Raw genomic sequence first — 138,825 nt, forward strand, 5'->3', positions numbered from 1 at the left:
CCAGGTTTTTTTATGGAGCCTGTTTTTGCCTGTTTGGCAGAACCAGCATTGTTGTGACCTTGGCGGGACAGTGGGTTGTGGTAATGTGTCCCACACTGCCAAGTGTGAGAGTCTAGGCCTGCCTAAACTGCATGGGGCGGCTTACGCAAACGACCCCCCCACACACACACACACCAGGCTGGGGTTGGGTGGGGGGAGGTGACATGAGGGCTCTGTTGTTCTGGGCCAACTGCTTCAGATAGGAATAGATGGAGACAGAGAGACAAAAGGAGAGTGGGAAAGACACCACAGCCCTCAAGTTTCCTCTAATACCATCGAGACTGACCTGAACCTAGGTCACACACATGACAAAGCGGGCACCCTATCCAGTGAACTCTCTCGCTGACCCTCTGTGTGTGTGTGTGTGTGTGTGTGTGTGTGTGTGTGATCTGTGGGGCTCCATGACTGGACTATAGATCCACTGTTCCTGGCAGTTATTTTTTTCTTTTTTCTTTTTACCTGATAGGACAAGGGAAACTAGGGTGGGGGGGTAGAGAGGGAGCGAAAAAAGAGACACCTGCAGTCCTGCTTCACTGCTTATTTAGCTTCCCCCCTGCAGGTGGGGTCTGGGGGCTTGAACCGATGTATGGTAAACCAACCCGTGGTAATGTGTGCACTCAAGCAGATGCTCCACCGCTTAGCCCTCCAGGTGTTCTTAAAGGACCCACCTTCATCAGTCCTGTTCCAGAGAGGAGAAGATCAAGTCTGAGGCCGGGGAGCTGGCCAAAGACTAGGCAAAGGATGCCAGGATTGGGCGGGGACAGGAAACAGGGCTGGAGCAGCTGCCTCTGGAAGTAGCCAAGATGTCTCTCTCTGCAGTAGGGGTGGGAGGAGGATTGGGTGACAGTCCCCTAACCCAAGCCGGAACTAACACTCCTGCCCCTCATGCAACCTGGCCTGCCCCTCTTCAAGCCGCCAGTGCTCAGCATAACCCTGAGCAGCAAACGAGGGAATGGCAGGGGCTCTGCTGGTCGTCCTGCTCCTCTTGCAACTCCTGGGTATGGATGGAGGTTAGGGAAGGTGGTCTGACACATGCACAGAGATACTCATGTAAAGGGGCAGGACAGAGACAGAGATGGAGAAATTTGAGACCCAGGTGCAATGTGTTTGGCTCAGGAGAGGGAGAGAGGAGAGAGAGAGAGAGAGAGAGAGAGAGAGAGAGAGAGAGAGAGGAAGACAGCAGAGTTAGATCCAGAAGAGGCAGAGGGGTGAGACTCCCCTCCTGTTCGCTTCCAGTGACCTTGCTGCCTGACCCCAACTCTCAGGCAGAGGTGAGGGGAACAAAGAGGAATTACGTCTTTACCACCATCTCTTCGACAACTATGACCCGGGATGCCGGCCAGTGAGCGAGCCTGAGGACACTGTTGTCATCAACCTCAAGGTTACCCTGACCAACCTCATCTCACTGGTAAGTAAACCCTGCCCTAGCCTTTGCCCCAAACCCCATCGCTGAGTTTAACAACCCCCTACTTTTATTGAAACTGCCATCCTAAAATTCACTTTTGGTGCTGAAGTCATCCATATATATATCTCCATATCCTAAATCTATCATCCTCAGAACGAGAAGGAGGAGACTCTGACCACCAGTGTCTGGATTGGAATTGTAAGTCAAGTCTTGGGCACAGTGTGAGTTCTTGCCCAAGGGACACCTTTCTCTCCCTCTTTTATTATTATTTTTAAAAATTTATTTCCTTTTGTTATCCTTGCTGTTTTATTGTTGTAGTTATTATTGTTGTTGTTATTGATGTTGTTGTTGGATAGGACAGAGAGAAATGGAGAGAGGAGGGGAAGACAGAGAGGGGGAGAGAAAGATAGACACCTGCAGACCTGCTTCACCACTTGTGAAGTGACTCTCCTGCAGGTGGGGAGCTGGGGGCTCAAACTGGGATCCTTATGCCAGTCCTTGTGCTTTGCACCACTTGTGCTTAACCTGCTGCGTTACCGCCTGACTCCCTCTTTTAATTATTTTTATTACTGGATAGAGACAGAAATTGAGAGGGGAGGGGATGATAGGGACAGACACCTACAGCTTTGTTTCACTACTCATGAAACTTTCCCCCTGCAGGTGGAGACCAGGGGTTTGAACCTGGGTCCTTGTGCACTGTAATGTGTGCACTTAGGCTGGTGTGCCACCACTTGGCCCCTAGGACCCCTTATGTCCCAACTATTTCTTTCTTTTTAAAATTTTTTATTATTTATTTTCCCTTTTGTTGCCTTCACTTTTTTATTATTAAAATTTTATTTATTTATTTTCCCTTTTGTTGCCCTTGTTTAACATTGTTGTGGTTATTGATGTTGTTGTTGGATAGGAAAGAGAGAAATGGAGAGAGGAGGGGAAGACAGAGAGGGGGAGAGAAAGATAGACACCTGAAGACCTGCCCACTTGTGAAGCGACTCCCTTGTAGGGGGGGAGCCAGGGGCTTGAACCAGTATCCTTACTCGGGTCCTTGAGCTTTGTGCCACGTGCAATTAACCTGCTGCGCCACCGCCCGACTCCCTTGCCCTTGTTTTTTTAATTGTTGTTGTAGTTATTGTTGTCGTTGTTGGATAGGACACAGAGAAATAGAGAGAAGAAGGGAAGACAGAGAGGGAGAAAGAGAGACACCTGCACCCTGCTTCACTACCTGTGAAGCGACTCCCCTGCAGGTGGGGAGCCGGGGCTCGAACCGGGATCCTTATGCCAGTCCTTGTGCTTTGCCTCAGGTTCGCTTAACCCACTGCACTACTGCCTGACCCCCTTTCTTTTTTTTTTTTTTTTAAATTTTTTATTTAAGAAAGGATTAGTGAACAAAAGCATAAGGTAGGAGGGGTACAACTCCACACAATTCCCACCACCCAATCCCCATAACCCACCCTCTCCCATGATAGCCTTCCCATTCTCTAGCCCTCTGGGAGCATGGACCCAGGGTCGTTGAGGGTTGCAGAAGGTAGAGGGTCTGGCTTCTGTAATTGCTTCCCCGCTGAACATGGGCGTTGACAGGTCGGTCCATACTCCCAGTCTGCCTCTCTCTTTCCCTAGTAAGGTGTGTCTCTGGGGAAGCTGAGCTCCAGGACACATTGGTGGGGTCTTCAATCCAGGGAAGCCTAGCCAGCATCCTGGTGGCATCTGGAACCTGGTGATTGAAAAGAGAGTTAACATACAAAGCCAAACAATTTGTTGAGCAATCATGGATCCCAAGTTTGGAATAGTGGAGAGGAAGTGTTAGGGAGGTACTCACTGCAAACTCTAGTGTAATCCTGCTTTCAGGTATATTATTTTGCAGTAGTTTATGGATACGTGTGCATATACGCTCTCTCTCACAGAAACTGGTGTATGTCTAGGTTATGGGACTTTGTTAGAAAGTGAACTACCTGAGATGAAATTAGAGTGTACTATAAAAGGAAAGGTCTCACCCGAGTAATGAAGCTGAAGGGTTGTCATTCCACACGTGAAGTCTCTGGATACACTCTGAGGTGAAGCATGTTGAGATGGCAATCGTTGCTTTGGTTAGGTTGTGATCGGCGGATGCAATATTATTTGGTATGGATTGGGAGATGCATACGGGAAAGTGAGCCCTATCCAAGGGTGCCAGGACTGGGGGAAGTAGGGGCTCTATAGTGAAGATGTGAGGTTCCTGCTGTCTTAGGGTTCAAAAAGACAATCAATAGTTAATATTATCATCACATTATTTGTTAATTGGGTTAACTTTGAAAAGTCCCTTTGTTATGGTTTGCTGTACAGTACCCAGTATCTTGTGTATAGCTGTGCTATTGGAAGCTTCTAATCTACTTGGTCTAAGCTTTTGAGAGAGTCCGCATATCAAATACGTAGCCTATCTATTAAAAAGATTCAGTTTGTCTTTTGAGAACCTTTGAGACATACAATTGATTTCCCCCTCTCATATTAATTAACTACTGATTTATATGTCTACATTTTGCTAGGAGTGTACATAAACACCATTCCCATCACCAAAGGACCGTGACCCATCCCTCCCGCCCACTCCCACCCCCCACTGGCCCAGGAAGCTACATGTCTACCCCTCACCACTGGGTTTTTACTTTGGTGCCCTACTTACAATTTGATCAGGTCCTGCTTTTAGTTTCCCTTTCAGATCTTCTAAGTCAGCTTCTGTTGATGAGTGGGATCATCCCATACTCATCTTTAACTTTCTGACTTAGTTCACTTAACATAATTCCTTCTAGCTCTGTCCAAGATGGGTCAGAGAAGGTGGGTTCATTGTTCTTGATAGCTGCATAGTACTGACCCCCTTTCTTTCTTTTTTTTTTTTTGCCCCCAGGGTTATTGCCGGGGCTCGGTGCCTGTGCCACAAATCCACCGCTCCTGGAGACCATTTCTTTCCCTTTTACTGCCCTTGTTGTTCCATCATTGTTGTGGTTATTATTATTATTGTTGCTGTTGCTGTCATTGGATAGGACAGAGAGAAATGGAGAGAGGAGGGGAAGACAGAGAGGGGGAGAGAAAGATAGACACCCGCAGACCTGCTTCACTGCTTGTGAAGGGACTCCCCTGCAGGTGGGGAGCCGGGGGCTCAGACCCCTATTTATTTCTTTTTATTTTGACCAGACTACTGCTCAGCTGTGATTTCCTTGGACCTATGGTGCCTCAGGCAGGAGAGTCTGCTGTGTAAACCACTGTGCTATTTCCTTGGCCACCTAAGTTACTTTTAAAATATTTATTCATTTACCAGTGAGAAAGAGCTGGTACATCATTTTAGCACGTGATGCCAGCAGTTGAGCTCTGGACCTCATGCTTATAGATCCAGAGCTGTAGTCACTGCACCACTTTCAAGGCTGTACAGAATATTTTCTTACAGATTTATGCTTCTCTACTTATTTTTGACGTATATTTGACTCAGTTTCAAGCCCTATTCTTTGTGTACTGGGGGACACTTTGGTCTGTGCTGTCTTTCCCTGTCTGTCTCTGTTTTAAAAAAAAAGTCAGCCTGGAGCAGTGAGGCAATGACAAAAATAAACATTTACAAAAGCTTTTTTTTTTTTTTTTTTTTTTTGTTCTAACTGAGCACTCTCAGCTCTGGTTTATAGTGGAATTGTGGATCACTCGATCCTGGGACCTCCATGCTCAGACATGAGAAGTCTTCTTTGCACAAGCACTATGCAGTCTCCCTGGCCTGCTTTCTTCCCCTTCCTTTCTGCCATTAGAGAGGGGCTTGGTGCCTGTACAATTCCACTGCTCTTGGCAATCAGTCAGTTTTTCTCTACTTTTGACAGAGGATGAGGGGAGAGGCAGAGAGAAGAGTACACCTGTAGTACTCTCTCACTGGTAAAGCTTCCTTCCTGCAGGTAGACTGGGTGTTTGAACTTGGGTCACTGGGTTTGGGAATGTGTGGGCCCAATGTGCCACCAGCGGGCCCCAATTTATTTATTTTTTTTATGAGTGAGCGAGCCAGAGTGCCACTCAGTTCTGGTTTATGTTGGTGCTGAGACAGAAGACAGGACCTGAAGGAACTTCAGGTGTACGCATCGTGTGCTCTGCCGTGTTGAGCTATGTCCCGGCTGGCCCTTTTCTCAAGCTTTTCTTGGGGCACCAGGAGGGAGGTGTAGGACACTCATAGTTTATCCCCCGCCTTTCAGGACTGGCAGGACTACAGACTCAACTACAGCAAAGACAACTTTGGGGGCATAGGGACTCTGCGGGTCCCTGCAGAACTCGTATGGCTACCGGAGATTGTGCTGGAAAACAAGTGAGGACAGGGCCGATGGCAAGCCAAAGGGAAACTGAGGCCTGGGAAGCCGGGTTGGTCCTGGCTGGGCAGGGCGCTGCTTGCAGGGCGAGGGCCGCAGGGGCCTGTCCCTGAACTCGCTTTCCCCGAGCCCACAGTATAGACGGCCAGTTCGGGGTGGCCTACGACGCCAATGTGCTGATCTATGAAGGCGGCTACGTGAGCTGGCTGCCTCCCGCCATCTACCGGAGCACCTGCGCCGTGGAGGTCACCTACTTCCCCTTCGACTGGCAGAACTGCTCACTCGTTTTCCGGTGGGAAAAGCTGTTCAGACTTCCGGGTGGCTGCTGGATGGTGGGGGCAGGGGTGGGGCCAGAAGGGGGGAAGGGACTTGAATCCAGAGCTAGAGGTGGGGCCGGTTGTGGGCTGGGACGGGAGTGATGGGAACCGTTTAGACAGTGGAGGTGCAAACAGGTGTGGAGGTGCCGCTTGGGAAACGGGGTGGAGCGTAAAGCCCCCAGATCCAGGCTTTCGGGACCCAGACTGGGGCAGGCCTGGGTCCAAGCTTCTCGGGTGGGGGGCCTGGGCCCTGGCCCCGCAGCTCTCAGACATACTCGGCCGAAGAGGTGGAGTTCATCTTTGCAGTGGACAATAATGGCGACACCATCAGCAAACTGGATATCGACACCGAGGCCTACACTGGTGAGGCCCTCTCGTCCTCCAAAAACCCACTTTACAATTTTTAAAAAAATGTTATTTGTTGGATGGAGACACAGAGAAATTGAGAGAGGAGATAGGCAGAGAGAGAAAGACACCCGCAGCTTGCTTCACCGCTCATGCAGGTGGGGGACCAGGAGCTTGAACCTGGGTCCACCACACGCATTGCAATGTGTGTACTTAACCAGGTGCCCCAATGCCCGGCTTCAGAAAACCCACTTTTAGACGAGGTGCGTGGAGCAAGCTCACACTAACGATATGAAGGAGTTGCTTTGGGCACAGTCACGAGGCTGCCTGAATAGCCCTCACCTGACAGCTCACGGCCTGACTCCGACCCACACGGCTGCATCTCTCCTGATCCGCCTGTCCCCCTGCAGAGAACGGAGAGTGGGCCATCGACTACTGCCCGGGGGTGATCCACCGCCATGATGGCCCCGGGGGCATTGACGTCATCTACACGCTCATCATCCGCCGGAAGCCGCTCTTCTACATCATCAACATCATCGTGCCCTGCGTGCTCATCTCCGGCCTGGTGCTGCTCGCCTATTTCCTGCCGGCGCAGGGTGAGCAGCCTCTTCCCACCGTCTAGGCTCGCTCCTGGGGTGTGTCTGGGGAGGGGGCGCTGCTCTCACCGGGCGCTTTCTGCAGCCGGCGGCCAGAAATGCACCGTGTCCATCAACGTGCTGCTCGCCCAGACCGTCTTCTTGTTCCTCATCGCCCAGAAAATCCCAGAGACGTCGCTGAGCGTGCCGCTGCTAGGCAGGTGAGGGCGGGGCCGGGGGCGGGGCTAGACGGCCAGGGCGGGGCCAAGGCCAGACTGGGCCGGGGGCGGGGCCCGGCCGCACAGGGGCGGGGCTAGACGGCCGGGGCGGGGCGGGGCTAAGGCCAGACTCTGGGGCCCTTTTTGCTTGGACGAGACGTCCCCTCCTGGGCTTTGAAGGCGAAGTGAGACGAGCAGGATACTATGTTTCCTGATCTCCTTTCTCACTGCTGCTGGACGCCACCTTGAGGTCTTCTGAGTATCTCTGTCGGGGATGGGTCTGCTCAGTGTCTCCCTGGCCCCGCCGCCTATGACCCCCATCTCGTCCCCCATCCTGAGCTCCCGGCTCCCCGTGAAGTCCAGCTGATGTGCTGGGTGTCTAAGGTGTCCACACAGGCACAGCCCTGGGCCCTGGAGGAGGAGCCCCCACCGCAGCGGCAGTCCAGGCTTCCCGAGCAGCGCTTTAGCCGGGTTCCCGGTGGCCGGGGCTGGGTCCGGGCTTTCCTCGCTGGCGTCTAGCTGCTGCAGCCACAGGGCGGAGATCTGCAGCGGGGGGTACGGGGATCAGCGCCCCCAATGCTCGCCCCCCTTCCCTGCCCCTCCCAGCCTCCCAGCGCCCCACCTCTAGCAAGGGGGGGCCGAGGTTCAGGAGGCAGCGGCCTCCCTCAACACCTGCCCCAGCGGCAGACCCACAGCAGGGCGTCCAGGGAGCTGGGGGTCCCCTTCATAGCTGCCGTCAAGGCAGGAGGGGCAAGGCCGTGGCCGCTGGCGGGGGGTGGCTCTGAGGTCGAGCAGGGCTCTGGGGGCGCGGGGTCCGTGACGTCACGCGGCGGGGGCTTCCCAGGTTCCTCATCTTCGTCATGGTGGTGGCCACGCTGATCGTCATGAACTGCGTCATCGTGCTCAACGTGTCCCTGCGGACGCCCACGACGCACGTCGTGTCGCCGCGGCTACGTCATGTAAGCGCTGGGCGGGGCCCCGGGCGGGGGGCGGGGCCTCGAGCTAACCAGGTCCCGCCCCCAGGTCTTACTGGAGCTGCTGCCCCGCCTTCTGGGCTCGAGGGCGCCCCCCGATCACCCCCAGGCCGCCTCGCCCCCCAGACGGGCGTCTTCCGTGGGGATCCTGCTCCGTGCGGAGGAGCTGATACTGAAAAAGCCGCGGAGCGAGCTCGTGTTTGAGGGACAAAGGCACCGGCACGGGGCGTGGACGGGTGAGCGGGGCGGGCGGGGGCGGGGCGGCAGCGGCGGCGGGCGGAGCCTGAGGTCTGAGGCCCCGCCCCCCGCCAGCTGCCCTCTGCCAGAGCCTGGGCGCCGCGGCCCCCGAGATCCGCTGCTGTGTGGACGCTGTGAACTTCGTGGCCGACAGCACGCGAGACCAGGAGGCCACGGGCGAGGTGGGGCAGGCAGGCGGCGGGGCGGGCGGTGCACACAGGAGCCCCCCACCCCCCAGTCTTGACAGCAGGCACTGTGCCCGCCGCTCCCCAGGAAGTGTCCGACTGGGTGCGCATGGGGAAGGCCCTTGACAACGTCTGCTTCTGGGCAGCCCTGGTGCTCTTCAGTGTGGGCTCCACCCTCATTTTCCTCGGGGGCTACTTCAATCAAGTGCCCGAGCTGCCCTACCCGCCGTGTATGTAGACCAGAGCCCCCGGCAGTGCTGACTACGCAACTTTCCTACCCAACTCCAGGAGGAAATCGATTTTGAAAGGCTGCTGCCACTGCTGTGATGGATGATCCTTTCCCACTGTCAATAACACCTGCATTAAAAAAAAAATCCCCGGGGGTAGCGCAGCGGGTTAAGCGCAGGTGGCGCGAAACGCAGTGACCGGAGTAAGGATCCCGGTTTGAGCCCCCGGCTCCCCACCTGCAGGGGAGTCGCGTCACAGGCGGTGAAGCAGGTCTGCAGGTGTCTTTCTCTCCCGTCTTTCCCGTCCTCTCTCGATGATTCTCTTTGTCCTATCCAACAATAGCAAAAATAATAAGGCTAATAAAAAAAAAAAAAGGGAAAATATGGCCTCCTGGAGCAGTGGATTCGTGGTGCAGGGACCGAGTCCCAGCGATAACCCTGGAGGCAAAAAAAAAAAAAAAAATCCCCCAGGGGGCCAGGCACATACATCTGGTTAACCACACATGCTACTACTAAACCTTAGCGCAAGGACCCGGGTTCAAGCCCCTACTCCCCACCTGCGAGGTGTGTGTGTGTGTGTGTGTGTGTGTGTGTGTGTGTGTGTGCCGGTTCAGAAACAGTGAAGCAGTTCTACAGGTGTCTTGTCTTTCTACTCGTCCTCTCTCAATTTCACTCTTTCCTATAAAATAAAATGGGGAAAATGGCCACCAGGAGCAGTGGATTCTGCTGGCACTGAGCCCCAGTGATAACCCTTGAGGAGCTGTGTGTGCACGTCTGAGAGTCTAGTGCTTTAGCCACTGAGCCACCTCCCGGACCACTGTGTGTGCACGTTTGTGAAGGTCTGGCTCCCTCCATCCCGGGATCAGTGGGAGGGGACAGATGGCTTAGGAAGGTTTGGGGGACCAATCTTTCAGAAAGTTGGAACCATGTTGATTCAGCCTTGCTGACCTCACAGTTTTTCTCAGCTTCAGCCCCTGTGAGCTGCTCAAAGATCAGAAGCTTTAACCACTTGCTGGCCAAAGAGGAGAGCCGCACCCTGTTTGCTGGATGTACAATTGGGAGGCTGGAGTCAGAAGCTAGGTCTCTCTGGCCCAAGCCCTGCTGGAGGGGGCAAGGACTATATGTGTTCTCCGCAGGCCCACAGCTATATATTTTTTAAATTTACTTATTGGATAGAGACAACCAGAGGAAAGGGGAAGGAAGACAGGGAGGGAGAGAGAGAGAGAGAGACACCTGCATCACTGCTTCACCACTTGCAAAGGTTCCCCTTGCAGGTAGGAACTAGGGGGCTGAAACCCAGGTCCTTGCACATGGTAACATGAACACTCAACCAGGTGCACCACCACCTGGCTCCGCTTTTCTTTTTCTTTTTAACTTTTTAAAAAATATTTATTGGGGGTCGGGCAGTGGCACAGTGGGTTAAGCGCATGTGGCGCAAAGCGCAAGGACCAGCGTAAGGATCCCGGTTCAAGCCCCAGGCTCTCCACCTACAGGGGAGTCGCTTCACAGGTGGTGAAGCAGGTCTGCAGGTGTCTATCTTTCTCTCCCCGTCTTCCCCTCCTCTCTCCATTTCTCTCTGTCCTATCCAACAATGAACAACATCAACAACGGCAATAATAACTACAACGAGGCTACAACATCAAGGGCAACAAAAAAAAGGGGGGGAAATGGCCTCCAGGAGCAGTAGATTCATGGTGCAGGCACCGAGCCCAGCAATAACCCTGGAGGAAAAAAAATTATTTATTCCCTTTTGTTGCCCTTGTTTTATTATTATAGTTATTGTTGTTGTTGTTAATTGATGTTGGGTAGGACATAGAGAAATGGAGAGAGGAGGGGAAGACAGAGAGGGGGAGAGAAATATAAGACACCTGCAGACCTGCTTCACCGCCTGTGAAGTGACTCCCCTGTAGGTGGGGAGCTGGGGACTCGAACCGGGATCCTTGCGCCGGTCCTTGCACTTTGCACCATGTGCACTTAACCCGCTGCGCTTCCGCCCGACCACACATAATTATTTTTATTTTTTATATTTATTTATTTTCCCTTTTGCTGCCCTTGTTATTGTTGTTGTAGTTATTATTGTTGTCATCGTTAGATAGGACAGAGAGAAATGGAAAGAGGAGGGGAAGACAGAGAGGGGGAGAGAAAGACAGACACCTGCAGACCTGCTTCACCACCTGTGAAGCGACTCCCCTGCAGGTGGGGAGCCGGGGGCTTGAACCAGGATCCTTACACTTGTCCATTAACGCTTTGCGCCACATGTGCTTAACCCGCTACGCTACCGCCCGACTCCCAGCCCCGTTTTTCTAAAGTTCTATTATACTGATTACATATGAGAGAGTTTCATATGAGGCACACAAAGAAGCCAAAGCACCACTCCAGCACATGCGTACTGGGGATCAAACCTGGCATCTGGGCATGTGCGTTCAGCACTCTACCAGCTGAGCCATCTTCCCAGCCACAAGCCCATGGTGTCTTGTTGGTTGTTTCTCTTCATCAGAGCACTGTCAGCTCTAATTTATGGTGGTGCCAGGGATTGAACCAGAGACATCAGAGCCTCAGGCATGAATGTCTGTTGCACAGACCACTGCTGTCTCCCTGACTCTGTGGTCCACAGTTACAAGGCTGTGGATGTCCTGGTCCGCAGTCATTTCCTCTGGGATCTCTTGAACCAGCACTGCCTACCGCCAAGACACACTGTCGATTCTACCCCACACAGCCCATTAGCTGAGTGCCATGTACTCATCAGCCTAGAATGTGGCATCTTGAAGAGACAGAATAAAATTGGGCCTGAAATGGTGTGAGCTGGTTGAACTGTCTTTATTAACAAACTGGGATATCCAAGGCCACTACATTGAGGAGGGTGGGGCAGGGAGGGGATGGGGCTGGCTACTTGCTGCCCACACTATATACAGATGCAAGCAGGGGGCGTGGAGGGCGAGAGCTCCCTACTCCCTCCTTCCACCAGGGAAGAACAGAGGCTAGAAGAAATAGGAGTTGAAAAAGGGAAAATGTTTTGGCTGGCGGGGTCCCCCCCTCCATTCCCTGGGGTTTTGGGGAGGGGAATCATTAAAGTGCTTTCAGAAAATAAGGAAATGGTCCCTGCCCCTAGAGTGTGGCTGGTGACCCCCCTAAAACCTAGGGCCCAGTGACCCCCCCCAGGGTCTGGTACATTCAAGGGGGGAGCCGGCTCCCCTGACGTGCAAATAAAGGGGCCCAGGGCCCTGCCAGTCAGCAGCAGTAGGGGATGGGGTCCGAGCCCAAACACTCCCCTCTTTTAAGTGGAGAAAAGGGAGGTGGGGCTAGGCCCATCCAATTCCTGGCATGGGGAAGCAGTGCCTCTCCCCAGAAGTTGGGACAGACACAGTTTTGGGGGAGAGAACATGTTGAGGGTGGGGTGGGATGGGGGAGAAGAGGATGGTCACGTGATCACAAAAGCATCAGGGGGTCAGAGGTCACGTTCCCAGCAGGCTCCAGTGAATCAAACCAGTAAAAGCAAAAGCCCAGGGAGGGGGAATAAGGGCAGCCTGGGAAATCTGGCTTCAGGGGCGAGCTGGGCCCAGGTGGGAGAGCCTCAGCCCAGGGCCCTGTCACCAGTTCATGATGCAGTTACGGTTCAGAGTCATGAAGTAAACTTGGCTGCTGCCCCCAGAGCGGACCGAGGCAAAAAACACCTGGAGGACAGAAGACGACATCATCAAGGCGTGAGGGGCTGGGGGCAGAGGGAGGAGGAAGAGGCGTGGGGGAGCTGGGTAGCAGTACACACGGGAGAGCACATGTTAACCATGTCCAAGTACTTGGGTTCAAGACTCAGGTCCCCACCTGCAGGGGCAAGCTTCATGAGCAGTGAAGCAGTGCTGTAGGTCGGTCTCTCTCTCTCTTTTTGCTCTCAGTTTCTATATCCAAAAATTAAAAATGAATACAAAAAAAAAAAAAAACGAGGTATAGGGAAAAACTGAAGAAACTATCTCTTAGAGTGACCCCTATCTACTCCAAAAGGCAAGGGTGTCTGGGGGGAGAAGGGGACTGGCTGGCCTCTGAAGGGTCTGAAGAACTCTCAGAAACTGAAGGTGACTGAATGTTTGGCTCCTGGGAGGCCCCACCCCAACTGCCCTGCAGAAAGATTCTACAGCTGTTTCCTCCCCCAGCCCTGTCCAGGGGCCCCGGCCCTTGCCAGAGGGAAAGGGCCCCCTACCTTGTCATTCCGCTCACACAGGAACTTGAGCCTCTGGGCTCGTTTGTGCATGAAGACCCCGTCCAGGTGGCCCGTCTCCACGGAGCGGATCTCAATGGCTTTCTCGCCCCAGCCCATGATTTGGTTGGAGCAGATGTAGGCTGGGAAGAAGGCAGTTGATGGGCAGTAAGTCTTCTCGCATCACCAGTAAGGCTGTTGGCTCCCCCACCCTCCTGAGCCTTGCGGAGGCAGGCGGCTTGGGCTGGGCACCTCACTCACCCACAGAGGTGGGCATCTCTCCCCACTGCAGCACCACATCCTTAATGATCCGCCCATACGTGTTGACGTAGACGCCCTCATCCTCATAGCATAGCAGCATCTCCATACCATCGGTGTTGGGGAGGAAGATGATGGCATGGGGTGTTATCTGGCTCTGGATCTGCGGAGAAGGCAGCTTGGACTCCCAGTGTCTGGGGCCCAGGCGGCCATCCCACTCTGCCCGCGTCCCGGCCTGTGCTCACGTGCACAGGGATGTAGATGTCATAGCTGTTCCCCGAGTCGACATCCACAGCATGGAAGCCTGCGCTGGAGCCGTAGATGACCTTGAGCCGCTGTCCCTCCTCCACTGTCAGGTCGACCAGCAGAGGGCGGTGAGGGAGGTCGGCGAAGGACTGGAGGAGAGGAGGGCTCAGTGGACCCAGGCGGGAGAGCCAGACAGATGTGGGGACGGCACTGGGGGCTGAGACTGAGTTTACCTTGAAGGCCATGAACTTGTGGTAGGGTTTGGGGGCCCAGGCATACACCTCCACGGAGTTCTTCAGGGCGATAACCAGGAACTTGATGCGTTCATACTTCACTGAGCACAGAAAAGCGGGGGGGGGGGGGATTTCTTTTCTCGGTTGCTAGCCACCTTCTAGCTACCCATCACTGCACCCCCAACCTAGCCCCGAGTCTCTGGTTTTGACCTTTCTTTTTTTCTGTTCATTTACTATACATTTTGGATAGAGGCAGAAATTGGGGGGGGGGAAGGCAGAAAGGAGATAGACACTGCAGCACTGCTTCACTGATCATGAAGTTTGCCCCCTGTAGGCGGGGACCAGGGGCTTGAACTGAGGTCCTTGCGCATTGTAACATGTGCCCGCTATCCGGAGCACCACCGCTGGCCCCTGAGGCTTTCTTTCATTCAGCCCAATGGCTACCCTGCCAACCCCACTCCACTCTTCTCATAACAAACGTGCCCTGGTCACTCCACTGTGGCCTCCTCACCAACACGGTAGTGTCCGCAGCCCTCCATGTCCCCCACAGTCGTCCAGCCCTGCTTCTTCTCCACTTCTGGGTCATTGTGCAGAATCTTGTTCCGGAGCCAGGACAGGTAATACACCCGCAGTTTATTCCTTTTCCCTGAAAAGCAGACACGAGGACACACCCCCTTCCTCACTGAAGGTCTAGCCCCCCCCCATCCTTTAGCTTTGTTTTTATGTTTTTATTATCTTTGTTTATTGGATAGAGACAGTCAGAAATCAAGAGGGAAGGGAGGGATAGAGAGGGTGAGAGACAGAGAGACACCTGCAGCCCTGCTTCACCATTTGTGAAGCTTTCCCCCTACAAGTGGGGACCGGGGGTTCAAACCTGGGTCCTTGTGCACTGTAACATGTGCACTCAATCAGGTGCGCCACCACCCGGCCCCCATCCTTTATCTGTGTGCCATGGGAGGTGAGAGGGTGTAACGCCCACTCTGGCTCCTCAACCAAGTCGCCCTCTTCCCTGGCTAGTGATGGTGACTGGAGCACGGATTGAAGCCCCTCTGCTGTCTGGCCCCTGTGCGGGGGCCCTGTGCACCGCACCTGAGATAGTGATGAGCAAGTTGAGTCCCTCCAGTACATCCATTTGCTGGAAGCGTCGGCGCCCAATGAGTCCATACACCTTGCCCTGGCCACTTCGGTCCAGCAGCATCAGCCCATTCTCCGTGCCCACCAGCAGGTTGACCCCTGCGAGAGGAGCCCTTGGGCAGATGAGAGGCAGAGCCAGGTGCACCCGACAGGAGCACCGCGGACTCTCCCCCCTTTCCTGGCTGGCCGCTTACCCCAAAGGGCCGCGCAGAGAATCTCGGAATTGAATCGCTTCTTGTACTTGCGAATCTCGGGGGTCTCGCTGTGGGCCCGGGTGTTGGTGGGGTTCACGTTGACCACAGAGCCTTTCTTCACATCGTACTGCAGCTGGTCAAGCCGACTACCGTCTCCACTCACAAGAGCTGCCAGGAGGAGCGGAAAAGGGGGTGTGAGCTGGGCCCTACTGCCTGCCTCTACACCACGCCCCGAGCTGCGGCTGTGGCTCCTTAGAACAGTCAGAGGGAAAGGGAAGGGCGGTGATGCACCTGGTTGAATGCATGCCACAACGACCCGGGTTCAACCCCCAGACGTCTTTCTCCCTATGTCCCCCTTCCTTCTCAATGTCTTTCTTTCTTTTCCAATGTTGTTTGATTCTGTATATTTTCTTTCTTTTCTTCTTATTCTTTTTTTTTTTTGTAAGATTTTACTTATTTATGGGAAAGATAGGGGGAGAGAGAAAGAACCAGACATCACTCTGGTACATGTGCTGGCAGGGATCAAACTCAAGACTTCATGCTTGACAGTCTAATGCTTTATCCACTGCGCCACCTCCTGGACCACACCTTCTCAATTTCCGTTTCTATCCAAAATAAAATTAGAAACTTAAAGGAAAGAAGAAGAAAAAAAGACAAGAAAGAAAGAAAGAAAGAAAGAAAGAAAGAAAGAAAGAAAGAAAGAAAGAGAAAAACTCCTGAATGGAAAGCTTTCACTCTCCAGAACGAAGAGATGAAACACAGCCAAGGGGCCTGGCTTGAATCCTAGTTCTGTCACCAGGTTACTCACCCTTAGTACCTTGGGACACAGGACCCTCAGAAGTCCTTGCTTACTAGGGCAGGGGCTCAGCCCACAGGAGGGAGCTTTGACAGGACGCACTGGCTGAGCCCCACAGTAACCTCTCCAGATGTACCAGCAGGTCTGCCCTCCCGTCCTCACCTGTGATGGGAATGGTGTCCCCACTGCCTCCTGGCTGGTAGATCCCAAGGTCCACGAACATCGTGAACGAGCTCTTGCCAGGGGCTTTGACTAGCCCACGAGACTGGTACTACGGGGATGGGAGAAGTCAACAGGTTCAAGGCCTGCTTGTAGCCTCCCCCATACAATCCTCAGCCCCCTCCCCCGCCCCCCCACCTGGCCAACTACCTCTCAGGAGCTCTGCCTGTCCCTCACAGACCCCCCCTCCTGTGCTCCTTGGACCCCTGCCCACTGCCTCCTACCTGCCTCCATCCACTTACGTCACTGCCCCCGTCCTTTGCAGGTGGGCTTTGGCCTTTGCTGCTCTCAGTGGGCGAGTGGCTGGGCTGCACCACGTCCGGCAGGTTTGTGTAACCGTTGCTGTCGGTGTGGAGCAGGTTGCGCTCCTCTTCTGGAGTCTAAAGGGAGGGGGAGGTGCCAGTGCTGGGCCAGGTGGGTACACAGCAGGCAGTGGGGAAGGGTGTGGGCACTCACGCGCTGGACCACCATGGTGCCGCCCCCGTACGGAGTCTGGGAGCCAGCTATCTCTTCCACATCATGGACCACCATGGTGCTGACGCTGTCTGTGTCCCCGTCACTGCTGTGGGAGACAAGGAGATCGTTACCCCCACCCCCCAGGTCTTGCTGGCTACTTGAAGGAGCTTTGAGAATGGGAGGACCAAGGCTGTCAGCCTCTGCTCAGGACATATGCAGCAGCCCTCACTAAGCAGTTTTTTTTTTTTCTTTTTCAGAGACAGAGAGTAAAAAAGAGACCACAGCACCAAAGCTTTCTTCAATGCACTGGGGGCCAGGCTTGAACTTGGGTCTCTCATATGGCAAGTAGTATACTATCCAAGTGAGCTATTTTGTTGTCCTTCTGGGCAGTTTTTTTGTCTGTGGAATTGGGGCCTCCTTATACGTGTGTGGTCCCCTTTCTCTGGCCCACTTCATTTTTTAATGCCACCAGCAGGGTTATCACTGGGCTTGGTGTGGGCACTGTGAATCCACTGCTCCCAATAGCCATTCCCCCACCCTTTTTTTCTTTTTCTATTTTTTTTTTTTTGTTAGGACAAAGAGAAATTGAGATGGGAGAGGGAGATAAAGGCGGAGAGACAAAGAGACACCTGCAGATCTGCTCCACCACTCATGAAATATCCCCCCTGCAGATGAGGAGTGGGGGACTCAAACCTGAGACCTTGAGCTTGGTAAAGTGTGTGCTCAACTGGGTGTGCCACTGCCCAGTCCCCTTACCCACTCCCCCTACCCGCTATGTTTTTAATTCAGATACAGAGGGGCTCAAGCTTGCTCCACTGCCGCCGCATGCCACGTGGGCATGCAGGCACCCTACCCAGGAGCTAGTTCTTTGACCCATCAAGCAGCTTTTGCTCAATATGGGGTGGTTTTTAAAAAAAATTATTTATTCCCTGTTGTTGCCCTTGTTGTTTTATTGTTGTAGTTGTTGTTATTGATGCCGTTGTTGTTGGATAGGCCAGAGAGAAATAGAGGAGGGGAAGACAGAAGGGGAGAGAAAGACAGACACCTGCAGACCTGCTTCAACGCTTGTGAAGCGACTCCCCTGCAGGTGGGGAGCGGGGGTGGGGCTCGAACTGGGATCCTTATGCCAGTCCTTGTGCTTTGCGCCACCTGTGCTTAACCTGCTGAGCTACCGCCCGACTCCCAGTGTGGGGTGTTTTATGCTGGTCATAGAGAGGAACTAAAAAAGACCCAGTCCCCCCCCCCACTAACAGGACAGTAGGTGAGAAGTGTTCTTTAGAGAAAGGGGGAACAAGCAGGGTGAGGATCCAGCTTTAGGAAACTGGAGGACTTGCCCCAAGGCTCCGCTCCACTCCTCCTTCCTCCCAAAGTGCCCCCATACCGGGCCCCAGGGGTGTCTCTGCTGCCCTCTGATGGCTCGCCATTGCTTTCCTCCTCCTCATCCTCGCTGCTCTCCACCTCCTCACTGGATGAAGAGTAGTCCATGGCCTTCTTGGGAGGCCGGGGGGCCTCGTCCAGAGTGCGCTCCTTCAGCAACACGAAATCCTACCGGGGAGGAACCGAATGAGGGAGGGATGGGGGTGGCACAGGGATGGCAGCGGAGAAAGGCAGGGGAACTGAGGGACTCCCACAAAGAGACCCGTAGGCACTAACCTCACCGATTGCTCGCTTATAGCTCTGGGAGGAGCCACAGGGGAAGGAAAGCGGCCAGAGGGAGGCGGGAGAGAGGTGATGGGAGGTTAGTGACTGAGAAGTGCCAGCTGGTGTCCCGAAGCCCTTCCTCTCACACAGATTAATGAAAGCCCCAGCCCTGATATCCAGCTTCCTGCCCGAGGCTGCACACATCCTGCCCGGCAGCCCCCAGTGCCCAGAGAAGGCAGGGCCACGGCTGCCCTCTGACTTACTGCGGGCCGGCCTGGCCGTGAGCGGTGATCGTCAGGCTTGGCTTTGTTTCCAGGGGAGAGCACTGGGGAGCTGTCCAGTTTGGAGGTGGCTGGTGTGGTTGGGGGGGGGGGGGGCGTCAGTCACTAACACCGCACGGGGAACGACCTCAAGCCCAGACCCTGAGCCAGAGGGGTCAGCACTATTTATACCCAGAGACCCCATCCGGTGAAAGCTGCCAATGACAGTGGGTCCGTCCTGACCCAGACCATCCAGACCCTAAAGCAGCCGCCCCGCACCAGCTCACTCACCTCCTACTCGGTTTCTCTCTAGCGAGCCAGCCTGAGGGAGGTGGCCGTGAGAGGCTGGGAGGACGCTATCGGAGCGCTCCCAGCCAGGGTCACTCCTCCTGAGGTCGGGGTTACTGTGGGAGGGGCAGAGGCAGGGGGCAGGGTCAGAGAGTCGGGGTACTCCCCTCCCTGGGGTGTTGAGCTGTACCATGGAGGGAGGGAGCCATCACCAGGAGGAAGCAGGTGACGGAAGTGAGGGTGGAAGTGAGTGGAGGGGCAACTCCATTACCTACAGGCGTTGGGCGGGCCAGGGGGCTGAGCGGGGGGCCCTGGAGGCTTGGGGGTGCCCCGCTCTGCCCGCCTTTGCAGGTAGATTTGCCAGGCGGAGTTGCTGCGAGGTCTGTGGAGGGAGCACAGGATGCCCGGGGCGGGGGCGGGGAGGGGCTGAGGTGACTGGGTTGGGGCTTGCCCACCCCTAAGCGGGTAACCTGGCAAACTCCCCTGTCTCCCCTGCTCTTCCCTAGGCTGCTGCCCAGCTCCACCTAGGGGTTACCTGGCGCGGACAGCTTGTGCTGGCCGGGCTCCTCCAGCCCCGCTGGTGTTAAGGGCAGTGGCAATAGATGAGGTCCTCTGAGGCACCTGAGGAGAGAAGGGGAGTTGACATGCCCGCTGGCACTACACTGCGGGCCCCACCATGAACCCTCACAGCATGCTGCCGGGTGTTCCTCTGTCACCGAGAAGCAAACTCCAAAAAGTCAAGGAGCCTAACAATGAATTTGTCCCAGACCATGAAGCTGGGATTCTAACTTTTTTTTTAAATATATATTTTATTTATTTATTTTCCCTTTTGTTGCCCTTGTTTTTTATTGTTGTTATTGATTATGTCGTCATTGTTGCATAGGACAGAGAGAAATGGAGAGAGGAGGGGAAGACAGAGAGGGGGAGAGAAAGACAGACACCTGCTGACCTGCTTCACCGCCTGTGAAGCGACTCCCCTGCAGGTGGAGAGCCGGGGGCTTGAACCGGGATCCTTAAGCCGGTCCTTGTGCTTTGTGCCATGTGTGCTCAATCTGTTGTGCTACCGCCCGACTCCCGGATTCTAACTTTTGAAGTCCTTCTCTGTGTTCCCCAAAGACCTAGGCGTTTTTCTGTCTTTACATTCACCACTGGGGCCGCTGGTTAACACTGTGAGGTAGAACCGGGGCGGGGTCTCCCTCTTCCCTTCCATCCTATCACCCGCCCAGCATCCCCATCCTGCCTGCTGCCTCTTGTTGCCACCTCTACCACTTGTCTGCTCATTTCTGGTCTTGAGGGACATCCTTACCTTGGGGGGGGCCTCATTATCTGGCCGGACCCAGGCTGGGGGATTCGGGCTGGGGCCAGGCCCTTCAGAGGTGGGGTCTGAGTTCTGGCGGATGACGGCTCCTCTGGTGCTGGGTGTGGTGGTGGGCGTGGGGACGGCAGGGTCAGGGTCGTGAGAGGCTGGGAAGGCAGCCAGGTTTCGGGTGGGCTGGTCCTGCAGGGACTGGGATCGGGGTACAGGCGCTGCATATGGCTTCAGTGGGACCCGGTGTGCCACCAGGCTCTGCAGGGAGAGACCAGGGAGGGTGGGCTGCCCGCTCGGTGGCTCATCCCCACCTATGGGCTGGGAGGCGGAAGGGGCCAGTACAACCTCTGGCTTCCAATTTATCCAGTGAGGCAAAGAGGCTCTTGGAGCCCAACAACAGGTAAGAAAGACACAGGAATGGACACACAGTAGCAAGTAGTGACCGTCTCTGCCCCCTGGCTGAGCGAGTGAGCGAGGGTCTATAAGCACACAGGATACACCTACGTCGAGTGGGACTCCTTGTGTCTGTGTGTTTAGACAGGAAGGGAGGGAGGGAGGGAGGGGAAGAGACTCACCTTGTGTGGTCCCTCCTGGGGTTCAACCGGCCTCTGCATAGGAGGAGTTTGTGAAAGGGGTCCTGGGGGCCCAGGGGAGGCCTGGGGGGTGGGGGGGTCAGGCCCTGCGCTGTTTGGCTTGGTCTTGGCCAAAGGAGAGTTCTGTTGCTTGTTCATCCTTGTTCTCTCTTCAACCTGTGGTGGAAAAGGGAGCCAAACGGCCAGTCCTCACTTCCCTGTTCTCATCTCGTCGCAAACGGCCCAGTGGCTCTTCAGCCTGTCCGCATGCGCCCTTGCCTCCTCCCCAGTGCTGTCTGCCACCGTAGAATGGCTGCTTGGAGCCATCAGGCCTCAGGCACTGACACCAAGAGAATGGAGGGTTCGGTGGCAAAGGAGGCGTTGGTACCTCTCGAGCCCAGGCTGGCTTGTCGGCAGGGTTAATGCCCCGACCGTAGTGATAGAGAGGCTTCCTGTCTCCGGGCAGAATTTGCTGCTGCTGCTGTTGCTGCTGCTGCTGCTGCTTCTGAAGCTGCTGCTGCTGCTGCTGCTGCTGCTGCTGCAGGGACTTGAGGTAGGCGTGCTCCTGCTGCAGCTGCCTCTGCAGGCGCTCGGACTGCCGCTGCTCCTCCAGCTGCTTCCGCTTATATTCCTGGGTCCAAGGGGAGGGAGAGGGGCCTCAGCAAGTGTGGCCCTGGAAGAGAGCGGGCTCGCTTTCTCTTTCCTCCAACTGCCTAGAGAGGAGGCATCTCCCCCTGGTGCTTGGGTGGCCCTTCCCCTGAAGTGTTCCCATCCCGCTCCAGCGGAGAAGCTCTGAGTTCTCGTCTTCCCAGAGGAAGCTGGGGGACCCCGTTACCAGCAGCAGGGCCTGTTCCTGGAGCAGCTGTTGCTGAAGGATCTCGAGCTGTCGCTGCTCCTCCTCTAGCCTGTGACGGATATATTCCTGGGGGGCGGGCGGGGGGGTGCAAAGGGCAGGGAGAGAGGCAGAGGGGGGCGGCGGCGGCGGCGGCGTTGGAGGAGGAGAAAGGGATCAGTGGGGTGAGGATGAGGAGGAGAGCAGGGAAGCGTAACAGAGAGAATGGGAATGAGCCCGGCAGAGGACACAGGGAATGAGGAAAGTCAGGGTGACGGCCAACCCATGAGGGCAGGTGCCGGCGGGTCGTCAGGAATGGCAAAGATGGGAATGAGGGCACAGAGACAGGAGGAGGACAGGGATCCAGGGTTGGGGGTTAAAGGGAGGGAGAAAACAGAGAGAAAGAGTGAAGCTGGAAAGGATAGGAGGAGTCTAGGGGTCGGGGAAAGAGGGGAAAGGGCATTAGGGAGCAGGGGAGGCAGGCAGCAGGAGCAGGAGGGAGGCCAGGGGAGGGAAGGGGTGTAGGGGGTGTGCGTGGGGGCCTGTACCTGCTCGCGCTCTGCCTGCCGCCTCTCCTCCTCCCGGCGCAGGGCCTGCATGTCCTCCAGCCGCCTCTGCTGCTCCTTCTCCTGTAGCTTCCGCTGCTCCCGCTCCCGCCGCTGTTGCTGTGGGTCAAGAGGGGTGGTTCCAGGACAGCATGGGACACTCAAGTCACCAGAGCCCAGCAGGGTGGGCCATTCAAGTCCGGGTACCTCTTGGAAAGGTGGTCCCTACGGGGCAGTGCGGATTTCCTCCTCACTTGGGACGGGGGTGAGAGAGAAGGGCTTGGACCTGCCGCTACCCATGGCCCTCCCCTGCATGGTGCGCGGCCTGGAGAAACTGTATAAGGCACTTGAGGGCTGAGAGGCTGACTGCTGCCCAGGGAGTGGACCTGACTGATTAACGCTTTCTCCTGTCCACTGCCCCACGAAACGAATGAGCAAAAGCAGGAGCCAGTAGCAAACATATTCCATGCCTCTAATCATCAAAGCAGCCTCTGCCTAAGGTTCAATTAGAGGGATGCTGTCATAGGCTCTAGCCACAAGAGGGCGCCAGAAGCCCACATGCAGAAAAGTGATAGAAAAGTAAACCAAAGACTGTATTTTACTTTTACAATCTTTAATTTTTTATATTTACTTATTTATTCCCTTTTGTTGTCCTTGTTGTTTTATTGTTTTTATTGTTGTAGTTATTACTGATGTCGTCGTTGTTGGATAGGACAGAGAGAAATGGAGAGAGGAGGGGAAGACAGAGAGGGGGAAAGAAAGACAGACACCTGCAGACCTGCTTCACCGCCTGTGAAGCGACTCCCCTGCAGGTAGGGAGCCAGGGGCTCGAACCGGGATCCTTACGCTGGTCCTTCCTTGTGCTTTGTGCCACCTGTGCTTAACCCGCTGCGCTACTGCCTGACTCCCTTTTACAATCTTCCTGACCAAAGAATCTTGTCTCCCAAAACAAAACACATAAGCCCTGAGGACCCATTACTATTCTGGGAATTTTGCTGTGCGTACAGGGCAGGCCTACTCTGGCTGAAATCATCTGTTTTCTGTGACTCAGAAACAAGGTATATTAGGGCAGGGGGCTGGGAGATAGCTCACCAGGTAGAGCGCACACTTTAGCGAGCGCAAGGTTCCTGGTTCAAACATCAGGCTACCACTTGGGAGCACCACACAAAGGGGAGGCAGTGCTTAGTGTCTCTCCTGCTTCTTGCTCCCTCTCTGCCTTTTACCCTCTATCTGGAAAAAGAAAATTAAAAGGAATTTAAAACTAAGCTTTCTTATGATTTATTTTTGTTGGCTTAACAGAGAGAAAGGCCTATTTTGTTGAGAAAGTACATGGTTACGGTTGCTGTTTCTATTCCTTTAAATCTTTCTGTTAAACTCAACTTTCTACAAACTGTGAAGTTATGTGATTATTTCAACTACAAAATTCCATCCTCTGCGTCTGGAGAGGTGGCTCCGAGAATAGATCACAAGGAGTCCTGACACCTCTTACCCCTTCCCACGACAAAAGTAAAAATAAATCTTTTTTATTTATTTTTATGTAATATTTATTTATTTATTCCCTTTTTGTTGCCCTTGTTTTATTGTTGTAGTTATTATTGTTGTTATTGTTGTTGGATAAGACAGAAATGGAGAGAGGAGGGGAAGACAGAGAGGGGGAGAGAAAGACAGACACCTGCAGACCTGCTTCACTGCCTGTGAAGTGACTCCCCTGCAGGTGGGGAGCCGGGGGCTCAAACCAGGATCCTTAAGCTGGTCCTTGCGCTTTGTGCCACCTGTGCTTAACCCGCTGCGCTACCACCCGACTCCCCATGATGTACTTTTTTTTATATATATTTATTCCCTTTTTGTTGCCCTTGTTGTTTTATTGTTGTCTGTCTTCGTTGTTGGATGGGACAGAGAGAAATGGAAAAAGGAGGGGAAGACAGAGGGGGAGAGAAAGACAGACACCTGCAGACCTGCTTCACCACCTGTGAAGCGACTCCCGGGGTGGGGAGTCGGGTGGGGAGCCTGGGGCTCGAACCGGGATCCTTACGCTGGTCCTTGTGCTCTGTACCACGTGCGCTTAACCCACTGCGCTACCGTCTGACTCCCACTTTTTTTTTAAAGATTTTATTTATTTATGAGAAAGATAGGAAGAGAGAGAAAGAGCCAGACATCACTCTGGCACATGTGCTTCCAGGGATCGAACTTGGGACCTCATGCTTGAGAGTCCAAAGCTTTATCACTGCGCCACCTCCTGGACTACACTATGATGTACTTTTTATGCAAAACTACACCATGATTTTTCTGACAACCTAGTATACCCCTCATTTTATATCAGGCATTTATTATTATTATTATTAAAAAGCTAAGGGAGATAGTATAATGATTATGCAAAAAGACTTTTAAGCCTGATGCACCAAAAGTCCTAGGTTCAACCCCCAGGCACCACCATAAGCCAGAGCTGAGCAGTGCAGTGCTCTGGTAAAAAAAAAAAAAAAAAAAAAAAGAATGACCACCAGAGAAGTGGCTAAAAGATCTCTAGAAGGATCTTTTTGGGGTCAAATATTTATGTTCTCAGACAGCTGCTGAGAGTTCGGTGCCCTGGGCTCTGGAATGCTGATATGCAGACCAGTGGCTCTGATGGTTTAAGGCAAATGTAGTTAGACAAACCCAGAATAGAGGGAAGACTCTTGCTGCTCTGGGCTTTTTTCTTTTTCTTTCTTTCTTTCTTTCTTTTTTATTTACTTATTTATTTATTTATTTATTTATTTATGAGAAAGACAGGAGGAGAGAGAGAAAGAACCAGACATCACTCTGGCACATGTGCTGCCGGGGATCAAACTCAGGACCTCATGCTTGAGAGTCCAATACTTTATCCATTGTGCCACCTCCCGGACCACTGAGCTGACCTTTTCAGATAGAGAAAGACACAGAATAGGAGAAACAGCACGGTACTGAAGCCTCCCTCAGTGCTGAAGTATCCCCCATGTGGCATCCCAGGGGCCTGAACCTGGGCTGCACACATGGCAAAGCAGGTGCCCTCCCAGGTAAGCTATTCTGCCTGCCCCAGGGCAGAGTCTATGTACAGAGTGTCCATAGGGAGCCAATATGACCCTTCAGGAAAGACTGTTCAAGGATGCTGATGGTTAACTCTGGGGTGCCCGCAACACAGGACACGTATCTGGGTGCCAGACCCCCAGTAGAGAGCAGAGTCTTTCTATGGAAGGGCTCGGGAAGCCCCCACTCGCCCCAGGTTCTCCCCAGTAGCCTGATGGAGCCAGGTCGGGCTAGGGACAGGTGGACGGGGCGCCAGAGCCCGCCAGGACGGCTCACCTCCTCAACGCGCCTCCGCTCCTCCTTCTGCTCCTCAATGCGCCGCTGCCGCTGGTGCAGGAGGTGTTTGATGTGTGCTTCGGGGTCTCGCTGCTGCTGCTGCTGCAGCTGCTGCTGCTGCTGCTTTAAAGCCTCGGAGTTACTCTTGTTCTCCTGCTGCAGTCGGAGAAATTCCCGGCGGAGGGTCGACTCCCCCGGCACGTTCATGATGGAGCTGGGTCAGGACAGCACAAGGGGACCGGTGTCAGAACCCGCTGTTACCCAGTCACCCCTGAAGAGCCACCTGAGTGAGCACTTCACCTGACCAGACAGTCTGCCTCTGCTCCCCTGGGGGGCCAGGAGCTCAGCCCTCTCCTCTGCACAGGCCTCAGCCTTCTCAGTCCACCCTGCAGCCCTGAACCACCCTCTTCCCACCGCATTCACCCCTGCCATTTCTCCCCGGTACTAGAGGGTTATTTACCTGGGTCTCAGACTCTGAACCCATCACCCCCAGATCCTAAACCAAGGGTCCCAGACTCAGACGGTGAGTGGCGGACCCCAGCTTCTGCCCACCTCGGCTCTCCTTCCTCTCCATGGCTGTCATCTTCGTCTTCGCTGCCACTGTACTCGTATTCTGTCTCCTCTGCAGAGGGGAGACCGCTGCTGTTTCTTCATCCAGTGCCCCAGACCCCACCCTGGGCTAGGGAAACCTTAGGTGGGACAACCAGTAAGGTCTGTCTGGATGGCCACGCACCTGGGTCCCCGCCCGCCTCCTTGGAGCAACAGGGTGGTGGTGGGTCTTGGGTTTGGGCCTGGACAGAGACGGGGATTAGACCCCATAGCAAGGGGGATGTGGGAGGATATGTACATGCAAGTGTACATGCATGTGCTCAACATGAAGCCTTTTTAAGGATGCAAAGGGTCACAGTGATTCTTGTCTGGAAGGCTGACTTGGATCAGGTGGTGAAAGTGAATAAGCCAGAGCTGGTGAAGGGAAGCAGAGGCTGCAGTGTGTCCCGAGACCTGCCCACTGCCTCCTCGCCCACTCACCTTTCTCGCCTCGCTTCTTCCGGGACCGGTCGATGTGGTCCTTCAGCTGAATGCGGACCTGCCGCTCCGTGGGCTGGTCACGGATGAAGGGGAACTTCAGCAGCTGCTCTGTTGGCGGGCGGCTCAGGTAAGTCTTGATGAGACAAGTGTCAATGAAGTCGATGAACTTCTTAGACCTGGAAACAGTAAGGGGCTCGGAGTGGGAAGGGCCCTTGGGAAACGGGTGTTGCAGGAGGAATGGGGGGGTCATTCATCCAAAAGCCATTGTGATTTCTCGTCTTTTTTCCTATCCCAAGGTAAGTATATGTCTCTCTCTCTCACTCTCTCTCACACACACACACACACAACACACACACACACAACACACACACACACACACACACACACACACACACACACACACACACACACACTTTCCTGTCCCCAAACCTCTCTGTGGTGGAGGGCCAAGCATGAACATATGAGATCAAGTGGGAGTTGGCCTTGTTCAGAACTTTCCTTCCTAGATTCCAAATCCTGAGACTTACCATTTCTTGGACTTGAGCCTGGGTGGCGGGTTCCGAGGAATGAGGAAAAGGGCTCGCATGGGGTGCATGTCACACAGGGCTGGGACACAGAAGAGACACCATTCATCTAAATGACCCCTTCTCACCAGGGCCTCCTGTGACCCGCCTCCTCCCTACAATCTCTCTGGGCTCTCCCTTCTCTTCCCAGACTCAGCACTTACGGGGGGCTCCCTCTGCCATCTCAATGGCTGTGATTCCTAGAGACCAAATGTCACTCTGTGGAGGGGAGAGAAGAGACAGGTCAATGTTTCCGACAACTCTTTTTACCCACCATCCTAGTCCCTCAGCACCCCCTTCTGGCCCGTACCTCTTCCACAGGCCCTGCTCCTCCAGCCAAGGATGGCCTTCCAATTCACCCAATCTTCCCACCTCAACTTCCCTCATCACAAAATGTTCCTCAACCCCTCACTGCTACCAAATCATCAGACCTTCATTTTGCTCCCCCTCCTGCTCAAGTCTCTGGGATTTTCAATCTACTCATCACTCCATCCCCATGCCCCCCACTTTTCTTCCGTACCCGGTAGTCATAGGTGGCATCAGGGTTCTCGTCGCAGGCGATGACCTCTGGGGCCATCCAGTAGGGGGTCCCAATGAAAGTGTTCCGTCTGCCCACTGTACGGTCCAGCTGAGCACTCACCCCAAAATCCACTGGAAAATGGGGAAGGGAGTCCTAACTGAGGACGCTTACTTGCTCCCTTTGCCTCAGGCACGACACGTACCTGTTCCAGGGCAGCTGGGGACCTTCCCCTAACTCCAGCAGAAGAAAAAAACCAAGTGGTTTCCAGCAGAAAGAAGGGTTTCCCAGTGGTCCAGGAAATGGCAGTGGTAAAGCTTTGGACTCTCAAGCATGAGGTCCTGAGTTTGATCCCCGGCAGCACATGTGCCAGAATGATGTCTGTTTCTTTCTCTCTCTCCTCCTATCTTTCTCATAAAAAAATAAAAATCTTAAAAGAAGAAGAAGGGCTTCCCTGGGAGGGAGGAGATGGAGGGGGAGGAGCAAGCCTCCCAAGCTGCAGAGTTGGACTTAAGCCATCGAAGGGGAGAAGGGGCCTCCCACCCCCAGCCCTGGAAATGAGAGGGCCCTGCCTGGCTCTGAAGGAGTCAGCATACCTAGCTTGACCTCTGCATTCTCTGTCAGCAGCACGTTCTGCCCCTTGATGTCTCGGTGGATCACCTTGTGGGCATGGAGATGGGCCAGACCCTGGAGCAGGAGGATGAGGGAAATCCGTGTGAGAGGGGTGGGGAAGAGGAGCGAGCCTCGAGAAGGGCTGGCATTAGTCTGCTCTGGGCTGGGCTGAAGGAGCAGCACCTCTCTACCCAGGAACCCAAGCATACGCTGAACTTTCTTGGGAAGCATCCTCAGAATCGTGACTCCTGGGGAAACTCCCAGCAGCTTCAAGGGTGCAAGTGGAAACATGGGAGAGCGCACGGACAGGGCTTCCCGTCTCCTCCCCCACGCAAGTCGGGTTATCTCCTCCACAGAGAAGGCACAGTTCCTTTGCGCCCAACACAGGAAGGTCTGTCATCAAGGAGACACTTGGGCTAGGGCGGCACTGAGGCACCGAGCGAGCTCTCACCCGGAGAATCTCCCTGCAGATGTAGGCGATGCAGTCTTCTTTCAGGGCGTTCCCCTTTGTGTTCTTCACCAGGTCCGTCACAGAACCAGCACCACAGAACTCCATCACCAGCTGTGGTCCCAGGGAGGCAACAGAAGGCAAAGCGCCAGTCAGGCAAAGCTTTCTTCTCTTGCCAGCCTCCTGGAGGACCAAAGACCTTGGGGCCACATTTAGTATGAGCTGCAGAGCAAGAGTTCATGAGACCCTCACACAGGCCACAGAACTTCCTCGGGTTAGGAGAGAAAGGTGAAGACAACAGAGTGCCTGCCAATGGGGGAGACGGTCTGGGCCCAGAGCAGGAGAAGGAATCCCTGTAGACAAAGTAACTTGGGTCTGTGTTTTTCCTTGGGGAAGGATCAAAATGTTTCATCAGATTCTCACTGACAGAGAAGTGCTGCTCTGGTGGCCTGGGAGGTGGCACAGTGACTAACACACTGGATTCCTGGGCATGAGGCCTTGAGTTTGATGCTTGGCAGCGCGTGTGCCAGAGGGATACTCTGATTTTCTCACATGCATGAATAAACAGTATAAATATAGCCCGCTAGAGGACTATGAACTAAGAAAGCATGGTCTGATTAACTGGTTGGGCAGATTACGGAAAGAAGAATCACACGAAACTCAAATGTTAGTATCCTAAATAAAGGTCTAGGGGGATACAGTGGTGCCCCCCCCCCCCCGTTAAATGTGACACAGGGCAACAACCCCAGGACTTCATATGTGAAGAATACTACCCCTGAGTGGCCTCCCCAACCCATGATTTCACTGCTTCCTTTAGAGAGTAGGAAAGCTAAGGCAGAGAGAGGAAAGACACCACAGCAGGACTCCACCGGTCCTGGAGTGCCCTCAGCATGGAAGGCAGGCGCTCTATAAGGCCAACTGCCTCCCAGCTCCAGCCCATCCATTCATGCTATAGCTGCTTTCAAGGTACAACAGGAGGGCTGAATAGTTGTGACAAACCTTAAGACACAAAGCCCTAAATATCTACTGCCTGGCCCATCATAAAAGAGTGGGGGGGGGGGCAGTGGCATAGCAGGTTAAGTGCACAAGGATCCTGGTTCAAACCCCCCGGCTCCCCACCTGTGGGAGAAGGGGGTCACTTCACAAGCAGTGAAGCAGGTCTGCAAGTGTCTGTCTTTCTCTCTATCTCCCCCTCCCCTCTCAATTTCTCTGTCTTTTTTTTAAAGTTTTAAAAAATATTTATTTATTTTCCCTTTTGTTGCCCTTTTTGCTTTCTATTGTTGTTGTAGTTAGTGTGGTTGTTGTTATTGATGTCGTCGTTGTTAGATAAGACAGAGAAAAATGGGAGAGAGGAGGGGAAGACAGAGAGTGAGAGAGAAAGATAAGACACCTGCAGACCTGCCTCACCACCTGTGAAGCGACTCCCCTGCAGGTGGGGTCACTGTCCTTTTTTCTTTTTTTTTGACCTGCTTCACTGCCTGTGAACTGACTCCCCAGCAGGTGGGGAGCCGGGGGCTCAAACTGGGATCCTTACGCTGGTCCTTGCGCTTTGCACCATGTGCACTTAACCTGCTGCTCTACTGCCCGACTCCCTACTGTCCTTTTTTCTAAAAGACACATCCCACACAGAAGAAGGCTGGATGGGGTATGTATATTTGCAACAAAACCATCTGCGTGTGCTTCATCCCAGCCTCCCCAACAGCAGAGCACAATTCTGGGATGGAGGGGGTAGTACCCAGAAAGTCCAGAAGAGGGCGCCAAGTTACTAGCGCTTAGCTTCTGTACTCAATCACGCCTCATTCAACAGTTGGAAGGTAAACCTACCTGATCATGTTACTCTAGTTTCTGAGAAAGAGAATGAGAGAGGGTGAGTGTAAGAGAAGGTGAGAGAGAGAGTCAGCGTATCCTTCCTCCCTCCCCGCCCCCCAAGACAGAATGAATCCAAAAAGCATTAGTTGCCTTGGAGGCAGGGTCCATGTCTCATGTAGGGTACACAGAAAGTCCTCATCTAGCAGACTTCTGGGAGGGGAGACCTGGCATAAGCTCTAAATCCCCACAGCGATCACCATGCTCACTGCTGCTCTCTCCTGGGAGTTGGGCTTAGTACCAGAAAGGGCAGCTGGGGAATCAGCCAGTGCCGAAGCCAGGGAGAGCAGTGACTTTTGTTTTGTTTTGTTTAGACAGAGATTGGGAGAGAAGAAGGGAGGAATGGAGGAGAGAGGGACAGACTGTAGCACAGAAGCTTCCTTCAGGGAGTCGGGTTCAGTGCACATGGTGCAAAGCGCAAGGACCCGCGTAAGGATCCCGGTTCGAGCCCCCAGCTCTCCACCTGCAGGGGAGTCGCTTCACAGGCGGTGAAGCAGGTCTGCAGGTGTCTGTCTTTCTCTCCCCCTCTCTGTCTTCCCATCCTCTCTCCATTTCTCTCTGTCCTATCCAACAACGATGACATCAATAACAACAACAATAACTACAACAATAAAATAACAAGGGCAACAAAAGGGAATAAATAAATAAATAAATAAATATTTTTTAAAAAGAAGCAGAAGCTTCCTTCAGTTTGGTGGGGGCCAGACTCGAACCTGGTTCACACAGTCGGTAAAGCAGTAAGTAAGTTTACTTCACTGGCCCTGAGAGTAATGACTCATAGCAACGTTGTCGGTCAAGACAAAATTTGAGGAAGGCCCAAGAGTTACAGCAAGCTCTGCTTCGAATGACCATCCAGAAGCTGCCTGCAGTGTTGGAAAGGGACTGAGAGGACAATAGGAATTGGTTCCCACAAATAATTTTATCTTTTTTTTTTTTAATATGGTACCAAAAATTAAACTCTAGGCCTTATGCAAGCAAGGTATGTGTTTTACTGATAAGCCACCCCCCCAACCCTTTATTTAATTACACTAAGAGAAAGCTAGCCAACTCTGCCATTTACAATGTTCTATTTGTTGCTGTCTCCCTCCCTCCCTCCCTCTCTTTCTTCCTTCCTTTCTTTCTTCCTTCCTTCCTTCCTTTCTTCCTTTCTTTCTTCCTTCCTTCCTTCCTTCCTTTCTTTCTTTCTTTCTTTCTTTCTTTCTTTCTTTCTTTCTTTCTTTCTTTCTTTCACCAAAGCACTGCTCAGCTCCGGTTTATGGTGCTACTGGAGACTGAACCCGGGGCTTTGGAGCTTATGCTCAGAGGTCCTTTGTATAACTCCCCAGCTCTTTGCTGTCTTTCTTTTCACAAATATTTTAAAGTGTTGCTTTCCCAGGAGCCTGAGACAGGAAAATTGAGGAGCTAATCTGACCTGTGGCCTCTTGGAGACCTTGCTAGAATTACACTGTTCATTCCTGAGTTAAGTACCTGCTGGCTACAGGGTACTCCGAGAGGAGAGGGGAGGGGAGGAAGCAAACCCCAGGACCCCTGCAGCCAAAACACTCAGAGGATAAGAAGTTACAATGTGCTTAGTACTCTGTGTACATCCAAAGACCTTTTTTAAACCAGAGCACTGCTCAGTTCTGGTTTATAGTGGTGCTGGGGACTGAACCTGGGCTTTTGGAGCCTCAGGCACGAGTCTCTTAGCATAGCAATTATTATGCTATCTAACCCCGCCCAGAAGATCCTTCTAAATCTAGACACAGGAAAGGTGTTCAGACTGAGAGGAGGGATGGCCCAAGGAGACTGAGCACTGTGCTGGAGACAGGCAAGTGTGGACGAGGGCAGGTGGGAGGACTCTTCTCACCCAGAGCTGATCATCATTTCCAGGGGGGCTTTTCTTGATGAAGGCCCCATAGTAGGTGGCAATATTGCGGTGGTGCGAGTATTTTTTCAACATGTTGATCTCCTGTTTGATCTCTTCCTCCTCATCCTAAGTCAGAGGGGTGGATGAGAGGCTATGAGTCCTGGTGCCCCTCCCTCCCCCTGTCAATGAATGATCTCCCCTCCCTCTGGCCTAGCTGTTCCCTACCTCCGTAACATCCATGACCTTGATGGCAGCCAGCTGCCCCGTCTTGACATGTCGACCCTGTAGGATAGAGAATTGAGAATGGAGGGCTCTGGGCCCGTGCTCTGGAAGGACTGGATTACGAGACAGGTCACACCTTCTGGCTGTTTTCTGTCTTAGAAAGTGGTCCTTATGGTGGCCAGATACCTCCTTTTGTTTTGGTCTATGGTGCAGACAGTGGGCTATGGAAAACCTTCCAAGGGTGGACTTTCAAGCTCTGAGCTCAGTAAAGGGCTCCACCCCTGGAGCACTCAAGAGAGGAAAGGAGAAGATACTTTGTTCTTCTTTTTAAAATCATTTTAAAAATTATTTTAAAAATATTTTATTGTTTTGATGAAAGACATATACAGAGAAAAAGATACAGAAAGACCAGAGCACTGCTGAGCTCTGGGTTACTGTGGCACTCGGGATTGAACCTGCGGCCTCAGAGCCTCTGGTATGAGTCTTTTGTGTAACCATTATGCTCTCTCCCCAGCCCCTGATCTTCTTTTCTAGATTTATTTTTCTGAGACCCCCCAGAGCACTACCCTGTTCTGGCATATGGTGATGCCAGAGACTGAACCTGGGGTCACTGCCGAGTGTCTCCCTGGACTCCTCCTGTTTTGTTCTCGGGCTTGGACTTCCCACGGTGTGAAACTTAAGAGTCAGGAGTGAAAAGCACCTTCTTTGTCCCCAAAGGGAGATGGAGCATCTGGGGGAGGGATCAGAGAGCAGGGGTTTTCCTTTGCATCTTGTATGCACCCCGTCCCCTCTGGACAGGCCTCAAGACTTTCTGTTACTGTTAACCGGAAAGAGTAAGGACAGAGCTGAGATTTTAGGGAACTTGGGGAACACGAGACCGACTGACATGCGCTGAGGTTTAGTCACTAGTGTTTATGGGAAGGAGCTTCTCTGTTACGTGCTGCCGTCCCTCCTCTCCCTCTTCTCTCAGGCTTCTGAAATTCCTAGCAGGAGCCATCTCACACTTGGACAGGAAAGCCCAGGGCTTCCTGGGGAAGAGCAGGGCGGAGGAAGGCAGCCCCTGGTGGGGTTGGACATGGATACTCCCAGCCCCTGGATTATTTTTATCCTCAGCAGTCACTCAAGACCCTAATCCCAGAGAAGCAGTAGAATACAAAGCTACTATTTCCATGGCAACAAGGTGGGGGGGGCTAGTTCCTAATGCTCACAAGGGAGGAGGAGGAGGAGGAGGAAAGCGTGTGATTCTAGGGAGCCTGGAAACACAGGTCCCTGGATGCAGAGGAGACCTGGGGAGAGACAGCATCGCATGTGGAAGAGAAGAAGCCCGGAGGGTGCCTTGGGGGCCTCCAGTTGTGGGGAAGGATGACCCCTTCCCTGCATGCACCCTCCCCCATCCAAGTGTGGCTGGTGGTCAGGCCACGTGAGGAGGCCGGGCTAGTCAGGCTAAAAGCTACAATCAGTGACAGAGGAAATGCCCTTTCTGTGGGAGAGAGTGGCAGCCGCAAAAGCAGAAGGGCTGAGCTCTGGCTCTAGCCTGCTGCAAGCCAGCTGTGGGAGCTCAGAAAAAAGCCACTTCCCCTCTGCAGAAGGCCACCTTGACATCGCACTGAGTCCCTATCCTACGTGTCCCTGCAGTTCTGGGAAAAGCCAAAGCTGCACCTTTGTCCTGAGCTCTGCCCTGAAGCCCCAGGTGAACTCAGACACTTGCCCACAGTCTTCCCATCAATGTCCCACCTCGAGGTCCAGACCCCACCTAGCTCCACCCTGTTCCCGCCACACCTAAGCGCTGAGCTCTCAGCTCAGAAGCAGAGGCTTGTAGAAACACCCATTTCTTGCTGCTTCCTTCCTCCCTCCATCACTTTCATTCTGCTCTCCTCTCTCCCCTTTCCCAGGGCCCCCATGTCTGCAATCTCTCATAGGCTCCCTCAGCTCTCTAGACCTGGGGTCCATACTCCCCTCCATTCCCCTCAGAAGGCCCCGTGAAAGAGGGTCATGCTTCTGTACCATTTGAGTCGTACCTTGTACACCTGTCCGTAGGTTCCATTGCCAACCACCTCCACCAGCTCAAAGATTCCAGCAGGGTCCTGGAAAGAAGGAGAGAGAATGAGGTCAGGAATTCAGAAAATGATTAACTGAAGAGAGGATTCAATCAGGATATTAAAGTGGATACTATTATATCATGGGGGGGGGCTGTATCTTTCATGAAGCAAATAAAATAAATCTTTAAAAATAAATGGGGGGGCGGGAGGTAGCGCAGCGGGTTAAGCACACATGGTGCAAAGCACAAGGACGGGCATAAGGATCCCAGTTTGAGCCCTGGCTCCCCACCTGCAGGGGAGTCGCTTTACTGCAGGTGTCTATCTTTCTCTCCCCCCTCTGTCTTCCCCTCCTCTCTTCATTTCTCTCTGTCCTATCCAATAATGTTGACATCAATAACAATAATAACTATAACAATAAAAAAACAAGGGCAACAAAAGGGAAAATAAATAATTTTTTTTTAAAAATTAGAAAAAAAGAAATTTAGGGCTGGGGAGACAGCATAATGGTTATGCAAAAGACTTTCAAGCCTGAGGCTCCAAAGTCCCAGGTTCAGTCCCCAGCACCACCATAAGCCAGAGCTGAGCAGTGCTCTGGTAGCTCTCTCTGTATCCCTCTTTCACTAAAAATAAATAAATAAAATATTTTTTAAAAAAGAATAAAAAAATAAATAAGGGTCAGGCGGTGGTGCACCAGATAAAGCACACATGCTCCCTTGGACATGGACCCACGTTCATGTCCCTGATCCCCACCTGCAGGAGGATGTTTCACAAGAGGCGGGACTCTCTTCCTTCGCAATCTCTGTCTCCTTTAAAAAGGGGGAAGGCAGGTGCTGGTGCACCTGGTTGAGCAAACATACTACAGTGCACAAAGACCCAGGTTCAAGCCCCTGGTCCCCACCTGCAGGGGGAAGCTTCAAGAGTGAAGCAGGGCTGCAGCTGTTTCTCTGTCTCTCCCTCTCTACTTTTCCTCCCCCTCTCAATTTCTGCCTCTATCCAATAATAAATAATAATAATAGTTTTTGTTTTTTTTTAAATCTACCTAGGGAATTGGGCAGTAGCGCAGTGGGTTAAGTGTACATGGTGCAAAACGCAAGGATCAGCTTAAGGATCCCGGTTCGAGCCCCTGGCTCTCCATCTGCAGTAGAGTCGCTTCACAGGCGGTGAGGCAGGTCTACAGGTGTCTCTTTCTCTCCCCCTCTCTGTCTTCCCCTCCTCTCCCCATTTCTCTCTGCCCTATCTAACAACGACGACATTATCAACAACAACAATAGTAACTACAACAACAATGAAAAACAACAAGGGCAACAAAAGGGAAAATAAATATGAAATTTTAAAAAAAGAATTTCATAACTGATATGCCAAAGGTTCCAGGTTCAATTCCTAACATCCCCCAAAGGCAGAATTTAGCAATGCTCTGGTATAAGGGGGGGGAAGCACACATGTACATACAGAGGGAGGGGGGACGGGGAGAGAGAGAGAACACACTGCCTATTATGATGGGCAATTGCCTCTTCCCGGCTGGCTCAAGGCTGATATCCTATAGGAAAGCAGAAGGAGATGAGAGAGAACAGAAGCCAGAGTCCAACTGGTGTTTCAGAGACATGATCTTGATCTCAAGCTCAGTGACTGGCTCGGGAGTAGACAGCCTCACCTACAAAACTGGAGTGCCTGAGTACTGGTCGCCAGGGCTTAATGTCAACTTTAAATGAGGCAGTGGTCAAGTGCTTAAGGTGGCACCCGCTGCGAAGTGCATACTCAACACAAGTTAGTCACCACCATTAACTATTAGTGGGTTTTTATTGCCACCAGGGTTATCGCTGGGGCTCCGTGCTGGCACTATGAATCCACCACTCCTGGCACATAGTTTTATTTTTGCTTTTCTATCTTATTGGGTAGGACAGAGAGAAATTGAGAGGGGAAGGGGAGAAAGGGAGACACTTGCAGACAAACATACGTCACCGCTTGTGCAATGGCCCTCATACAGGTGGGGAGTGGGGGCTTGAACCTGGGTCCTTTCACACAGTACTATGTGCACTTAACTGGGTGTGGCACCACCTGACCCCCATTTTTTGTAATTTAGTTAGTAATTAGTGGGGGGTGGCATCACAGCATCACTTTGGCACATGTGATACTGAGGTTCAAATTCAGGACTTCATGCCAGAGGGTCCAAATGCTTTACCCACTGCAACTCATTATTATTATTATTATTATTATTATTATTATTATTATTATTATTATTACAGCAGGGATGAGGAGAACTAGGGAGGCTGGAATATGAGAGCCGGCATCCTTCTTCTCCTCTCTTTCCCAGTCCTTCTGAGACTAAGAACTTTCAGACCAGGGTTTGGGCATTTGGAGGTGGAGAAGGGACTGGGGGTGGGGGCAGCTGCTGGTGGCGGGTGCGTAACAATGAGAAGAGCTGCTGGGAGGGCAGGTGAGAACTTTCAGCTCCCCCTTTCCTGAGTCAAGTGGTGCCAGGAGGAGATGGCCGAGGACTCCAACAAAGCCTCCAAAGACACTCACCCCCCGCGGGGCCCAGTGAGCGGCACAGCTGCTGTGGGAGGCCACCCACACCCTCCTGGCAGGACTTCTTTTTGAGGGAGGGAGGGTTGGGAGCTGGAGCTGCAGGCTGAAAGTGAGCCATGGCCCAGTGCTGTCAGCACTGACACAAGCACACATACTATGTACATTCACGTGGCCGTGTACACGCACACACACACACATGCACACGCACGGCAAGCTGCTGTGGCACAGGGCGGGTTTCCCTCTTCCCGTCGCCCTCACTGTGCACGGACTCTCTGCTCACGGGCTGGCAGGAGGACCTGGCAGCCTAGAAATGCGCCCCTGGCTCCTTGTACTTCCCCGACCTGCATGGCTATCATCGCACACTTCACTGTATGTTTACCGGCTTGTAAATCCCCGGAAGGACTTACAAGAAGGACCGAGTCCTTCTTGGCCACAGTGCATCCAGCACCCAAGCTGGGACCGAAGCCACAGCAACCTGCTCAGAAGGAAGGCTTAGCAGAGGGCAGGTTTAGGATAGGAAAGAGCTGAGCTTGACAGAAGTGCACTGAAGGAGGCTGGGCTCACCAGACCTAGAAGTTTACGGCTCTAAGTTGAATTATTTAGCCCAGCTGAAGTTACTAAAAGAACCCTGAGTGGTCCGGGAGGTGGCGCAGTGGATAAAGGAGTCTCTAGCATGAGGTCCAGAGTTCAATCCCCGGCAGCACTTGTACCAGGGTGATGTCTGGTTCTTTCTCTCTCTTCCTACCTTTCTAATGAATAAATAAAATCTTGAATAAATAAAATAAATAAATAAACACCTTGAAGAGCCCTGCAGATCTGCTATGAAATAATAATAATAATAATAATAATAATAATAATAATAATAATAATAATAGCAGCAGCAGCAGCAGCAGGCGGCTTCACAAGGAAGGAAGACATTACCACTGGGACACGGCGGGCTTGTCTAAACCTGAGAACTGCAGCAAGGGACCTGGAGGCAGCTATCTTGTTTGTTGTTCTGCAAGACTAGACTTTGAGATTCAAACACTGTCCTCTAAATATCTTGTGACCCCCCCACAAGACAGGGTCATCATTCTAACTACTGGGAAGTCCTTTCTCACATTAATATATATATTGGGCTGGGTGGTGGCTCACCCAATGAGCATGACAACACGCAAGCCCCCACTCCCCAGCTGCAGGGGGAAATTTCACCATCAGTGAAGCAGTACTGTAGATGTCTCTCTGTCTATCCCCCTCTAATTCCTCTCTTGATTTCCTTTCTGTCTCTATCAAATAAATAAATATTTTAAATTAGATGTTATTATTATTTATACTTTTACACCGGAGCACTTCTCAGTTCTGGTTTATGGTGGTATTGGGGATTGAACCTGGGACTTCAGAGCCTCAGGCACGAGTCTTCTGCATAACCATTGTTGTCTCCCCAGCCCAAAATATCTATTAAATTAAAATATATATATATATAAAGATTAGTATTTCTTTTCATGTGAGAGGGAGAGGGAGACCAGAGTGCTGTTCAGCCCTGGCATATGTGGTGATGCCAGGGATCAAACCTGCAACCTTTGGGACTTCAGGCATGAAATTCTGTTGTGTTATTGCTATGCATATGCCCACGCCCCTTTCTTGGCGTTTAACTGACATCTTTCTGAGACGACAGGAAACAAGACTTACGGTCATGACTTTCTAGACATTACTAGTCTAAGAGGGAAATTTTGATGAGTCTGTTAAGAGTCATAGTGACACAATACCACCTCTCATAACACAAATAGGTTATAGTTTATAATCTGAGCTCCCAGTTGGCCCTCCTCCTCTAGGTTTGGGAGGTACGGAGAATAGAAAGAATCATCTCTGAGGGAGCCGGGTGGTAGTGCAGTGGGTTAAGCGCAGGTGGCACAAAGCACAAGGACATGCGTAAGGATCCCGGTTCAAGCCCCCAGCTCCCCACCTGCAGGGGAGTCGCTTCACAGGCAGTGAAGCAGGTCTGTAGGTGTCTATCTTTCTCTCCCCCTCTGTCTTACCCTCATCTCTCCATTTTTCTCTGTCCTATCCAACAACAATGACATCAATAATAATAACTACAACAACAAAACGGGTGACAAAAGGGAATGAATAAATAAATATTACATAAAAATAAATAAAAAAGATTTATTTTTTGAAAAAGAAAGAATTATCTGAGGTAAAACACACGGGGTTTTCAGATACTGATTATGGCTTTGAGCCCTTGGCCACAGGCATCTGAACGGCTTACTCTGAAATCAAGCTGAGACCTTGCATGTGACATAGCAGTCCTGTCTGTCCTCGACGGACTCTCCCATAGAGGCTGACGCCGCTCAGCTTCCCAACAGCAGTGCCATTCTCCATGCCAAAATACATCGGGGCACTGTCCACTGCTCCCTCTGCCTTTCTCCACGTCACGCCATGCTGTCCTCTCCCCTTGAGAGGTCGCCGGCTTCTCTCAAGTTCTGAAGTTGCCTCTGCTCACCACCAGAACCCCTTCTCTTCTCCTCCTGGAACTCCTACCACGGCACACTTTCCTCAGCTTCCCCTGTGGGATGTAACAGTCTGAACACAGAGCTTCTCTAGTTTTACTTTTTGGTTCCAGAACCAACTGGGCTCCCCAATGCACTGACAGAAGAGTCCAAACAGCTCGGCCGTATCACTAATCATTTTCTCACTAACTGTCTCCATCTATCTCACACTGGGACAGGCAGTAATCAAGGAGAATCTATGAGGCGACTTTCTCTTATTTCCTTGACCCATTAAATATTCACTGGCCACTCACTATGACAATTCCTCAATTAGGCACGACGCGGAGCTCAGTGACACCCGAGAAACATGTATGTCATCCCGCAAGGGCCATGTAATTTGTGCTCAGGCCAAGTATTCCAATGAGCACAGGTGTCATATATTATTACATGCCCCAAGAGAAACTAGAAGCAGGAAAGGTGCAAAAACCATTCTGTATAAGGGAAAGTGTTAGAAGCTAGCTTTTAGCATTGGCTCTGTGTCAATGAGCAGACACATAATTGGGGGTGAAGGTGCGGGTGGGCTCACATAAACCCAGAAGGAGTTGGACAGGGTAACAAGTCTGCAGTATAGTTGGCAGGCTGAATTCAGGTTGGCTTCCCAGAGGGCCACGCCATTCTGAGAGGCAGCACTGGGTCTGGATGATGAGTTTGTGGTATTCAAATGTCTCTCAGGCACTTGGAAGTAAGGGCTTGAGGCTAGGGATAAAGCACAGTCTTGTGCAGAGGATTTGCATGCAAGAGGTTACAGGTTCAATCCTCAGCACCTCCAATAGACAAAGCGAGCAGTATTCTGGTAAACAACAATAGTAAGTGAGAGTATGGAGAGATTTAGAAAACATTCGTGAATATGAGACTAGAGACAAGAAATCCAGGGAGGGTGTACAGGAAAGGCCACTGTCTGATGAACATGCTTATGCTCTACACTAGAAACAGGAGAGACGTCAGAGGAGGAGATGGTCAGAGAAGACAGAACTACCTCTGGCCATAGCACCCAGGTAACCTCTGTGGAAGCTGCAGCTTTAAGAGCAGAAGTGTGACAGCAGGCACCAGAGGAAATGGAGTGATGAGGAAGTGAAGGCTGTGGGTGCAGCAACCCCCATACCCTCCCCCCCCCAAAGTCTGCCTTTGAGAGGAAGATCAGATGATGGCTAAGGAAGCAGCAGGGTCAAAGAAAAGAGTTTCAAAATAGGGAAGCTTCCCCCTGGTTCTGAAATACTGACTTATTTTGTTTTAAATGGGTGGGGTTTTTTTTTTGTTTTTTAATTTTTTAAAATATTTACTCCCTTTTGTCACCCTTGTTGGTTTATTGTAGTTATTATTATTGTTACTGATGTCGTCGTTGCTGGATAGGATAGAGAGAAATGGAGAGAGGAGGGGAAGACAGAGAGGGGGAAAGATAGATACCTGCAGACCTGCTTCACCACCTGTGAAGCAACCCCCCCTGCAGGTGGGGAGCCGGGGGCTTGAACCGGCATCCTTAGGCCGGTCCCTGCGCTTTGCGACACGTGCGCTTAACCTGATGTGCTACCACCCAACTCCTATTTTATTTTATTTATTTTGCTTTCAGTGACACCCTGCAGGTGGGGAGCCGGGGGCTAGAACTGAGATCCTTAACGCTGGTCTTTGCGCTTCGTGCCACCTTCACCCACTGCACTACCACCTGGACTTTTTTTTTAATGACACATATCAACACTGTCTGAATTCCAGGACATCTTCCACACTGTAAGTCAACTGTATCACTACTTTACAGAAGTGATAAGATACAACAGTGTCTTCTGTTTCTCTGATACACATATCCAAGGCTTCAGAATGTCCAGAAATGCAAAGCACAATTCATAGTCATCTGCCTTCAAGTGTGGACTCTTCTAATGTGTGCCTGTGTATTTCTTGATGGTGATTTGAAGAGACATCTCCAAAGGAGCTACTCTGCTCCTAGGAAGCCCAGCTCTGTCAGTCTTGACAGTCCTCTGCACCAGGACACCACTCTGAGGCGCTGTTATTGCAGGCTTCTCCAGTCCTTTCTCCTGGGACTCAAACTCTTCATTCTCAGCAGTCTTAATAGACCGCATGTGCGCAAGAGATGGCGACAAAATGGGGGGGAGGGTACAGGTAAAAGCATGAGGCTGAGCTTGATCCCTGGTGCTACATATGACAGGGTGATTCTCCAGTTATCTTTCTTACTGTATTATAATCAATAAACATTTTTAAATATCTTATTTATTACTTATGAGAAAGATAAAGCATTTCACGAGACAAAGGAGAGTGGCCAATCAGAGCATCTCTAGCATATGTGATGCCATGCATCAAACCCAGGACCTCGGGGGCAGAATCCAAAACTCCACATAGTAGAGGTATTTTTCTGGCCCACAAATACCCTCCCCTCTTTTTTTTTTTTTTTCACCAGAGCACTTCTCAGCTCTGGCTTATGGTGGTGCAGGGGATTGAACCTGGGGCTCTGGAACCTCAGGCACGAGAGTCTCTTTGCATAACCATTATGCTATCTACCCTAGCCCTCCCCTCTCCCCTCTCAATTCCTCTGTCCTATCAAGTAAAATAGAAAGAAAAGAGAAAGGAAGACAGTCTTCTCAGTACTCTCCTAAGAGTAACCAATGCTATTATCCGGTAGCCCTTCTTTCTGACATCGTCCCTATCATCTGTCGCAGAGATCTTCACTCGTGCCCACCACCCTCATCTCCCTAGTATTTATAGCAGCATCTTTTGCGCTGTTGTCCCTGGGGACCCTCAGAGTGTTTCAGGAGTATAACTGCACAGCAAATGCAGAGACTGGGGGAGTCGGGTGGTAGCACAACGGGTGAAGCACCAGGTGGAGCAAAGCGCAACGACCGACCAAAGGATCCCAGTTCGAGCCCCCAACTCCCCACCTGCAGGGGGGTCACTTCACAGGTGGTGAAGCAGGTCTGCAGGTGTCTGCCTTTCTCTCCCCCTCTGTCTCCCCTTCCTCTCTCCATTTCTCTCTGTCCTATCCAACAACGACAACAATAATAACTACAACAATAAAACAACAAGGACAACAAAAGGGAATAAATAAAATAAATATTTTTTTAAATGCAGAGACTGGTACTATTTGATATATTCATTTCACAGCTGAACCAACCAGCGGCTTGCTCAGGGTTACACACATCCAGGAAATGAACCTAAAGCACTGACTCCAACATCTGCCTTGCCATGCTCCCGGCTCCTGGTGCCTATGGGACCATGTTTTGTTTTCTGTTCTTTCTTCCACACTTTCTCTCATTTTCCTTCCTTCCTTATTTTTTTTATTTACATACATCTTTGTTATTATGATTTTAATTTTCATTGGGGGAATAATGGTCTGCAGTAAACACAGTTGATGCATGTGTAAAATTTCTCAGTTCTCTGCAAAACACTCTCGCCTCCAGCCCAGGTCCTCCTCCACCATCACGCAGTAGGCCATGACAGCACCTCTGCCTCCCCAGAGCCCTTCACTTTGATGCAGCACACCAAGGCCAGCCCAAGTTCTGCGCTGTGTTTCCTTTTTCTGCCCTTATTTCTCAACTTCTGTCCAGGAGTGGGATCATCCCATACTCATCCTTCTCTTCCTGGCTTACCTCACTTAACAAGATTCCTTCAAGCTCCATCCAGGATGAAGTGAAGAAGGTAAACTCATCATAGCTGAATAGTATTCCATTTAATAGCTGAGTAGTACTCCATTGTGTATATATATATATATACCACAACTTTATTTTTTTTTAATTTTGTTTATTTATTAATGACAGAAGAGAGAGAAAGAGAGAGAGAGGGAGAGAGAAAGAGAGGGAGAGGACACACCAGACATCACTCTGGTACATGTGCTGCTGGAATTGAACTCAGGACCCCGTGCTTCAGGATATAATACTTTATACACTGCGCCACCTCTCAGAACTCACCACAACTTCTTTGCCTCAATTATAGCTATGAGTTTGTGACCTAAAGATAGTCTACCACTAAAGAACAAAAGATGCCAAAAGCAAACTTTCCCATCAGGCCGACCTAGAAAAACCCACAGGGAAGAGGCTAGAGTCAGGGCTAGAAAGTTCTTGTGTTCAGTTCCAAAAACTATTAACAACAGGTAAAAGCTGTGCGCATACCACTTCATTTAACCCTCACAAAATGTCCTGATGTTGCCACTGTTGTTCCTTCCATTCTATAACGAAAAGGAGGGTCAGCCAAGGCAGGTAAATTGCCCTAAGTCAGATAATTAAGTGACAGAGTCATGATTTGAATATGTGTAGCCTGGCTCGAGTTTAGGCTAGAATCACCGCTTTTAGGCTAGAATCACCCCTTTATTATCTTTGAAACTACTTTTTTCTTAAAATCCTTTTTTATTTAACATTGGATACAGACAAATTGAGAGAGGAGAGGGAGAGAGACAGAGAGACACCTGCAGCCCTGCTTCACCACTCATGAAGCTTTCCCCCTGCAGGTGGGGACTAGGGGTATGGACCGGGGTCCTTGCGCACTGTAATGTGAACACTTAAACAGGTGCGCCGCCACTGCCTGGCCCCCAGAATTATCCTTTTATTCGGTCTACCGTGAGTAGGTTCCTTGCAACGATACCAGCATTAACTTGTACGTGATTCTGTCTCAACTCTCCAAGTGAAACAGAAACTCTTGAAGGGCAGGAGCCAGTGTTCTGTGGTATGAGAGCTGGGCAGACCTGTGCTAACGTGGATGCCTGAATAATAGGAGTATGTCATTTGTGTCATATACAAAACTAATTTTTTGTGGGGGTGGGCAGTGACACCCCCTTGCTTGAGTGCACATTACTATGTGTAAGGATCCTCGTTCAAGACCCCAGTCCCCATTTGCAGGGGGGAAGCTTCATGAGTGGGAAAGCAGGGCTGTGGGTCTTCAGGTCTCTCTCTCCCTCCCTATCCCTACTTTCCCTCTCAATTTCTGTCTCTACTCAAAATTAATAAAAATAATAATAAAGCTAGTTTTTTGCACAGTGAGCATGCAGAGCACGTCTGTGACCGCCCGCCCTCCTTCACCTGCAACTTTGGGCGCCTCATTGGCTGACATTTTCCTTTCCCTTCTCTGAAACCAAGAAGTCATTTTTTTAATATTTACTTATTTTCCCTTTTGTTTTTTTTTTATTGTTGTTGTAGTTATCGTTACTAATGCTGTTGCTGTTGAATAGGACAGAGAGAAATGGAGAGAGGAGGGAAAGACAGAGAGGAGGAGAGGAAGACAGACACCTGCAGACCTGCTTCACTGCCTGTGAAGCGGCTCCCCTGCAGATGGGGAGCTGGGGGCTCGAACTGGGATGCTTACCTGGTCAGTGCGCTTTGCGCCAAGTGCGCTTAACCCACCGCACTACTGCCCGACTCCCTTCCTCTGTTCTACCAAGTAAAATAAATAAAGTTTTTAAAAAAAGTGCCAAATACGAGCTATGAGGCCCAGGAGGTGGAGCAGTGGTTAGAGAGTTAGATTCTCAAGCATGAAGTCTCAAGTCCAATCCCAAGCATCATATGCACCACAGTGATACTCTGGTTGTGTCTCTCTGTGATGTTAATAAATAAATCCAAGACAAACAAACAAAAAGCTCCAGGGCTGGCAGAACTGTTCACGTGGATAGTGTGCTACTTTGCCATGTGTGTGACCCAGGTTCAAGCCAGGCTGCCACTGCACTGAAAGAAGCATTGGTGCTGTAGTCTGTCTGTCCGTCTGTCTGTCTTTCTATCTATGAAAGACAAAGGTTCTGACTCTTTGCCAAGGTGGGGGGAAAAAAGCCAAAATGCTACTGCATCAGCTCTTTCAGGGTTCCCAAGGCACAGTCGAGGCTGGGATGGGGGTGATGAAGGTCCTCACAGACACTCAGGAACAAGTGAGTCAGAACTAGAGGACGGGGGAGCCCAATCAGGGAAACCCCTGACTCCTCTCCCTCAACTACCTAGTAATGGACAGGAGGTGCCTGGAGTTACACCGGAGTCTGTGCTGAAAGGGGTGGTGGCAGAATACGCTAAAGGAGGGGCGCGCCTTCAATATGGGGTCACGTTTCTTGGAAATATGTCAACACCGGCAGGTTAGCAGCCTGGTCCAGGCCCGTTCCCGTAACAGCATCTCCTCTATGAATAAGCCTTTCCGCGGCTATTTCAGACATCACCACTATGTAACAGATGAAATCCCAAGAGGGAAAAAACTAAAGAAAAAAAAATTTTTTTAAAACAAACGCAAACATATCGCCAGTGTTAGCCAGAATTTTATACAAGTGCCTGCTCAAGAGTTATCTTCCTAAACCCTGGCTCTGCTCTCTAGGAGCTTATAAATCAGATACAAGCACAGAGGAGGATTTCCCTGCTGAGGAGGGCCACGTATGCCAAAGCGTGAGGGATGAAACTCTGGATGGCGACTGCAGGAGCAGCAGGGAGGACCGCAAAACACATCTCCCACCAGTGTGCTGACTCGTGAGTCTTATAATTACAGAATTTCAGAACTGGAAAGAGCCATTAAGAATCAGGAGAACGTGAACGTGAGAAGTCTTAGGTTTGACCCTTGGCACCACCAACAGACAGAGGTGAGCAGCACTCTGGTCAAAATAAATAAATAAATATAATAAAAATAAATAAGTACAGGGAATCGGGCAGTAGTGCAGCAGGTTAAGTGCACTTGGCGCAAAGTGCAAGGACCGTCATAAGGATCCCAGTTTGAGCCCTGGCTCCCCACCTGCAGGGGAGTCGCTTCACAGGCAGTGAAGCAGGTCTGCAGGTGTCTATCTTTCTCTCCCCCTTTCTGTCTTCCCCTCCTCTCCATTTCTCTGTCCTATCCAACAATGGCGATATCAATAACAACAACTACAACAATGAAAAACAACAAGAGCAACAAAAGGGAAAATAAATATATATTTAAAAATCTTTAAATACACTGTTCATTTTATTTTAACAAGAGACAGTGGGGTACAGAGAGAAAGACACAGAAAGAAAGACCAGGGGAGTTGGGCGGTAGTGCAGCGGGTTAAGTGCAGGTGGTGCAAAGCACAAGGACCAGTGTAAGGATCCCAGTTCGAGCCCCCAGCTCTCCACCTTCAGGGGAGTCGCTTCACAGGTGGTGAAGCAGATCTGCAGGTGTCTATCTTCCTCTCCCCCTCTCTGTCTTCCCCTCCTCTCCCCATTTCTCTCTGTCCTATTCAACAGCAACAGCATTATTAACAATAATAACTACAACGACCAACGACAACAATAGTAACTACAACAATAAAACAACAAGGGCAACAAAAGGGAGTAAGTAAATAAATAAATATTTAAAAGAAAGAAAGAAAGAAAGACCAGAGCACTGCTCAACTCTAGCTTATGCTAATACTGGGGATTGAACCTGGGACATCCCAGCCTCAGGCATTAAAGTCTTTTTTGCATCATCATTATGCTGTTTCCCTAGCACCCAAAAAATATAAATCTTTAAAAATATATCATCTGGGCAGGGACAGATAGCATAATTTTTATGCAAAGAGATTCTCATGCCTGAGGCTCCAAAGGCCCAGGTTCCTCCTCCCCCCCCCCCCACACCCCCGTAGCACCATAAGCTAGAGCTAATCAGTGCTCCGGTAAAAAATAAATATATATTTGATTTGTTTATTATTTGGGGTACAGATAGAGAGAAACTGAGAAGGAAGGGGGAGCTACAGAGAGAGAGAGTAAAAGGACAAAATAAAATAAAATAAAGGGGAGACAGGAAGAGAGACAGACACCTGTGACCTGCTTTACTAATTCTTAAGCTTCCCCCCTACAGGAGGGGCTGAGGAACTGGGCCTGGATCCTTGTGCACTGCACCATGTGTGCTCTACTAGGGGCAGCCGAAGGAAGGCTGCTAGAACTGGGGGGTGGGGGGGTGGGGGGGAGGGACTGGGGGAGGGAGGATGCCTTAGGAAGGGCTGGAAGTTCTTGGGAAAGACAGGGAAGGACTGGTCTCTCCTGCATCTCAGGCCCAGCAACAACGCTTTATTTGGACGTGCCCTGACAGGGCCTGCTGCTGTAACAAGTGCTCTTCCCAACACGTACACACACACCCCACACGCAGAATTGCTGGGGTGGGGTTCGCCTTTAGGTGTGAGAGATAGGGTAATAGGATTAAAAGAGGGACTCACAGCCCCCACCCTCTCTCACTTATAGAAAGTAAGTACAGCAGGTTAAGCGCAAGTGGCGCAAAGCGCAAGGACCGGAGAAAAGATCCCGGTTCGAGCCCCCGGCTCCCCACATGCAGGGGAGTCACCTCGCAGGCGGTGAAGCAGGTCTGCAGGTGTCTGTCTCTCTCTCCCCCCCTCTGTCTTCCCCTCCTCTCTCCATTTCTCTCTGTCTTAACCAACAACGACAACATCAATAACAACAATGGGAGTCCGGCGGTAGCGCAGGGGGTTAAGTGCAGATGGCGCTAAGCACAAGGACCAGCAGAAGGATCCTGGTTCGAGCCCCCAGCTCCCCACCTGCAGGGGAGTCAACTTCACAGGCGGTGAAGCAGGTCTGCAGATGTCTATCTTTCTCTCCCCCTCTGTCTGCCCCTCCTCTCTCCATTTCTCTCTGTCCTATCCAACAACAACTTCAATAATAACTACAACACTAAAACAACAAGGGCAACAAAAGGAATAAGTAAATAAAATTAAATTTTAAAAAACGTTTAAAAACAACAACAATAACTACAAAAATAAAACAAGGGCAACAAAGGTAAATAAATAAATAAATAAATAAATATTAAAAAAAGAAAGAAAAAAGTATCGGTCAACCTGCCAACACCCGTGTTTAGTGGGGAAACTATTACAGAAGCCAGACCTTCCACCTTCTGCACCCCACAATGACCTTGGGTCCATACTCCCAGAGGGATAAAAAATAGGAAAGCTATCAAGGGAGGGGATGGGATACACAGTTCTAGAGGGGGGGAATGATGTGGAGTTGTACCCCTCTTATCCTATGGTTTTTGTTGGTATTTCCTTTTTATAAATAAAAAAATTAAAAATAATTTTAAAAAAGAAAACAAGCTCTCTCCTGTTGCCAAGCATATCAGGGGTCCACAGAGGATGGAAGAGATTCAGAGAAATCTGTGAGAGACAAACTGATGTGTGGAGAAGGGAGCAAAGAGCCTGGGGGCTACTAGGGAAAGAGAATGAGGACTTGTCTCTAAAGAGGGAACCAACAAGAGTCGGCACAACAGGGTCCCAAGGCAAGCCACTCTCTCTCCCTGGATGAGCCAGGCTGCCAGGGCCTGCGGAGCCTCTATCTATCTGGTGCCATTTCAAAGAGTTAGTCTGAGCAGGGCTGCCAGGGCCTCCTCCCCCCCAGAAGAAAACAATGGGCCTGTTTTCCTGAGCTCTTCCTGTAACCTAGAATGCCTATACAAAGAGGAAGAGGGGCACGCTCAGTGCTGGTTCCAAGGCACTGCTGGGGGCCCCCGGGAGGGTTCAGTCTGCCATGACTTCATCGGCAACCTCAATCTTACCCCATCTCACCATCTCAGGGCTGTACCGGTGGCTAACATGCAAATGCAGCTCTCCGTCCACCCTGTAGCCCCACTACCGGCAGGTTTCTTTTCTTTTGATAGGACAGAGATCAATTGAGAGGGGAAGGGGTAAGAGAAGAAGAAAGAAAGAGACACCTGCAGACCTGCTTCAGTGCTTGTGAAGCTTCTCCCTGCAGGTGGGGACTGGGGCCTTGAACCCAGGTCTCTGAACATGGTAATGTGTGCACTCAACTGGGTGCCACAGCCCAAGCCCCTCTTTTTCTTTTTCCTTAAATAAAAACTGAATCCATTTTTAATGAGTGAGAGATACAGAGATAAAGAGACAGAGAGACCAAAGCACTGCTCAGTTTTGGCTTATGACAGTATTGGGGACTGAACCTGGGACCTCAGAACCTCAGGCATTAAAGTCTTTTGCATAACCATTACACCATCTTCCTACCAGCAGGCTTCTAACCTTCTTTTTCCTCTCTCTTTCATTTTCTTTTTAATAGCCACCAAAGTTATTGCTAGGGCTCACTGCCTGCACTATGAGTCATCTGCTTCACAGTTTGTGAAGCTTTCTCCCTTCAGGTGGGATCTGGGGGCTTGAACTCAGGTCCTTGAGCACTGTGACTTGTGTCTCAAGCTGGTGTGCCACCTCCTAGTCCCCAGTAAGCCTCTTCTATGGGGGATGTTCTTCAGTCCTCACTAGGGACCTGACAGACTAGGTGTAGACGGGGTTTCCTCAAGTCCACAGGGACACTGGCCTCACTGGTAGTGGCAGAGATGGGGAAGGGGAAGAAGGGGAGAGGAGAGGTTATTTTGGTCGTGGAAGTGTGGGCTGGAAGTAGGGAAGTGTCAGAAAAGTTTCATCAGGTCATTTCTACCTTCCTATGTCCTCAGTTTAGTACAAAGGTCAGCAGAGCGCCTGCCTTTCACAACTGGAGGTGAGCTGCTCAGGCCCCAGTCTGTCTCCATCCACCTTCTGCCAATCTGGACAAGTGTGTCACATTCTCCAATTCCTAACCCAAGTGGCTCGTCCCCACAACTCCTGGTTGGAAGATTTTGCAAAGTCGGCTAGAAGTAGGTGCAGTGGCCTCTTTGGTTCTCTAGAAAGGAGGCCCAAAGCCAAACATGAAATATTATATAAAGGAAGTTTGGGGTTGTTGGAAAAGTCATGCTGCTTCTTTGCATAGAAAAACATAGAAAAAAATACATTGTGACTTTTCCAACAACCTAAAAGAGGGAGCAGAGAGGACCACCAGAGCACCTCCTCACTGAGACAACAAACTGGGAGAATTAAAAGATTAAAACCTTTTTCGGGGGAGTCGGGCGGTGGTGCAGCGGGTTAAGCACACGTGGCACAAATCGCCAGGACCTGCGTAAGGATCCCAGTTCGAGCCCCCGGCTCCCCACCTGCAGGGGAGGCGCTTCACAAGCGGTGAAGCAGGTCTGCAGGTGTCTGTCTTTTTCTCCTCCTCTCTGTCTTCCCCTCCTCTCTCCATTTCTCTCTGTCCTATCCAACGACAACGACATTAATAACCACAACAATGTTAAACAACAAGGGCAACAAAAAGGAAGATAAATAAATAAATAAATAAATAAAACTTAATTTATAAAAAAAAAAAACCTTCTTCAGGGTTGCAGGTGTCCCCCCCTTCCCTCTCAATTTCTCTGTGTCTACCCAATAATAATAAAAAATATTTAAAAAAAAAAAAACCTTCAGGGAGCAGGTGGTGATGTACCTGGTTGAGTGCACATATTAAAGTGTGGAAAAAATTGGGGTCAAGCCCCTGGTCCCTACCTGTAATGGGGGTTCAGGGGAAGGAGTTTCACAAGGGTAAAGAAATACTGCAGGAATCTCTGTTTCTCTCCCTCCCTTCTCAATTTCTGTCTCTATGCAATTTGTTTTAAATAGTAAAATAAAACCTTCAATTTCTTTTTTTTAAATATTTATTTTTTCCTTTTGTTGCCGTTGTTATTGTTGTCGTCGTTGTTGGATAGGACAGAGAGAAATGGAGAGAGATGGGGAAGACAGAGAGGGGGAGAGAAAGATAGACACCTGCAGACCTGCTTCACCACCTGTGAAGCCACTCCCCTGCAGGTGGGGAGCCGGGGCCTCAAACCGGGATCCTTATGCCGGTCCTTGTGCTTTGTGCCACGTGCGCTTAACCCGCTACGCTACCGCCTGACTCCCAAAACTGTCAATTTCTTATTGTTTATCACCCCCCTCCCCCAAAAAAAGAAATAGATTCTGAAAAATTCTTCACCAAACTAGTCCTCCCAGATCTTAAAAAAAAAAAAAAAGTATTTATTTCATCTGAGGTGGAGAGAGAGAAGCCAGAGCACCACTTCAAAACATGCAGGGCTGGGAAGCAAACATACATCATCTACCAGCTGAGCTATGTCCCAGATGACTCTAGCTCGTTCCTTTGTCAACTGCCTCTCTGTCCACTCTGCTCTGAAGTACCCTACCTCTCACCCTGTGGGTCTGCATCAGACCTACTCTGGCTCCACACTGTGCGGGCCAGCCCTATTTATCAACTGCTGTCCATGTTTTGAAGTGTCTTTATGGGAATGGAGCACAGAAGGGGAAGATATCAAGTAGGCTCTTGGAGTACAAGGCAGGAAAAGGAACCAGAATGACACTTGTGTGCTGGGGGAGGTGCAGTTGTGGAGTCATTCTCTTGGATCTCTATGCCAGGACACACACACGCAAGAATATGAGCACATTCACAGGTGTGCACACGCACACACGCACATGCTTGCAGGTACATGTAGAGGCAGAAACAAGTTCAGACACGACATACACATGAACACTAATACAGAAACACAAATGCAGAAACCAGCCAGAGCAGAAGAGACCCTGCCTGAACAAGGCTGGCAGCAATTCCTTCTCCCCCTGCCTCAAAGTCCAAGATCTGGCTGTTTCACATGAGCCCTGGGATGATGGGCTTGTCCAGACCAGAAGCCTTCAGGGACGGGGGCCCACAGGAAGGTAACACATAGAGTGAGCTGGGTGAGGGAAGATTCTATAGAAGTGAGAGCCAGTTTTGCACTGGTTCTAAAATGGCCGTAGGCAAGGCAGGGGACAGATGGTCCCTCTCTGATGCAGAAGTGGGAAATGGGAAAAATAAATACCATCACAGTCAAAAATTTAAAAATAAACCCAAAAGCCTCAAAGATAAACAGCTTGCTTCTGAGGTTCTGCCAGACTCCAGAACCCACAGGCCTGGGAGAACAACCAGGTCTGGTCAGCTGGAGGTCGTGCTAAGCCATCCCCACGGCCTCTTAGTGCAAGAGTTTGCAAAGTCTTTTAGGTAATGAAGGTGGTGTCTTTTCCCTCTCTCCCATACTCACTTCCCACAGCTGAAGTTTTTAAGATCTTTGATATTAAAATATTACAAGCTGGGAGTCGGGCCTCAGGTTAAGCACACGTGGCGCAAAGCGCAAGGACTGGTGTAAGGAACTCAGTTCGAGCCCCTGGCTCCCTACCTGCAAGGGGGTCGCCTCACAAGCAGTGAAGCAGGTCTGCAGGTGTCTATCTTTCTCTCTCCCTGTCTTCCCCTCCTCTCTCCGTTTCTCTCTGTCCTATCTAACAACGACATCAATAACAACAACTACTACAACAATAAAAAAACAAAGCAAGGCAACAAAAAAGGGAATAAATATTAAAATAATGTATTACAAGCTGGCAGTCCAAGAGGTGGTACTGTGGACAGAGCACTGAACTCTCAAGCATGAGGTCTTGAGTTCAGTCCCTGGCATCACATGTACCAGTGCTCTCTCATTCACTCATCTTCTCATTAACACATGAATAAACCTTGTAAAGATATGCTACAAGCTGTCATAGCAGTCTGATCTTTTTTTCTTTTTTAATTTTTTTATATTTATTCTCCCTTTTGTTGCCCTTGTTGTTTTTCATTGTTGTAGTTTTTGTTGTTGTTGTTGATGTCACCGTTGTTGGATAGGACAGAGAGAAATGGAGAAAGGAGGGGAAGACAGAGAGGGGGAGAGAAAGACAGACACCTGTAGATCTGCTTCACCGCCTGTGAAGGGACTCCCTGCGGGTGGGGAGCCGAGGGCAGGTCCTTGTGCTTTGGGCCACGTGCGCTTAACCTGCTGCACTACCGCCCGACTCCCAGCAGTCTGATCTTGTCTCTGACACAAGAGTCAGCTTCTGTCCCTGGCCAGCAAAATTATATATATCAGTCCTTCACGGCTGCTGACAGGGATGCTACCACCCAATTGCCCAGCCCTTCCCTCATGATTTACAAGAGGCCATCTCAGTCACTATCTCATTTGGGCAAGTGGGGAAGTCTAGCAGAAAATTACTATTCCATATCACAGAAGAGAAAAACAAAATCAAGCTGGGAAGATAGCAAAGTGGTTCTGCAAAAAACTTTCATGCTTAGGGCTCCAAAGTCCCAGGCTCAATACCCCATACCACCATAAACCACAAAAGGTCAGTGCTGATTAATAATTTAAAAATAATGACAACAGTAAGGGCTGGGGAGATTGCCTAAGGTCATACAAATTGCTTTCTTTTTTTAAAATTTATTTATTTTCCCTTTTGTTGCCCTTGTTGTTTTTCACTGTTGTTGTTGTTACTGTCGTTGTTATTGATGTCGTTGTTAGATGGAACAGAGAGAAATGGAGACAGGAAGGGAAGACAGAGGGGGGAGAGAAGGATAGATAGAAACACATGCTTTACTGCCTATGAAGCGATTCCCCTGCAGGTGGGGAGCCGGGGGCTCGAACTGGGATCCTTATGCCGGTCCTTGCGCTACCACCCAACTCCTCACAAATGGTTTTCATGCCTGAGGCACCAGAGGTCTCAGGTTCAATCACCAGCATCACGCAGTCAGAGTTGAGTAGTGCTCTGGTTAATTAAATAAATGGATAACAACAATAACAACAATGATAATACCAGAAAAAGAAGGCTGTTCTACACCTGTGTCAAGATGAAGCTAGAAAACAAGCCTTAAGTGGGCTGGGCTGGGAGGTGGCACAGTGGATAAAGCATTGGACTCTCAAGCAAGAGGTCCTGAGTTCAATCCCCAGCAGCACATGTACCAGAGTGATGTCTGGTTCTTTCTTCCTCTCCTCCTATCTTTCTAATAAATAATATATATTTTAAAAAAATATAAGAAAGAAAGAAAGAAAGAAAGAAAGAAAGAAAGAAAGAAAGAAAGGAAGAAAGGAAGCCTTGGTAGTCTACTGATGGCAAGTCCAAGGAGGCTTCCTTCCTTCCTTGCACACATGTGCTGCGCTGCCACCTTGCCCCTCATCCCTAAGGCTTTGTTTGTTTGCCACTGTTCTCAACTGTGGGCCAGAGAGATTCTCTCAGTCTCAGACCTCGGGGCCACTTTATCTGGAGACCTAACAATTCCCATCTGAGAGGAATCTGTTTCTGGCTGCCGTGAAGACAAGGTTATCTACCGGACTGCTCTCTGCTGTAACACGCCATACCCTTTCTCACCGCTGCGTCAATATCTAGGCCGTTCGTTCACTCTTGCACGCACATCACTTCCTTCCCATTTACCTGCACGCCCCCGACCTCAATGCAGACGTCAGGTGCTGCAGAAAGTTTCCCTGACCACCCTCCTGTTTCCACAGTAATCATGCGTCCCTTCAGGATGCCAAGTGCACTTTTGTCATTGCTCCTTTAACTGGCTGTCTCTTCTGCTAGACTGTTTTAGGAGCTAAGGTCACATGCAATACTGTTAAATGAACAAATAGAAAAATGAAAGCAGTCGACGCCCATGTTCAGCGGGGAAGCAACGACAGAAGCCAGACCTGCCACCTTCTGCACCCACAACGACCCTGGGTCCATGCTCCCAGAGGGATAGAGAGTGGGAAAGCTATCAGGGGAGGGGGTGGGATATGGAGATTGGGTGGTGGGAATTGTGTGGAATTGTACCCCTCCTAATTAATCCTAATTAATCCTTTCTTAAATAAAAAGGAAAAAGAAAAAAAGAAAAGAAAAATGAAAGAAAGTTGGTGTTCTCTAGAAAAAAAGCTTCTCATCTTAACACAGTGGTTTCTAACACCAGTTTTGAGCTGTTTTATTTATTTATTATTGGACAGAGACAGGGAGAAGCTGAGAGGGCGGGGGAGATAAAGACGGGAAGAGGGAGCTGGGCGGTAGCGCAGCGGGTTAAGCGCATATGGCTCAAAGCGCCCTGACCTGCATTAAGGATCCCAGTTCCCCACCTGCAGGGGAGTCGCTACACAGGCGGTGAAGCAGGTCTGCAAGTGTCTTATCTTTCTCTCCCCTCTCTGTCTTCCCCTCCTCTCTCCATTTCTCTGTCCTACCTAACAACGATGACATCAATAACAACAACAATAACTACAACAATAAAAAAAAAAAAAACAAGGGCAACAAAAGGGAATATATGTATGGAAAGAGACAGAGAAACACCTGTAGCCCTGCTTCACCACTTGTGACGCTTCTCCCCCTGCAGGTGGGGACCAGAGGCTTGAACCCAGGTCCTTAAGCACTGTAATGCGAGTGTTTAAGCAGTTGTGCCACCGCCTTGCCCCCCACCTGTTTTTAGTTTATCTCCATTTTTCTAAAAGAATCTATGAGCATTCACTTAAAATGCAGTACACTGAGGCAACTTCTAAAACTGAATCCTTTTTTGTTGTTATTGTTGTTGTTATTTGAATCAGCACCTCGTAATTTATGTGCTCGGTAAATACTACTTTCTAGTGAACTTTCCTAAAGCAGGAACTCCTAGATAGTTGACAAAAACCAAATGAGAACACTACAAAGACTCAAAAACAGCATGATGCAGCAGGGTAGTAACAGATTCAGAGAAGCAGCTGGGGAAATAGCTCAAGTGGCAGAGCATCGGATTCTCACACCTGGGGTTCCAGGTTTGATCCCCGGCATCACAAGTACCATAATGATGCTCTGGCTTGTGACTCAGGTTTGAACCCAGTTTCCACTATGCTGGGGATAGAAGCTACAGTGCTGTGGTGTCTCTCCCCTCCCCTCTAATCTGAAAAAAGTCAGCCTGGAGCACTAATGCCCTGATAATTTAAAGAGGAAAAAAAAAAGTATGACTATTATAACCAGCAGAGCATCAGATTTGCATATCTAAGGTTCCCAGTTCAATCCCCAGCACTGCATACAGCAGAGTGGTGTTCTGAGTTTGCTTCTTTTCTTTTCTGTTCTTTTCTTTTCTTTTCTTTTCTTTCTCCAGAGCACAGCTCAGCTCTAGTTTATGGGGGGGGGGGGGGGGTTTTTGAACCTGGAACTTTGGAGCCTCAGGCATGAGTCACTTTGCATAATCATGCTATCTACCCCTGCCCGGTTCTCTCTTCTTTTCTTTCTCCCTATCTTATGTGAAACTCTCTTACTAAGATGTAATAAATAAAATAATTTAAGTGTAAAAGCAACTTCCTGAGTTCAGGGAGATGTTCTCAACTGCAGCAGAAAGAATTCTTTTATGTAATTTCAGCAAATCATTTAGTCTCTCAAAATCACTTTTCTTCACCAACCGAATCTCACCTCCCTGTAATTCATGGATGTGAAAACATACTGAAAGTGTTACAAATTTGCAGAATCATTATGAAGAGACCACCTCTCACAGAGCAAAGATAAACTATGTCAAAGGGCAATTTATTAATATAGTGATGTTACTAGGATTGAGAGTGAAGTGGAGCAGCTTATGAGAAAAGAAATGAGATTAAAGGGGCCAGGTGGTGGCACACCTCGTTCAGTGCTCGCATCACAGTGCACAAGGACCCAGGTTCGAGCCCCTGGTCCCCACCTGCAGGGGGAAAGCTTTACAAGTGGTGAAGCAGGGCTACAGGTGTCTCTCTTTCTCTCTCTCCCTTCTCAATTTCTCTCTGCCTCTATCCAATAATAAATAAATAAAACAAAAATAAATAAATAAAATTTAAAAAAGAAATGAGATTAAAAAGTAGAATTTCAGGAAGTGAAGGTGAAAAAGGGAAGAAAAAAAATCCACTGGTCTTGGAGGTAGGGCTGAATGGGGCAGGGCAGAGGATGGCCTCTGAGAAGCAAGAAAGGGCAGCTAGGAAGCAGGAGGAGGCAGGCAGGGAGGAGAGCTATCAAGCCCACTCAGGCAGGCAGACAGCAAGCTCATGGAGGAGGACAACAAGCAGGGGCTGGGTAATAATAAGGCTTCTCACTGCTGATTTTCAACGGCAGCACAAACAAATCATTATACCTCATTGCCAACCTCCTGGGGGTGAGGGGGTCAGGTGTCCACAGACCCAAGGCAAGAGACTGGGGAGCCTTTCTGACCAAGGAAATATGTGACTTCTCTTGCCCTTAATTCCACATGGGAGGCCACGCAGATGCCTTGAGAATTTAGGAAAGAATGCCAACTACAAAAAGAGAACCCAGAAGGAAGGGGAAAGGGCACAAAGCTGAGTCGTTGAGAGAAGAGCAGGTGGAGGGTGGGGCCAGAAGGGAAGGGAGGAAAAATGTTTTGAATCACAGACTCAGAAAGGAAGACGTTGGGTTATTCTCCAAAGGGTGGAGACCAGATATTCTCTGGCCCCACCAAGGACCAACTCAGAATAAATTACAGCCCAAGGGATATAGGTAGACAGAAGAAGGAATTTCCTGACCAGCAGGATGGAACAAACATCCTCAGCCAAACTTTTCATCAGGCCTGTCTCTCCTCTTTCTCCTAAGAAACTATGCATGGTTGCATTCATGCCAATTCAAGGGCCTGATGAACCAGTTCAAAGATTCATTCAATTAACATGTTCCAGACGCTAGTGAGATTAGATGTGGTGACGAACAAATCAAAGTGGAGCTCACAGTCCCATCAGGGAAGCAGGCGTAGAGGCAGAATGCCACAACATAAATTCATCAGCAACAGGCTGAAAGAAAAAGTACCGGATGCTATTAGAAAAGTTAAAGGTACAAAGGCCAACGCAGGTGTGCTGGGAAGTGATAATTAAGTTGAAATGAAAAAGACAAGAGTTAAGCAAGCGAAGGTCAGGGCGTGGGGAAGGCCCAGCGAATCTGAGGAGGAAAAGTCTTAAATCTCAAGGTGAGGCAGTGGGAGGAGGCAAGCAGCCTGGGCCACTCAAACAGAATCCGTGTCCTGACACACATTTTTGTATAAACACCAGAACAAAACCACATGTCCCCATCAGAGTGTCCCTAGGGGTGAGGGGCAGACCTTCCCCTCCAGGCTGGCTGCTCCCACAGGGAGGGCCCAAGGATTCTGAACAAAAGAGCATGCAGGAATTCCTGACTCAGGGTGCAGGACAAACGGGAGTTTCAAGTTTGGATATTAGATGGTGAAGTTGTTCTTTCTTACAGTGAAGCTGGAAGACTTTCAGCAGATGGTTCAGAGTCTCTAGGGCAAGGGAAGGGAAACCGGGCTCAAGGAACTGCATGCTCACACCTGGGGGCTCTGTGACTCACCTACCCACAACTATTCAGTTGAACTCAATAGACTGGGGAGTTTTCTCTCTTCCAAACAAAACACAAGTGAGGAGGAGAAGAGTGTTAACAGAACCCCAGGAGATACCCTTTGGGGGCACTTTCTTTCAAAAGAGCAATCCGGGAGCTCCCACCTGTCACCAGGCTCAGCTTATTAACTACACTTTCCTTCAACCCTCAAAACAGTCCTACTGTGGTCCGGGAGGTGGCACACTGGCTAAGACACTAAACTCTCAAGCATGAGGTCCTGAGTTCAATCCCCGGCAGCACATGTACCAGAGTGATGGCTGGTTCTTTCTCTACTCCTATCTTTCTCATGAGTAAATAAATTAAAAAAAAAACACACACAGTCCTACTAGGTGGGTCTTGTTACTCCCACTGTACCAATAATGACTGCCAAAGGTCACATAGGAAGGGACAGAACTAAGATTTGAATTCAAGTCTGTTTCTAAGGCTTATGCCGTCGGTAGTGAGTGATGATGGGGAAGCCCCCCAGTTCCAAGTTTCTCTCTAGCTTCAAAATCCTGGTAAACGGGAGGTGGGGGAGGTGGCTCACGTAGCAGAGGACAGATCTTATCATGTAGAAAACATAAGACTGTGGGCTGTAGCGCAGCGGGTTAAGCGCAGGTGGCGCAAAGCACAAGGACCGGAATAAGGATCCCGGTTCGAACCCCGGCTCCCCACCTGCAGGGGAGTCGCTTCACGGGCGGTGAAGCAGGTCTGCAGGTGTCTATCTTTCTCTCCTCCTCTCTGTCTTCCCCTCCTCTCTTCATTTCTCTCTGTCCTATCCAACAACGACAACAATAATAACTACAACAATAAAAAAACAACAAGGGCAACAAAAGGGAATAAATAAATAAAATAAATTAAAAAAAAAAAAAAAAGACTGTGGGCTGGAGCACCTGGCCACCATATGGGAGCACCATGCAAAGATGTGTCATGAATGGTGGAGCAGTGCTACAGTGTTCTCCCTCGCCTTCTATCATAAAAAACAAACAAAAAACTGGGTAGTCGGGCGGTAGCGCAGTGGGTTAAGCACACATGGCGCAAAGCGCAAGGACCAGCATAGGGATCCCAGTTCGAGCCCCCAGCTCCCTACCTGCAGGGGAAGTGGTGAAGCAGGTCAGCAGGTATCTATCTTTCTCTCCCCTTCTCTGTCTTCCCCTCCTCTCTCCATTTCTCTGTCCTATCCAACAACAAAGACAACAATAAAACAACAAAGGCAACAAAAAGGAATTAGTAAATTTTTTTTTAAAAAAACTGTTTTGCCATGCGAATGATGCAGGTTTGAGCCTGGCCCCAAGAGCACTAAATAAAAATTTGGTGCTGGGAGTCGGGCAGTAGTGCAGTGGGTTAAGCGCAGGCAATGCAAAACGCATGGACCGGCATCAGGATCCCAGTTCAAGCCCCCGGCTCCCCACCTGCAGGGGCGTCACTTCACAAGCCGTGAAGCAGGTCTGCAGGTGTCTATCTTTCTCTCCCCTCTGTCTTCCCTTCCTCTCTCCATTTCTCTCTGTCCTATCCAACAACGACAACAGCAATAACTACAACAGGGAGTCAGGTGGTAGCGCAGCAGGTTAAGTGCACATGGCGCAAAGCTCAAGGACCGGCATAAGGATCCCGGTTCGAGTCCCGGCTCCCCACCTGCAGGGGAGTCGCTTCACAAGCCGTGAAGCAGGTCTGCAGGTGTCTATCTTTCTCTTTCCCTCTGTCTTCCCTTCCTCTCTCCATTTCTCTCTGTCCTGTCTAACAGCAGCAGTGGCAAGGACAACAAAATGGGAAAAATAGCTTCTAAGAGCAGTGGATTCCTACTGCAGGCACCAAGCCCCAGTGGTAACCTTGGAGGCAAAAAGAGACAGAGAGAGAGAGAGAGAGAGAGAGAGAAAGAAAATAAATTCCCTATTTCCCTAGATCTGAGTGCTCTTCCCTCAGTACTCAGACTCAGAAAACAGCTTGTAGAGCACAGATACTAAAGTTCATATATCAAATAACCCATCAGAACCCTTTCTGAACCTGCCCTTTTCTGTGTCCTTCTCAGACACCCAGGCGCACTCACGCACCCATGCACGCAGCCCAGCATCACAGTCCCACACTCCACCCAACAGGGACTAACATCTGCTATCCATCCCCAAACATTATTTCTCTCAACCCCTCCTCTGCCTGGCTTCACACAACCTCTACTCTGCAAGTGCACCTTGCAGATCACATATGTGTTCTATTTATGTGTTTAAACCAGTGATGACAACACAGCACATAGCAGGCATCGAAGACCTTTATGAAAGAAGACAGGAAAGAAGGCAGCAGGGAACTCTTGAGTCCAGAGAGACCTTAGTGATCATCTGGTCCTATGGTTCTCAGAGGAAATCTGCATCAGATCACCTGGGAAAATACACAGACGACAGCTACACCCGAGGTCACTGAAACAACTCTAGGTATAGTGCCTGGACATGTGTAGATTAAAAAAAAAAAAAAAAGCCAGGGTGATTCTAGTGAGTGGACCAGTGGCCCGATCTCTTCACTGTACAAGTGAGAAAACCAAGTCTCAGAGAGATGATGCTCACCTGTAGAGACAGACTGAAACTAAAACCAGGTCTCCCAACTCCTAACGCCATGCTCGCGTCAGCAGGCCTCTGGATCTGGTAGATGTGGCCCAATAGGAGGAGACAAGGTCATGGCAGGCTATCTGGGCAACAGCAGAGTCTAGTGAAATACACCTCATCTGCACAAAATGAACCTTGGACCGCCGGCTAACCAAACACACGACTGTGGTGTGGACGGGGCAACAAAGCAGAGGGTTAATTACAGCAGTACGAGAAATCACCCCTAGCGAGCACCAAGACCCAGAACTGCTGCTGGCACCTCTTAAAACGTGAGCTGGCCCACAGATACTCTACTTGACACACAGGCACTTAGATAATGTCTCTCCGTCCCGTGAAAGTGATGAGAGGTGGGAGTCGGGCGGCAGCGCAGCAGGTTAAGAGCACGTGGCGCAAAGCACAAGGACCGGTGTAAGGATCCTGGTTCAAGCCCCCGGCTCCCCACCTGCAGGGGAGTCACTTCACAAGCGGTGAAGCAGGCTGCAGGTGTCTATCTTTCTTTCCCCCTCTGTCTTCCCCTCCTCTCTCCATTTCTCTCTGTCCTATCCAACAACAACGACATCAAAATAACTACAACAATAAAACAAGGGCAACAAAAAGGGAATCAATAAATAAATATTTAAAAAGAAAGCAAGAAAATAGTGGTAGGCATATCTAGGAAGTGCCTGACGCTAGACTACAGGAAAACACCGAAACAGTGCAGGCTTCCCAGAAGTGAGCACGCCATGTCTTTATTCAAACTCTGAGCACCAAGGATGAGTGTACTAGGCTCAGTTCAAAGTCATGTCTCGCTCAGTCTAAGGAAGTGTGTTTTAGATAACAGGTGGTGTGGGTGAGAAGGGCCTTCAGTCTTGGGGAAACTGAGAAGGCAGTACTGTGTTCTTACCTCCTCCTCTGACAATAAGAACCACCAAGCTGAGTTTCCCCTCAGTCCTTAGGCTCCTTTTATTTGTTTTTTTAGTATTTATTTATTTATTTACTTATTCCCTTTTGTTGCCCTTGTCGTTTTACTGTTGTAGTTATTATTGTTGTTATTGATGTTGTCGTTGTTGGATAGGACAGAGAGAAATAGAGGAGGGGAAGACAGAGCGGGAGAGAGAAAGGCAGACACCTGCAGACCTGCTTCACTGATTGTGAAGAGATTCCCCTGCAGGTGGGGAGCCGGGGGCTGGAACCGGATCCTTACGCTGGTCCTTGCGCTTTGTGCCACGTGTGCTTAACCTGCTGCGCTACCGCCCGACTCCACAGGCCTTAGGTTCTAACACAACTCTGAAGAAGTGCTGAGGTCTCAAGTACTGCAGTTTTTGCCTGGTGATCTGGGGACACAGTCCTGAACAGTGGACGCTCTGTTACCACTCTTGCTTATCAGCTGGTGGCCTCAGCAGCCTGCATTTGACCTGTAAGACAGGCAGGCATCTCTAAGGATGGGCTCCAGGGCTGGTGAAGCAGCTCACCGGGATAGACAAGTGTGCTGCTTTGACATGTGCATGACCCTAGTTCAAGTCCAGACCCCCATCTCACTGGCAGAAGTGTCAGTTCTGTGGTCTGTTTTACTTTCACTGCTTCCCTGTCTCTATTAAAAAATGAATAGGGGGCACACCTGGTTAGGCACACATACTACTGTGCAAAAGGAAAGGACCTGTGCAAGGAAGCAGGCTTAAGCTCCTGCTCCCCACCTGCCACAGGGGCGCTGCACTATCTCCCCATCTCTCTCGATTTCTCTCCCAGCGAATAAAATGCGGGGTGGGGGGAGGAAAAACCAGCTGCCAGGAACTGTGGCTTCCTAGTGCCAGAATCAAGCCCAGTGACAACCCTCAGTGGTTGGAGGGGGAGGAAAAGGGAAAGAAACTAAAGAAGAAAGAGAGAAAGGGTGAGGGAAGGAAAATAAGAATTAATAAATAAAACTCAGACATGGGCTCCCCTGATCTCTTCTACTCCTGGGTGACTCGTATGCCAAGTCTGTCTATCCTTCCTTTTTGTCTCTTGTAAAGGTGTGTGTGTGGGGTGGGGGGGAGAATTCCTGATATAGACAAAGGAAAATGAGGAGGAGATTCAGCGGGTCAACAAACTGGACTCTGGACTCTTCTAAATTCAACTCAATTCTAGGTTATGCTTCAGGGTCTGTCAGAAGTACAGACAGCACGGGGGGGGGGGGGGGGTACAGAGCCTACTGATCAGCGAGAGTCGGCGGGGCGGGCGGGAGCGCAGCGGGTTAAGCACAGGTGGCGCAAAGCGCAGGACCAATGTAAGGATCCTGATTCAAACCCCTGGCTCCCCACCCTGCAGGAGTCGCTTCACACGTGAATATCTCTCTCTCCCCCTCTGCCCTTCTCTCCCCCCCCCTCTGTCTTCCCCTTCTCTCTCCATCTCTCTCTGTCCTATCAACAACAACTACAACAATAAAAAAACAAAGGCAATAAAAAAGGAATAAATATTTTTTTTAAATCTTAAAAAAAAAAATCTAATCAGCTTCAAATTCAAAGGGACCTCAAGGGGCCAGGTGGTGGCGCACCTGGTTGAGCGCACATGTTACAGTGCACAAGGACTCAGGTTTGAGCCCCCGGTCCCCACCTGCAGGGGGAAAGCTTCACAAGTGGTGAAGCAGTGCTGCAGGTGTCTCTCTGTCTCTTTCCTTCTCTATCACCCCTTTCCCTCTCAATTTCTGACGGTCTCTATCGAACAAATAAAGATAAAAAAAAAAAGGGACCTCAAAGGCTGCCCAATTTCCTTCAAATGCCTTTAGTAGCTAACTAGCTCCTTTCTCCCCATTCTTCTAGCGTTTGCCCTTCTTCCGTAGCCAGTCAACAGCGTCAGGTTGAGCCTGATGTAAAGTTTCGAGACCTCCTTTGAATCTGGAGAGGTGGCAGTCGTTGACTACGTGGGTCATAGTCTGTCTGGAGCCGCAGGGGCAGTTCGGGTCGTCTCTGGTTCCCCAGCATTTAATTTATTTATTTACCAAAGCACTGCTCAGGTCTGGATTATGGTAGTGCTGGGACTGAACCTGGGTCTTTGGAGCATGCCTCTGGCACTAGTCTTTTTGCATAACCATGATGCTCCCCCCCACCCACACACCCCAAATTCTGGCCTTTTATATGGCCCCTCATTCCACAAGAGAGAAGTATCTGAACTCACACTACCTCATATGAACTCCTACTCTCCCCTGACTTGATGTTACTCATGTATGAGTCGTCAGTGCACCTAGCACAGTTCCTAGCAACGTGTGAATACATGTTTGTTGACTAAAGCTTCCTGCCAGAGGTGCAATGCTGGCCACCTCTAAGGGAGGGTTGAACACAGAGAAGGGAAAGAGACACCAACTAGGTGTAGGTGCTCATCTGAAGAGGGTGCCTTCCACTCCCATGTAGACTCCTCTTCCATACACACCTCACACACACACAGGCACAAACACTGCTATATCTCATTGTCACCCCTTAAATGAACTTCTTTCCAACTTCCTCTGGCACCTAGCAGGCTCCCAGGTTAAGAATAGCTGGGAATAAGGGATGGACATAAGTATAACAACAGGACCACAGAGCAAGTCCTAACTTGGAGATGGCAAAGGAGCAAAATACAAAAAACAACCCTTAGCTTCTCTCTCCACTGCCTGATCCCTTGTGATTCCATTCAGCCACTTCATGTAAGGCCCGCTCAGAGGTCTTTTCATACTGCAGTGGATGGAGCCAGGAGGTAGTGGAGAGAGCTGGCTTGGGGAATGACAGACGGGCTTCTGAGACAGGCTGCCTCACCTGACTTGACAAATACTAAACATCTGCTCTTTTGGATTCTTTGCTCAACTAAACACACACACACACACACACACACACACACGGAAATGTAGAATGGCGAATGCCAGTGGTTGGAGGAATAGGAGTTTGAGTCTAGGCTCTGTCACTTACTATCCATCCAAATCAAGCAAGTTATTCAGTTTTCAAGTTCCATAAACCACAATTTCCTACCTATTTCTTTTTAACATATGGTTAAAAAATAAATAAATAAAAGACTGGTTTAATGAGAGAGACATGTGCAAGCCCTGAGCTCTGCGTCTGAGCCACCGCCTTGTTGCCCAACTGTTTTCTTCTTGTTTTTTAAATTACATTAGCTTTATTTATTGGATAGAGAGAGTCAGAAATCAAGAGGGAAGGGGGAGACAGAGAGGGAGAGAGAGAGACACCTGCAGCCCTGCTTCACCACTTGCAAAGCTTTCCTCCTGCAGGTGGGGAACAGGGGCTCAAACCTGGGTCCTTGCGCACTGTAACATGTGCGCTCAACCAGATGCACCACTACCCGGCCCCCAACTGTTTTCTTAAAGACGTCCCTGAGCTACTAAGAATTAAAGACCAAGCACTATCTGCTAAACCACTTTCTTATAAATATGCTTTGGAGAAAAATGAGTGGGTGGCAAAGAAAGAACATGAAAATCTTCCTTACAGCCTGACGTGGAGCCTACCCACTTCACCTCCAGAGGAGTGCCGGCAGGCTAGCGAAAGCTGCACAGAAAGTCATTTAGCCTACATTTCCTCTCCACATGAGACGAAATCAGTGAGAAGACTTTAGAACTCCTTCTGGCTCCACGGGAGAATCCTGTCTAGTCCTCCACCTGACCTTTTCCACGTCCACAACATGTTCACGAGAGGCACTGCCGGCAATTTGGGTGGGAAAAACAAGCTTTCACTGCATTGTCCCCGGCATGGCAGTGTGATTAATTAACATCCCTGATCACCACATACTTAATACTGTCATTGCTCTCCAGACACACTGACAATTACACCTCCCTCCTTAATGTTTTCAAACACCCCCCGGAGGGCAATGCCACCCTAGTTGAGAAGCACTGAATAAGTAAGTACCTGTTTTGTGTCCCACGGTGCCCAGCACAAATACACAAGACAAACTTTGTTGTCTGTGGACTGATTCTAGGGGGGGAAGTACAAGTCACAGGGACATTCAGATACTTGTTTGAGTTTAGTATTTTGTTTGTTTTTAAAGTATTTTATTTTTGAGAGAGATGCAGAGAGAGAAAGACACAGAGAGAAACACCAGAGCACTGCTCAGCTCTGGCTCGTGGTGGTGCGGGGGATTGAACCTGGGACCTGGGAGCCTCAGGCATGAGAGTCTCTTTGCATAATCATTATGCTATCTACCCCCACCCTTAGTTATGTATTTATTTATAGACAGAAGCAGAGAGGCAGAGTGAGAGTGAAGGAGACCATGACACCAAAGCCTCTTCCAATTCAGGGGGGGCAGCTTTAAACGTGTATTGTGGACATGCCAAAACAGCACAGCACAGCACGCAGCAGCTATTTTGAGAGCCCTCTATCTACATACAACTACCACCATAGTTCACAAAGTCCCACAGACAGCTTGGTTACTTCTGGTTTTTGTTTTGTTTTTAGCAGGGTCATGGGTTTCAGTTCTGTACTCATGGATGGATGGATGATAGAGAAAGGACCAGATAGCATCACTGACACATTTGATGTTGGGGATCCAACTCAGGACCTCACACATAAGCATCCAATGTTTTACCCACTGCACTACCTCCCAGGCTACTAGATTCGTATCTCTTGACAAATGAATAGTTACTGAACTCCTACTCAGTGCTCAATGTTTTGTAGGCACTGTGAGGGATCAATAAGAAATCTCAGGGGCCACTGGTGGCGCACCTGGTTATGTGCTCACATTAAGTGTGCAAGGACCCAGGTTCAAGCCCCTGGTCCCCACCTGCAGGGGGAAATCTTCACAAGTGGTGAAGCAGAGCTGCAGGTGTCTCTCTGTCTCTCTCTCTCTATCTCCCCCTCCTCTCTCAAATTCTCTCTGTCGCTATCCAATAATAAATAAACAAATAAGTAAGAAAGAAAAAGACAAAAAGAAAACGAAATCTTAGGGGGCCTAAGTGGTAGTGCACCCAGGTAAGTGCACATAGTACAAAGCACAAGGACCCGTGCAAGGATCTGGGTTTGAGCCCCTGGCTCCCTACCTGCAGGGGGGACATTTGACAAGTGGTGAAGCAGGTCTGCAGGTGTCTCTCTCTCTCTCCCTATCTCCCCCTCCTCAATTTCTCTCTGTCTTAGGCAACAATGATGGAGGAAAAATGGCCTCCAGGAGCAGTGGATTTGTAGTGCAGGCAATTAGCCCCAGCAATAATCCTGGAGGCAAAAAGAATAAAAACAATAAAATTATATATACATACACACACACACACACACACATATATATACATATATACATATATATCAAATCTGGATAATAATTCCTATCCATAGGAACACAGGAAAGACAAAAACACATTGAATACAAGGCAATATATAGTAGTTAAGTATCAAATAGTTAAACATACAAGTTCTACGGAAGGGTAAAGCTGACCAATGAGGAAGTTTCACAGAAAAAGCAAAAGGTGGGGACTGGGCAGCGGCCCACCAGATTAAACACACATAGTATGAAGCGCAAGGACCTGCACAACGATCCCGATTTGAACCCCTGGCTCCCCACCTGCAGTGAAGCAGGTCTGCAGGTGTCTATCTTTCTCCATCTCTATCTTCCCCATCCCTTTCAATTTCTCTGTCCTATCAAAAAAAAAAAGTATATATAGATGGAAGAGCAGTAGATTTGTAGTGCAGGCACCAAGCCCCAGCGATAAACCAGGAGGCAAAAGGAAAAAGCAAAAGCCAAGCCAGCTGAAAGAACTACAACGCTCATCAATGAGAACTATGGGCTTTCAGTCTGTCCCCGCAAGGGCCGCTTACTATTCACAGAAACATCTTCAAGGCTGTGATTCCAGAGGCCATTAAGCAATCCTAGTCCTTCAAGCCCTGTCCTCAAATGATTCCTGGGGGAGCAACAGGGTAGCAGGAATTTGTTTCCCATTGTTCCTCACAAGACCAGCTAGTGTCAGGCCTGCTTTAAGGAGGACTGCTCATCCTAAAGGCAGGGCAAGAGAGCATTCACCTACACAGGGACTTACTCACAGACTCAGTGTTGGAGGTTCCAGATGAAGTCACGGAAACTTTCCACTTCATCTATCTCTTCTGGTCCTTAAATTCTCCTGCTGTGGGGCCAGGTGGTGGCGCACCTGGTTGAGCGCACAGGTTATAGTGCGCAAGGACCCGGGTTCAAGCCCCCGTCCCTACCTGCAGGGGGAAAGCCTTTGCAAGTGGTGAAGCAGGGCTGTAGGTGTCTCTCTGTCTCTCTCCCTCTCTTTATCTCATCCTTCCCTCTCAGTATCTGGCTGTCTCTATCCAATAAATAAAGATAATTAAAAAAAAAATTCTCCTGCTGTGAAGACACGCACTGCCCAGATAAATCTGGGGTCCTGGGGGTCGGAGGTAGCATAGCTGGTTAAGCACACATGGCACGAAGCGTTAAGGACTGGCATAAAGATCCCACTTTGAGCCCCCGGCTCCCCACGTACAGGGGAGTCACTTTCTCTCCCCCTCTCTATCTTCCTCTCCTCTCTCCATTTCTCTGTCCTATCCAACAACAACAGCAATGGCAACAATAATAACAGCAAGGACAACAAAATGGGAAAAATGGCCTCCAGGAGTAGTGGATTCATAGTGCAGGCACCGGCCCCAGCAATAACCCTGGAGGCTAAAATAAATAAATAAATAAATAAATCTGGGGTCCTAACTACTCCCTATCAAAGGGAGTTCTTGCCCAATCCCTTATGTATAATCACCATTTTTTATTTTATCTTCAAAATTATTTTTTATTTTATTTCCTAATTTTTATTAGTGATTTAATTAGTGGTTTACATGAGTGTAAGATTACAGGGTACAGCTCCACACCACACCCACCACCAAGCTTCTGTGTCCCCACCCTCCCACAGTTCTCACAGAGTCTTAGAGACAGCTTGGTTATTTCTGATTTTTTTTTTTTGACAAGTTCATGTGTTTCAAGTCTCTAGATTCCATATATGAATGAAACCATCCTCAATCACTGTTTTTAAAAAGAATTATTTATTTATTTATCTATGAGGGTGAGAGAGGAGAGGCCAGAATTTGAAAGCAGTGAGGTCTTCAGCATTTGCAGTAGCAGGGATCAAGCTTAAGACCTCACTGTTTAAAGATTCTGGGCTCTTCTCCTGTGCCACCTCCCAGGTAGGTAGCATCATATTATCCAGTTTATATTCTAGTTTTTTCAGTTATCTTAAAGATACTCTTCCTCATTCCTTCCTTCTTTCCCTTGCGTTAAAAAAAAAAAAAGAAAGAAAGAAAGAGCCACACATGGGTTTTGGTTGTTGTCTCTCTTAAATCTCCTGTACACCCATGGCAAACGTTCAGTTTTCTCTACAGTCCTCTGCTCACCAGCTGAGCTATCGAAAGGGGTCAAACTTCCATTTTTTCTTAGGCAGAGTCTCCCTTCCCTCCATTCCCTGGTCTCCAGCCATGAAGGCTCTGCTCCCAGGCTATGCCACCATCTTCTATGCTGCCACCCTGCTGACATTTAAGCTGTTCTGGCTCCTCCAAGGAGCCCAACACTGGAGCTTCCTCAAACCTATTTCATTTCAAAATGCAAAATCAGTAACACTCCCCCTACACACCCCACTCATCCTTTACTTGTACACAATGTAAATTGAGAGTCTCCTCTATTTATATACAGTAGCTATCTAATGATAGGAAGAATCCCACTTCCCACAGAACACAAGAGCTAAGCCCAAGTCTGGGTCTACTTGTGCGCATTTCTGTGAGACTTAACTACCTTCCAAAACTTAACCACCACTCAGGCTATTACTTACCGTGGAGTGATACATAGACACACAATAAAAACAAATGCTTACGCTACTGAATCTGACTAGTAATCATTTTACTATGTACATGTATATTAAAATAAGGTAGAGCAGGGGAGATAGAAGAGTGGTTCTGCATAAGACTTTAAAAAATATATATTTATTCCCTGTTGTTGCTCTTGTTTTTATTGTAGTAGTTATTATTGTTATTGATGTCATTGTTGTTGGATAGGACAGAAGAGAAATGGAGAGAGATGGGGAAGACAGAGAGGGGGAGAGAAAGACAGACACCTGCAGACCTGCTTCACCGCTTGTGAAGTGACTCCCCTGCAGATGGGGAGCCGGGGGCTCAAACCGGGATCCTTACCACCCGTCCTTGCACTTTGCGCCACCTGCGCTTAACCCGCTGCGCTACCACCCGACTCCCTCTGCACAAGACTTTCAAGCCTGAGGTTCCTAGGTCCCAAGCTCAATCCCCAGAACCACCATAAACCAAAGCTGAGCAGTGCTCTAGTAAAATAAGTATGCAAAATAAAATGTCATATAAACACAAACAAATTTTACTTTAAAAAACTAAGTAAAGGGAGTCAGGCTGTAGTGCAGTGGGTTAAGCGCTGGTGGCGCAAAGCACAAGGACCGGCATAAGGATCCTGGTTCGAACCCCGGCTCCCCACCTGCAGGGGAGTCGTTTCACAGGCGGTGAAGCAGGTCTGCAGGTGTCTATCTTTCTCTCCTCCTCTCTGTCTTCCCCTCCTCTCTCCATTTCTCTCTGTCCTATCCAACAATGACAACAACAATAATAACTACAACAATAAAACAACAAGGGCAACAAAAGGGAATAAATAAATTAAATAAATATTAACACACACACACACAAAAAAAAACTAAGTAAAATGGGCAGGGGTGGATAGTATAATGGTTGTGCATAAGAGACTCTCATGCCTGAGGCTCCAAAGTCCCAGGTTCACCACTATAAGCCAGAGCTGAGCAGAGCTCTGATAAAAAAATTTTTTTTAAAGTAAAATATCTAGTGATTCACCCTTCTCCCTCACAGTCACTCCACACAACAGACAAACCCACCTACCTGTTGCAGAGTGACATATGAGCTCAATATAAATCCACAGACCCTGCATTTAAAAACTCTCCCCTCCCAGGTTGGAGGAGATAGCATAATGGTTATACAAAAAGGCTTTCATGCCTGAGGCTCCAAAGTTCCAGTCCCACTACTAAAAGGTAGAGCTGGTAAAAGAAAGAAAAATAATAAAAGTAAAATAAAAGAACGGTCCTTCCTCTAATAAATAAAAGTGAGAGTGATGAGTCATGTGTCCTTTCCTTAAACACACTCTTGCCCTTTGAAGCCAATAAATGATTTTCCCCCTCCCATAAGGGTCAAATGAAATACTTCTGGAAATTACGTCTGGGGTTTCCATCTCATCCTAAGACTCTTGCCCTTTGGTTGTTGACCAAGATGATTCAATCTTAAGATTTGTCCTCCCTTTTTTTTCCCCATTAATTCTTCCCCTTTCTTATTTTGTTGTTCTTTCTTATTTCGTGTTCTTAGTTCTATTCTGCTGCTGTTCACCTCACTTAAAACGTGTAATCTTTTCTTTTTTCTTTTTTTTAAATTTATTTATTCCCTTTTGATGCCCTTTTTAAAATTATTATTATTGTTGTAGTTATTGATGTCATCGATGTTGGATAGGACAGAGAGAAATGGAGAGAGGAAGGGAAGACAGAGAGGGCAAAGAAAGACAGACACCTCCAGACCTGCTTCACCGCCTGTGAAGTGACACGCCCCCCCCCCCCCCCAGGTGGGGAGCCGGGGGCTTGAACTGGGATCCTTACACTGGTCCTTGCGCTTCACACTGTGTGAGTTTAACCCGCTGCGCTACTGCCGGACTCTCTATTTTTCTATAATTTTTATTTGTTTATTTATTTTATTTTAATGAGAATGACCAGAACACTGCTCAGCTCTGGTTTAGCATGCGTGGTGCTGGGGATTAAAACTGGGAGCTCACAGCCTCAGGTATTAAGGTCTTTTGCATAACCACTATGCTATCTCCCCAGCCCCCTGATTATTTTCTCTCTCAACCAACCAACCACATACTTGTGTTTTGTTATGTTAAAAAACTATTAAATGCCTCTCACAGCATGACAAAGTTTTTTGCTGCAGTCCTTATCATGGTTTGCAAATTTGTTTAAATACAGTTATATAGCTATGATTACTGTGTTAGTGCTTCTTATTACTACTAGACTGAAGGATAATCATGTCTGTCTCATTGGTCATTGCATGTTCTGCATTTACTTTTGGCTTTTTTCCTAAAATAGAACAGTAAGTCCTACCCATAGTTAGCAAGTATATCTCATCTGGCTGGTCACTGGACAAAATCTCCAGGGTCTCCTGTGCAGGCTCCTGGGCCCCCCAGGATTGTTTTATGTTTCAGGGTAGAAAGGTTATGACATTTCTTGTTACATGACCTATGCCAGAAAGTATGCATATAGGAAACAGCTACACATATCTTGTCATCTTGGCCCCAAGATAACAAACAAGGACACTGCATACCCAAGTTGCATACCCACCTAAGACGCACAGTCCAGAGCCGAAAGGAAGAGAGACTTTTCTAACATCATGCTGGCTGAGCTCTTGGGGTAAGCAAGAAAGAGAAGAACAGCTAGTTCTTACTGATTATACTACTGTCATCAAAGACCCTCCCTCTGAGCATCACTAAAGGTTATGGTAATGTTATCCCCCATAGCATAAAGGGTGGTGGAGTTTCTCCCTCACCTGGGGATAGCTTGAACACCTAGTTCCAGCAAAGTTCTCTGCAACCTTCATTGTAACATTTTACCAAATCAAGCACTTTCCTTTACTCCAGATTCCACCAGCATCACAAATGGTCCCACTCCATTTGCAGTTCTCTAGGGGGAAAGTCGTTACCTTAATACCATTGCTTCCACTGCATGAAGTCAGTCTCCCCATCTCTCTGCCTGTGGTATCTGGACAACTAGCACATCAGAGCACAGAAGCGGTCCCACACAGCTTAGCAGACTAGAAATAACTTCACAGGACTGTCAGCTTCCCAAATGATGCTTATCCCACAACATCATGAATAGAGAAGAAAAGAGGCTTATCCACACAGAATGGACACAACACAAAATCACTCGAAAAAGAACATTTCTGACAGTACTACTACCCAGCAACAAGCCTCACTTGACTACGAACCACATTATAGCAACTCAGTAACACTGGGTTTATAGTTCAATAGTTCCAAGGACAGGACAGTCTAAAAATCCCAGCTGGCTCCACACAAAGATGGTTAATGGAATGTGTTGACCAAAGGGAGCAACGCAAAAGGAAAGAGGTCAGGCTAGGGTCCATTCCCCTTGTCCCATCCGCTTCCACTAATGCTGATTATCCTTTGTAAGAAGCTAAGAGGTCCAAGTCAGAAGACTTTTCTGGAATAGAACCAACCTTAAACACAAAGTGTGAGACAAGAGGACCAAATTATTTCTTGGATGATCCTACTTCAAGGACACCACTCAGATGGAAGCTTCCAGAACTCTGTTTACCCCCAAACAAGGTATGATTCCAAGAACTCAGAAGAGACACATAATTGTGTGTATATAAAATGGTAAGAAGAAATCTAACAATAATAACATATATTGAATATTTTCTCTAATCAGGCATTGTATTAAGGGTTTTCATTTGCTATAATATGCACTTATTCAACCTCTGAGGCCCCACTGTGTGAAATTGTGTTATAGATACTAAATATAGAAAAATAAACACATATGCACATACAAAAATGTCAGAATTGTAGGTTCTGCTGAACTCATTTTAGTTGCAAGTGATTACACACACACACACACACACACACACACACACACACACACACACGTTGGTGATAATATAAGTATATAAAACAGACTAAAGTGGTCCGGAAGGTGGCGCAGTGGCTAAGGCACTAAACTCTTAAGCAGAAGGTCCTAAGTTCAATCCCCAGCAGCACATGTACCAAAGTTCTTTCTCTCTCTCCTATCTTTCTCATTAATAAACAAATAAAATATTTTTAAAAAACAGACTAAAGGGGTTGGGGATACCACATAATGGTTATGCAAAAGATTTTCATGCCTGAGACTCTTACGGACCCAGGTTCAATCCCCAGACTACCATAAGCCAGAGCTGAGCAGTACTCTGGTGTATCTTTCTCAATCTCTCTCATAAAGTAAAATAAAATGATATAAAATATAAATAAGTAAAGTGGGCTGGACAGTGGCTCACCTGGTTAAGTGCATGTTACCATTCACAAGGACCTGGGTTCAAACCCCCAGTCTCCACTTGCAGAAGGAAAGCTTAATGAGTGCTGAAGCAATGCTGCAAGTGACTGTCTCTGCTTCTCTCCCTCCCTAAACCCCTGTCCCCTTAATTTCTTTCTGTTCCATCAAATAGTTTTAAAAAAATGTTTAGAAAAGGGAGTCAGGGGAGAAAAGGGGTAGCGCAGCGGGTTAAGGACACATAGCACGAAGCTCAAGGACCAATGTAAGGATCCTGGTTCGAGCCCCCAGCTCCCCACCTGCAGGGGAGTCGCTTCACAGGCGGTGAAGCAGGTCTGCAGGTGTCTATCTTTCTCTCCCCCTCTCTGCCTTCCCTTCCTCTCTCCATTTCTCTCTGTCCTATCCAACAACAACGACTACAATAATAACTACAACAAATGTGGTCTGGGAGGTGACGCAGTGATAAAGCTTTGGACTCTCAAGCATGAGGTCCTGAGTTCGATCCCCAGCAGCATATGTACCAGAATGATGTCTGGTTCTTCCTCTCTCCTACTATCTTTCTCATAAATAAATAAAATCTTTTTAAAAAATTAAAAAATAAAATAACTACAACAATAAAACAAGGGCAACAAAAGGGGATAAATAAATAAATATTTTAAAAATGTTTAGAAAAAATAAAGCAGGGAGTCAGGTGGTAGCACAGCAGGTTAAGCACAAGTGGCGCAAAGCGCAAGGACTGGCATAAGGATCCTGGTTCGAGTCCCCGGCTCCCCACCTACAGGGGAGTCGCTTCACAAGTGGTAAAGCAGGTCTGTCTTTCTCTCCCCCTCTGTCTTCCACTCCTCTCGCCACTTCTCTCTGTCCTATCCAACAATGACAACAATAATAACTACAACAATAAAACAACAAGGGCAACAAAAGGGAATAAATAAATATTAAAAAAAAAATAAAGCAGACTAAGGGAATACTTAAGATACAGATATCTTAAGATATACTGTCCCTAGCCCCACCCCTTTTGCAGGGAAGCTTCACAAGCAGTAGAGTTTTGCTGCAGGTGTCTCTCCTTCTCTCCCATTCCTTCTCATCTTGAAGGTACCAAACCCCAATGGTAACCCTGGTGGCAGAAATAAAAAATACCATCCCTACTCCACCGATGAGAAAATGAAGGTTTATAAAAGTATGGCTCTTGGGTCAGCAAAATAGCTCAGTTAGATACTGCTTTGCTCTGCCAGGCACACGACCCAGGTTCGAGCCTGGCTCCCAGTCCCACCACACTGAAGGAAACTTGATACTCTGGTCTCTTTCACACTCCGCCTCACTCTCTACCACTTTGTCTGCAGTGAAAGAAGTCATCCTGGAATAGCAGAGCCTCAGTCATAAGAAGTAAAAGAATGAAAGGAAGGGGGAGCCAGAAAGAACAAGCTTTTGCACAAGACCTGGGAGGTGGACTAAGCATTGAACCCTCAAAAACATGAGGTCCCTGGGGGTCGGGTGGTAGCGCAGCAGGTTAAGTGCACATGGTGCAGAGAGCAAGGACTGGCATAAGGATCCTGGTTCGAGCCCCCAGCTCCCCACTTATAGGGGAGTCGCTTCACAGGCGGTGAAACAGGTCTGCAGGTGTCTGTCTTTCTCTCCCCCTGTCTTCCCCTCTCTCCATTTCTCTCTGTCCTATTCAACAACGAACAACATCAACAATAACAATAATAACCACAACAAGGCTACAACAACAAGAGCGACAAAAGGGGGAAAAAATAATGGCTTCCAAGAGCAGTGGATTCATGATACAGGCAGTGAGCCCCAGCAATAACCCTGGAGGCAAAAAAAAAAAAAAAGCATGGTCCAGCACAGCACATTCCAGAGTGATGCTTTGGTTCTCTCCTCCTCTTCTCTCTCTCCTAAATGATTTTTTTCTTTTTAAGTAAGGCTCTTGGGCTGGGAAGATATCATTGTGGTTACACAAAAGTCTTTCCTGTCTGAGGCATCAAAGGTCCAATGTTCAATCTCTATCACTGCTATAAGCCAGAGCTGAGCAATGCTCTGGTAAAATAAACAAAATATAAAGTAAGACTCTTTATTAAATCTGGCTGAATAAGGGAAGGAGGAAGTAATGCCAAAGTTACAAAGTAAGTGAGAAAGTCAGGATTTTAACTCCAGAATACAATTCTATTTTACTAAGCTGGTGGAGAAATGGAGTTTTTTTTCTTTCTCATTTTTTCTGTCTGCCATTTTAACTTTTATTGATTGATTGATTTTTTTTTTGCCTCCAGGGTTATCGCTGGAACTCAGAGCCTGCATTATGAATCCACTGCTCTTGGAGGCTATTTTTTCTTTTTTGTTGCCCTTGTTGTTATTGTTATTGCTGTCGTTGTTGGAGAGGACAGAAAGAAATTGAGAGAGGAGGGGAAGACAGAGAGGGGGAGAGAGAAAGATAGACACCTGCAGACCTGCTCCACCACTTGTGAAGAGACCCCCTGCAGGTGGGGCTCGAATCATGATCCTTATGCATGTGCACTTAACCCCCGCTGTGCCACTATCCAGCCCCCAAATGGGAGTTTCAATAGGCTTATGGTCACAAAGTGCCAGGTCCATCCAGTCTCCCCATACTAGGCTACGCTATAATGGAAAGTCAATCTTTTCTAACATCAAAATAATACTCTAATCACCAGTGGAAGACCAAGATTAGTCTTGAAACAAGAGAAAACAGACGATCTGAGTTCCTTAAGGTTAACTAGTAAGTGCTGAGGGGAGTCGGGCTTTAGTGCAGACAGTTAAGTGTAAGGATCCCGGTTCGAGCCCACGGCTCCCCACCTGCAGGGGAGTCGCTTCACAGGCGGTGAAGCAGGTCTGCAAGTGTCTATCTTTCTCTCCCCCTCTGTCTTCCCCTCCTTAACCCTAACCCTAACCCTTTCTCCATTTCTCTCTGTCCTGTCCAACAATGACGACATCAATAACAACAATAAAAAAACAACAAGAGCAACAACAGGGAATAAGTAAATATTTTAAAAAATAAGTACTGAGTATATTCCTCTCCCATTCAGCTGCCCAGGGCCCCAATACATGATGCAGCAAAGAGAAATATGCTTTGCTTCTAATTCTCCAGATTACCATTTCTTACTGAAAATAGACACGAGCAGAACAAGAGAAAACTGAGCTGGCAACTCCACCATGCCACACAATTTGAGGTGCTGTAGAGGGTACTGGTTCTGAGGAAAGGTCAACAGCCAGGAGAAAGCAGGTCCTTTCTAGCCCCATTTCAAAGAAATCAAGGCTCTCCAACCAGCACTGAAGTATGAGAATGACAGTAAGGAAAGCAGAATGGTTTCTTAAGAAATGTGAGGCAGAAGCATTGGGAGCAAGACTGCTGGTTTCTTTTATGGAGAATAAGGCAGGAGGCAATTGGGGAAGAAAGCTAATACTGCTTCAAGCCTAGATCCAGAAGGGAAATACCACATTCAAGGTCAGAGGGTATTTGCAGAATTGCTGGAAATCCCAGGCTGAGGGTCTAGGCCAAACCACCAAAAAAGGCTAAGGAGAGAAACCCAAGCAGAGTTCCACAAGGTTTTAACCAAAGGTTGTGGCTCAGACCCACCCATCTTTTATTACATTTCAATCACCACAGCCACAGGAATCTATAACTATAGTTACTCAACAGTAAAGGTGGGAAAGGAAGGTGGGAGTTCATTGCATATAAAAGGAAGCCTGTTTTCCACGTTACACCTCAACTGGCTTGAGATTCTAATTTCTCATGACCTTAAGAGAACACACCTTCTAAATCAAAACCATCAGAGCCTACACACACACACACACACACACACACACACACACACACACACACACACACACGCTCAATGTGCAGTTTCCCTCCCCTGCAATTTATCACCTATCTCCAGTAAGCAGCAAGTTAGGTCTCCTAGTCCAACACCGCGACAAAATGGGGAAGAAAAAAAAATGACCTGAATGGCAAGAAAAACTGTGTCACCTACAGAAACCCAATTAACAACATGACTCTGCTCTCTTCAATTACCTTCCAGTCCTATCCAGGGCACCTGTGTGGCTGACCGCTTTTCCCTGCAACTGGCCATGTTCTCTGGCAATTTAAACATGGCCCTCCAGAGAAACTAACCCTGAGACGGGAAATCTCGCCCTTTGCACACACCTTGGCCTGTTGAGAAAGTCTGAAGGACACAGAACAGAAACACCCCCCGGGTGCTAGACAGCCAGGACGGGGTTCACCTTGAATCGCTAGGTTGCCCCTTAAACCAGGGCTTCCCCGCTGAAGAACACCACCTAACTGCGGTGGAAAGCTCCCAAGATGAGCGTGCCAGCACCTCAGGAGGGACAATCAATAGGTGTCCCCCCCCCCCAAGAAATTCCTGCAGCAGTCGTTCCTTCCTATACCCTCTCTGGAGAGCTTCTCATCACCTTTCCCCTTCCTCCAGCAAACACATCCTTTACCCTCCTGCTTTTCCAAACCTCTCGTCTCAAGACACACGCGGCATGAGTCTGGTGTGTGTACACACATAAAAACATCCTCTTCCCATCCCGTGCTCGAGTTCTGGAACAGAAGCAACCCTGCCTCTCCCCCTGCACTTGTCTTCCCCCCGGCCCCTCGCTGCTGCAGAGTCTGTAATGTAATATTCAGGGACCCTGAGACCGGAAATGCCTGCTGCCGGCTGCTGCGCTGCCAACACGAGAGCAGGAATGGGGAGCGCTGAGCGCGGGGGCGAGGGGGAGGCTGCTGGAGGAGGGGGGGGTGGTCGAGGGAGAGGCTGTCAAGGCAAAGTCGGAATTCGAGCAGAGGACGCGGGGGGGGGGGGGAGGAGTGCAGCTCTGGGGGGAGGGGGCGGTGGAGAGGCCGGAGTGGGGGGTTTCTCGGGGTCAGGGAGCCAGAGGGGGACCCTCACAGGCGAGGAGGAGGAGCAGGAGGGTCCAACACCTAAGTAAAGGTTCAGGCGGCAGCGAGGTTGTGGGGGCGGAGCAGCACTGGGTGGGGACCCAGCCGGCTCGCCGTCCGCAGCGAGTGCAGCGAGAAGGGGGCAGGGGCGGGGGTCCCCGCCAGGGCCGGGCGGGCGCAGGGGGGACGCCCGGGGCACGTGCGGCGGGGCCGGGGGCCGGGGGCGGCGGGGGCGGCGCGCTCACCCGCAGGGCGGACAGGTCGATGTCGTCCAGGCTGCGGGTGGGGGCTGGGTCTCCCATGGCCTCCGCGGGGAATGGGGCCCCGGGGCCGCTCACACTCCGCCTCGGTTATTCCACGGCCGCCGTCGCCGCTTCTCCCCCATCGGGAGATCCCGGGGGCGGGCTCCACCGCGCCTCCCCGGCTGAACGGGGTGGGGGGAGGGCCGGCGGGAGGACCGACCCAGCGACTGACAGGAGCTCTCGCCCGGGAGCCTGCAACCCGAGCCTCCCGACTCTCGCGCAGGCGCGGAGTGGCCGCGCACCGGGCGGGTGGAAGAGGAACGTGACGCGAGCGCGCCGGCTTCCCCCTCCCCCTAGGCGCCGACACCTGCGCGCAGGCGCACGAGAGCCCGCGAAAGGCGCACGCTGGGGCTGGGCGGCCGCGGGAGCCGGGCGTGAAAGCAGTGGGCGGCGGCCGAGGCGGTGGCTGAGCGCGCCCACCCTCTGGCGCGCGTGCGCACAGGGGCTTCCTTCCCTTGGCTTATTTTTTGCCCTTTTCTCTCCCATTTCCTCTTCTCTCGCCTTTGACGCCTTTCCTTTCCCTTGTCTTTCGTGTGCCCAGCTGCCAGTCAAGCCACCCACGTCTCTATTTGTGGGGGCAGGGGGGGCGGGACCCAACCCCCTCCATTACTAAGGGGGGTTGTTATGGTAACCCCCCACGCGAGGGCTGGGTGGCCTCTAGATAGGATGGGCTGTCCACCCACCTCGTTGCCATGGTAACAGTGGAGCCGCTGAGGGAGGGGCCTCTGGGTGGAAAATGGCTGGAGAAACCACATGGGGGAGAAGGGGAGGTGGGTTGGGGCTTCCCGGCTTCCGCAGGGGTGTCCTCTACCCCTTCGGCTGCTGGAGCGTGTGGTGTTGACTAGGGGCTCTCTGATCTCCGGCTACGGGATCCTAGCGCAGACCACTTCTTCAGCACCTCTTTTTAACAATACAAATGAGCTGTGTTTTTTTAACTAGCAGTTAATTCATTGAGGAATCACTGGAACTGTGCATTGGGGAAGGGGTGACAAGGAGAGGCGGAGGTGAGGAGGGATTCACATCCAACTCCTGCAAGCCTTGCTTAGGTCACTCTAGGTCTAGCCATGTTGACACCGCACCCCCAGCCATTACCTTCGTTGGAGACTGAGTAACGTTGTGTAAAGGAGTCAGGCTCTGTCACTGACATGCTCTGTGACCTTAACCAAATTGTTTGTTTGTTTGTTTGTTTGTTTGGTTTTTGCTTCTCTGGGCTTTCACTGACTTTGAAGGAGGAAGGGAGGTTACTAGATTCTCCCCCACCTCTATCACTATCTCTGAAAGACCCCAACACTAATGTAATGTAAATATCACTTAGGAGAGTTTGAATTCGAAGAGACTAAAATCCTTTCTGCATCCTTCTTAGCAAATCGATTAACATCTATTTTTGCCTTTCCCCCTCTCCTATTTACCTTGCGATTGCCTTTGTTGGAGCTACAGTCCTAACTCACCTCTATTTAAAAAAACAGTAAGTTTGTTTTTCTTTTGAAAGAAACCAGAAAGCAGGGCTCAGCTTTTGCATATTCAGTGCCAGAATCTGCACCGCACCTAGCCAACTCCTCAGGCTGCTCACCTTTATTTTTATTAGCCCCTACTTGGTCTCCCTGCTTGACCTCCTAAGTCAATTCTTCACTTGCCCAATGATTGTTCTAAGACTCAAATCTGATAACATTTCCCCCTCCCCTCCTGCAGTGGGGACACTTCACAAGCAATGAAATAGATGCCTATCTTTCTCTCCCCCCCCTTTTTTTTTTTGGTTACCAGAGTACTGCTCAGCTCTGCTTATGGTGGTACCGGAGATTGAACCTGGGACTTTGGAACCTCAGGCGCCAAGAGTCTCTTTGTATAACCATTATGCTATCTACCCTCCACCCTCTTTCTCCCTTTTTATTGCGCCCTCCCCACTCAACTGTCCTATGGGATAAAAATGGGAAAAAGAAAAAAGAAAACCAAAGAAATTTTCCTGCATAACACTCATCATTCCCACTGTCTTCTGAGTCTAAAGTATGGCTTCAAAGACCCTTCAAAATCCTGCCAGATCATCTTCCTGCCTTGTTTCGTATTACCCTACCTTTCACCTCCACATGTTGTTGACATGCTGAAATGCTACTCAGCCCCCCAAACTTCACATACACTTCTCCAATCTTTGCACTTGCTGTTTCTTCTTTCTGGAATTTTCTAAGCATACCCGCCTTCACTGCCTTTTGCTTTGCACTACATTTATTGACTTGTTTACTGACCAGAGACAGAGAGAAACTGAGAAGGAAGAGATAAAGAGGTGAGGAGAGAGAGAGAGAGACCTGCAGTGCTGTTTCACCTCTTGTGAAACTTTCCCCATGAAGACGGTGCCAGGGGGCTTGAACCTTGTTGTTAAAATTTCGGAGGCTCTTGCCAGGCGGTTTAGCTTCACGGGCGGGTAACAGAGACTCGGAGACAACGGCTGGGCAGGGCAGCTGTATTTCTTTATTCAGGAACAATGATTCATAAACTAAGACAAACTAATCACCAAACAGAACTCTGCTGTCTCTCTTATTCTCGAACTCTGGAACCCTGGAACTCTGTCACTCTGGAACTCTGGCGGGTTTCCTTCGGGGCGGGGCCAAGCAGGCCAGCGAAATTAACAGGACTGATGCAATTCTCTTGGCGGGGGAGAACTACCCAATGTAAAGCATACAACACACCTGAGTCCTTGCACATAATAACATGTGTGCTCAGCCAAGTGAACTCACACCTGACCTTTGCACTGCATTTAAACCACATCATTCATGAAGCCTTCCTTGACACACACACCCCAAACACACTCACACCGAATTTGGCTCTTCAGATTCATCTGTCTAGGTGGTAACTGGTGGTAACATTTAACACCCTAAATGGTAAATGTCTGTTAAATCTTCCTAAAGGCAGAAATGATGTCAGTCTTGTTTAGCATTTACCTGGCACCCACTATAAGCTTAGTAATACAAACATGAATGAAAGCATCTGTCTGGTTAGGCACTGTGAAATATGGTAATTCAAGTGATATCGTGGGATAGTAGGAAAAGTACAGAACTTTTTTTATATTTATTTGTTTATTTATTCCCTTTTGTTGCCCTTGTTTCATTGTTGTAGTTATTTTTGATGTCATTGTTGTTGGATAGAACAGAGAGAAATGGAGAGAGGAGGGGAAGACAGGGGAGAGAAAGATAGACACCTGCAGACCTGCTTCACCGCCTGTGAAGCGACTCCCCTGCAGGTGGGTAGCTGGGGCCTCGTACCCAGATCCTTACTCCAGTCCTTGCCCTTTGCGCCACCTGCGCTTAACCCTGGCGCTACCTCCTGACTCCCTGAAAAGTACAGAATTTAAAGTTAGGGAGTCAGGCGGTGGCACCGTGGGTTAAGCGCACATGGCGGAAAGCGCAAGGACAGGCTTAAGGATTCTGTTTCGAGCCCCGACTCCCTGTGGGGAGTCGCTTCACAGCCGGTGAAGCAGGTCTGTAGGTGTCTGTCTTTCTCTCCTCCTCTTTGTCTTCCCCTCCTCTCTCTATTTTTCTCTGTCCTATCCAATGACGACTACATCAATAACAACAATAATAACTGCAATAATCAAACAAGGGCAACAAAAGGGAATAAGTAAATAAATATTAAAAAAAAAAAGAATTTAGGCGGTCAGGCGGTAGGGCAGCGGGTTAAGCGCACGTGGTGCAAAGCGCAGGGACCGGCGTAAGCATCCCGGTTCGAGCCCCAGGCTCCCCACCTGCAGGGGAGTCACTTCACAGGCGGTGAAGCACATCTGCAGGTGTCTGTCTTTCTCTCCCCCTCTGTCTTCCCCTCCTCTCTCCATTTCTCTCTGTCCTATCCAACAACGAAGACAACAACAATAATAACTACAACAATAAAACAACAAGGGCAACAAAAAGGGGAATAAATAAATAAGTTAAATATATATATATATATCTTCATTGGGGGTCGGGTGGTAGCTCAGCGGGTTAAGCGCACATGGTGCAAAGCGCAAGGACTGGCAGAAGAATCCCAGTTCGAGCCCCAGCTCTCCACCTGCAGGGGAGTCACTTCACAGGCGGTGAAGGAGGTCTGCAGGTGTCTGTCTTTCTCTACACTTCTCTGTCTTCCCCTCCTCTCTCCATTTCTCTCTGTCCTATCCAACAAGGAATGACATCAACAATAATAATAATAACCACAACAAGGCTACAACAACAAGGGCAACAAAAGGGGGAAAAATGGCCTCCAGGAGCAGTGGATTAATGGTGCAGGCACTGAGCACTAGCAATAATCCTGGAGGCAAAAAAAAAAAATTATTTATTATTAGATAGAGACAGAGAGAAATTGAGTGGAAGGGGGAAATAGAGAGGTAGAAAAACCTGCAGCACTGCTTCATCACTCATGAGGCATTCCCCCTGCAGGTGGGGACCAAGGGCTCAAATCTGAGTCCTTGTGGACTACTATAATGTGAATACTTAACCACCCACCGCCTGGCCCCTTCAGTTTCACATTTTATGAGACCCTGGAACATGGAACATGGATATGTGGATACGTGAGGGTTCACTAACTCTCCTAGTTATTTATTTATTTATTTATTTATGTGCCTCCAGGGTTATTGCTGGGACTCTGTGTCTGCACTACAAATTCACTGCTCCTAGCGACCATTTTTTTCCATTTTATTGAATAAGACAGAGAGATACTGAGAAGAGCAGGGAAAATAAGAGGGAGAGAGAAGATATAGACACCTGCAGAACTGCTTCACCACTTGTGAAGGGACCCCCCTGCAGGTGGGGAGCCGGGGGCTTGAACCGGGATCCTTGCGGGGTCCTTGCATTTCCTATATGTGTGCTTAACCTGGCACACCATCACCCAAACCTAATTAATTAATTGATTTATTTATCTTTTTTAGGAGTATGGGTATCTCAGGTATGTCCAATTCTGTTGCTCCCAGATCAACTTTTACATTTTGTTATTCAGGTGTGTGGGATTGGTGTGTGTATGGGGTTGGGGAGGGGTGGATGGCACAGCATGAGTCTATCATCTAGGCCCCAGATCACATCGAATCAACGGAGTTTACAATCAACAATATTTATACACCTTTCCCATATTTGGGAGCTACTCTCTTCCCTGATCCAGCTTTTTGGTCCTTCTGCCAGCCATGACATCACCTCCCCAGACAATAATTAGTATCTACCTGCATATTAGATTTCAGGCTCAGGCAAAAAAAAAAAAAAAAAAAAAAAAAAACCTAGTATAGCCTCAGGCTCTTTGGAATATAACTAAAATATGACTACTATCTATTTATAAAATGGAGGACCCCCAACTCTTAATCTGCACTATTCCAGCCTTTAGGTCCATGATTGGTTAACAATTTGTTTGGCTTTGTATGTTAACTCTCTTTTCAGCCACCAGGTTCCAGATGCTAGCATGATGCCGACCAGACTTCCCTGGACAGACAGCCCCACCAATGTGTCCTGGAGTTCCGCTTCCCCAAGCCCTGCCCCACTAGGGAAAGAGAGAGACAGGCTGGGAGTATGGATCGACCTGTCAATGCCCATGTTCAGCGGGGAAGCAATTACAGAAGCCAGACTTTGCACCTTCTGCATCCCACAATGACCTTGGGTCCATATTCCCAGAGGGTTAAAGAATAGGAAAGCTGGGGTGTCTGGCAGTGGCGCAGCAGGTTAAGTGCACGTGGCGCAAAGCTTAAGGACCGGAGGAAGGATCCTGGTTAGAGGTCCTGATTCCCTATGTGCAGGTGGGATGCTTCACAGGCGGTGAAGCAGGTCTGCAGGTGTCTGTCTTTCTCTCCCCATCTCTGTCTTCCCCCTCCTCTCTCCATTTCTCTCTGTCCTATCCAACAACAAATGACATCAACAATAACAATAATAACCACAACAAGGGCAACAAAAGGGAGGGAAATGGCACCCAGGCGCAGTGGGTTCATGGTGCAGGCACTGAGCCCAGCAATAACCCTGGAGGCAAAAAAAAAAAAGAATAGGAAAGCTATCAGGGCAGGGGATGGGATACAGAGTTCTGGTGGTGGGAATTGTGTGAAGTTGTACCCCTCTTATCCTATAAAAAAGCATGTGGTCTATCAGACAAACTATATATAGCCTGACCCTCCCTCTCATATATAGATCAACATATGTATGTATATTTTTATCCATAATAAAAACTATTTATTTTATTTTTATTATTTACTTATTTATTTTTGCCTCTAGGGTTATTGCTAGGGCTCAATGCCTACACTATGTATCCACTGCTCCTGGAGGCTATTTTTTCCATTTTGTTGCCCTTGTTGTCGTTACTATTATTCTCATTGCTGCCGTTGCTATTGGCTAGGACAGAGAGAAACCAAGAGAGGAAGGGAGACAGAGGAGGGAGAGAAAGATAGAAACCTACAGACCTGCTTCACTGCCTGTGAAGCGACCCCCTGCACATAGGGAGCCAGGGGCTCGAACCAAGATCCTTATGCCGGTCCTATCACTTTGATCCATGTGCACTTAAGCCACTGCGCTACTGCCTGACCCCCTATTTTTAATTTTTTTTTTTTTTTACCAGAGCACTGTTCAGCTCTGGCTTATGGTGGTGAAGGGGATTGAACTTGGGGCTTTGGAGCCTCAGGCATGAGAGTTTGTTTGCATAACCATTATGTTATCTACCTTCTGACCCTTATTTTATTTGTGTTGTCACTGGGGATTCACCACTCAGCCAACTTTTTGCACTAAGGAGGGAGAGGTTCTATAGCACCAAAGCTTCTTGCAGTATGGTGAGGGCTGAGCTTGAACCTGGGCTGTGCACATGGCAAAGCAGGTACACTATCCAAGCAGGCTATTTTTTAATTTTATTTTGACAGAGACAGAAGTTGAGAATGAAGTAGGAGCTAGAGAAGGAGAAAGAGAGAGAGAGAGAGAGACCTGCACCACAGCTTCACTGCTCATGAAGCTTCCTGCCTACAGGAACTTGGGTCCTTGAGCATAGTAGAAGGTACGTTCCGACTGTCCCTGCCAGCCGCCAATTATTTTATTCAGTGTGTGTGTGTGTGTGTGTGAGAGAGAGAGAGAGAGAGAGAGAGAGAGAGAGAAAGAAAGCGGTCAGGCCTTGTGCATGCACAATTTCACCACTTTGAGTCACTTTTTCAATTTTTTTTTTTTTTGCCTCCAGGGTTATTGCTGGGCTCAGTGCCTACACTAGGAATTCACTGCTCCTGGAGGCCATTTTTTCCCCATTTTTGTTGCCCTTGTTGTTATCATTATTGTTATTGCTATTGTCATTGTTGGACAGGACAAAGAAATATCAAGAGAGGAGGGGAAGACAGAGGGGGGAAAGACACCTGCGCTTCACCACTTGTAAAGCAACCCTCCTGCAGTTGGGGGACAGGGGCAGAGTATGGATTCCTTATACTGGTCTGTGTGCTTCAAGCCATGTGTGCTTAACCCGCTGTGCTACCATCCGACCCCCTCAATTGTATTATTTTTATATTTATTTATTCCCCCTTTTGTTGCCCTTGTCTTTTATTGTTGTTATTGCTGTTGTTATTGATGTCATGTTGCTAGATAGGACAGAGAGAAATGGAGAGAGGAGGGGAAGACAGAGGGGGAGAGAAAGATAGACACCTGCAGACCTGCTTCACTGCCTATGAAACGACTCCTCTGCAGGTAGGGAGGGAGCCAGGAGATCGAACCAGGATCCTTATGCCAGTCCTTGTGCTTCACGCCATGTGCTCTTAACCCACTGCGCTACCGTCCGACTCCCCCTCAATTGTATTTTTAACCACTGCTCAGCTCTGGCTTATGGCTGTGTTGAGGGTTGAACTAGGAACCTCCGAGTTTCAGGCATGAGAGTCTGTTGTATAACTTGCTTTGTTATCACCCTTGCTCTCTGGGCATTTTTTCCTCAGAGTGACAGGGAGAGGAAGAGAGACACTATAATGCCAGAACTTCTTTCATTTCTGTAGGACCTCCCATGTGGTACCAGAGCTGGAATCTGGGTCGCATTTATGGTCGTGCAGGCACCCTAATCCAGCATGCTCTCTCTCCAGCCTCATAATATAAATTTAAAGACAGTTTGGTGAAGGAAGGTCTGGGCCAGACTCGAATAACATTTTAAATACTGAAAATAGGGAGTCGGGCGGCAGCGCAGCAGGTTAAGCACATGTGGCGCAAAGCGCAAGGACCGGCATAAGTATCCCTATTCGAGCCCCCGGTTCCCCATCTGCAGGGGAGTCGCTTCACAGGCAGTGAAGCAGGTCTGCAGGCGTCTGTCTTTCTCTCCCCCTCTCTGTCTTTCCCATCTCTCTCCATTTCTGTCTTATCCAACAACAACGACATCAATAACAACAACAATAATAACTACAACAACAATAAAAAGACAACAAGGGCAACAAAAGGGAAAATAAATAAATAAAAAATAATAAATACTAAAAATAAGACATGGGGGTTGGGCGGTAGCGCACTGGGTTAAGCACACATACTGTGAAGCGCCAAGACCAGCACAAGGATCCTAGTTCCAGCCCCGGCTCCCCATGTGCAGGGGGGTCGCTTCATAGGCGGTGAAGCAGGTCTGCAGGTGTCTGTCTCTCTCTTCCCCTCTCTGTTTTCCCCTCCTCTCTCCATTTCTCTCTGTCCTATCCAACAATAGTGGCAACAACAACAATGGAGAAAATAGCCGCCAGGAACAGTGGATTCCTAGTACAGGCACCGAGAACCAATGATAACCTGGGAGGCAAAAATAAACAAATAAACAAACAAACAAATAAATAAATAAGACAAAAGGCCAGGTGGTGGAGCATCCAGTAGAGAACATAAGCTACTGTGCATAAGGACCCAATCACCAGTCCCCATCTAAAGGGGCAAAGCTTCACGAGTGGTGCGGCAGTGCTGCAGGTATCTCTTTTTTCTCTCCTTTTTTGTGTCACCCTCCCCTCTCAGTTTCTCTGTCTCTATCAGAATAAAGGAAAGGAGAAGTAGCTAGGAGTGGTGGAGTCATCATGTAAACACTGAGCCTCAAAGATAACCCTGGGCACAAATTTAAAAATAGTAAGACAAATTGTTGGCTCCTCCACAAGTAATGAATTCTTTGTGCAGGTGCAGTCACCCCCCATCTTGGGAGGCTCACTTCATTCGTTCTCTTTGTTCTAGGTCTAAAGCCAACTCTTCTCTTATTTATTTAGGATAGAGAGACATTGAGAGGAAAGAGATAGAAAGAGAGGGAGAAAGACATCTGCAGCACTGTTTCACAGGTTCCCCCCTGGAGGTGGGAACCAAGGGCTTGAACCCAGGTCCTTGCACATGTAACGAGTGGGCTCAATCTAGTGAGCCACCACCTGACCTCTAGAGCCTTTTTCTTCTTCTTTTTCTTTCTTTCTTTCTTTCTTTCTTTCTTTCTTTCTTTCTTTCTTTCTTTCTTCTTTTTTTTTAACCAGAGCACTGCTCAGCTCTGGCTTATGGAGGTGTGGGAGATTGAACCTGGGACTTGAGAGCCTCAGGCATGAAAGTCTATTTACATAATCATTATGCTATACCCCCACCCTATTTTCTTTTCTCTTCTTCCTTTTTTTTATATAAGATTTTATTTATTCATGAGAATGATAGGAGGAGCAAGAAATAACCAGACATTCAGACATCAATCACTCTGATATATATGCTGTTGGGGGATTGAACTCTGGACCTCATGCTTGAGAGTCTAATGCTTTATCCACTGCACCAACATCCGGACCACTAGAGCCAATTTTTCTAAACCCGCAGCTTTATCCTCAGCAGTGTGATGACTGGTCAAGAAATTCCAAGACTAATGAGGTAAGAGTTTAGGCTTTGGAGCACACTGGGCAAGCAGAAGCCCACCTACCCTGGGGCTACAACAGCCCACATCCTACTCTGCAGTTACAGAGGTAATGGCTCCCTAGAGAAACAGGCACTTAATGCTGACAATGAGGCTAATTAGCAAATGCCAATTAGTACCTGGGGACCTACATGTGGGAGAATTTCTTTTTACAAAGTGGCTTCTTCAGAAGAATGCTAAACTCACGGGAGATTATGGGTGCAAGGCAGTGGATGTCCTCTCTCCACAGCATCCTCCTCTTCTAGCATATGTCCAATCCCAGTAAAATTTATTATTTATTTAATTTAATTAATTTATTCATTTTGACTGCAGGGTTATCTCTGGGTCTTGGCACTGGCACTACGAATCCACTGCTCCTGACAGCCACTCCCCCCCCTTTTTTAAATTGAGTAAGACAGAGAAAAATTGAGAGAGGAGGGGGAGATAAAGAAGGAGAGAGAGGGGCTGGGTGGTAGGGTACCTGGTTGAGCACACATGTTACAATGTACAAGGATCTGGGTTCAATCCTCCAGTCCCCACCTGCAGGAGAAAAAGAAGGAAAGCTTCACAAGCGGTAAAGCAGGGTTTCAGGCGTCTCTTCTTTTCTCCCTCCAAGGTTATTGCTGGGGCTCAGTGCCTCACTATGAATCCACTACTCCTGGAGGCTTCTTCTTCCCCCTTTTGTTGCCCTTGTTGTTTATTGTTGCTGTTATTACTGTCATTGTTGTTGAATAGGACAGAGAGAAATGGAGAGAGAAGGGGAAGACAAAGAGCGATCCCACTGCAGATGGGGAGCCGGGGGATTGAACCAGGATCCTTACGCTGGTCCTTGGGCTTTGTGCCATGTGTACTTAACCTGCTGTGCTACCGCCTAGCACCCCTTCCTCTTTTTTTTTTTTTTTTTTTTGCTTCCAGAGTTATTGCTGGGGCTCGGTGCCTGCCCTACAAATCCACTGGTCCTGGGGGCTATTTTTTCCCTTTTGTTGCCCTGTTGTTTATTGTTGTTATGGCTGTCATTGTTGTTGGATAGGAGAGAAATCGAGAGAGGAGGGGAAAACAGAGAGGGGGAGAGAAAAGTAGAGACCTGCAGACCTGCTTTACTACTTGTGAGGCGGACCCTCCCCTGCAGGTGGGGAGCCGGGGGCTCGAACCAGGATCCTTATGCTGGTCCTTGGGCTTTGCGCCATGTGCCCTTAATCTGCTGCGCTGCCGCCCAGCCCCCTCTCTTTTTTTTTAAAATATATTTATTTATTCCCTTTTGCTGCCCTTTTTTAAAAAATTTTTTATTGTTGTAGTTATTGTTGTTGTTGGATAGGACAGAGAGAAATGGAGAGAGGAGGGGAAGACAGAGAGGGGGAGAGAAAGATAGACACCTGCAGACCTGCTTCACTGCTAGTGAAGTGACTCCCCTGCAGGTGGGGAGCCCCAGGCTCGAATCAGGATCCTTACCCCGTCCTTGTGCTTTGCGCCACGTGCGCTTAACCTGCTGCGCTACCACTGGACTCTCTCCTTTTTTTTTTTATAATTTTAAAAAATAATTTAATGACGACATCAATAACAACAATAACTATAATAAAAACAACAACAAAAAGACAACAAGGGCAAAAAAGGGAAAATAAATAAATATTAAAAAGTTTTAGATAAACAAAACAAGGGCAACAAAAGGGAAAAAAATAGCCTTCAGAAGCAGTGGATTCATAGTGTAGGCACCTAGCTCCAGCAATAACACCGGAGGCAAAAAAAAGAAAAGTTACGTTGTGGTCCGGGAGGTGGTGGTGCAGTAGATAAAGCACTTGGAACTTTTTTTTTCCAGGCACTGTTTAGCTCTGGCTTATGGTGGTGAGGGGGTTGGATCCTGGGACTGTGGAGCCTCAGGCATGAGGGTCTCTTTGCATACCATTTTGCTCTCTACCCCTGCCCACCAAAGACTACATTCTTTTTTTTTTTTTTTTTTTTACCAGAGCACTGTTCAGCTCTGGCTTATGGTGGTATCATAAGGACCATTGAGGACCTCAGAGCCTCAGGCATGCTGAGTCTTTTGCATAACCCTTATGCTGTCTCCCAAAGACTATATAATTTTTTAAAAAATTTTTTTAATCATTATTTTCCTTTTTGTTGCCCTTGTTGTTGTAGTTATTGTTGTTATTGATGTCGTTGTCGTTAGGACAGAAATGGAGAAAGGAGGGGACGACAGAGAGGGGGAGAGAAAGACAGACACCTATAGATCTGCTTCACAGCCTGTGAAGTGACTCCCCTGCAGGTGGTGAACCAGGGGCTCGAACCAGGATCCTTATGCTGGTCCTCGTGCTTCACACCATGTGCGCTTAACCCGCTGCGGTACTGCCTGACTCCCAAGACTCTCTCTATGTGTGTGTGTGTGTGTGTGTGTGTGTGTGTGTGTGTGTGTGTGTGTGTGTAATATTTATTTATTTATTCCCTTTTGTTGCCCTTGTTGTTTTATTGTAGTTATTGTTCTTGATGTTAACGTTGTTGGATAGGACAGAGAGAAATGGAGAGGGGAGGGGAAGACAGAGAGGGGAGAGACAGACACCTGCAGACCTGCTTCACCGCCTGTGAAGCAACTCCCCTGCAGGTGGAGAGCCAGGGGCTTGAACTGGGATCCTTATGCTGGTCCTTGTGCTTCGCACCAAGTGTGCTTAACCCACTGCACTACCACCGGACTCCCCAAGACTATATTCTTTATCTCACCCAAATGGGCTTCCCTAAGCACCTCCACCTCCACCCCAAGTGTCTCCTTGCACCTCCCTCTCCTGTAGCTGCAATACCAGGGCCATGGTTCTCCACTTGTCCTGGTTTGGTTTTTCTGACTCAGCTGCACCGTGAACACCTTTCCCCAACAGCAGACGACAGAGAAGAGGAGTGTGTGGAAAGAGAAGATGAACAGGTCTGGTGCTGTGCTTAGGCAGGGAGTTGTTGGTTCAGTGGAGGCAGAGACGTTTTTTTCTATGCTTTTATTTATGAAATGCTTATTGAACTCATACAAAGTTAGTGTCTGTCAGCAGGCTGGTGGAGGAATTAGAGTGCATCTTCTCTACAAGCCCTCCTTTGCTGTGGAGGGCTAATGCCAGTAGTGATCTTATCCTCTCCACCTTGCAGCAAAGGACTCGAAAAGTTCCTGGGGCCAGCAGAGGGTTCAAGGACAGGGAAGAGGAAGGGAGGAGTAAGGAGGCCCAGGACAGAGTTCATTCTTTCTTTGTCCCTGGCACATTGATAGGAGTTAGTTAGGCTTCTCTGTAGCAGTGGTTTGAACTGGACATCATGGAGGATGAACATCTCTGGGACCCTCCAGGATTAGGAGCATCTTCTCAGACAACTTCTGAAGAACAGGTCCACTATGACTTCTCTAGTCCTCTTCAGGGATGCCTGCCACCCCCAGGTCTACAAGAGCCCTGTCCTCAGCCTTCACAGGGGACAGGGAACCAGACTCTGTGAGGCCAGCAGCATATGAGTGACAAACTCTCTCAAGCTGTGGCAACAGCTATGTCCACACTTCCAGGGGCATCACACCCTCCTTGCTACCCAGGGGAGGCAGCAAAGACTCATCCTCCAGGAATTTGAGAGGGAAGTGGACCAGGTGGCCCTGGACCTGGGTGAGCTCAGATCGGGCCAGGGGAGGACTGACTGTAGCTAGGGGCTCCACGGCCACGTACTCTCGGAGTGCCCGCAGGGAACGTGTAGCGTTGGATGGCAGGCAGCGGAAGATCTGTGGGTGGGGGGCACAGAAGTCAAAAGGGTTTGGGGACAGTCTCCCAGGAGTCCAAGTTTCACTGAACTGGTCACCCTCTCCTCCCACCACAGTGACCCTTAGCCACTAAATCCCTTGGTATCCTCCCACCAAGACCCTCCACCCTCCCTGAACAGGGTAATCTATGAGTTCCACTGGGCCAGTGGCCCCTCAGTACACACCTGCTCATAGAGGTTAGCATTGCTCTCAGCTATGTCTTGCCACAACTGGAAGAAGTCATCACAGATGGGGTCTCGGAGATCCAGGTTTGGCCGAGAATCTGCCCCAAGAATCACACTATAGGAGAAAGAGGGATCCCAAAAGGACCAAATTGAGATCCTTAGAGAACTCCAAGCCAGGAGATAGTTTATCCAGTAAAGTACACACCTTAACATGTGAAAGGCCCCAGTTCAAACCCCAAACACTACATGGGAGCACCACAACACAGGGGAAGCTCCACTGTTGGCGAAGCAGTGCTGCGGTGTCTCTCCCTACCAGCCACTACCTGAAATAAAAAGAAAACATTCTACTGCCTGGAAGCAGTGGAATCTCTCATGCTGGAAGAGCCTGTCAAATCCCGGTGAGATACACACACACACACACACACCAGAACCTGAATACCAGAAAAATTAGGTGATACCTACCCAGGTCATTCAAAGTAGATGCAATGTAAAAAAAAAAAAAAAGTATTATGAAATAGTAAACATAAGTGTAAATAGGGTCTCTTAAATATTTTATTTGTTAATGAGAGATAAAGAAAGGAAAGGAGGAAGGAAGAAAAGAGAAACTCTAGAGCACTATTCAGTTCTGACTTATGGTGGTGCTGGGTACTGAACTTGTGACCTCAGAGTCTCAGGCATAACAGTACAACCATTATGCTGTTTCCCTATCCCTCCTACAGAGTTTTCATTTGCCTCTAATCTGGTGAGTACTTTGATGTATACATACACATATAGTTTGATAAATATACTGCATATGTCTTGATAAATATACTATATATATGAGTATATCTACCAAGGACAAAAAAGTAAATGAATACACATGCAAATTAAAAAATATATTTATTTTCCCTTTTGTTGCCCTTGTTGTTTTACTGTTGTAGTTATTATTGTTGTTGGTATTGATGTCGTCGTTGTTGGACAGGACAGAGAGAAATGGAGAGAGAAGGGGAAGACAGAAAGGGGGAGAGAAAGATAGACACCTGCAGACCTGCTTCACTGCCTGTGAAGCGACTCCCGTGCAGATGGGAAGCCGGGGGCTCGCAAAAATTTTTAAAACACTTTTTGATGTCCTTATACTTTGCCTGATATACAAAAAAAGAATTGGCCTGCTCGATGGAAAATCCAGTATAATCTCTAAGCAATTCTCATACCTGCTCAAAAGTCAGACTCCCTTTTTCCAGCTTCCTCCCCCAACTCTACCTGAAGCAGTGCTTCCGCAGACTCAGGGCAAACCTGCCCGCCTGATACTCCACACCATCCATGAGTGACGGCTCCATCTCCGTGTCCTCAATCAACACAGCCAGCTCGCTGTCTCGCTTCCCCAGCAAGCTCCGGTCGTTGATGTTTGCAGATCCTGAGGTGTGTGCAAGATAATCCCCCCACTCCGTCACTATTCCCAGAGCACCAGCCTCTCACCTGTTAGGCCTCAACTGCAGGCTCCATCCCGTCGCCCCTGGCTGGGCCATGTTCCATCTCTCCCTACCCTCGTCTCACTGCCAGAGGTCCAGATCCAGCACTGACCAATGATGACTGTCCGGTCGTCTGCAATGAGCATCTTGCTGTGGATGTAGATGAGCTCGGAGATTGGGTGTCCAGCCAGCTCTCCGTGCGTGCGAAGCCCACAGATGGAAATGTAGTCCCGCCATGCTGTCCCCACTGAGCATGAGAAACATAGGAGGGGGATCGATGTGAGTGATGCCCTCTGTGTGCAGTGTTGTGCTGTAGCGTCTACTCTGTGTTTCTCCCTGCAGTGAAACCCTGTGGTCTGGGGCAGGAGCCCAAAGGCAGGCAAAAACAAAAGCCTCCTTCCCTCCACCTAGCTGATGCTCCTACTCCCAGGGGTCCAGGGCATGAACCTTTTTCCCTCCCCCTTATCCCCAGCACTCACTGGCTGCTTTGAGGCGGTGTAGGATTGAATATTCTCCACGGCACAGGGTCCTGAGGACAAAACAGAGGTCAGGAAGGCAGAGGTTGGGGGGACAGGGAGTCAGGAGAAAGGGGGATAAGGACAGGGTCAGGAGGGGGCATGGTGGAATGGGCTCCTGATCAGAGGTGTGTGTGGTGGGTCACCTGTAAGTGAAGTGTAAGATGGCTTGGATGGAGTTGCCACCACCCGTGGAGATGTCACCCTCAAATCCTGGGAGCAGGGGCAAAAGCACGTAGACTCGGAAGCATTGGCCCTGTCTGGGGAGGGGGTGGACTGGAGATGTGACCTGTTCCTGAAGCACTGCCGCTCAGGCTGTTCAGGCTCCCACCCTCCAACCAGTCCAGTCCACCTTACTTGTGGGCCTTCAGGATTCTGTCCACAATCTCGTCGCCCACCTTGTTCAGGACGGTCCGCCCATCTGAGCAGCTGATGAAGAACTGATTCTGAAGCAGGGCCAAAGTTGGCCATCAGCAGCCTGGCCCCTGTCCTAACCCCCCGGGGCAGCAAGCCCAGGCTCCAGGTTTCTGCCCCAGTGACACTAGCCCTCAGCAGCCCCACTCTACTGGCAACCACTGTCCCCTCCTCTCCTGGGACATTCCCTCCACTTTGTACCCCTCCCACCCCCATCTCATCAGACCTCAATGTAGAGGAAATGCTGGCTCTCCCTGATGGTGTGCAGGTAGGCGTTGAGGATAGAGTTTTCCAGAGTCCCTGCTGACCAGCGGTCCACTGATCGCAGAACCTAAGAAGGGTGCGAATATACTGTGGTTCCTGACCCCAAAGGGGAGGGTCCTGGCTCAGCTCAGAGGGAGTCGGCTGGGGACCTCACCTGCACAGTGGTGCACTGGCACCCAGGGAGCGTGAAGGGGAGCTGGTTTGCAGTGCTGGTGGACTTGGGCAACATGTAAGGGTACGTGGGTGTCTTGTACTTGGCCTTTGTAGTCTGAGGGGGAGGGATGGCAGAGTCAGTGGGAGGTGATGAGCTGCCTCTGGTTCTCTCCAGACCTTCAGCTTTTGCAGGAGACAGTGAGCACCTTGGTGAAGTTCCAGCGCTGAATGAAGTGGCGGGCAAGGTCCCGGGCAGGTGGGCCTTGGACGACCACCCCAACATCCCGCCAGGGCATCCGGGGCATGGTCTCCCTGTCAATGAAATCTGGGAGGTCCAGTGAGTCAGGAGAGGAGTCAGGAATGGGCTTGGTGGGGCTGTCTGGGGCACGGAGGAGGAAATCCACATTATCCTTGACTTAGTTGTCCCATTTTCAGTCCCATTCCTGACTTCTGCCCCTGCGCCCACCTCTCCAGGGTTTTGGAGGAGGGGAACTCTCACCCTCAAAAGGCCGGTTCAGCTGTACCCAATCTTTAGTGATAAGATTGCTGTAGTCCTTGCCCAGCCAGAAGAGTTGGTTGTCAGAGAGGTCTGGAGTGGTCTGAGAGTCTGGGCCTGAACTGGGAGGCTGTAGGGGGAACAATCCAATCCAGGGACAAGGAGAGGTCATGAGAGCCAAGGCCCAAGAGAAGACAGGAGTACTGAAAGAGTGTGAGCTGGGGAGATGGCATAGTGGTTATGCAAAAAGACTTTCATGTCTGAGGCTCCGAGGTCCCAGGATCAATTCTTAGCAGCACCATAAGCCAGAGCTGAGCAGTGCTCTGGTCTCATTTTCTGTGTATCTTTCCCATTAAAATAAAATAAAATAAAATAAAATAAAATAAAATAAAATAAAATAAAATAAAATAGGGGCTAGGTAATGGCTCACTCAGTTGAGCACACATTTTATGCTCAAGGACCTGGGTTCAAGACCCTGGTCCCCACATGCAGGAATAGAAGCATGAGCAGTGAAGCAGTGCTGCAGGTGTCTCTCTTTCTCTCTAGCTCTTTTCCCTGCTCAATGTCTCTCTGTCCTATCTATCTATCTGTCTATCTATCTAGTCACCAGGGTTATCTCTGGTACTTGATGCTTGCACAACGAATCCACCACAGCCATTTTTTCCTTTTTATTTGATAGGTCAGAGAGAAATTGAGAAGGATGGGGAAGATAGAGATAGAGAGAGAGAGAGAGAGAGAGAGAGAGACCTGCAGTACTTGCTTCACTGCTTGTGAAGTTTCCTCTCTGCAGGTGGGGAATGGGGGCTGAAACCCAGGCCCTTGAACACTGTAACGTGTGCTTAACTAGGTGTACCACAGCCCAGCCTCATTAAATCAATATTAAAAAAAATTTTACAAGAGTGTGATACACTGAGAGATATACAATAAATATGAGACAGAGAATTTGATTCCCTGTAGCTGCCTCTGCTGTTCCTACAGGAAGAGGAGGAGGCAGTGAATAGTGGCCATGGGGAAGGGGCTGGATTGTTGTAGATTCATGGTGGGTCCCAGAAAGGCCCAGGAACTCTTGAAGCTGGGTGGGCAGAGCTTGGAGTGAGTAGGAGGAGGAAAGCTGGGCTGGGAAGGAGTATGGACTTAGGTTAGCTGAGGTTGAGGGTGCTCAAGAAGAGCTCCCTGTCGGGTGTAGCAAAGCGGGTTAAGTGCACATGGTGCAAAGCGTGAGCACCGGCATAAGGAACCCAGTTCAAGCCCCAGCTCCCTACCTGCAGGGGAATTGCTTCAAAAGCGGTGAAGCAGGTCTGCAGGTATCTGTCTTTCTCTCCCCCTCTGTCTTCCCTACCTCTCTCCATTTCTCTCTGTCCTGTCCAACAACAATTACATCAATAACAACAATAATAACTACAACAAGGGCAACAAAAAGGAATAAATAAATAAAAAAAAGAAGAGCTCCCTGTGGGATTACCTGTGGGGCACCTGATTCAGAGGAGTCCCCCAGGTCTGTCAGTCGGTAGTGCACGTCATCCCAGCGGCCGTAAGCGAGGTCCAACCCCCCTAAGAAAGCCACCACTTGGTCTACCACCAGGAGCTTCTCATGATGGGCCCACAGTGTCACCTGGTCTGGGTGGCGCATCACCTGGAAAAAGAAGGTGGGCTTAGGTGAGCAAAGACAGGGTAGATGCTGGGTCAAGGAGAAGGAGGCTTGAGGGTGTGGGGAAGAGTACTGAGGTGGCTTCAGTATAGAAGGGGGCCTGAGACCGGAGAATCACCTTTATGTTGGGGTGTAGCAGCATTAGAGTCCTCTTGCTATAGCCACTGTTGATGCCCAAAGCCAACTCCACTTCCTTAAACAGCAGTACAGACACACGGACACCCTCCTCCTAGTGGTGAGTGAGACAGACTTTATGCTCAGAATTCCTTTGGTCCCTCCAGCCTGCCCGGAGAGACTCAATGCTCGGTGCCCTGCTTTGATGTCCACAGCACGCCTAGACTGGATTCATCCATGCTTACCCTCTCATCCACCCTCACATCTACCCACCTATCATCATCTATCCATCATCTATCTTCCCATTTATCTACCATCTAACATCCATCCATCCATCCATCTACCCACCCACACTCTTACTCATCTGCCTTCCCAACCTCCTATCTTTCCTTCCATCTCACTTGCTATGAGCTATCCAGCCACTTGCCCACTCCCTCTGCACCATCCACATAACTCCTGTTCATTAACACCCATGAATGTCCCAACATGGCAGTGATCCTCACACTGGAAATAGTCAAGCTAATCAGCCCAGTGGGAGAGTTGGAAATGCACGCCCTTGAGTAACACAATAAAGTGTAGTGGGCACTGGGAAAGAAGTCTATGCCAGGTAGAGGAAGAACATCCAGAGTGCTCCTTGGGGCCTGGGGAGATAGCATAGTGGTTATACAAGAAGACTTCCATGCCTGAGGCCTCAAAGGTCCCAGCTTCAACCTCTAGCACTACCACAAGCCAGTGTTCTAGGAAAAATAATAATGATAATAATAAAACAATTAAAAAATAGGGTTAGGTGGTGGCACACACCTGGTTGAGCATATACATTACAATGTAAAAGGACCGGGCTGGGGAGACAGCATAATGGTTATGCAAAAGACTCTCATGGCTGAGGGTCTGAAGTCCCAGGTTCAATCCCAGTATCACTGTAAACCAGAGCTGAGCAGTGCTCTGTTGCAAAAGTAAAACAAACAAAGAAAAAACATAAGGTGTCGAGTTTTATCCTCAGCATCACAGGTGCCAGAATGATGTTCTGATTCTCATTCTCTCAAATAAGTAAATAATAACAGCAATGGACAAGGACCCAGGTTTGAGTCCCTGGTCCCCACCTGCAGGAAGAAAGCTTCATGAGTGGTAAAGCAAGTACTACAGGTGCTTCTCTCTCTCTCTAGTTCCTCCTTCTCTCTCAATTTCTCTGTCTCTATCCAAAATAAATAAATTAAAAGAAAAAGTTCTTGGGACCGGGCAGAGGCGCACCTGGTTAAGCACACCAAGTACAAGAAGGGTTCGAGCCACTGCTCCCTACCTGCGGGGGGGGGAGGGGGGGGAAGTCCACTTCATGAGCAGTGAGAGGTCTGCAGGTGTCTCTCTCTTTACTTCCCCATCCTCTCTCAATTTCCCTCTGTCCTATCTAATAAAAATTAGAAAGAAAAAAAAGGGGGGGATAAAATGGCCACAGGGAGCAGTGGATTCATAGTGCCAGCACCAAGCTCCAGTAATAAGCCTGGTGGCTATAAAAATAATGATAATAGTAAATAAAAAAAAACTAAATAAATAACTAAAATTATTTTTTAAAGGGTTTTTATTTATTTATTTTCCCTTTTGTTGCCCTTGTTGTTGTTGTTATCGATGTCTACGTTGTTGGATAGGACAGAGAGAAATGGAGAGAGGAGGGGAAGACAGAGAGGAGGAGAGAAAGATAGATACCTGCAGACCTGCTTCACTGCTTGTGAAGCGACTCCCCTGCAGGTGGGGAGCCTGGGCTCCAACCAGGATCCTTCCACCGGTTCTTGAGCTTTGTGCCACATGCGCTTAACCCACTGCGCTACCGCCGGACTCCCAATTCTGGTTTTTCTTTTAATCTTTTATATTTATTTTCCCTTTTGTTGCCCTTGTTGTTTTTCATTGTTGCTGTAGTTATTAATTTTATTGATGTCACCATTATTAAATAGGACAGAGAGAAATGGAGAGAGGAAGGGAAGACCGAGGGGGAGAGAAAGACACCTGCAGACCTGCTTCACTGCCTGTGAAGGGACCTCCCCCCCACCCTGCGCAGGTGGGGAGCCGGGGGCTTGAACTGGGATCCTTACACTGGTCCTTGCACTTTGTGCCACGTGCGCTTAAGCCGCTGCACTACCCCCCGACTCTGGTAACTAAAATTCTTTCTGAGGGAGGAGGCAGGTGATGCTTGCCAGACATTCATCCAGAAATGGGCACATTTCCTTCCTCCTCCTGAAGCCTGGATTCCTTCCCTATCTTCCCCATTGCTGCAGTTCCTTCTAGCCAATCTCCACCCACAGGCAACCTCCCACACACTTCCCCTCCAGTCTGGTCATTCTTCTCACCGCCTTTTTCTTCAGCATAATGTCCAGTCTCCAGTCATCTGAATGGGCTGGACGCTTCAGGTAAATCTCAGGACTCAACCTGGAGTTCAGTGCAGGAGGAAAGAGGTAGTTATACCCCAGACACCAGGCCATGTCTCCTTTTCCCCATTTTTTTCCTCCCTGCTGATAAGAGGCAGGTCCTATCCTGCCCCTTCTTGCTTGGGCTTTTGATCCCTACTTACCACCAGTCTGTGATGAAAATCTCCTCTTGAGCTTGCAGGATGGCGTCTGCTACAGCAGCAAAGTAACCTGCCCCATTCACAAACCTGGGGGGAGGCCAAGCCAAGGAGGTCAGAGGAGTCAGAAGTCAGAAAGCTCTGGAGAGTGAAGACCAGAGGACAGTCACAGGTCAGAGATGACAGCAGGATCAAAGGTCAAGAGTGATCAGGTCAGACAGTATCAGATATGTTAAAGGGGAATAAATTTGCCAGTATGAGCTAGATAGAATGAAAATGTACAGAGAAATAATAAATTAGAGACAGGGGGTCCAGGTGGTGGCACACCTGGTTGAGTTATAATTATAATGCGTAAGGACCCAGATTTGAGCCCCCAGTCCCCACCTGTAGAGGGAAAGCTTTGAGAGTGGTGAAGCTCTCTCCCTATCTCCCCCTTCCCTTTCAATTTCTGTTTTGATCCAATAAATATATAAAGATAATAAAAAATTAAAAAAAAAATTTTAAAAGACAGTGACCAAAAACTGGGAGGATTAATTATAGTAAACAACATTACATTTCAGTAGTAAACAAGAAAATTGCTATAACCATAAATAACATTTTTTGGGAGCGGGGAAGATAATAGCTATGCAAAAATACTTTGATGACTAAGGCACCAAAAGTCCCAGGTTCAGTCTCTAGCACCACCACAAGCTAGAGTTGAACAGTCCTCTGCATCTCTCTCTCATTAAAATAAATTATATATGTGTGTGTGTATCATTCTACCTTTTAAACTATTTTATCATCTTTATTTATTGAACAGAGACAGCTAATAATCAAGAGGGAAGAGTGACAGACACCTGCAGACCTGCTTCACCACTCACAAAGCTTTCCCCCTGCAGGTGGGGACTGGGGGCTCCAACAGGGGTCCTTGCACATTGTAACATGTGTGCTCAACCTGGTGTGCCACAACCCAGCCTCAACATTCTTTTTTTTTTAAATAAAGCTTATTTATTTATTTATTTATTTATTAATGGATATAGAAATTGAGAGGGGACAGGGAGATAGAGGAGAGAGACAGAGACACCTGTAGCCCTGCTTCACCAGTCATTAAGCTTTCACCCTGTAGGTGGGACCAAGGGCTTGAACCTGGGTCCTTGTGCACTGTAATATGTGCACTTAACCAGGTGCAACACCACCTGGTCCCTCCATTCTACCTTCTACCTTTTTTTTTTCCCTCCAGGGTTATTGCTGGGGCTTAGTGCCTGCACTACGAAGCCACTGCTCCTGGAGGCCATTTTTTCCTTTTGTTGCCCTCGTTGTTTATCATTGTTGTTATCATTGTTGTTGTTGTCATTGTTGTTGTTATTGTTGTTGTTACTGCTGTCGTTGTTGGATAGGATAGAGAAAAATAGAGTAGGGGGAAGACAGAGAAGAGGAGATAAAGATAGACACTTGCATACCTGCTTCACCGCCTGTGAAGTGATGCCCCTTGCAGGTGGGGAGCCAGGGGCTCGAACTGGGATCCTTGAGCTGGTCCTTATGCTTTGCACCATGTGCGATTAACCCACTGAGCCACTGCCCACTCCCCCTTCTACCTTTTTCTTTTTAATATTTTATTTATTTATAAGAAAGATAGGAGGAGAGAGAAAGAACCAGACATCACTCTGGCACATGTGCTGCTGGGGATCGAACTCAGGACCTCATACTTGAGAGTTCAAAGCTTTACCACTGTGTCACCTCCCATACCATCCCCATTCTACCTTTTTAAAAAATAATTTGAGAGGGGAAAAAAAAAGCCAGAACATCACTCTGGCACATGAAATGCCAGGAAACAAACTTGGGAGCTCACGCTTGAGAGTCCAACACTGTATCCGTTGTGCCACCTCCCAGGCCATGGAGTAACATTTTAAAAAATGTACTAAAGGGGTGGTCCAGGAGGTGTTGCAATGGATAAAGCATTGGATTCTCAAACATGAGTTTCTGAGTTCAATCCCTGACAGCACATGTACCAGAGTGATGTCTGGTTCTTTCTCTCTCTCCTCCTATCTTTTTCATAAATAAATAAATAAAATATTTTTAAAAATGTATTAAAGGGTGGTCTGGGGACTGGGCAATGGCGCACCTGGTTGAGCACACATGTTGCAATTCTCAAAGACCAAGGTTCAAGCCCCCGGTCTCCACCTGCATGGGGAAAGCTTTGCGAGTGGTGAAGCAGGGCTGCATGTGTCTCTCTGTTTCTCATCCCCTCCCTCTCAATTTCTGGCTGTCTCTATCCAATAAAGATTTAAAAAAAAGTTTTAGGGAGTCAGGTGGTAGCACAGCTGGTTAAAGCACACGTGGCGCAAGGACTGGTTAGGATCCCGGTTCAAGTCCCCGGCTCCCCACCTGCAGGGGAGTCGCTTCACAGGCAGTGAAGCAGGTCTGCAGGTGTCTGTCTTCCCCTCCCCTCCCATTTCTCTCTGTCCTATCCAACAACGACGACATCAATAACAACAGTAATAGCTACAACAATAAAACAACAAGGGCAGCAAAAGGGAATACATAAATAAATATTTTTTAAAAAAGTAGTGCAAATCAGCAAAATAGCTCACTTGGATAGTATGCTGTTTTGCCATGTGCACAACCGAGGTTCGAACCCACCCCCCCACCAGACTGAAAGAGGCTTTGGCCTTGTGGTCTCTGTTATTCTCCCTGCCTCTATCTTTTAAAAAAGAGGTAGTGCAGCCCAAAACATGTTGCAGTGGTTAGGGCATCAGACTTAGAAGTACAGGGTCCCTGGCATTGCATGTGTCAGAGTGATGCTCTGGTTCTCTTTTGTGTTAAAAAAAAAGGTGGTGGTGGTCCAGGAGGTGGCATAGTGGATCAAGCACTGGACTCTCAAGCATGAGGTCCCTAGTTCAATTCCTGGCAGCACATGTACCAGAGTGATGTTTGGTTCTTTCTCTCTCTCTTCTCTTCTCTTTCTCATTAATAAATAAATAAAATCTTTAAAAAGGGGGGGGAGGCCAGTCGTGGCACACCTGGTCAAATGCACACATTAAAGTGCGCAAGGACCTGGATTTAAGCCCCTGGTTCCCACCTGCAGGGTGAAATCTTCACAGTGGTGAAGTGGGTCTGCATGTGTCTGTCTTCTTTCCCCGTCTTCCCCTCTTCTCTCCATTTCTCACTGTCCTATCCAACAACAATGACATCAATAACAACACTAATAGTAATTATAATAGCTCACCCAGTAGAGTGTGCATCTTACGTATACATAAGGCCCAGGGTCTGAAACCCCCAGCACCACATGGAAGCACCACAGACAGCACCACGGGGAGCTTCTTGGACGATGGACCAGTGTGGTATTTCTCTGTCTCTTCTAATTTTCTGTCTCTTTTGCTTTGTCTCCATAAATAATAAAGCAGCTTGGGTAGGCTGCTTAGCAATGCCACTGCATACACAAAACCCTGGGTTTATTTCCAGGAACTGGAAAAAAAAAAAGGGCAGAGGGAACATAAGGGCCAGGTGGTAGTATTCCCAGTAGAGTGTATGTTACCATGTGTGAGGACCTGAGTTTAAATTAAGCCTCTGGTCTCCACCTTCAGGGGGAAGCTTCAGAACCAGTAAAATAGAGATCCTCTTGTTCTCCCTATTTGTCTCTTGTCTCTGTTTGGGGAAAAAAGAAAGAAAGACAAAGAAGAAAGAAAAAAAAAAGAAATGTTGAAAAGCAGGATATACGCATAAGTATATGAAAATACACAGGCAAAGGTTTGGGAGCATAAAGATCACATTGTCGTGAGTTACTTCCAGACAGTGAAGCAGGACTGTAGGAAGGGAGTGTGAAAGAAGGACTGGTGTCAACAGCTGTGCAATGAGTAGGGACTTTCTTTTTCTTCCCTTTCTTAAAAATAATATTTCTAAATATTTTATTTATCCACTTATCCATTTATTGGGTAGAGACAGAAAGAAATCGAGAGGGAAGGGGAAGATAGAGAGGGAGAGAGAAAGAGAGATGCACGCAGCACTGCTTTACCACTTGCAAAGCTCACTCTCTGAAGTGGGAACTGGGGGCTTGAACGTGGGTCTCGGCGTATTGCAACGTCTGCTCTATGGAGTATGTCACTGCCCAGCCCCTTTCTTCCTTCCCTTCCTTTTCTGGTTATTGCTGGGACTTGGTACCTGCACAATTCCACCACTCCTGATAGTCTTTTTTTTTTTTTTTTTTTTTGCCTCCAGGGTTATTGCTGGGGCTCAGTGCCTACAGTACAAATCCACTGCACCTGGAGGCTATTTTTTCCCCATTTTTGTTGCTCTTGTTGTTGTTATTGTTGTCACTGCTGCTGTTGTTGTTGGATAAGACAGAGAGAAATGTAGAGGGTTGGGGAAGACAGAGAGGGAGAAAGATAGACATCTGCAGAGTGACCCCCTGCAGGTGGGGAGCTGGGCACTCTAACTGGGATCCTTATGGCGGTCCTTGCACTTCACACCATGTGCACGTAACCCGGTGTGCTACTGTCCGGCCCCTGATATCGTCTTTTTAAAAAAATAGAATGAGAGATAAAGGGAAAGAGACATAGAGAGGACATATATTGGGCGGGGATAGATAGAATAATGGTTATGCAAAGAGATTCTCATGCCTGAGTCTCCCAAGCCCCAGGTTCAATCCCCCACAACACCATAAACTAGAGCTGTATAGAGCTCTGATTAAAAAACAACAACAACAACAACAAAAAAACCCAGATACCTGCAGCATGGTTTTATCACTCATGAAGCTCCCTGCCTGCAGGTGGGGACTGGGAGCTTGAACCTGGGTTCTCATGCATTAGAAAGTGGACTGTAGTGGGTGAGCCACTGCATGGTCCCCAACTTTCAATTTTTTACTTAATGTGTTCTTGCTGTTTTGTTTTGTTTTTGCTGCCAGGACTTTGTCGGGGCTTCATGCTTGGCGGAGGTCAGAGAGCTCAGGAACCAAAGGACATTACCAAGCTTGGGGAGAGGGTTGTCAAAACTCAGATAACTGTGGTTATCTGAAAACCAGGTAAGAGTGGTTAGAAAAGTCAGAGTGTGAGGGAGAGTTAGAAGTCAAAGCAGGGGTGGAGGGTAGACAGCATAATGGTTATGCAAACAGACTCTCATGCCTGAGGCTCCAAGTCCCAGGTTCAAACCCCCCCCCCCCCCCCCACTATAAGCCAGAGCTGAACAAGTGCTCTGGTTAAAAAGAAAAAAAAGAAGTCAAAGCAGGAGGTTGTTGAGATCAAAAGGGGGTGAAAGAGATAAAGCAGGATTAAGGACTCAGTGACCATCAAGGAGGTTGAGATGATCAGACAAGCTCTGAGAGGACATCAGTGTCTCACCACCGGGCCAAGGTCCCAGACCGGGGTGGAGCGTAGCTGTCATGACGATGGAACTGTAGGAAGTCTCTTCCAGGGCCCTGAGCCAACTCAGTGATCTCCTGGCCCCACCATCGTGCCTGCCGGTAGCTGCTGCATTTAAGAATCAAGGACCTGGACAGAACAATGAGATGAGTCATGTCCTCAACCTCTAGGCCTCTGCCTGGCCTTGCACAAAAACCTTTCCCCTTGCATAGTGCAGCAGGACTTCACAGGACTTTTTTTCCTTTCTTTCTATTGAAATAGCTTATTTATAAAACAAAACAAAAAAACACACAATTAGGACCCTTTCAAGTATTTTAGAAAGGTGGTCCAGGAGGTAGCACAATGGATAAAACATTGGATTCTCAAGCATGAGGTCCTGAGTTCAATCCCCAGCAGCACATGTACCAAAGTGATATCTAGTTCTTTCCCTCTCTCCTCCTATCTTTCTCATTAATAAATAAATAAAATATTTTTTTTAAAAAAAAGTATTTTAGAAAGACCAATGCAGGAGTGCACCTGGTTGAGCACATATACAACTTTTTTTTTTTTTTTTTTTGTATAGCTAGGTCTCTCACACACACTTTTTCTCCACCTCCAGCTGCTTCTTCATTCAGACAGAAATAGGAAAGAGAGGCACTCCAGCACTGAAGCTTCCTCCATTGCCATAGCACTTCCCAGGTGGTGCTGGGGCTCAAACCTGTGCACATGGCAAGATATGTGCCCTACTCAGTGAGCTGTCTCTTCTGCCCAGTGCATGCCAACAGTCCTGGGCATCACCAACAGCCAAGGACATAGCATATATCTACGTTAGTCACAACTGGGTCCCTGGCATCTTGTATTGTGTCAGAAACTCAGATTTTTTTCAACAAAATACATAAATGAGTGGAGAGACTTTTAAAAGATAAAGATAGAGTAGGGGAGGGAGAGATAGAAAGACACACACCACAGTATCAAAACTTCCTTCAGTACAGTGGGGAACAGGCTTGAGCCTGAGCTGAGCCCCTGACAGAGCAGCACACTGTCCAAGTGAGCTATTTCACTGGTCTGTGGAAAGAATTTTTCACATCCAGAGTCCCTTATACTCAATCCTCTTCTCTGCCCAGACTCAAAAACAATCTCAGGCCATCAAAATAACACAGTCCTAACTGAATTGAAGGAAGGTTTAGTGCTGTGGTCTCTTTCACTCTCTATCTAAAAAATAAATTAAAAAATATAAATAAATATAAAATAAAATACGTGCAAAAGCAGTCCCAATGTTTAAAATCATAGATCCAGTGAGGCGCAAACGCCTTCCTTTCTACTCTGGTCTCTTTCACTCAGCTCTCTCCAGTCTCTTTGGACCCTCAAATGGTTCTTCATTCACCAAGTATCTACTTTTATTTCATTTTATTTCAGCCACTAGCAGTGCTGCTGGGACTCTGTGCCTACACAATGCCGCCATGCCCAGCAGTTACTTCTTTCTTTCTAATAGAGAGTGATTCCTCACTTATGGGAACATACGTGTCAACCAGCCCTGCCTGTTGTCTGTCCATACCACTAGGTCTTACCTGTGGGAGGTGTCGATCCGGACCCCATAGCGTGCCTCTGTGCTCTTTTTCCCCACCTGCACCTCAAAGCCAGGATCAAAGAGCTGAACAAATGAGATGGTGCCAGTCTCGAGACACATATACAGCAGGAATGAGTCCTTCACCACCAGCCACCTGAGACAGAGGGTTCTGTCCATTTCTCTCTGTCCTTGGGACCTTCTTCCTCACTCCCACCCCGCCTCGATACACAGCTAGAAGCCTCACCTCTTAGACCAACGATAACAAACTTGGTCTCTGCCACAGCAGGTGAGGCCAGGAACACGGTGGCCACCTGAACGCTTCCGGATCACCCCTTCCCTGTAGGGTCAATAAGGAAGAGATCCAGGATGAGGAATCCAAATGGCCAGCCCAACTTGCACTGCTTCCCCCATCTCAGGCAGGGAGAAATCCAGATGTTTGCAGATGGCCAGATGAGGGGTGTCAGACACTCACACTCCTTTGGAGCCAAGGTCTGGGATAAAAGACAGTTGACTGACTTCCAGGAACTCCGTCTGCAGAAGGAGACAAAGACTCAGAAGAATGGCTCTAGGTTTCAGTCCCTTGGACCTGAATGTTCATGCTCTTCTGCTTCATGGGGTTCTGATTACTCTCTCCAGCTCTGAATGCCCAGGCTCTAGGGTCTTACCATGGCACGATAATTGCGGTAAAAAGACATGGTGAGGAGGCGGTTGAGATAATTCTCCAGGTATTTCTACAGTGGGGATGAGAAATAGAGAGAAAGATGGAACTAGAGGTATTTGCACACCAAACATCTTCCCAGGGGACCTGGTGTCTGCACACACCTGTTTGCTGGATGCATGTCTGCTGGAGCCCTCGGGACCTACTCGAGGGAGAGAGGGGATCTCTCTGTTGGCTGCATCTCGGGCTGGAGAATAGGCAACAGCAAAACTGTGGGAAGGAAGATGTGAGGGGCAAGTAAGAGGCTGGGAGACTGTGTGCCTGGATCCCTGGAACACAGGAGATGAGGACTGGAGGTAAACAAGAGGCCTAGAGGCTGGCAGAAAGAAGTCTCCCAACTGGGAGAAAAAAGGGGGGGGGGGGCGGAAGGCTGCCAAGAGCATTTTCGGCATCTAGCCTAGATCTGGCATTACTGAAGCTTGGACAGGCAGAACTGAAATGGGGAGGTTTCCTGGTAACCAGGGTCAGGGCAGGCGGCCCAGTGGTCAGTGGGAGGAGAAAGTGCTTTGGAGAAGGAAGGTCTGTTGCCTGGGAAACAGGCAGGTAGGAAAGAGTGATGAGGTCTGGGCAGTGATAGAATGATACACTTACTGTTGCAGGGGAAGGAGTACCTGCCCTCCCCAACAGGGGGTCTGCCCCGCCCCCACCCCTCACCGGGCCAAAGGAAGCAGACTCATCAAGACTTTGTGTCTCAGGAGTTCACGGTGCAGCTCCTGGAAATGGCGAAACTTTTTCTTGGTTGTCCAGGTAAAGTCACCATGAGTCAGGCGGACAGAATACAGAGTACAGGTTCCCACCTGGAAGCATGAGAAACTGAATGAATGTCTCCTGGTTGGGTTCCAGCCTCCCATGCCAGCCAGCTCTCCCTCCACCGGTGCCAGCCTAGCCACCTTGGATCCACTGGTGTATCTTTCAGTGCCAACCACCTGGGCTGTGACGGGGACGCCGGGGGCGAACACCAAGGGGTACGCTTTCAGAGGCTGCAGGTTATAGATGGCCAGAAAAGGGTGCATCCGGTCAGCTGGGAGAAAAGAAAGTAAGTGCACGAGTGTAGACCTTCCCGTGAAGCTGTAGCCCCTCTGGGGAAGCCGTCCCCACTGGGTACCTGGGTCCTCTCCCTCCTTCAGAGTGTCCATCTCATCAGGCTCCATGTGCAACTGGCCGGAGTCTAGGTCATCCCCCGGGGGGAAGAGGCTTTCGGGGGACGTAGGCATGCTGGAAACACCCGGGAGGTCTCGAGGAGGTGATCTGCCTTGCAAAACACCCCACCCCGCCCCCACTCAGGCCGGGCCTCCCGCAGGCCTCCCTTCTCCCCTCCCAGGTCGCCCTTGCAGATACCTCCACTCATCTGCCAGCTCCACCCGTTTCCCGGCACCACCACCACCCTCCGCTCCCAATCTCGGTCCCTTATCCGAAGTCCCCGCGGCGCCGGGGAACAGCCAGCCAGGCCCGAGTGGCCGCGGATCCCGGCCGAGCCGAGCAAGGGAAGGGGCCTCCCGGGTCAAAGGGCCGGCGCGCCCCGGTCAGCCCGGCCAGGGGGGTCCGGGCGGGAATGAGGAAGTTATGCACTTCCCGCCCGGGAGGAAAACCCGCAATCTGGGCGCGGAGGCCCCGCAGCCGCGCGCTCTGGCCCCGCCGCCCCCACCCGCCCCGGGACCCGCGGCGCCCCCGCCCCGTTCTCTCACCCGGCAGCCGGGGCCGCGCGGGCAGCCGAGCCGACGGGCTGCGCAGAGGCCGGGCGGGCGGCCACACCAGACCAGCCGGGCGGGGCGGATGCTCAGGGCCGGCCCCCGTCTCCGTCGCACCTCCGCGGGATTTGCGGCCGCCCCGGCCCGCCCCCGCCCAGTCGGCCCCGGCGCCCCTAGAGGTCTGGGGGCTGCTCTGCCAGCCCAGTCCCCCGCCCGCTCCCGGTGCCCCGCAGGCGCTGTGCGCGGTCTGTCCGTCTGTCCCGCGCCGTCTGTCAGAGGTCCCCTGGCGCCGCCCAGTGGTCGCTGGAAGCTGGGCACATTCCTCCGCTGCGGGGGGTGGGAGGAGGCGGGAGACCCTGGCGGTGCCGCCTACGGGCGGGGACCCGCTCGCTGGCGCCCTCCGCCCGAGCTGCGCGCCACACAGCCAGGCCTAGCCCGCTTCTGGAGGTGGAAGGAAACAGGGAGTCAGAGGCCCGAGGGATGGTAGCCCCGAAATCATCAGAGTAGGCAAGCTGGCATTCTTTCATTCATTCGCCTTTTATTGCGCACTTGCTCCAAGCCCTGTGCTGAGCAGGCAGCAGCAGTGAGCGTGTCACCGAACCTGCTCCTCTGGAACTTGCTAATAGGATCTAGGAGGGAATGGGGAGGGGGGGATCAGCTTCTCAAGACAAAAGACAAAATTATAATAATAATTATTATTATTTTAAATATTTATTTATTTATTCCCTTTTGTAGGCCTTGTTTTATTGTTGTTACTGATATCGTTGTTGGATAGGACAGAGAAATGGAGAGAGGAGGGGAAGATAGAGATGGGGAGAGAAAGATGGACACCTGCAGACCTGCTTCACCACCTGTGAAACGACCCCCCCCAAGGTGGGAGGAGCTGGGGGCTGGACCAGGATCCTCATGCGGGTCCTTGCGCTTTACACCACCTGCGCTTAACCCACTGCGCTACCGCCCAACTCCCAAGACTACGAATTTTAAAAAGCAGAGTTTCTTCCTCCTTTTCTTAAAAATCACTTTACTGAGGAAATGTTGATTTATATGGTGGTTGTCACAGTAGTAAAACCACATCTCCCCAAGATGGGTGTCACCATACCTCAACCTCCACTAACCTCACCGTCCTCCACCATATGACATTGGATCCCCGCCCACACTTCGCAAAGCAGATTTCTTTTTCTCTCCTTTTGATGAACATTTGTTTGTTTGTTTTTTCTTCTTTTTGCCTCCAAGGCTATTGCTGGGGCTCAGTGCCTGCACTACAAAATCCACTGCTCCTGGAGGCCATTTTCCCCTTTTGTTGCCCTTGTTGTTGTTATTGTTGTTGTTGTTATTGCTGTCATCATTGTTGGATAGGACAGAGAGATATCGTGAGAGGACGGGAAGACAGAGGGGAAGAGAAAGACACCTGCAGACCTGCTTCATCGTTTGTGAAGTGAGCTCCCTGCAGGTGAGGAGCCCGGGGCTGGAACCAGGATCCTCACAGCAACCCTGTGCTTTGCGCCATGTGCGCTTAACCCGCTGTGCTACTGCCTGATCCCCCCTTAAAAAATATTTATGTATTTATTTATTCCCATTTGTTGCCCTTGTTATTTTATTGCTGTAGTTATTATTGTTGTTGTTACTGATGTCGTTGTTAGATAGGACAGAGAGAAATGGAGAGAGGAGGGGAAGACAGAGAGGGGGAAAGACAGACACCTGCAAACCTGCTTCACCGCTTGTGAAGTGACTCCCCAGTGAAAACGCTGTAGCAATAAAATTAGTCATGTTATTTGTCTTGTTACCAAGTTGTCAGTGTTCTTTATAGCTGCCACAGAAGGTAACAGTGCTAGTGCATTGTCCTCAAATGTGTGAAGTCCCAAGTGGCCCCAGAAGATGATTTAGCTCTGGCTTATGAGGGGGCAGGGGATTTAACCTGAGACCTCAGAGCCTCAGATATGAGAGTTCTTTTGCATAACCACTGTGATATCTCCCTCACCCCTAACTTAATTAACTAATTAATTAATTATGAGAGCCTGAGAGTAGGATAAAGAACAGGGGCATCATTCTGGCATATCCAGTGCTGAAGACTGAACTCTGGAAAGTCTATCACTTAATCCACTACACTATTTCCTGGGCCACCGGGAGCCTATTTAATTTACATACTGAGGCAAAGAGACAACACATCACAGCACCTTCAGTGTGGTGCTGGGGCTTGAACCTCAGTCCTGTGCATGGCAAGGCCTCTTACCAAAGAACTGCTCAGATCTGGCTTATGGTAGTTCTGGGGATCAAAACTGGAATCTTTGGTGCCTCAGGCCTGAAAATCTTTTTGCATAACCATTGTACTATCTTCCCAGTCTCCATCAGTCTTTCTATAAAAGTAAATAAATAAATAAAAATAAAAGTCTGCAGGGGGCTGGGCAGTAGCACAGCGGGTTAAGTGCATGTGGCACAAAGTGCAAGGACCAGCGAAGGATCCTGGTTCGAGCCCCCAGCTTCCCACCTGTAGGGGGGTTGCTTCACGAGGGACGAAGCATGTTTGCAAGTGTCTCTCCCCCCCATCTTCCCCTCCTCTCTCAATTTCTCTCTGTCTTATCCAACAACAATGACAGCAATAACAACAATAATGATAAACAACAATGGCAACAAAAGGGAAAAAATGGCCTCCAGGAGCAGTGGATTCATAGTGCAGGCACTGAGCCCCAACAATAACCCTGGAGGAAAAAAAAAAAGTCTGAAATGGTGAAATTACACATACTAGAGACCTCAGTTCCACTAAAAGTTAAACAAAATTAGTTGGAATGGTTACAACTGTCAAAACAGCAGTAGGGAAAGACAGAAGTAGGCTAGAGGTATGAATTGACTTGCCAACACCCATGTCCAGTGGAGAAGCAACTACAGAAGCTTTCCACCTTATCACCCCATAAAGAATTTTTGCCCATACTTCCAGAGGGGTGTTAGGGGAAGATCACCAGAACTGAACTCCAATTCCATCAGGACATGGAGAGAATATATATATATAATATATTATTATATTATATTAATGTATAATACATAACAATAATAATAATATTATATATAAATATATTTTTTTTTCTCAAGGATACTCAGAAATAGTAGGTGTGATTTAGCCAGGAAGAGAAGGCAGCATCATAGGAAAAAATAAAAGAGCAAATATATAGATAGTTATAGAAATAATAGTTGGGGGCCGGGCAGTAAGGCAGCGGGTTAAGTGCACATGGTGCAAGGCGCAAAGATGGGCTTAAGAACCCTGCTTCAAGCCCCCTGTTTGAGCCCCCGGCTCTCCAACTGCAGGGGGGTCACTTTACAATCGGTGAAGCAGGTTTACAGGTGTCTATCTTTCTCTCCCCCTCTGTCTCCCCTTCTCTCTCGATTTCTCTCTGTCCTATCCAACAACAGTAACAACAATGATAAACAACAAAGGCAACAAAAGGGAAAAAAATGGCTTCCGGGAGCAATGGATTCATAATGCAGGCACCGAGCCCCAGCAATAACCCTGAGGTAAAAAAAGAAAAGAAAAGAAAAGAAAAGAAAAGAAAGAATAGTCAACACGTATCTGATCTTGGGAGAACTACTGCAGTTTCCAGTGGAAGGAATGGGGACAAAGAGCTCTGGTGGTGGGGAAGGTACGGAGTTATTCCTTTGTTGTCTTATAATTTTGTAAATCAGTATGAAATCACTAATAAAAAGTAGCAAAAGTTAAGGAATTGTTTTTTTAATCTTTATTTATTGGATAGAGACAGACAGAAATAGAGAGGGAAGGAGGGGGGGTACAGAGGAAGAGAGCCAGAGAGACACCTGCAGCACTGCTTCACCACTTGTGAAGCTTTCCCCCTGCAGATGGGGAAGGAATTATTATTATTATTATTTTAAACATTTATTTTATTTATGTATTCCCTTTTGTTGCCCTTGTTGTTTTATTGTTGTAGTTATTATTGTTGTTATCGTTGTTGGATAGGACAGAGAGAAATGGAGAGAGGAGGGGAAGACAGAGAGGAGGAGAGAAAGACAGACACCTGCAGACCTGCTTCACCGCCTGTGAAGCGACTCCCCTGCAGGTGGGGAGCCGGGGTTCGAACCGGGATCCTTATGCCGGTCCTTGTGCTTTGCACCACCTGCGCTTAACCCGGGAATTATTTATTTTAAAGTGCGAGTTTTATGATATGTGAACTTTTTTAGTTTTATTTTTTATTTTAAAACATTCTTTTAAAAATATTTTATTGGGGGGAGGGGTGGCACACCTGGTTAAGTGCATACATTACAGTGAGCAAGGACCCAGGTTCAAGCCCCTTGTTCCCACTTGCAGGGGGAAAGCTTCTCGAGCGGTGAAGCAGGGCTGCAGGTGTCTCTCTGTCTCTCCTTCTATCTCTACCTTCCCTCTCAATTTCTCTCTGTTTCTATCCAATAATAAATAAATAAACAAATAAAAGAAAAATGATATTTTAACAAAAAAATTTATTTATTTATATTTTTGAGACAGATGCAGAGAGAGATACAGAGCACAGCTCAGCTTTGGTTTATAGTGATGCAGGGGATTGAACCTGGGACTTCAGAGCTTCAGACATGAAAGTCTCTTCGCAAAACCATTATGCTATCTACCCCTGCCCTTTTAAAATTTTTTTATTTATTCTATTAGAGACAGAAGGTGGGGAGAGAGAGGTCACAGCAGCACTCTGACATATGTGGTACTAGGGATTGAAATCTGGGACTTTGCATTTTCAAGCTCTCTACCTCTGCACCTCCTCCCAGGCCACACTGATAAATGAATTCTTTTTTTTTTTTGCCTCCAGGGTCATTGCTGGGGCTTGGTGCCTGCACCACTAACCCACCACTCCTGGAGGCCATTTCTTTTTCCTTTTGTTGCCCTTGTTGTTTATCGGTGTTGTTGTTACTGTTATTGTTGTCATTGTTGTTGGAAAAGACAGAGAGAAATTGAGGGGGGAGGGGAAGACAGAGTGGGAGAGAAAGATAGACACCAGCAGACCTGCTTTACCGCCTGTGAAGCGACTCCCCTGCAGGTGGGGAGCCGGGGGCTGGAACCGGGATCCTTATGCTGGTCCTTGCGCTTTGTGCTACATGCGCTTAACCTGCTGCGCTACCACCCAGCCCCCCCTTTTTTTTAAAGATATTTTTGAGAGAGGTGTGTGTGTGTGTGTGTGTGTGTGTGTGTGAGAGAGAGAGAGAGAGAGGTGGGGGGAAATATGAGAGATTACACCAGTGCATCAATCTGGTACATGTGCTGCCAGGCGTTGAACTCAGGACCTCACATTTGAGAATCCAATGCTTTATCCTGTATGTCACCCCCAGACCATGATAGGTGAATTCTGTAATAAAGTTATTATTAGAAAAGACAAAGATGAGCAGCTGTGTTTCTCTTCTCTCCTCTCCCAGGTCAACTAGGAATACCAAAGGAGATCATCTGGGACCACAAGGCAGGACTGGAACGACTTCAGGAACCCACCAAATCACCAGTGAGTGCAAACACGTGTGGCTCCTGGACAGAGAGGAACCTAGGGAGAGATTGAGTGGCTGGTAACAGGCCGCAGTTTACCAGTTGAGACACCACCTCCAGTCTGTTTCACCAACAAAAAGACGGCTGAAGGGAGGAGAGGACTCCCCTGAGACTCACCAAATGCAACTGAAGACCAGCTCCTGGTTGTGGTGGTGCACCTGGTTAAGTGCACATGTCACTATACACAAGGACCCAGTCCCCACCTGGAGGAGGAAAGCTTTGTGAGCACTGAAGTAGTGCTGCAGGTGTCTGTCTGTGTCTCTGTCTTCCCTGCCCTATCAATTTCTGTCAAATAAATAAATAAATAATGTATTTAAATATTTATAAATATTCCATCTCTATATAATATATAAAATATAACATGTAAATATAAAATATAAATAAAACTTAAAAAATAAATAAAACACACACAAAAAAGAAAGAAAAGACTAAGACAAACATGATTGAATTTCAAAGTTATGATGCTGAGAGAAGGAAGGCACAAGAATAATATAATTCCATTTTTATATAGTTCAAAAACTGGCAATAGTATAGTGATAAAAATCAGATCAGTGGTTTGTGGCAAGAGGTGGGGAAAGGTTGACTATAAAATGCTATAGAAGAGGGGGTCAGGCGGTAGCGCAGCAGCACAGCCGGTTAAGCGCAAGGACCAGAGTAAGGATTCCGGTTTGAGCCCCCGCCTCCCCACCTGCAGGGGAGTCGCTTCACAGGTGGTGAAGCAGGTCTGCAGGTGTCTATCTTTCTCTCCCCTTCTCTGTCTTCCCCTCCTCTCTCCATTTCTCTCTGTCCTATCCAACAACGACAACATCAATAACAACAGCAACAATAAAAACAACAAGGGCAACAAAAGGGAAAATAAATAAATATAATAAGAAAAGTTTTTAAAAAAGGGAAGAAGACAGAAGGCTATCATCCATATGCTAGGGTTTGGGTTCATTCATTTGGAAAAACAAAAGCTAGGGTGGGGGTATAGCATAATGGTTATGCAAAGAGACTTTCATGCCTGAGGCTCTCAAGTCCCAGGTTCAATCTCCCACACCACCGTAAACCAGAGCTGAGCAGTGCTCTGGTAATTAAAAAAAAAAAGAGAGAGAGAGGGAAAGGAAAAACAAAAGCAATAAATAGTTTCTGTTTAAGTCAGTGCTTCCCAATTCTCTCTGTCAGGGCTCCTATAGGGAATGTGAATATGGAATTTCATAGCTATACACTTGAAGTGTTTGGTTAAGATTCCTTAGACCTTACGTTATTTTTCTTTTTTTTAATATTTATTTATTTCTCCCCTTTTATTGCCCTTGTTGTTTTACTGTTGTAGCTATTATTGTTGTTGTTGGGTATGACAGAGAGAAATGGAGAGAAGAGAGGAAGACAGAGAGGGGGAGAGAAAGACACCTGCAGACCTGCTTCACTGTTTGTAAAGCAGCTCTCATGCAGGTGGGAGCCCGGGACTCGGAACTGGGATCCTTACACCGGCTGCCTGCGCTTAACCCGCTGCGCTACTGCCCCATTCCCCTGACCTTAAGTTCTGAGTGGGGCTCTAGCTGCCCCTGGCATCACTGCCTGCCAAGGTACATGCTTAAAAAGCTTAGCACGGTGGTTAACAGAATGATAATAGAATGATTCTGAGGTCAGTTTGAGAGTGGAGAGGGAGAATTGTTGCACTGCTGTAACTTCTGTTAAACTTTAGGCAAGTTACCTAATCTCTCCATGCTATAGTTCTCATTCTGTAATAACACCTTAAAAGACCACTAGCATGATTAAGATAACATGTAAAAATATCTAGTATCTGCCAGGCACAGAATAATTAATTTATTACAACTATCCTCCTAAAAGGGAACAAGAGGGGAGCCGGGCGGTGGCGCGGCGGGTTAAGCAAAGCCAAGGACCGGTGTAAGGATCCTGGTTCGAGCCTCGGCTCCCCACCTGCAGGGGAGTCGCTTCACAGGTGGTGAAGCAGGTCTGCAGGTGTCTATCTTTCTCTCCCTCTCTCTGTCTTCCCCTCCTCTCTCCATTTCTCTCTGTCCTATCCAACAACAATGACATTAACAACAATAATAACTACAACAACAATAAAAACGAGGGCAAAAAGGAAATAAATAAATTTAAAAAAAAAGGGAACAAGAGTTACCAGATCATTTGAAGACTGCTTAGCATTTCTCTGATTAGTAAAGCATCCAATTCTAAACAAATATAAAAGTTTTAGAGTTGGCAAAATAATTCAGTTGGACAGTGTACTTGCTTTGTTGTGGCATAACCCAGGTTTGATCCCAGCCTCTGCCTCACTGAGGGAGGTTTCAATGCTATGGTGTCTTGTCTTTTCTTTTTCTTTCTTTCTTTCTTTTTTTTTCCTCCAGGGTTAACACTGGGGCTTGGTGCCAACACTACAAATCCACTGCTCCTGGAGAACATTTTTCCCATTTTGTTGCCCTTGTTGTTACAGCTGTTGTTGCTGCTGGATAGGACAGAGAGAAATGGAGAGAGGAGGGGAAGACAGAGGGGGAGAGAAAGATAGACAAATGCAGACCTGCTTCACTATTTGCGAAGCGACCTTCCTGCAGGTGGGGAGCTGGGGGCTCGAACTGGGATCCTTGTGCCAGTCCTCAGTCCTAGCACTTGTGCCATGTGCACTTAACCCACTGCGCTACCGCCAAGCACCCCCTTTTTATTACCTTTATTTATTTACTGGTTAGAGACAGCCAGAAATTGAGAGGGAAGGGGGTGATAGGGCGAGATACAGAGAGACACCTGCAGCAATGCTTCACCACTCCTCAAGCTTTCCCCCTGAAGGTGGGCACCCAACCTGGGTCCTTTCACACTGTAACATGTGCGCTCAACCAGGTGCTTCACCACCTGGCCCATCTTGTCTTATCTGAAAAAATTGGTTTGGAGCAGTAAAGTGACTATATATATATATATATATATAAAATTTCAATCTCAGGCATTCTAAAATACAGATGAAATCCTAGTGATGTCCAGTCTGCTGTTGTAAAACATTTTCACTGCATCTGTCTGTCCTAGCCATTTTTTAGTTTGATTCTGAAATGTCACCTTTCCCAATCTTCTGCTTCTCTATGGGGATCAGAGAAAATTTCCAAACTAAGGAGGCATAAAAAGATAGGTGTTTGTATGGGGGTATCTTTCCACCCATTCCCTCCTCCCTCTTCTCCCAGTTCCATCCCCTGGCGCCTATAATCACCAGGCGGTCTGAGGCTAAGTGGTAGTTTGGCCCACAGTGGGGGGGCTTGGAAACCACACCCCTCCTGCAGGGGCCCTCCTGGTCATTCGCAGCATCCTGGTCTCTTCCACTGCTGAGATGGGTCTGAAGGGGGCATGTTGTTTCCCGTGGTGTGGGTGCCGGAGACAGCGGGAGACTGGCAAAGGAGCAGGTACGCTGGGAAGGGAGAGCAAAAGGGGGCTGCTGGAGACAGACAGACTGCAGAAAGGTAAATAAATGTTCCAATCAAGGCAGGGAAAAGGATAATCTGGGTGGTGGGAGGTAGATCCTCCACTTCCCCCACTGGACTGGTGAAATACTTTGCAGGGCACGGTGCAAAATGAAATGAGGCTCCTTGTTCAAAGTTATTATGAGCTTCAAGACAGTGACAGCAGAACATTATACCAAGTGCGGGGGCCACTGTGAGTGAAGTCAGTCTTTGTCTTAACATCCCATCTCCTGACCCCAGCTGATGTCACCCACTTTTAGCCTGGAAACTTCTTCCCTAGTGTCTTCCTCTCCTGGGAAAGGAGAGTAGGAGGTGGAATGCTTGGAGAGGCCTGAATTCAAAACTCTTTTCTTCCCTTTCCAATCTCACTTCTAGGTCTAGATCCAGCTGCTGCTCCAGAGCCAGATCCAGGTCCCAGGCCAGCTATACCACCCATTGTGGCTGAGGGAGGAATCTCCTCGCTGGAGTCTGGTGCTTACTTCAGCAGGAAAGCACGGCTCTCCTTCCGCCACCAGCTGCACGACATAGCTTCAGCCAACGATTCCACCATTTGAAAGGAATGACCAAGGCCTGAACATCAAGGAAAACCGACAACCTTCTTCCCTCACCCCAGCTTCTGTGATTCCAATGCCTGGCTCCCGCAAGTCCCTCATGAGCTTCTCATTAAAGCTATTCAGAACTGCCAGGCGTGTGTATGTGCATAAGTATTACATGAAGCTGGGGCTGGCAGCAGTAGATGGAGGCCGAGGCACAAGGGTTTGTTCATGGGGCTGGGGTGGGAGTGAGGACACAACAATGATGAGTTCGAGGCAGCTAGCTGATCTCATGAGAACTGAGCTGTGCCTATCAGGAAGTGGGTTTGCTGATATCAAGCTTCAAAGTTGAGAGTGGTGGGGACATTTTTTCTTTTAGTATTTATTTATTCCTTTTTGTTGCCCTGGTTGTTTTATTGTAGTTATTATTGATGTTGTTGTTTGATACGAGAGAAATGGAGAGAGGAAGGGAAGACAGACGGGGAGAGAAAGACAGACATCTGCAGACCTGCTTCGCTGTTTGTGAAGTGACTCCCCTGCAGGTGGGGAGCTGGGAGCTCAAGCGGGGATCCTTATGCCAGTCCTTGCTTTGCGCCACCTGCACTTAACCTGCTGGGCTACCGCCTGACTCCCAATGGTGGGGACTTTTGAGAGGTTGTGGACTAAGCTAGACAACAGATGGAGCTAGGGAGCATATTCATTGAATAAAGACTGAGTGTCCGCTGCCTTGTATCAGCGAACAAAGGAAGAATTTTGTCTCACTGAGATTACTTTCTAGGAAGGCAAGGTAATGAATGATAAACAAACACAATAGGGCATAGTGACAAGTTCAATATAAGAAAAGTAAAATTAAACAGTATGAAGTAAGATGGGGCCAGGTGGTAGTGCACCTGGTTGAGTGCACGTTACAATGCATAAGGACCAGGATTCAAGCCCCAGTCCCCTGAAGGGGGAAGCTTTGCAATCAGTGAAGCAGTGTTGCAGGTGTCTCTCTCCCTCTCTAGCCTCCTCCCCTCTCAAGTTCTGTCTCTATCCAATAAATAAAGATAATTAAAAAAAATAAGGTAAGATGGGGGAGTCGGGCGGTAGCATAGCAGGTTAAGCGCACTTGGTGCAAAGCGCAAGGACCAGTGTAAGGATTCTGGTTCGAGCCCCGGCTCCCCACCTGCAGGGGCGTCGCTTCACAGGCTGTGAAGCAGGTCTGCAGGTGTCTATCTTTCTCTCCCCCTCTGTCTTCCCCTTTTTCCATTTCTCTCTGTCCTATCTAACAATGACATCAATAACAACTACAACAACAAAAAAGTGCAACAAAAGGAAAAATAAATATAAAAAGTACCTTAAGAAAATAAGGTAAGAGTAGGGTGGAGAAGGGTGCTGTTTTTGGATTTCAGGAGGTCAAGAAAGACCTTTCTTTTTGCCTCCAGGGTTATTGCTGGGGCTCGGTGCCTGCACTATGAATCTATTGCTCCTGGAGGCTATTTTTTCCCTTTTGGTGCCCTTGTTTATTGTTGTTGTTATTGTTGGATAGGACAGAGAGAAATGGAGAGAGGAGGGAAAGACAGAGAGCGGGAGATAAAGATAGACACCTGCAGACTTGCTTCACCGCTTTTAAGCAACCCCCCTGCAGGTGGGGAGCTGGAGCCTCGAACTGGGATGCTTACTTGGGTCCTTGTGGCTTTGTACCATGTGTGCTTAATATGCTGCACTACTGCCTGGCCCCCAAAAAAGACCTTTCGATGGGCTAAGATTTTTTTTTTCCTTACTGTATTTTTAAAAAAAATTTTCTTAGGGAATTAATGTTTTACATTCAACAGTAAATACAATAGTTTGTACATGCATAACACTTCCCAGTTTTCCATATAACAATATAACCCCCACTAGGTCCTCTGTCATCCTTCTTGGACCTGTATTCTCCCCACCCACCCACCCACCCGAGAGTCTTTTACTGTGGTGCAGTACGACAGTTCCAGTTCAGGTTCTACTTGTGTTTTCTGATCTTGTTTTTCACCTTCTTCCTGAGAGTGAGATCATCCCATATTTATCCTTCTGTTTCTGCTTATTTCACTTAACATGAATTTTTCAAGGTCCATCCAAGATCGGCTGAAAACGGTGGTCACTATTTTTTACAGCTGAGTAGTATTCCATTGTGTATATATAACACAACTTGCTCAGCCACTCATCTGTTGTTGGACACCTGGGTTGCTTCCAGGTTTTGGCTATTACAAATTGTGCTGCCAAGAACATATATGTACACAGATCTTTTTGGATGGGTGTGTTGGGTTCCTTAGGATATATCCCCAGGAGAGGAATTGCAGGGTCATAGGGTATGTCCATTTCTAGCCTTCTGAGAGTTCTCCAGACTGTTCTCCACAGAGGTTGGACCAATTGAAATTCCAACCAGCAGTGTAGGAGGGTTCCTTTGACCCCACAACCTCTCCAGCATTTGCTGCTGTTACCTTTTCTGATGTATGCCATTCTCACAGGAGTGAAGTGGTATCTCACTGTTGTCTTTATTTACATTTCTCTGACAATCAGAGACTTGGAGCATTTTCTCATTTATTTGTTGGCCTTTTGGATCTCTTCTGTGGTGAATATTCTGTCCATGTCCTCCCGCCATTTTTGGATGGGGTTATTTGTTGTCTTGTTGTTGAGATTTGCAAGTTCTTTATATATTCTAGTTATTAGCCTCTTGTCTGATGTATGGCATGTAAAGATCTTTTCCCATTCTGTGAGGGGTCTCTTGGTCTGGGTAGATGATGGGCTAACATTTAAGCTGAAACCTGAATAAGTAGCAAGGTGGAAATTGGAGAATAGTGACCCAGGAGGTGGCACAGTGGATAAAGGACCTAGGTTCAAGCTCCCAGTCCCCACCTGAAGAGGGAAAGTTTCACAAGTGATGAAGCAGTGCTTCAGCTATCAATCTCTCTCCCTCTCTTTTTCCTCTTGATTTCTAGCTGTCTCTACCCAATAAACATAATTAAAAAATTCAAGCATGAGGTCCCAAATTCAATCCCTGGCATTGCATGTGCTGAAGTGATACTCTGGTTTTCTCTCACTGGTTCATAAGTAAATAAATCTTTAAAGAAAGTTTACAGGGGAGGGAGGAGGGCAATGGAGCACTGGGTTAAATACACATAACACAGAGTGCTAGGATTCCAGTTTGAGCCCCTGGCTCCCCACCTAGAGAGGGTCACTTTACAAGCAGTGAAGCAGGTCTGCAGGTATCTATCTTTCTCTCCCCTTCTCTCTCAATTTCTCTGTCCTATTCAATATAACAAAAAAATGGCCTCCAAGAGCAGTTGATTTGCAGTGTACGCACTGAGCCCCAGCAACAACCCTAGAGGCCAAAAAAAAAAAGTTTACTACGTAGTATATAGGACTTTCTGGAGGTTGGGGGCGGGGGCAGGTTTGATCCCCAGCACCACGAGAAACAAGAACAAAGCAGCTTTTTATTTTTTACAATATTTATTTATTCCCTTTTGTTGCCCTTGTTTTTATTATTATTGATGTCACCATTGTTGGATAGGACAGAGAGAAATGGAGAGAGGAGGGGAAACAGAGAGGGAGAAAGATAAGACACTTGCAGACCTGCTTCACTGCCTGTGAAGAGAGACTTCTGCAGGTGGGGAGGCGGGCGCTCAAACTGGGATCCTTTCGCCATCCTTGCGCTTTGCACCACCTGCGTTTAACCTGCTCCATTACCGCCTGACTCCCAACAAAGGAGCTTATTAAAAAAACCCCAAAAAACAGGGGGGCTGGGTGGTGGTGCACCTGGTTGAGCATACATGTTACAGCGTGCAAAGACCTAGGTTCGAGCCCCCAGTTCCCACCTGCAGGGGGAAAGCTTTGCAAGTGGTGAAGCAGTGTTGCAGCTGTCTCTCACCCTGTCTATCCCTCCCTTCCCTCTCAATTTCTGACTGTCTCTATCCAATAAATAAATAAAAAATTAAAAACAAAACAAAACAAGACCAGTGGTCCAGGAGGTGGTGCAGTGGCTAAGGCACTAGACTCTCAAGCATGAGGTCCTAAGTTCAATCCCCAGCAGCACATGTACCAGAATGATGTCTGGTTCTTTCTCTCCTCCTAACTTTCTCACAAATAAATAAATAAAATCTTAAGGGGAGGAATTTGGGCGGTAGCGCAGTGGGTTAAGTGCATGTGGTATAAGGACCCCAGTTCGAGCCCCTGGCTCTCCACCTGCACGGGAGTCGATTCACAGGCGGTGAAGCAGGTCTGCAGGTGTCTCTCTTTCTCTCCTCCTCTTTGTCTTCCCTCCTCTCTCCATTTCTCTGTCCTGTCGTACAACAACGACATCAATAACTACAACAATAAAACAACAAGGGCAACAAAAGGGAATAAATAAATTAATTAATTTAAAAAAATCTTAAGGGGAGTTGGGTGGTAGCACACTGGGTTTGCAGGTGGCGCAAAGTGCAAGGACCGGCATAAAAACCCTGGTTCGAGCCCCTGGCTCTCCACCTGCAGGGGAGTCGCTTCACAGGCGGTGAAGCAGGTCTGCAGGTGTCTATCTTTCTCTCCCCCTCTCTGTCTTCCCCTCCTCTCTCCATTTCTCTCTGTCCTATCCAAGAACAATGGCTTTAATAGTAACAATAACAATAACAACAAGAGCAACAAGGGCAACAAAAATGGGGGGAAAAATAGCCTCCAGGAGCAGTGGATTTGCAGTGCTGGCACCAAGTCCTAGCAATAACCCTGGAGCCAAAAAAAAAAAAAAATCTTAAAACAAAAACCAAACAAACAAATAAAAAACCAAACCAGTGGTCAGGGAGGTGGCACAGTGGGCAAGTGTGTGGACTTCTGGCCTTGAGTTTGATCCCCAGAATCACATGTGCCAGATGTGATGCTCTGGTTCTAACCTCTATCCTATGTGTGTTTTTTTTTTTTTTTTTTGGAAATACTTATTTATTCCCTTTTTGTTGGCCTTGTTTTATTGTTGTAGTTATTATTGTTGTTATTGATGTCGTTGTTCATGGATAGGACAGATTGAAAAGGAGAGAGGAGAAGACAGAGAAGGGGAGAGAAAGATAGACACCTGCAGACCTGCTTCACCACTTGTGAAGCAATTGTCCTGCAGGTGGGGAGCCAACGGCTCGAACTGGAATCCTTACGCCGGTCCTTGTGCTTTGTGCCAGGGTCGCTTAACCTGCTGCGCTACCACCCAACTCCCCCTCTATCCTATGTTTAAATAAACTTTTTTTTTAAAAAAAGATTTTTAAAAATTTATGAGAAAGATGGGAAGAGAGAGAAAGAACCAGACATCACTCTGGCACATGTGCTGCTGGGGATCGAACTCAGAACCTCATGTTTCAGAGTCCAAAGCTTTATCACTGCGCCACATCCCGGACCACTATATAAACTTTTAAAAAACATAAACAAGAAAAGTCAGAGTTGGGGAGACAGCTCACCTGTGAAGGTGACTGCTTTAGCATAAATATCGTCCAGGTCAAGAACCTGGCCCCTGTGGCACTGGGGAAAGAAGCTTCAGGGTTATGGTGTCTTTCCCTCTCTCCTTGTGTCTTATCTGAAATAGTCAGACCAGGTTAGTAAAGCCTAGGTGACATAAATATACATAAAGTGGCACAAAAATAAAGCCAGTAAATCAGCTCACTTAAATGATGTCCTGCTTTGTTATGTACTAAACCCAGGCTTAAACCTGAATCCCACAGCACTGAAGGAAGCTCCCTTGGTACTCTAGTCTCTTTTACTCTCTCTGCCTGTCAATTGCTTTTTTGATAAAAACAAAGACTTTAAAAGCTTTGGCACTGTGGTCTGGGAGATGGCGCAGTGGATAAAGCACTGGATTCTCAAGCATGAGGTCCCGAGTTTGATCCCCGGCAGCACATGTACCAGAGTGATGTCTGGTTCTTTCTCTCCTCCTATCTCTCTCATGAATAATTAAAAAATTAAAAAAAAAAAAAAAAAAAAAAAAGCTTTGGCACTGTGGTTGTTGCCCATCCCCACTTTGACTCACTACCTTTATGAAAAAAAAAATTAAGTGACTCAAGGCAGTGAAATTATATATGTGTGAGGCTCCCATTCCACACAAAGATAAAAAATAGCTGGGGAGTCAGGCAGTAGTGCAGTGGGTTAAGAGCACATGGCGCAAAGCGAAAGGACTGGTGTAAGGATCCCGGTTCAAGCCCTCAGCTCCCCACCTGCATAAAAGTCCCTTCACAGGTAGTGAAGCAGGTCTACAGGTGTCTGTCTTTCTCCCTCTCTCCATTTCTCTCAGTCCTATCCAACAACAATGACATCAATGACAACACTAAAAGGGAATAAATAAATATTAAGTAAATAAATAAAATATAGATGATTTTGGTTACCACATGGAGAAAGGCTGCATAAAGGCAAGCTTGGAAACAGCATGGCCATATTGGGGCCATTCTCCAGCAAGAGGTGATGGTGGTTTGCATCAAGACAAGCAATGTAGAGATTAGTGAGAGAGAGATGGGTTCTAGATAAACTTCTGGAAAGTTAGGAGTCGGGCGGTAGCGCAGTGGGTTAAGCACATGTGACACAAAGTGCAAAGACTGGTGTGAGGATCCTGGTTCGAGCCCCTGACTCCCCACCTGGAGGGGAATCCCTTCACAGGCGGTGAAGCAGGTCTGCAGGTGTCTATCTTTCTCTTCCCCCTCTGTCCCCCCGCATCTCTCTGTCCTATCCCAACTATGACAATAACTACAAGAGCAACAAAAGGGAATAAATAAGTATTTTAAAAAAAGAAAGAGAGGAACCAAAGATACCTTGACATAGGAAGGACTGGGAGAACAGAGTTTGCCGGGAAATCTAATGTTCTACTTTGAGTTTGAGCCGCTGTTGTGGGATCTGAGATCCTTCCCTGCTCTTCTCACTTAATTCAGGATGTCCCCACATCTTTAGAAAGTCACCCTTGGTGGGGGGTTGGGGGGGGGGAGCCAGTCTCATGCCCTCTGAAATCCTCCATGGCATAACTATATTCTAGAATAAAGCTTTAAGATATGGTTTCCTTTTCTTTATATTATTTATTTTGGATAGAGACAAAGAAACTGGTAGGAGAAAGGGAGACAGAGAGGGAGATAAAGACACCTGCAGCCCTGCTTCACCACTTGTGAGCTTTCCCCCTGCCGGTGGGGACCAGGGACTTGAACCTGGGTCCCTGTGCACTGTAATGTGTGCACCCAATCAGATGTGCCACCACCTGGCTCCTCAAATGTGGTTTCTACATTTCCCTGACCTCTAAAGTCCAAAGAAAACAGAACAAGACTGACAAAGTTGGTCACTGGCCTGAGCAGGAACAGTCTTGGAGGAGGCAGATTCTGTTCTCAGTCTTCCATGAAAAGGGCTGGAGGATTGACTTGACACCATCCTCTTCACGCCCAATGGCCCACAACACTCCCAGTGGCTACAATCTCCCACTCAACATCTATTTTAAACTCATTTGCAAACAAGTCACTGTTCTTCAGAAGCCAAAGAAGTTACACTGATATTCTTTTTTTAAAACCTGAGCACTGCTCAGCTCTGGATTGTGATGGCACAGGAGAGTGAAGCTGGGGCTTCGGAGACTTAGGCATAAGTCTCCTTGCATAACCGTTTTGCAGTCTCTCCTGCCTATACTGACTAACTCCTGGTAAGATGGGGTGAGAGGAGAAGAGGTCAGAAGAGCTGGAATTCTATGACAGACAAGAGGTCGGCCGAGGAGAGGTGATTCCAGTCTCGTCAGAATCCTGAGTTCCACCTCTAGCTCGAACAGATTGGAAGTGGGTAATCTGCTGGTGGCCCTTGTATCAACCATACTCCAGTGTCACAAGGACCTGGCTATGGTAAAGGAAAGGAAGAGTGAGAGAAGAGGTTTAAAATCACCCTTACAAAAGCTCCTCTTCAACTCCCTTGGAGTTCAAAGCAGTGGTTGCTACAAACAGGAGTAGATGAGACAACTTTCAGCTTGAGGTCAAGAAAACAAACAAACATGAAAGCACACACATTCTCTTTAACAAAGTGTTTATTGGATTTAGTATGTGTGTGGGGTGCCTCCTATCATATCCTAGGGTCCCAGTAGTTAAGGAGGTGGTAAAGTGGCGATGCTGAATTTGGGGATCTGATCTCCCAAAAGTACCTGCCGCTCTACCCCTGATTCTGCAATGGCTGCCAGGCGGATCACCCCTCCACTTGAGCCATCCCGCTCCATGGCCAAAGCAAGAGCTGTGGATTAAGAAAAAGTTGGAGTCAGAGTCAGATGCTGGCATCCCTGCAGCGAATGAGGAATACTGGCTAGACTTGTGTATGGGGGGGGGTTGAAGTGCACAGGCCTAGAAGCCCACATTCTCACCGTTGGCAGTGAACTGCAGACACTCTTCCTTGGTCATGCCTTCCCGGTAGGTAGCATCAACATAACCATAGATGTAGGAGCTCCCTGAACCCCCAATGGCGAAGGACTGCCTAACCATCATACCTCCCATGGGCACTGAGTACACCTGTCAGATGGAGGGAAAGAGAAAAGTCACAAGCTGCACCCTCCCCCAACACCTGCACACTCACTCATCCGTGGTGGAGTGGAGCTGGGAAGAGCTGATAGCAAGAGTAAGTGCACAGAGACTAGAAAGAGAAGCAGAAAGTGGCTAGCACGGGGGAGCAGTCAAAGTAAGGCAGGCTCCAGTGCCGGGGTGGAGAGGAAGCATGAGCCTTTCTGACCTGTCCTCCCTCTTGAGGGTCCCAGCCTGCAATGATGATTCCTGCCATGAGCTCTTCTCGGTATCGGTAACACATCTCCTTAAAGAGGCTGGCAGCTGTGTGTACCAGTGGAGGCTCATTCAGTTCAATGCTAAAAGGTAAGGGGAGAGACAAGGAAGGTGGTGTCAAGTCCTGGGAGTCAGGCAATGTAGTTCCCCAGGTCCCAACCCTCTTCAGATATTCCCTCTTCCCCGGCCCACAAGCACCTGTGGAAGCCAAGCTGATAAGTGACTGCATCAGCTACTGCCTGGGTATCAGCTGCCGAGCCTGAGCGGCAGCAGAAGATTCGGTCATGAATGGGGGTCAGCTTGTCAGTCACTCGGTTGGCAATGTAGGACCTGCAGGGTGGCAGAAAAGTGAGAGAAGAACCCCACCTGCCTCCCACCCCATCTCTTTCTTCCTAAGTACTATAGGTCTTTTACGTTTTACTTTTTAACTTTTATTTTAATATCTGTATTTCTTGGATAGAGACAGCCAGAAATTGAGAGAAAATAGGGAGATAGAGAGGGAGAGAGACAGAGAGACACCTGCAGCACTGCTTCACCACTCGCAAGGCTTTCCCCCTGCAGGTGGGGACTGGGGAACCCAGGTCCTTGCACACTGTAACATGTGCGCTCAACTAGGTGTGTCACCACCCGGCCCCAGTACTATAGGTCAAAAAAAAAAAAAGTATATATATATATATATGACATGTATATCTTGTTTTAAACTAAGAGAGAGACTGACCAGAGCACTCCCAGCCCTGGCTTATGGTGGTGTGAACGACTGATCTTGGGACTTTGGAGCCTCAGCCTTGAAAGTTCTTTCACATAACCATTACGCTGTCGCCCCTGCCTCCCCCTCCCCCCATCCCAGGTTCAAGCCCCCGTTCTCCTGTTGATCTGCAAGGCGGTGCTTCACGAGCGGTGAAGCTGGTGTCTATCTCTTTATCTATCTCCTCCTCCTCTCTCAATTTCTCTCTGTCCTGCCTAAAAAAAAAAAATTCTTATCTCCAAGGAGGGGAGAAATCTCTCTTCTCGCATCTGTCTGTGGAGGGGAAGGAATGGGGATAGATAAATTAGGAAGAGAAAGCAGGGAAGACCTGTCGAAGCTCTGTCCTGAGCTCACCCAGTGGTAGTTCTGGAGTCGGCTCCCAAAACCACGCCCCCGTCGAACTGCACGGCCATAATAGTGGTCTGCGGAAAAGAAGCAAGGCGGTGAGTCTGGATCTGTCTGTCCACATTCCCTAGGGCGCCCTCTATCCACTCCCTAAAGTGGGATGGTCGGGCGCCACCGACCCATTATTAAACCTCAACAAGCCGCAGAACACCAGAATTCCAGTCAATCCTCACATCTCCAAAGGCTTAACTGCACTTAACCCCTCACGCCACAAGGCTCCAGAAGTGCACGCTTCAGCCTGCCTTCCGCCTTACGGAAGGAAAGAACCACACACCCCGGGCCTATGCTGCGGCTGCCCCTGCGCCTTCCAGCCCCGACCGCCTCCCGACCCACGCCCAGTCATCGCCAGCCGCTCAGGCCTTAGCCTTCCTTCGCCACAAGTTTTGCTCATGTCGCCCGAACCTCCGTTCCTTCCTCACCCCTGTGGAGACTTCCCGGCCTTCCCAGTCGGGGGCAAAGGCTTCTGGTCCCCATGCTGGTGCCGGTCCCGCTGCCCGAGGAGCTACTAAGGTGGCCGCCATCTTCCTCCTCCCAAGCTGCCGCAAAGCAACTGTCGTAAAGCGCTGTCACTCTCATTGGTCGCGCTGCGCCGTGGTTGACGGCAAAGGGAAAAGATGTGTCGGGAAGTTTAATTTGCAATGGTGAGCCTTGCGAACGCGACGGACAGACGGGACTAAGAATAGTGAGCTAGGCTTGCTTTTTTTTTTTTTTTTTTTAAAATATCTGACTGCGCAGGAATGATATATTTAAAGTTGCAGAGACTTCAAGTAGGCTTGTGAGACTCAGGATGATCACTCTATTTTTTTTTTTGACTTAAAAAATGTATGTATTCCCTTTTGTTGCCCTTGTTTTATTGTTGTAGTTATTATTGTTGTCGTTGTTGGATAGGACAGAGAGAAATGGAGAGAGAGGAGGGGAAGAGAAAGACAGACACCTGCAGACCTGCTTCACCGCCTGTGAAGCGACTCCCCTGCAGGTGGGGAGCCGGGGGCTCGAACCGGGATCCTTATGCCGGTCCTTGCGCTTTGCACCACGTGCGCTTAACCCGCTGCGCTACCGCACGACCCGCACGACTCCCTCTATTTTTATTTTTGTTAGGTATATGCCTAGGAGAATATACTAGGAGCAGAGCACTGGGACATAACAGAAACTCCGAACGCTTTGTGGAACTAACAACTTTTCTACAGCAACTGCCCCATTTTACATTCCAAACCTTGTATAAAAAGTTCACTTATTTTTCACTATGGTAAATAGAACATTAATGATTGTAAAGTATGTAATCCAGTGACTGAATTAACTCATTGGGATATTCACAATGTGTTACCATTTGAAACAGTCCAAGAAGCAGTCCAAGGAGATGGGCAAGAAAGACAAGGGAGTCACACAGAAGCAGAGATTCAGAAGAAACATGAGAAACTAAAGTGCAGGGCAGGCCTTGGGAAAGAGTCCCTGGGCCAGAGGACGACTCTTGAAGCTGCCTCTGCTGCAGGTGGTGACCACAGCGTGAACCTAAGACCTTGCACATGGTTATGTGTGTACTCTACTTGGTGGACCACTGCCTGGACATCAAGTCTATTATAAATTTAAGAATAAACTTGTATCAAAAGTAAAAAAAGAGGCCAGGTGGTGGCACAACTGGTAAAGGTCACAAACTACCATGTTTGGGGACCAGGGTTCAATCTCCTGGTTCCTACCTGCCGGGGAAGCTTCATGAGCAGGGATGCAGGCTGCAGGTCTCTCTCTCTCTTTGCCCCTCTGTTGCCTTATTTATCTTTGTCTCTAATATAATTGGAGGGAAAAGAAAGGTAAACATGACTGCTGAGAGTGATGGATTCATTGTGCAGGCACAGAGAGCCCCAGTGATAACTGGTGAAGATATATGAAAACCTGTTAGATTTTGTGAAATACTACTTCCTGTGATAGTCCTAAGATAATCATGTGTTTTTCTCCTGTATGTTTATTACACTACTTTTATTTTTTAATTTTGTGTGTGTGTTTTTTATTTTTTATTTTAGGATTTTATTTACTTATGAGAATGATAGGAGGCGAGAGAAAGAACCAGACATCACTCTGGCACATGTTCTGCCAGGGATTGAACTCGAGACCTCATGATTGAGAGTCCAAAGCTTTATCATTGCGCCACCTCCCGGACCACTATTTTTTTTATATTTATTTTATTTATTTATTCCCTTTGTTGCCCTTGTTGTTTTATTGTTGTAGTTATTATTGTTGTCATTGTTGGATAGGACAGAGAGAAATGGAGAGAGGAGGGGAAGACAAAGAGGGGGAGAGAAAGATAGATACCTGCAGACCTGCTTCACCGCCTGTGAAGCGATTCCCCTGCAGGTGGGGAGCCGGGGCTCGAACCGGGATCCTTATGCCGGTCCTGTGCTTTGCGCCACCTGCGCTTAACCCGCTGTGCTACAGCCCGACTCCCCGCGGACCACTATTTTTAAAATTTTGTTTTTTAAATTATTCTTTAGTTTTCTTTTTTTTAAAGTGTTTTATTTTGGGGGTTGGGCGGTAGCGCAGCAGGTTAAGTGCACGTGGTGCAAAGCGCAAGGACACATGGAAGAATCCTGGTTTGAGCCCCCAGCTCCCCATCTCCAGGCGGTGAAGCAGGTCTGCAGGTGTCTTTCTCTCCCCCCTCTGTCTTCCTCTCCTCTCTCCATTTCTCTCTGTCCTATCCAGCAATGAGTGACATCAACAACAATAATAGCTACAACAAGAGTAACAAAAGGGGAAAAAATGGTCTCCAGGAGCAGTGGATTCATGGTGCAGGCACTGAGCCCCAGCAATAACCCTGGAGGCAAAAAGAAAAAAAAGGTTTTATTTTAATGAGAGGGTTGGACCACAACAAGATTTTTTTTGCTTAACTACTCATACAATGTATTAGTCTGCTGTTTTTTTCTCCTTACATCTTTATCTGATATCAGAGTAATCACTGTCTTCACAGAATGAGTGAATTCCTTCTTCCATTTTTTTTTAAACCAGAGCACTGCTTGCTCTGGCTTATCATGATGAGGGGGATTGAATTTGGGACTCTGGAGCCTCAGGCATGAAACTCTCTTTGCATAACCTTTTTGCTATCTACCCCACCCCCTCTTCCATTTTGTCTGTAAAGGACTGCCATAACACTTTAATGTTTAGCATGTGACCTGGGAGCTTGTATAGGAGTAGAGTGAGATGCAGGCATGAGGTTTTAGTACCAGTACCATCCTGTATGTCAGAGTAATGCTTCCTCCCTCCTTCATTCCCTTCCTCCCTCCCTCGTGTTAGTAAATAAAATAAATCTGTTGAGAAAGAAAATACCTTTTAAAATATTGGACAGAAATCACTGAGTTCTAGGGCTGGCTGAATTTCTTTCTTTTGTGTGTGTGTATGTGTGATTGCATCTTTAGAATACATATATCCCTTCAAATCAGTGTTATTATATCTTTGGGTAAATGGAGTGGAATTGCTGGATCATAAAGTACTTCCATACTGTTCTCCATAATGTCTATACCAATTTGCATTCCCACCAGCAGTGTAGTAGAGTTCCTTTCTGTCCACACACTAACACTTATCTTCTCTTGTTTTATTGATGGATCTCATTCTCACAGGTGTAAGGTCTTTCTCTCTTTCTTTCCCAGAGCATTGATCAGCTCTGGCTTATGGTGGTGTGGGGCATTGAAACTGGGAGTTTGGAGCCTCAGGCTTGAGAATATGTTTGCATAACCATTATTATATATATATCCCTGCCCTCAATATGGTTTTAATTTGCATTTCTCCAATGATGAATGAATTGGAGCATTTTCTTTTTTTTTCTTTTATATTTATTTATTTTTCCCTTTTGTTGCCCTTTTTTTTTTTTTTTATTGTTGCTGTAATGCTATGCCCAGAGATTCGAGTCCGATCTCACGCCAAGAAGACCAGAATCACATGCAATAGCAAGAACCTTTATTAGCAAGCTTAAGCCGCCGACAACTTTCCATGCAAGGGGAGAGTCTGCGACACAGATCATTTTTCATCCCACCTTTTTATAGTTATCACAGGGTGGGTACAGGTGGAAATATTTACGCAGAACAAGGAACAGTTGATTTCGGGTTAACGGCTGTTCTCAATATTAGGGGCTTTTCTTTAACCTCCACAGTAGTTATTATTGTTGTTGTTACTGATGTCGTCATTGTTGGATAGGACAGAGAGAAATGGAGGGAGGAGGGAAAGACAGAGGGGGAGAGAAAGATAGACACCTGTAGACCTGCTTCACTGCCTGTGAATCGACTCCCCTGCAGGTGGGGAGCCGGGGGCTCAAACCCGAATTGTTATGTCTGTCCTTGTGCTTTGTACCACGTGCGCTTAACCCGCTGTGCTACTGCCTGACTCCCGAATTGAAGCTTTTCATATATGTCTGGGGATATGTGTATCTGTTCTTTAGAGAACTGTCTATTCATATATTCTTTCTTTTTTTTTTTTTTTTGCCTCCAGGGTTATTGCTGGGGCTTGGTACTAGCACTATGAATCCACTACTCCTGGAGGCTATTTTTTTCCCCTTTTGTTGTCCTTTTTTTTTTTTAATCATTGTTGTGGGTATTATTATTATATTATTATTGTTGTTATTGTTGTTGGATAGGACAGAGAGAAATGGAGAGAGGAGGGGAAAACAGAGGGGGAGAGAAAGACAGACACCTGCAGACCTGCTTCACCGCTTGTGAAGGGACTCCCAGCAGGTGGGGATCGAGGGCTCAAATCCTGCGGGATCTTTTTGCTGCTCCTTGCGCTTTGCGCCACCTTGCGCCTTGTGCTTTGCGTTGCCCGACTCCCAAGTTGGAGAATATTTTATCAACTCAATCCTTTTAAATTCACTGGGGCTTGGTGTGTGTGTTCACAGATCATCTGTCCTATATATGTCCCCTGTATACTTGAGATTACGCATTTTCCTGTTACTGTGTGGCATGGTCCTCCTATTTAGCTGCCATGTCCTTTCTACATACTGTAGGCTGGAATTGAATTACTCTTATTTATTTAATTACTTACTTTTACCAGAGCATCGCTCAGCTCTGGCTTATGGTGGTGCTGAGGATTGAACCTGGGACAGGAAAGTTTTTTTCTTCTTTTTTCTTTTTTTAATTTTTAAATTATCTTTATTTATTTATTGGATAGAGACAGCCAGAAATCGATAGGGAAGGGGGGACAGAGAGGAAGAGAGACAGAGAGACAGAGAGACACCTACAGCACTGCTTCACTGCTCCTGAAGCTTTCCCCCTGCAGGTGGGAACCAGGGACTCAAACCTGGGTCCTTGCACACTATAACATGTGTGCTCAACCAGGTGCGCCACCACCCAGCCCCCCAAGTTTTTTTTTTTCATACCCATTATGGTATCTCTGTAGCCTTGGAGTGGACTCTTTGGAATAAAAACATGATCCCCGTAATTTTCCCCCCAAGCACTACTCAGCTCTGGTTGATGGAGATGTTGGTGATTGAACCTGAGATTTCAGAGCCTCAGGCATGAACATCTTTTGCATAACCATTAGTCTTTCTTCCCAGCCTGGCAATTTTTAAGAAAATATCACTCTGGGACTACATAATCAGAGATATCCTAGAGCAGTTGTTCTTAAACATTTTTATTGTAGCCTTCCCCCACCCCCAGAGTTCTGCTTGGTTCTGGCTGATGGTAGTGCTGGGAACTGAACTTGGGACTTTTGGTGCCTCAGGCATGAAGTTCTTTTTGTAGAGCCATTATGCTATTCCCCCAGCCCTAGCCTAGGAATCTTCTGATTAAAATTAACTCTGGAGAGGGCGATCCATTTTGGACTTGATTCCTTTATAAATTTAAAAAAATATTTATTTTCCCTTTTGTTGCCCTTGTTGTTTTATTGTTGTAGTTATTATTATTGTTATTGATGTTGTCGTTGTTGGATACGACAGAGAGAAATGGAAAGAGGAAGGGAAGACAGAGAGAGGGAGAGAAAGATAGACACCTGCAGAGCTGCTTCACCACCTGTGAAGCGACTCCCCTGTAGGTGGGGAGCCGGGGGCTCAAACCGGGATCTTTATGCCAGTCCTTGCACTTTGCGCCACCTGCACTTAACCCACTGCGTTACTGCCTCACTCCCAATTCCTTTATGAATTTAGGTTTGCTATGTCTATTTGAAACCAGAGTAGAGATGTTGAATGAGGTGGTATACATAGGATTCTGGAGTGTAGGGGGAAGTGGGTTGAAGTTATAATGTGGGAGTTAAGAGTGTATGAAATGGCCAAACTTTTCCATATTCAATCTTGTAAAAATGGCTAAGGATTCATTACCCACAGGCAATACACACGATTGAGTTGAGTGCCTTCTTGGAATGAGACATGTTACACATGTTTTAGGCTTAGGTAGTTAACAGGAGAGGGTGTCCTTTATTCAGAGACAGAGAACACAAGAAGAGCAGTATTTTCTGAGAGCTGGTGATGGGGTGAGGGTTGGACGTGTTGTATTTGCTGTTCTGTGGATCTGTCCAGGACAGAGTAGGTTTCACAGAGGCCGGAGCTCCCCCTACATGTCTTGGCTGTAGACTTGCCATTGCAACTGCAAGCCATGGGTGTGGTTGAACTAGGCCAGGGGAGCATGAGTCTTTCGGCAGCCAGGAGCAGGAATGACACATCTTCCTACATCCGTTCGCTTTGTTTCCCTCAAGTGCTTGCTGGGTATCACACAAAAAACTCCCTAAATAGAGGGTGACCAAAGAATACTTCCCACCCTATACAACTCAGTGCTTCTTCACAAGACTGCGAGTGGGGAGACGTCACCAAAGGGGAGGGACCCCCGGAGTCCCCGCCCCTGACACCGCAGACTGGTGTTGCCCTGCGGGACAGGAAGCGGCCCTGCCCCCCTGCCCCCCTGCCCCCCTGCCCCCCTGCCCCCCTGCCCCCCTGCCCCCCTGCCCCCCTGCCCCCCTGCCCCCCTGCCCCAGGCTGGCTTCTTCAGCGTCAGGCCAGCTGGAGCAGGTCTTGTTCCGCCAACAAGCCTTGGGTGCGGCGGTAGACATCCTCCAGGGTGCCGGCAGCCCGGGTCAGCGCGGCCCGAGCCTCCACCTCCCTGGCCCCGGGACACGCCAGCTTGAGCAAGTGGCGGCGACCCGGGAAGGCGAGGAAGGCGAGGCGCGCGGCCTGGCGGATGAGCCAGGGGTGGTGCGGCCCCAGGACCGCGCTGTAGGCGTCGCTGCACTGGGAACCCGCGTCCGGGCCGTCGAGCGTCCCTGTCGCCACCCGGCGGAGGCAGAGCTGGGACCAGCGCAGAGCTCGATGAAGCAAGACTATCGTTCGGGAGCCCGAGGAGCGAGCTGAGTCATTAGGGACCACCCCGGGCCGCTCCAGCAGCCCCGCTTGCCGCTCCCACGCCACCATGGTCGTCAGAGACGTGTAGTGCATGGCTTTGGGACCATGCACCTTAGCCTCGAGAGCTGTCAGCTTGGTGGAAGCCTCGCTTGTGGCAAAGGAGAAGATGGAGCCCAGAGGAGTCAGGAACCTGCGTGTTTGATAGAGGGAAGAGCGGGATGATTGGAGAGGGGGCGGTGGAGAGCTGGGGAGAAGGCATAATGGTTATGCAAAAACCTTCCATGCCTGAGACTCCAAAGGTGCCAGGTTCAATCCCCAACACCACCATAAGCCAGAGCTGAGCAGTACTCAGGTATAAGAGAGAGAGATGCAAGCAGGCGGGGGGGGGGGGTTGAATGAGGGAGATCACTCACTTGATTAATTCCCTCCAGCCTGCCAGGTACTGTGACAATGCCACATCCCCTTCAGGGTTTAGACTGGCATGAAAGGACCTCATCATGCTGCCCAGCATGCTCTGGGGGCCCAGACACAGAGGCTCTTCCTGCCCCGGGACCTCCATAGGTGATAGCTGCTGCCAGACCTGGCCAGTAGATATGAGAGAAAAGCATGTGCAGAATCCCTAGCCTGCTGGACCTCCTTAGCCAAGCAACTTACTTACTTGGCTTTGGGATAAATTGTTTGTAAGCTCTACTTGAGCTTCCTTCCACTGTACTCCCAGCTTCTAACTGGTCAGGAGAAGAGGAGGAGGACCTGCCTTTCCAGAGTTCCTTAGCCTCCTTCCATTTCCCCTAGTCCAGGTTCCCACCTGGAGCTCAGCCCCAGCCCTGTCCCTAAACATACCTGGGAAGGCAGCAGTTTCTCGGGAATGCAGGACTGTGCCCCGGTTCTGCAGCCTGAGAGGGAGCCTGGGGAGAGGGATGGTAGAGTGGTGGGGACTAGAGGAAGGGGCTTAAGTCCGGCACTCCCAGAGCACGGAGAGAACAGGATTACTCACTGAGGCTCCAATCACCAAGATAAAGAAGCAGCAGTGTGAAGATAGAGACAAGAATTGCACAGCAAAACCAGCGCTGTGGGACCAGGGGAGACAGCTTGGCCCCCATAGTCCCTGCTAGGACCACTGCCCCCTCACCAGCTGCCCACCAGTCCTTGTCACTTCAGCTTCCAGGAGGGAAGCAATGCCCTCACTATCCTGAAGCAAAGGGTTAATAATTAACCTGCTAAGGTCCCTTCCTCCGTGCCCTTTGCCCCAAAGGGCAGCATCCCAACAGTGAGAGACATAATGAAGGGACTTGAGGGACAGGTCCCTACCCCTCCCTTCCCTGTAGGACCAGGTTGTTGTAAGAAGCAGGCTGATTATGGGAAACAGCTGGAGTCAGAACCAGCTCCCCCACTGAGCAAGGGTGTAGACCCATGGTTAGCTCTGGGCTCGAGTTCCCTTCACTGAAAATTGAGAATAGCAACAGGTGCTTTGCAATCCTTGGTGAGGATTAAATGATACGTGTGTGCAAGCAATGTAAATGGAAAAACTTACCACAACTACTTCATAATTTTTCCTATGAAGTTTAAGCATGAAGCCCCTGGAATCCAGGAACACCCACTTCTAAACTCTGTCCAATACCCAGGGGGACCTTTCTCTTGGTTGTATACTTAAGGTTTTAACCTTTTACATTTTGTGTATGTGTGATTTTCCAACTTCAGATTGGTCCCTCGATCATTCATCAAGCAAACCTTTATTAATTACTCCTACGTGCCAGGCTTTATTCTAGATCTTAAGAAGACAAAAATGCCTTCACAGAGTTCAAGGTTCACTGGAGAATTTACCATCTGTCTTCCTCAGAAGAATGTGAACTCTTAAGGATCCAGCTGGTTCCAGCCTCCAGCTCCCCACCTGCAGGGGAGTTGCTTACAGGCAGTGAAGCAGGTCTGCAGGTGTCTATCTTTCTCTCTCCCTCTCTGTCTTCCCCTCCTCTCTCCATTTCTCTCTGTCCTATCCAACAACAATGACATCAATAACAACAATGATAGTAACCACAACAACAATAAAAAACAACAAGGGCACAAAAGGGAAAATAAATAATTTTAGGGAGTCGGGCTGTAGCGCAGTGGGTTAAGCGCAGGTGGCACAAAGCACAAGGACCGGCATAAGGATCCTGGTTCGAACCCCGGCTCCCCACCTGCAGGGGAGTCGCTTCACAGGCGGTGAAGCAGGTCTGCAGGTGTCTATCTTTCTCTCCTCTCTGTCTTCCCCTCCTCTCTCCATTTCTCTCTGTCCTATCCAACAACGACAACAACAATAATAACTACAACAATAAAACAACAAGGGCAACAAAAGGGAATAAATAAATAAAATAAATATTAAAAAAAATAATAAA

The 138,825-nt window shown here is 48.6% G+C and overlaps 6 protein-coding genes across 26 annotated transcripts; 2 read left to right on the plus strand and 4 right to left on the minus strand.

Annotated features, from left to right (window-relative positions):
* The first annotated feature begins 267 nt into the window (after positions 1-267).
* CHRNE (cholinergic receptor nicotinic epsilon subunit) lies at positions 268-10,447 on the plus strand. Of its 4 annotated transcripts, XM_060204245.1 has the most exons (12): positions 872-1,037; positions 1,305-1,447; positions 1,598-1,642; positions 5,632-5,741; positions 5,879-6,034; positions 6,322-6,422; positions 6,815-7,000; positions 7,086-7,200; positions 8,042-8,156; positions 8,221-8,407; positions 8,484-8,590; positions 8,682-10,447. In XM_060204245.1, the coding sequence occupies exons 1-12, from the start codon at positions 992-994 to the stop codon at positions 8,829-8,831; spliced, it is 1,461 nt and encodes a 486-aa protein (XP_060060228.1). In that variant the 5' UTR covers positions 872-991; the 3' UTR covers positions 8,832-10,447. The 4 variants fall into 4 exon arrangements, with proteins under 4 accessions (XP_060060231.1, XP_060060230.1, XP_060060229.1 ...); XM_060204248.1 differs by lacking the exon at positions 8,484-8,590 and having other exon boundaries at positions 268-1,037; positions 8,298-8,407; positions 8,682-8,821; XM_060204247.1 differs by lacking the exon at positions 8,682-10,447 and having other exon boundaries at positions 277-1,037; positions 8,298-8,407.
* Positions 10,448-11,618: 1,171 nt separating this feature from the next.
* On the minus strand, positions 11,619-79,445 carry MINK1 (misshapen like kinase 1). Of its 13 annotated transcripts, none has more exons than XM_060204224.1 (34): positions 79,114-79,445; positions 34,429-34,494; positions 32,414-32,470; positions 32,189-32,314; positions 28,480-28,590; positions 28,013-28,103; positions 27,420-27,550; positions 27,064-27,118; positions 26,864-26,942; positions 26,337-26,512; positions 25,860-25,929; positions 25,308-25,521; positions 21,996-22,112; positions 21,451-21,537; positions 21,004-21,246; positions 20,619-20,792; positions 20,041-20,301; positions 19,270-19,355; positions 19,006-19,116; positions 18,738-18,850; positions 18,450-18,538; positions 18,199-18,222; positions 17,927-18,090; positions 16,546-16,648; positions 16,332-16,469; positions 16,033-16,141; positions 15,075-15,242; positions 14,836-14,979; positions 14,258-14,392; positions 13,747-13,847; positions 13,513-13,662; positions 13,271-13,430; positions 13,013-13,152; positions 11,619-12,491 (listed from the first exon to the last, which is right to left on the minus strand). In XM_060204224.1, exons 1-34 carry the CDS (start codon positions 79,168-79,170, stop codon positions 12,408-12,410), a joined length of 4,134 nt encoding a protein of 1,377 aa, XP_060060207.1. In that variant the 5' UTR covers positions 79,171-79,445; the 3' UTR covers positions 11,619-12,407. The 13 variants fall into 13 exon arrangements, with proteins under 13 accessions (XP_060060207.1, XP_060060209.1, XP_060060206.1 ...); XM_060204226.1 differs by having other exon boundaries at positions 16,546-16,651; positions 20,041-20,241; positions 79,114-79,444; XM_060204223.1 differs by having other exon boundaries at positions 16,546-16,651; positions 79,114-79,444.
* A 12,473-nt stretch (positions 79,446-91,918) lies between these two features.
* Positions 91,919-109,913, minus strand: PLD2 (phospholipase D2). 3 transcript variants are annotated; one of them, XM_060204216.1, is made up of 25 exons: positions 109,778-109,913; positions 109,198-109,307; positions 108,983-109,113; positions 108,747-108,889; positions 108,197-108,302; positions 108,040-108,105; positions 107,847-107,905; positions 107,619-107,711; positions 107,376-107,528; positions 105,808-105,957; positions 100,502-100,585; positions 100,281-100,359; positions 97,949-98,059; positions 97,645-97,815; positions 96,186-96,312; positions 95,893-96,011; positions 95,688-95,801; positions 95,496-95,600; positions 95,213-95,301; positions 95,002-95,115; positions 94,820-94,869; positions 94,453-94,587; positions 94,132-94,285; positions 92,893-93,007; positions 91,919-92,689 (listed from the first exon to the last, which is right to left on the minus strand). In XM_060204216.1, exons 2-25 carry the CDS (start codon positions 109,304-109,306, stop codon positions 92,465-92,467), a joined length of 2,802 nt encoding a protein of 933 aa, XP_060060199.1. In that variant the 5' UTR covers position 109,307; positions 109,778-109,913; the 3' UTR covers positions 91,919-92,464. The 3 variants fall into 3 exon arrangements, with proteins under 3 accessions (XP_060060199.1, XP_060060200.1, XP_060060201.1); XM_060204217.1 differs by lacking the exon at positions 105,808-105,957; XM_060204218.1 differs by lacking the exons at positions 109,198-109,307; positions 109,778-109,913 and having other exon boundaries at positions 108,747-108,905; positions 108,983-109,118.
* Positions 109,914-115,332: 5,419 nt separating this feature from the next.
* On the plus strand, positions 115,333-119,420 carry C12H17orf114 (chromosome 12 C17orf114 homolog). 4 transcript variants are annotated; one of them, XR_009553179.1, is made up of 2 exons: positions 115,333-115,469; positions 119,111-119,245. XR_009553179.1 is itself a non-coding variant. In XM_060204219.1 (2 exons), the coding sequence occupies exons 1-2, from the start codon at positions 118,606-118,608 to the stop codon at positions 119,287-119,289; spliced, it is 252 nt and encodes an 83-aa protein (XP_060060202.1). In that variant the 5' UTR covers positions 118,211-118,605; the 3' UTR covers positions 119,290-119,420. The 4 variants fall into 4 exon arrangements, 2 of the variants coding, with proteins under 2 accessions (XP_060060202.1, XP_060060203.1); XR_009553178.1 differs by having other exon boundaries at positions 115,397-115,540; positions 119,111-119,246; XM_060204219.1 differs by lacking the exon at positions 115,333-115,469 and adding an exon at positions 118,211-118,678 and having other exon boundaries at positions 119,111-119,420.
* Positions 119,421-127,249: 7,829 nt separating this feature from the next.
* Positions 127,250-129,719, minus strand: PSMB6 (proteasome 20S subunit beta 6). Its single transcript, XM_007521496.2, has 6 exons — positions 129,573-129,719; positions 129,103-129,170; positions 128,202-128,333; positions 127,957-128,086; positions 127,595-127,739; positions 127,250-127,467 (listed from the first exon to the last, which is right to left on the minus strand). Exons 1-6 carry the CDS (start codon positions 129,672-129,674, stop codon positions 127,325-127,327), a joined length of 720 nt encoding a protein of 239 aa, XP_007521558.1. The 5' UTR covers positions 129,675-129,719; the 3' UTR covers positions 127,250-127,324.
* A 5,793-nt stretch (positions 129,720-135,512) lies between these two features.
* GLTPD2 (glycolipid transfer protein domain containing 2) lies at positions 135,513-137,921 on the minus strand. The gene is made up of 4 exons (XM_007521506.3): positions 137,448-137,921; positions 137,294-137,358; positions 136,867-137,033; positions 135,513-136,643 (listed from the first exon to the last, which is right to left on the minus strand). Exons 1-4 carry the CDS (start codon positions 137,551-137,553, stop codon positions 136,106-136,108), a joined length of 876 nt encoding a protein of 291 aa, XP_007521568.2. The 5' UTR covers positions 137,554-137,921; the 3' UTR covers positions 135,513-136,105.
* Between the last annotated feature and the right edge of the window lie 904 nt (positions 137,922-138,825).

This window comes from Erinaceus europaeus, chromosome 12 (genome assembly GCF_950295315.1).
Source record: "Erinaceus europaeus chromosome 12, mEriEur2.1, whole genome shotgun sequence".
NCBI classification, from domain to species: Eukaryota; Metazoa; Chordata; class Mammalia; order Eulipotyphla; family Erinaceidae; genus Erinaceus; species Erinaceus europaeus.

Coding starts and splice junctions, on each gene's coding strand:
- CHRNE (XM_060204245.1), top strand. CDS start 992: ATGGCAGGGGCTCTGCTGGTCGTCCTGCTCCTCTTGCAACTCCTGG. Junction 7,001..7,085: donor CTATTTCCTGCCGGCGCAGG/GTGAGCAGCCTC, acceptor CGCTTTCTGCAG/CCGGCGGCCAGAAATGCACC. Junction 8,157..8,220: donor TGTCGCCGCGGCTACGTCAT/GTAAGCGCTGGG, acceptor TCCCGCCCCCAG/GTCTTACTGGAGCTGCTGCC.
- MINK1 (XM_060204223.1), bottom strand. CDS start 79,170: ATGGGAGACCCAGCCCCCACCCGCAGCCTGGACGACATCGACCTGTCC. Junction 19,117..19,269: donor GCACAAGCTGTCCGCGCCAG/GTAACCCCTAGG, acceptor CTCCCTCCACAG/ACCTCGCAGCAACTCCGCCT. Junction 16,652..17,926: donor AGAGACACCCCTGGGGCCCG/GTATGGGGGCAC, acceptor TGTCTCCCACAG/CAGTGACGGGGACACAGACA.
- PLD2 (XM_060204216.1), bottom strand. CDS start 109,306: ATGCCTACGTCCCCCGAAAGCCTCTTCCCCCCGGGGGATGACCTAGAC. Junction 96,012..96,185: donor GCTGAACCGGCCTTTTGAGG/GTGAGAGTTCCC, acceptor TGGACCTCCCAG/ATTTCATTGACAGGGAGACC. Junction 95,802..95,892: donor AGCGCTGGAACTTCACCAAG/GTGCTCACTGTC, acceptor CCTCCCCCTCAG/ACTACAAAGGCCAAGTACAA.
- C12H17orf114 (XM_060204219.1), top strand. CDS start 118,606: ATGGGTCTGAAGGGGGCATGTTGTTTCCCGTGGTGTGGGTGCCGGAGA. Junction 118,679..119,110: donor GGAGACTGGCAAAGGAGCAG/GTACGCTGGGAA, acceptor TCTCACTTCTAG/GTCTAGATCCAGCTGCTGCT.
- PSMB6 (XM_007521496.2), bottom strand. CDS start 129,674: ATGGCGGCCACCTTAGTAGCTCCTCGGGCAGCGGGACCGGCACCAGCA. Junction 129,171..129,572: donor GCCGGGAAGTCTCCACAGGG/GTGAGGAAGGAA, acceptor TCTTTTCCGCAG/ACCACTATTATGGCCGTGCA. Junction 128,087..128,201: donor TATCAGCTTGGCTTCCACAG/GTGCTTGTGGGC, acceptor CTTACCTTTTAG/CATTGAACTGAATGAGCCTC.
- GLTPD2 (XM_007521506.3), bottom strand. CDS start 137,553: ATGGGGGCCAAGCTGTCTCCCCTGGTCCCACAGCGCTGGTTTTGCTGT. Junction 137,359..137,447: donor TCTTGGTGATTGGAGCCTCA/GTGAGTAATCCT, acceptor CCCTCTCCCCAG/GCTCCCTCTCAGGCTGCAGA. Junction 136,644..136,866: donor GGCTGGAGGGAATTAATCAA/GTGAGTGATCTC, acceptor TCAAACACGCAG/GTTCCTGACTCCTCTGGGCT.